Source organism: Melospiza melodia, chromosome 1 (assembly GCF_035770615.1).
Source record: "Melospiza melodia melodia isolate bMelMel2 chromosome 1, bMelMel2.pri, whole genome shotgun sequence".
In the NCBI taxonomy this organism is placed as follows: domain Eukaryota; kingdom Metazoa; phylum Chordata; class Aves; order Passeriformes; family Passerellidae; genus Melospiza; species Melospiza melodia.
In genome coordinates, this window is record NC_086194.1 from 24,391,220 (window position 1) to 24,535,398 (window position 144,179).

Below are 144,179 nucleotides of genomic sequence, written 5' to 3' on the forward strand. Positions count from 1 at the left end.
GTGTAGGGAGAGTTATATAAAACAAAGATAGAGGTGAACTGAAAGCTATACCACAAGGCTGAGCAAGTTTCAGCTCCAAAGACAGGCTCTGTGCACTAAAAATATGTGAGTAGATCAGAGTGTCATGTAAAAATAAAAAGGTTGTATTAAACCTTTAGAACATAATAGAATTTAACACATGGCTTAGAGTATAGTATATCTAATGGCACGTGTACAGCTGCACAGTCCCAAGCTGTATCAGGCTGTATATCCAGCTCTTCAGTGGAGACTATGTCACAACAGATGATTACATTTCATAATTTGTTAAGATTTAAAAGGGGGTCAAATGTATCTTTGCCTCTCTCCTGTGAGAGCTCCTTTTAAAAATAAAAGCCCATAGGTTCTCAAAATACTTGAGCTGTGGTTGCAAAAACTTCATAGAGGCTAATTTACCAATCAGATCACACGTTAATTAGCAAAAGGGATTACTGTTTTAAACACAGCATTCATGTTCCTTTGAACGAGCCTTGAGCACGTTGCTAGTGCATGATTCTTCAGTCCCTGTCTCCCCAAACCCAAAAGCAATGCTGGAGTGCAGTGTGCCTCTGAAGGAGAGCTCTCTAAAACTGTGAGACTAAGATCCCCTCTCAATGACTCACAGACCTCCCACCAAATCTCACTTCGCAGCATCTGCAAATTCAGTTAAGAATCTGAATGTCAATCAATGGTTTTCTCTGGCTCAGTAATCATTCACAATAATGATTTTGTTATTGAAACTCCAGCACCAGTTCTGTTGAAGATTTACAGGCCAGAATGGAATCCAGCTCTCTGGCCTTTAATTATCCTAGCTCTGCAGTACAAAAAAACCTAGGAAAAAAAGTATCAAAAGCCACTGAATTAGGCAGATATAACTTTACAAGCTCTTGCGACACATTAATTTAGAAAGACAACGTGCCGAACTGAAATAAAAAAATACTAAGTTTCAATCATATATGGGCTTGAATAAATAGAAACAAAACAAGAAATCTCAAATTGCACTGTCAGCAATCTCTTGCCATAATTTTCTTCTGAGACCTTAGCTTTTAAATGCCTATTTCATTTTGACTATAAATTCGTGGTGAAATGTTCAGAAGCTAAAATGGGCAATATGTAACAGTCATCCTAGTTAACATGAATGTTTTTTAAAATTCTGTTGAAGTCTGCAAAATGAGAAACAACTACCTTAAATCTTAGTTTAACTTGATAACTATTTTGCCTCTGAATAAAGCTGTTGCATATTAAGTGTTTGATTTTAATTTCTTTGTTATAACTGAGAATTTACTTAGCAAATTACCATGCTCATGTCAATATAAGAAAATATTGTATGTGTATCACAGGAGAGCCTGTGAATTCAAATGGTAATGAGATCTTTTCTTTTCTGTTTCTGTGTTACTGGACTAGATTGTGCCATACTGGGGCTTCTTAACAGTTTGATGTCTGTGGAACAGATGGCTGAACAGAATGAGTTACTGATGCAGATGCAAAGTTGACACAGAACCATCTCCAGGCTGTGATAATAGGGATGGATGGCTCTGGGAGGGAAAGTTCACACAACGGTGTGTCTTATCAGCACACTGTAGACCCTAAGTCTTTGACATTTCATCTTAATCTCAAAAAAGATGATTTCTCTTCGCTATGATGCTTATTTTATTTCTTTTGCTACTGCCCTTTTCATGGCAATTGCAGATTGAAGAAATTTAACCATAAAGTTTAGTTGTTACAATATAAAATCCCTACTTGTAAGACTAGTTACAAACACCTTCATTAGGCAGGATTTTAAAACACCTTTCCTTTAACAAGACTGTCATTCCTGCTCTGTCTTTGCCCTCTACTTGGCCTTTTGGGAGAGCATATACTAACATGTAACTCACAAATAATCATCATCACTGATCATCATTATCTTGCAATCTATACACTGATGCCAATAGAAATTTTGTGAAAGATCTGAGCTGTTTTTTCTTGTTTCTGTTCTCTGCAGTCCACTGGGCAGTCTATCATGAGGTTGTAACTCATGTCAGAGGTTTGCTTTGTAACTCTTACTAGGTTTTGTTTCATTGGTGCACACACATCCCATCATATGCATAAAGTGGATCCATCTTGACTGCTCATACAAAACCAGTCAGTTTGTGTTCTTTTCTCATTTCCCTTAGTTAAAAGACTTATACACAGGAGTTATTGAAGACAGTGGGAAGTTAGCACAAAACCAGGTCTCCTGTCTTCCCTCCTTCCTCATTTCTCAATACCATTATTAATTCATAACTCTTACTATATTCTTTGCTATTGTAACTTTCTCCTTCAGTTTTCATGCACTGTGAAGCCAGACCTCTCCCAAGGCAGCCATAGCTGCACTGAAGCTGGTGCTACAATTTGGCTCAGCAAGAAGTGGTGGACCCTGAACTGCTCTCAGGGAACACAGCTACTGAGTAGGAAAAAAAAAGGTTTTTATTCTGAGGTCTTAAGTAACAGCGAGGAACAAGCAAGGCCCTACAAAGGGGAACTCAAAAGTTGTCTTGTGACAGGTTACATAGAATGAAGACTTCTGGTGCTAATAGGCAAAGGGAAACCAGAAAAAGCTTTCTGGAGCAGCCTCCTCAAATAAGCAATATGGATTTGTCACAGCCAACATTCCTTTCACAGAAGGGTAGGTTGATGCTTCTAGCTGGAATCAGCCGAGGAGAAACTGCTTGTGGTGTGCTGGCTCTCCTCACTCTCTTTGGACAAGGTAAGTCCCTCCAGCTGAGTCCAGCCACTCTCAAATGGCTGGACTCAGCTGGAGGGACTTACCTTGTCCAAAGAGAGAGAGGAGATGCATTAACTCATCACTCGGGATGCATTAACTCTTGCACACCCGGGTCAGGCCCGTCCCAACGCGGGTGCTTGCGGTTGGACAAAGTCCATGTCATTCGCTGCAGCCCTGTCGGGCTCTGGCGCTCCGGTTCAGCATTTGCCCAAGCGGTGGAAGCGATGGAGAGGGACATGTGCCCCGGCCCTGGCACAGGGGACACACAGCTCCACGGCCAGACGCCTCTCCTCGGTACCGCCGCCAGTCACTCGCACATGGCTGCGCGATGCAGCCGGGAAGGGGAGGGCCCTGTACGCCCAGGATGGATTTCCCTCTCGGTTGCCCTTGTGCAGCTTCTGGAGCGATTTCTGCACGGCTGTGGGATTCCCCCGCGGGGATGGCGTTTTCCACATCTGCCTCACGCAGGGCCAGGGCCTCCCTTGCTGCAGCCACCAAAGTACGTGGCAAGAGCGCTTCTTTCCTCTCCAGAGGCCATTGTGATTACAGACTGTGACAGTCTCAACATCAGCACCCCTTCAGCCATATACCTGGAACATATCTCTGCAAGAGTCTGAGACCTGGGTAAAACACATTACTTTTTTACCGGCGTTTCTTTGTACAGGCAGCGCGGGCCGCGGCCGGCCCGCTGTCCCCGCCCGCCGCCTCAGCGCCGCCATGGCGCGGAGCAGCAGCGCCCCCTGCCGGTCCGGCCGCTCCGCTCCCGGCCTTGGAGCTGCTCCTGCGGGAAGCGCCGCGCTCCCTTCCCATCGAACCTCTCCTGCCAGGAACCCAGCTCTCCTTTCTCATCAAATCCCTCCTGCCATGCTTTCTCCTTTCACGGATGTATTAGGTTATTTGAGCTCCCGAATCTTTTAGGTCCTGTTCACATTTGTGTGAGAAAAAGCCCTGAGAACCCGTAAATAAGCAGAAGTATATTTGTTCTTTATAAAAACTTGGGCCACACAATTCTGGTTAGAAATGAAAGTGTGAAATGTGAGTACTAGAAACTGCTTATTGCAGCAGGCAGAGGTGAGGGGAGGACTATGCAACAGCAGTGTGTAAAATTTTCACAGGAAAATACTAAACTATTGTTACATCTGTAGTGTGAGTAAATGTGAATATGTTTCATTTCACGGATTGAAATATTGGCATAAAATTGCTTCCTTTATATCACACAGAGACTAAATGACAGACCTGAGATTTCAGTTCAGGCATTACCAGATAACACATGTGGTGCATATGGCTACCCAGCTAAAGTATATTAAAGGAGGGTTATGTAAATAGTCATTGTAAAGAAATATCCACAAAAAATACTAATATGTGTTACTCAAATATTACACTCTTGCAAAAGATATGCTCAAATCTTGAAGTGGATAGCTGGAGTTTTAGAGGTTCTGGTAACAAGACTGTCATAGTCTGTTATCACAATAGCTTCTGAAGAGAAAAGACATGCTCTTGCCACGTGCTTGGACATTGAATTAACTAACATTTTCATAGGCACATTCTTTGCACAAGATCCATCTCTGCCTCTAAGAGGCTATCCTCTGGTGTTAAACAGCTAGGAGATGTCATTTGTGGTTGCTTTCCCTAGGAGTATCCAGCCTATCCCAGTCTATCACTTTTACTGATACCTTTTTTTTTATTATTGTGGTATAGCTTGAATCTTTCCTAAGGTGAGTTTTTATTCTCAGTCCATGGCCACCTTGGGCATGGAGAATATTTTTCTACCTTCCTTTTTACCCACTTCTTTGCAGAAGCCCTTTGTCTGTTAGAAGACACTGTATGCTCCTCCGTTTTCTCTTTCCTTGAAAATCTCTTTGTTCTGTCTTACCCCACGAGTCCTATTGTCCCTGCTCTGGCTGCAATCTTGAGAGTCTTCAGACCATGAAGTATTCCCTTCCCTTCCCTTCCCTTCCCTTCCCTTCCCTTCCCTTCCCTTCCCTTCCCTTCCCTTCCCTTCCCTTCCCTTCCCTTCCCTTCCCTTCCCTTCCCTTCCCTTCCCTTCCCTTCCCTTCCCTTCCCTTCCCTTCCCTTCCCTTCCCTTCCCTTCCCTTCCCTTCCCTTCCCTTCCCTTCCCTTCCCTTCCCCACCATCACTCTCCATATCTCCCTCTTGTTTCATCACGTTCTGGTATCTATTTCTCAGCTCATTTTCCTTCTTGCCTAGTCTAGACCCTGCCACAGTTCCTAAATCTTACCAGCCATGCTCCCCAGTTTCCCCTAAGTTCTTCTTTGTGAAAATTTCCCTTTCTTTTACTGCTTGTGAAGGTCCTGCCATGTTCTGTACTTCCAACTCTTTTTAGATGAGGAAGATTTCCCAGTACCTTTAACTCCCATCCCCTCAATGCACTCTTCAAGAGATGATTCCTCAGTCCCTGTTCCTGTGCAGGAGTTCACAGTCCCTAAATGTGCAGGGAGCTGCTGACAGAGCACCACAGTGGTTTGGGAAAGTCACACAGCTCCTTGGGCCTCCCTGTCTCTGCTCCTTCCTGCAGACCTGCCTTTGGCTCCTGTACAACCAGGTTGGGTAAGGTTATTATTCCTCCAGGTTTGTAGACTCAGGACTGACAGTGCAGGGCTGAGCTCTTGGCACTCACCTGGCCCATCACAGCCCAGATCTGCAACTTCTGGGGCTGTCACCTATGTGTTGACCCTGCTGTTAAATCCTGAGTTTGCACATGCCCACCTAGCCGGCATAGGAATGGCAGTATTTTCTGGCCTTGCAACTTGACAAAATTTGTCTGCCTGTGCAGACAAATTTCCCCTCACATATCCCCTTTTTCTTCTAGCAGAGTGAAGCCTTATTTGAACATGCTGCAAAAAATTCCTGAGCATGCTGGGAAAAGCTGGTAGAGTTGTTTAACATAGGCAATACAGTATACTTTTTCCTTGACCTCACATTTGGAGGCTACTGAGCCTTTTGGCATTAATTAACAGCAAACATATCTGAGGCAGATGTTTGGTGTGGGACCGCTTAGTTTAAAAAAAAATAAAAATCAATAAATTCACACGCCATGTAAAAATGTCTTACAAAGTAGTGGAAAATAGGAGATTCTTGTAAAAAGCAATTCTGTCAGTCTTTTTCTGTGATATATAATTAAATACAGTTCCATACTGTGCAATTGTGGTTGTTATTAAACATCTGCATTTACTACTGGACTACTGCTAAAAATACAATTTTATAACAAGCAAACTACTGTACACAAATAATAAATCTCTATTTCTGTAAACTAAACATAGAGTGCAGTGTTTAGCATGTAATACATTGTGCCAGATCCCGAGGGTTATTACTAAATGTCCAAGTATTGCAGGCAAAACAGTCTTGACTTGTAGAGTTTGACTTATTTTATTGCCAATTGCAACCTTTAACTACTGATTGGGGTATTAAGAAACCAAGAAGACAAACAATTAAGCAAACATGGGGAAATTCCTTTCTTCCCACCATTCCTCCTTCCCATCACAGCTGCTACACTTTCTCAAACTTGTTGGATTTCCTTGGGCTCCCCTGAATGGCAGAGGTTGGTGGAAGACAGGCTGCTCACCCCAGTGCTGAAGCTGTCTGAAAGATAAAATATTTTTTAGGCCCGTTCTAAAGTTTTTTCCTCATTTCTGCATTTGGCTGTACTGTATCTTTCAGACACACTTGAAAAGAGTTTCCAATGGAATCTAGTATTTTTCAGTGTCCCAGCCTCTAATTTAGAATAGAGCTGCAGAATATTCGGATATATGGTAGATACAACTTGTGGATGGGACTAAGCATGCCAGACCTAAAAAACTTGAAAAATGATTGAAAGCCAAGTTTTGAATTTAATATGATTTGATAAGTCAGATACAAAAAATCAGCTTGCTGAAGTTAAAGGAGAAAGTGTCACTCTAAGATAAACATATGAAAGATGCCCAACACAATTTTTGGTTTGGTTTGTTTTTTTTTTTTCCCAGATAAGCATTTGTCTTGACTTTGCAAGACATCCTTACTCCATTAATATTAAAATGAAAACAAGTTATGTAGAAGCTACTTTTTAGCCCTACAATATAAAAGTTGTAGCTTGATGAAGATATCAGTGTTGACATTGGACAGTACTTTCCTGAATAAGAACATATGTTATATTTGGTTGGGGTATGCTATTGTAATGAGGTACCCCAGTTCCTAATTGCATTTAATTGTATCTGAGTCACAACATCCTCTGTGACCAGCAGTTTGTACTTTGCCCTGGAACACAGCACAGCATGAGGAGATACATACATGTTATCTTTTTAGGTGGAGCAGGATTTCCAACATGCTGGTATTTGCATTTCATGTTTAACTGAACTATGATAGAGATTTATACTTGAAAGGACTCATTAGATGTCTAATCCTTTATTTATCTTCTTTGCTCCTTGTCTGTTGTATATTTACCACAGATTCTAATCAAGAAACGATCCTCTGCTTTTTTCCTTATTATTTAATGACACAGCACAACTGTCACTTTCCATTGCAAGGCTGCATCAGTTTCATTTTTTACAATGGGATACTTTTAAATCTGTCTATGAAGTGTTTGGAAACTTTTGCCACAGCTCTCTCTTCTACAAAAGCCTTGTGGTCTCCACAGAAAGGCAGTGACAGAGCTGCTCCTTTGGAAGAGTTGGGCTCATTTCATACATTTAGGAGTCTTTATGAAGAGATACTTGTTGAGAAAAGCATTTCTGTACAAACTGACATGGACTTTTATATTGTCAGCCAGTGTTAAGATTGGGTACTGAACATTGAAGTTTTTAAGAGATGCTTATGAACAAAATTCTGAAGTTTTTTGTGTGTGATTAGGGAATATACTCAAAAATACATCATGATTGACTGTTCAAGGGCATTAAAAAATACTTGGCTGAATGCAAAAGTATTCTCTATTCAGCCATTTATACACCTAGAAAGTAGCTTCTGTTAATCAGGAAGCCTCTGCAGGACACAGCACTGAGGAAACAGACCCCCTTCAAATGGACATGATCAATTTGCACATCTGTCAGAAAGTAAATATTTACTAATATTGTGTCATTTCCCTTTCTCCTTCTCACTATCTCAAGCATAGTTCCCAGAAACTCCTGCCATGTTCTGTGGGAAGCCATTGCCCTCTAGCTCCCAGAAAGATGTATGATATAAATGCATTGATAGTCCCATACTGGTGACAGATTTCCAAAGTAATTGTGCTAACACTGAAGAAAGTCCATAGAAAATATCTGATTGTATTTTATGTGAGTAAGGCAAAAAGTAATAAAAAGAATAAAACTACTTTAAGAAATGCTTTAACCTGAGATCATAAAACAGTGGGATGTTTCCTTTTCAAGGCTCAGCTTTCTACGGGTAAAGCATGGAAGTACATGCACAGTATTGTGCTTGTACTTTGCCATCCTATCTTGCTTAGCTGGCCATGCTTGTTTAAGGAGATGTTTAGTGGAAGTATATATTCTCTTGACAATAACAGGACCTCATTGTGCTTTAACTGCCAGGGACATTTTTGCTGACATCTACCTACTCACCATCTCCCTCCCTGAGTTCACAGAATCACAGCATGTCTGAGGCTGGAAAGCACCTCTAGACATCATCTGGTCCAACTCCTGCTCAAAGAGGGGTCTTAGGAAAATCTCGCTCCCTATCTGTTATACCAATTAATTGTTGAAATATAAAATTGTATTAAAATGTTATATTTCTTTAAAACACATGTACAGTTTACATTGGATACTGAACAGTCATGCTTAAGCAAGCAAACTAAAGAACCCCAGCTTATTGTAAGAAGGACAACCTGGTTCCCAAGATAAGGACTCTGCTTCTTGGAATTTTAATCACTGTCCATGAAGAATAAAAGATACTCCTGGGCAACCAAGATAATGCCAGAGTTCTAGCCTCTCTAACATGTGTTTGAAACCCTCCCACCGTCTGTCACTATAGATAAATAAGTATATCAAGACTGACTCTGGGTGCATCTGATCAATAGGGAAGCAAGTGGATGATGACATCATAGAAATGTAGTTGCTTTGCAAAGTTTTACCATGATTGGTAAATATTAGTGTGTGTTTGTTAGGCAGCAATAAGTGAAATGTGCACCTGAATGCCTGCCCTGGTTTGAAGGGGATCCCTCATGCGCATGACTAAAAGAACTATGCTTGTAATTCTTTGCTTTGCATCCCAGCTTGTCTCCTTATATGGCATGGTCCAGGGCAAGATTTGGTACAGAGGTCAACTACAGCAGATTGGCCAGGACTGCATCCAGTTGGGTTTATCATATCTCCAAGGATGGAGACTCCACAGCTTCTCTGGGCAGAAGTCTGTGACCACCATGACAGTGTAAAAGGTTTTTCTTATATTATGAACATTGGTAACATCTCCCCGAGGCATTTCTTCTTCAGGTCCCAGCTCTCTCAACTCACCATTGAATGTCAGATGATCCTTATCATCATTGTGGGTCTTTGCTGGATTGCTGTGGTGTGTCTATGTCTTGGAGAACCCAGCACTGAGCAGGTTTGACTCAGCACTCCAGGTTTGGCTCCAGCAGTGCTGAGGGGCAGGGTCATCTCCCTCAGCCTGCTAGCAGTGCTTCTCCTAATGCTGCCAAGCATACTGCTGTCCTCCTGGATCTTGCTGCAGGCTCCAAAGGACTGTGGAATATAGCCTGATGGCCTGTAAGAAGGGGTTAATATTTCAAAGCCATAACAAAGTGTGAGTTGGAGCATTCCAATATGAGCAGTGGTAAAAGATGATATTCTTCAGTATTCTTGTTTTGAAATTACTTCTAAGATACATAGTAAGAAAGACTAAGTACTATACACCACTTTGTGATACGGTACAAGTGCTGTGTCTGTTGTTACTGCTCCTACATGTCAGACTTCCGGAGTTTTGGCTTATCTTCCCTATCTTTGATCTCAGGTCTACAGCCTCACTTAATCAAAGAAAGTCATTCTTGACCCTCATCAGCAGGCAAATGAGATGGCAAAAGCCTCCACCAAGAGGAATGGAGGAAAAAAACGAGACAGGATTTTTAAAATTCCTCCCTGTCCCATTTCACACTGCTTTCTCATTATCCCCATCTCATATTTCAACTGCCTAGTGTATACATCATCTAGTTCAATGAGCACACACTCCATTGGGTTTGGTAAAATCTGGAATAGATTTTACATCAATAAATGAAAGTTTACCAATCTCTTTTGAAATTTGTGGTAACAGTGAGAAAGAGGTAAGAGTACAATATGCAAAGGTTTTCTATGTCATCCATTAAGCTTCTGTGACATTTCAGAATTGTTTTTTCCTTGTAGTTTATTGTTTTTATACCTCCACCAAATGGATTTCCCCACCAAAAGCAGCTCAATGCACTGTGCAAATTCTGGAACAACAGTAAAGAATGAGCACAGTTTGAATAGGAATTTATTCCAGTGTATTTTTGGTTAACAGTCAGTAATACACAAGACACAATGAAACAAAACCAGATGAGAACAATATATTATAAGCAGAAGATGACTTGCCTGTGTTTGCCCTCTGTCTGTTTCAATAACATATTCCTATTTGCAGAGCCAGTTCTGCTGCCATAACTAAAAGAGTTATTTATGCAATTTTTTTTCTTTCTATAGTGAAATAAATTTCCCTTCCAGTTGAGTTTTTCTCTGTAAATTTTCGTTGTAAGTGGAGAGAAGGAATGTGACAGCCATGACTTGCATACAGGGCCTCTGGGGACATTCTATTTGCAACAGGCAGGTTTTTGTTTCATATTTACAAACCTTTTGATGGATGTCCTTTCCAGTGAAAATGCATGGACCCACAGAGCTTTTAGGCATTATGTGATGCATAAGCAGAATTGTTTCATTAAATTTACAGTTATTTTTACAGGCACTTTGCAGAAGTTCAAAAGACTGTTAAGGTGGACTTTTGTATGGGACTAATAAAGTCATCTCACATTATTGACAAATGGCTTAAACCAAAAAAGTTTTCCCCTATGTTATTGAGACATGAGCACAGATTCTGAAACAAAATGTTTTGGGACCTTTAAAATGCACTTAGGCATGGGCTTAAGTGAGCTTAATAGAATGTAGAATGGAGCTGATGTTGACCTGACTTCTTTCCCCACCCCCAAAAGCCTAAAAAATGTAAACAACAGGCAGTTATAAATACAGAGCGTCCAGAGTTGGAGAAACAACTTTCTCCTAATTAATCTGCATCTCCTGCCCTGTGGCCTGCAGTGACATCCAATGGGGTAAGATGGAATGATCTCAAGCACTTCACTAATCAGCATACTCCCTTCAGAGCAATTAAAATTATTGCTCCAGCAAGAAAAGGAGGAGAAAAGAGGGTGAAAATCAGACTTTGCAAATCCCAAAGAGCTGTCCTGATTTGAAACACACATGAAGTCAGTTTTGACTGAACAATGGAGGAATTTATAAGGAACTCTTTAAGCTTCTCAGTCTTTCAGAGATCTGCCTAAATGTTTCTACTTAGAGCCTCTGTCTGATGCCTTCATGTCAGATGGCTATTTCTTAGGGAGCAAATCTGGTGAATATGTTATTTTTGAGATCATGTCACTACTACTTGCATGTTTGGGCTTCATGTGCTGCCTCTGTGTAATGCCAAATCGTATTTTCCTCACATGCAATGGTGCAGTTGTTTTATTCCCTTTTTTTTAGCCTCACAAGATCAGAATGCTGGCTGAAAACCATGCTGTTTTTTCATTGTCTTTGAAAGATGGAGACAGGAAGAATGTTTGGTAAATATGGATTAAGGAGGTATTTTAAATAAGTGCAAATTATTTTTCATAATACAGAGTGCTTTAAATATTATCATACAGCCTGTCTTAAAGGGTAGACACATTGTCTGCTTTCTCATTACTCACAGTTATGATTTTCTGCACACTTAATTGCTCCTGAAGTAACTTTTTTTCCCCCTGTAGATTAATTCAGTTCATATTTCCTCTTTTCCCTGACTGCAGCTAACTGACACAAACTAATAGCTGACCCTGTGGAAATAATAGTGATTGTTCCTGCAGGATTCAGAAGCCAGCTAACAGAAGCTTCTGGAAGAGTATTCTTCTATTTGCAAAGGGACTTGTAACACACTGTTTAAAGAGAGTAAGATTGGTTTCATTTGCAGTGGAGAATTATTTTAATGTACAAATAGCCTGAACTTCCTGTGGCTTTTGGAAATAGCTTGAATATCACTTACTCTCGTAGTCAATGAGAAACAGGCTCTTCAGCAGCAAATAGAAAACCAATTCAAATGCAAAGGAAACAGAATTTAATAAGAACACATTATTCTGAATAATATACATATGTACATTTTTGTAACTGCCTGACAGATCTGTTTCTATGCTTGAAAATTATGTCACATTAAATGAATTAAAGAATGACTTTATTTTAAACCCCAAATGTAATTTGCAATCTGACACACTGCATTTATTACTTTTTAAGCCAGTATGGAGGTCTTCTCTTGTGAAAGTCAACCCAAACAAAAAAAACCCCTTCTGTTTGCTATTTTTTGCTATTTTTTAAATAAAACAAGCATGGATGGCATCTTGGGCCTGGTTCCTTCTTGTGCTTCTGCTGATTATTATTTAGAAAAGGCGTAGGTTTTATACTGAATTTTTTAAGATATCCCTTTGTCTTTTGTATTCATTGATAAGAAAAAAAAAAAAAAAAAAAGAATTAAAATATCCCTACTTTCCCAAAGGAATTATTACTTAAAAGAACCCCAAAAAACGAAAGGCAATTTGGAACACCCTAAGAAAAGGGATTTTCAGTCTGAAAAATTGCTATTTCAAGACAAGGTGGCAAAAGCCTTTGCTCCTCTTGAAGTTGTTGGCATTTTCTTCAATATATTACAAAGAAGAAGTAGTAAATTTGGTATTTTCAGATGCTTTGATTTCCTCTTCCTGTCTCTTCATATACATCTAGGAAAGAACATATACATAGATATATATAACACTTGTTCACAATGCTGTGTCCACAATGCTTTCTTTTCTTTAAAAGAACTGTAGCAAATATGTAAGCAAACCAGAAGTTCTAAACACAATTCTTCAGCCTGGATAAGATCTGTGGGGAGAGATTTGCAAGACACTAATTTTTGAATGAATATTTAGTATGCATAGTATGTCTAGTTCTTAAAAGAAAGCAGAGGTTTTAGCCATAATGACTTATATAGCATCCTGCATTGCTGCTCCTTCTGTACAGACATTTCTGTATCATTTGTATGATACAGTATCACACAGTATGATGATGTATATAGCTGTTCATACTGTATAACAATAATGTACCTGCTAAAGGGTGGTGGTAACCCTGGACTGAGCCAGTGCAGTCCACAGTACAACCCTGTGCTGAAATGCCTGGCAAGGCTTTGTATCCTTATTGCTCTTTAACAGCTGACAGAGGAGAAGTCTGTGAAATGGTTAATGATTGATATGAGAGAAACAGTATGGATCAGAGGAGAGGAAGATGATGCAAAATTAACTTTATTTGGAGTGCAAATGAAACCTAAGTTACATTTTAGTTTTTAGAGCAACAGTGATGAACTGTCAGTGCTTATCTGTAAAAGCTGGCTAAACCTCTCGCTCATTAACTTTGGCAGACATCTTTGGATTTCTTCCATACGTGGAAGAACCTGTTCAATTTGTCAAAGGATTTATATTTAGTTTAAAAAAATATCCAAGGGTGGGAAAAGAATCAAACCAGAATGGCTTAAAAGAATCTGTTTAATAAATACGGGTGTATGTGACAATCCTGTAACTCCCTGTGACTGTGGATCCCAGGGATGGAGAAGAACAGTTGCCTCAAAATCTGATTTTGTGTTTTCCCTTTGGTTCTTTAGAAGTGCAGAAGAGGTGAGTCTGCAAAACACTTGTGAAAAACAACTAAGGGAAGCATATGAATGTAAAAGTGAAAACCAGCTATCATCTCACCTTATGTTTTGATTGCAATTAAGTTATAACCCTGCCAGTCCAAACCCAAGAGATTTAAAGAATTTAATTATTTCCAGTAGCCCCATTTTTGATGAGGCACATAAAAAATTTTGTAATTATTTAGACTGTCAAAGGCATATGTGCATGTGTGGATGAAAGGATAAAAAGGCTGATAAAAGCATGACAAAAAGTGGAAAAAGCTATTCCCAGGTGTTAGGCATTGGCTAGTCTGCAAATCTGCTGGTATTGTCACTGGGACTTCTAAGAGCAAGAGAGAGAACAACAGCTAATTCTAGTGAAGTTACATTGAAAGACAGGATTTGAAAGATTCTCAGACTATAAATCTGAGAATTAACATTGCTTTTGACTGATTTTGCTTTACATATTTATTTTAATAAATTTATGAAATCACAGCAGTTTCATTTAGAAGCACTAGGAATAAGAGTAAAGTGATTACTTAACTAACAAATCTGTTTGGCTCCTGTTCTTTTGCTTTGTACAAAGAGAGATTCCTGCCATAAACAGAGTGCAGGCAAGTTTTGTATCATTTTTCCTGTGAATATTGCTGAGTATTGTACAGATGACTGTATACTGAGTCTCTGGGATTCATCCATAAGTAATCATTACTTTGCACTACAGGAGTTTGCAATTACTTTCCCAGCTTCATTCTCTGTTCTGTGGTGTTTTCTTTTTCCCTTATACTGAAATGGGAGCATCCTGCTGTAAGCACCAGTATCAACTTAGTCATCCTTATTTATTTATCACTCAGAGTGTTCCTTCTCAGCAGGTCAGGAATTGGAAAATTCATGAACCAGGCCCCTCTAATCTGAGTAGTTTCCCCAGTATCATGATTAGCAGATTTTGTGCTATTAGTGAAAACTTTTTCCTGTTTCCTTTTCAAAATATGAAATATGAAAGGAGCAGAAAAATTGGTTTATGCAAATGAGTCCTTTACAACTACAGAATATGTTTTGCAAAATTTAAGTTGAAATCTGAACTGTCACAAAGTTCAAGTTACCTTTTTGTTGTATTTATTCCTTTTTTCAGAGGGGTCATGTATCAGCAAGAAAGTTGAGAAAGAAGACATGTAAGAAAATATGTACTTTATGAATGGTATTTTTTACATCTGGCTTTAAAAATCTTAGGGTTCAAAGTGAAAAATTCTGAGCAGAACAAAAACATCCTTAGTAATTCAGTTGCTTTCTTACTGACCAGCTTGTCTTGACAGGCATGGCTGCGTGTTTACATACATAACTTGGACACACAGTCGAAGACATAAACTAAGATAGAAGGACATTTTTTGTAGTGTAAGTACTGCATGGGAATGCAGTCACATAAACATTGTGATTACTCAGCCAACTGATTAGCATATTGTTAAGAGTGTGTATTTTCCTTTTCAACTATAAAAGAAACAGAACACATTAAAAAACCATGGAAAATGAGATATAATAGGCTTGTTACCAAATAAAGTCTTGTGTGCTGTTCTTAATTTGTAAGAAAGACTATATTCACAATAGATTTATGGCAGCTATACCACAGTTACAAAGACTTTAGTGTATTCACCCTTCTTATGCCAGGAAGTGATACACAGGAGGTGACTTGAACAAAACCAGGTCTATGAGACATAAGCACAACATGCTGTGGCCTTCCTGGTATTGAACTCAGCAAAAATGTTTGTGTGGAGTTCCCAGCCAGGGTACCACACAAGAATGCTTTTGCTATAGAGACATTGCTTACTTAAGTATGTCTGTTAGTATTTCAGTGACTATTTTAACAACCACTGATGATTATTCAACTGGCCAGTTTCAACATTGCAAAAACCCTTGCTCTAACTCTACTTGGCACATGGCTGAGAGGTCTGGAGGCCATGCTACCAATTAAACTGTTTTGATTGAATATTTACCCTATTCAGTAGGAAGTGCTGATGTTTCAGTGCCCTAGTAAATTCAGTGGGAATTTTAATTTGAAGCTGAGTTTGAAGATCTCACTAACAAACCTGGTGTAATGAAACAACAGACGAGTCTTGAGGAAGAGTAGGGGATTGGATAGGAAATGGTGGAGGAATTAAGGTAACTTTTACCTTTCCTTCCATAATCCTCTCAGTGGAATCAAAAAAGGGCTACCAAAATGTAAATTGTTCTGGATGCAAAAGTATTTGTCTTTGAGCTACCACGTGAGTGAACACAGTCTGTAACTTACTGTTGGTGGTCTTGTTCTGGCTGCTCAGGAATGTGCTGAATAACTTCATAAACCGTACTTAGCATATCCTGGCCTGCGACAAAGTCAGGGCCAGGAACAGATTGACTTGAAACCTAAAACCAACAAAGTGTATTCCTACTGTAAGTACAAATATGAAAAGATTCAACAGAAATTAAACTGTTAATGTAACTTGTAATTTTTTAAACTTTTCATCAAAGTTTTGCTTGTGGATTGAATAGGAAATCTCTCCTAGTTTACATTTAATTTTCAGTAAGTTCTTGTCACATTAATAGTAAGGCAAGCATTAGTTTTAAATTCATTTAACCCCTTTAAAGATTTAGGATGCAGCTTTTGAATTTAATGCAGCAAATGCTTCATATTAATGTACCACAAGTCAAGAAAGGAACATTTAATAAAGAGAAAAGCAGGAGAACAAACAGGGCTTGGGTTCAGCATAAAATTCCCACTGGCCTGTCAAAGAGAGACAAATGCATGGAATTTCCATAAATCAAGTAATATTGGCTGTTCAGCACGTTAAGTATATTAATTTCCTCTTATTCATGACAACAGATTTACCTAGACTCTACACCCATAAGGAATTATCAGTCTTTCTGCCTATACCCAACCTCCAGTTCTTCATTATCTACACTTTCTTATTTTCTCCTTTCTCTGCTGACTAAAATGAATCAGTGGATCAAATACTGGCTTTACCTGCAATGCTATACATTTGAGTAGCTGAACACAAATTAGTAGAGTTTCTCCTGTTTCTTGAAATTTTACTGGAAGTTATAGTAGATTTCATTGCTTGTACATCCATCCTGTTGTTCCTGGCACTGCTCTCTCCCTCCTGACCTACTAAGGCCCTGATCCTGCCAGAATGTGATATTGTGATATGATCAGCTTAAGGGATATAGAATCATAGAAGGTTTGGGTTGGAAGTCCCTAAAGATCATCCAGTTCCAACCCCTCTGCCATAGGCAGGGACACCTTTCACTAGATCAGGTTGGTCACAGTCTAATCTGACTCTGAACACTTCCAGGGATGGGGCATCTGCAACTGAGACAACTTTCAGTTGCCTCACCATCCTCACAAGTAAAGAATTTATTTAATCTAAATATACCCTCTTTAGTAATAAAATAATATTGAAGTGTGCTTAAGGCTGTGATGATCTAGGGCCTGATCTCCAAACTTAATAAGCCTCTTACTGGCAGAAACTGTAAAAGGAGCAGTTCAGCTGCTCTGTTTTCTAAAAGTCGTTTATCTCTGCTGCTGTAAAAGTTTGCCCTCTCCACTAACATTTGCAGTAGCACTTTAGCCCTATAAATGTATATTTCAAACTTCTAACTCCATCAGAGAAGATAAATTAATCTATGGCTGTTTTTTGACATGATGTATTATGAGTACTAATCATAAAAATAAATTAGGTGTGACATTGTGACCCTGTGACCATGCTTTACGAGCTCTCCCTTACCTGACCAGATCGATGCCCTCCAAAGTTACAAGATTACATTGCTGACAATTTTCCCTAGCAAAGAGAATGCCTTTCTTCTCTTTCCTCCCAGTTTTACCATTGTCCCTAAATTTTATGGCCCTGTTTCTGATTTCTTTTTCGTCCTTTTACACTATATCAGAATGGTCTCCAACTGCTATGCAGTAATGTCAGCAAAGACAATGCAAGGAAGCAGCAAATGTTGCAGGATTTCTTTTCTGCTAGCGAAATTCCTATGCTTAACTCCTACCCTACAATACACAAAACCAACCAAATAATTTTGTGAAACACAGCCGAGACTTAGCTTTCATTTACACTTTAAATAACTCCCTGAGACTTTTCTGCACTGCCAGGGCTGAATGTTGCATGAGCAGAAATATTAGGGTCAAGGGAGAAAATGGCATCACAATAGCAGCCTTGCCTGTGTGACACAAGTGGCTACTTAACTACCCAACATTACTAATATTCTTCTAATATAGGGTAGTTGAATGGAGATTGCTGTACTTAGAGCTTGGTTATTCCTTATTCATTATGTTGATTATGAAGTACTGAACTAGTAACACAGGAAAGAAAGAGCAAATACTGGATGAACACCAGCCATGAGTATGGTGTCATGCACACATCTGTAAAAAGCAACAGAAGCAAACCCACAGAAGGATTCTGGTACAGATATTTATTATAATTAGAGAAATAGAAGAGAAACTGTCTATTTATGATGTAAAATCACATACCCTAGAGCCACTGGTAAGATCTGGAAAAGTGATGAACTCATATATCCCAAAATCATCCAAAGCACTTTCATGTCCTGAAGTTAGAACAAAGATTTAAAAAAGAAGATGTAATATGAACCTGGAAAATAATGACTGGCAAGGTATTTTTTAAACACCTGAACACTGCTTATGTGATCTGCTTTAGACCACTTCCCTGCTGAGCTCCTAAACTGGTGTGGAGTGAGGCAGGACAGCAGCAGAGCTGGCGCTTGGTACTTGGTGATTTCCCACACCTTGGACCAAGTGAGGAGCCTCTTGCTAACCTCAGCAACACTTCTGGTAGAGACATTCATACTCTCTATTCTGGAAGGCTTTTCTTTTTGCTTTCATTTCCCATAGAAATTTGCTTTCATTTCCCATAGAAAAGAGGCTGAATAAATAAACTCAGCATATCTAAGTGTAGTGAAGCAGTACCATCTGAATGTTTTACAATTCTGAGAGTAATAAAAGGGAACATGGTACCTATAGATGTCATGTTATTATTTGGGAGTTCAGATACACCTTGTATTTAGGTGTATTTAGGTGTAGTTAGTCTACCCTCCCACTGTCCAGGAGATGTGAGGCTCTTGGTTGTCTCTTGGGCATCATTCCACATCAAAGGTTACAGCACTAAAACCAATGATGAATTTCTATCCTTTGCTATGACTTTGATGGACTCTCTGTGCTCAGGTGAATGTCCTACCTTCCTAAGCTTCATATACTTCCCTCTAGTTGTGCATGTAGCAGTTTATGGTCTGCTCTGATGCTTTGGCAGAAAGGAATGGGAGTAAAAGTGATATCCTTCCAGAGGATGGCTGGTGTCTGGCATCTCCTGCCTAGGATCAGGTGGGAAGCATAGTGGAGAGAAAAGAGGCAGTGAAAAAAACCACTCTGGGCCCTGATAACACAGAGAAAGGCAGTACAGAATATGATAGAAGGTTATATTTGTATATTGCAATGTCATTAACTCATGATTTTGATAACAACTGATGCCATGAGCATTTTCAGTTGTAATCCTCCTATGGTGTATCACCTCTTACTGCTATCCCACAATAACACTGATTTGTCATATTGGTGACAACAGTGGAATACAGGTGTTCCAGTCCCAGAATATTGGGATTAATAGGTAGAATTCAAGACAGCAGTACATACTGCTATGAGCTCCAGGCATGAGCTAAACCCATGCTGACTTCTCATTTAGGTCTGATCTTAATTAAGCTATCATACAGGTGTGCAACACAACATAAAAACACACTTTTCTTCCTTTTGTTTTATTTTTTTTCTGTATTTTGTGATGCTATTTTTCTTTTTCAGGAATGGACTTTGACCTTATGCTCACACTTATTTCATTAGCATTACCTGAAAATGCCTGTGCCTTTCTGTAATCAGCCTCTGCCCTAGAAAACATAAACACGTTTCTCAGTTTGACGTCATAAGCCAAGGAAAGAAAATTAATATGATAAAATGCAATTCTCTGGATGGAAAATACTTTAAGATGTAAGATGAATTGTTTTTCTACCTGCTCTGTAGCTTCTGTTGTATCACTGAAAAGAAGAAAAAAAAAATTATTCTTTTTGCTTCAAGGGTCCAAAAGAAGAGCTGGACTGTGCTTAACTTTTACATACCTTTATGTGGCTGATACTTTTTCCATAGGAACAAAAAGGCCATAGCTAGGATCAAAAATAATGAAATTCCTGTTATTACTGCAAGAGAAGACAAAGATTTTCCTTTCTGGGCCAGCTTTTCCAACCCTGTGACAAAGAAGATGAGTACTGTATTTAGTTCCTTGTTCTTTATAATGTGCTACAATGACACTGAAAAATGCATCTTTTAAAATTATTCTGAAACTAGTAAACTTGCATAGAGATAGAAAACAGATGCATAATTTGGGTCTTGATAATGGGTAATATTTATTTTTCCCCACAGATCTGAACTGAAAAAGCAATGATATGCATATCAGAAAAGACTTCAAAGCAGATTAGAGCCTGGAGCTAAATGGAAGTCATTAATGTAAACCACAAATTACAGCATCAAAAAAAGAAAATGTATATTATAACTTGAGGTATAGAGGAACTGAATTACCAAAAAGGAAGTGAGAGAGCAACTTGTGCTAGATTGGAGAGAAATCCTCCTAACAGTTGGGAGCTCTAAAGTAGGAGAAGACAAAAGATCCATTTGATTTGTTGTAAAGATTTTTAGATCACTGACAGTCTGGTTATTTATCAAACTGCATCTGAAAGCAATTAATTATCACAGAATCACAGAGTCAGGCTGGAAAAGACCTCTAAGACCATTAAGTCTAACCTATCACCAAAGATCAACATGGCACTAAGTTCTATGTCCAGTCGTTCCTCAAACACCTCCAAGGATGGGGACTCCACCATATTGTTTGTATTTATTTCTAAATATATTAAAAATATTTCTTTCCTTTGCTCAAGTCTTTTTCTGGGATATGCATTAACAGGACTTTTCCATCAGGATATTCTGATACAACACATACACAAATTGTATATAATTACATACCTAGAAGCACATGGAAAACATTTGTAATGAATTTGCAAAGACAAGAATGTGAAAGTTAGGAAATGCCAGACGTATCTACTTGTGCACTCTTGATTTCCTCCTTTTGCTCTGAATTGTGCAGAATTCATGTAATTAAAGGACAAGGCACAATCAATACAGGTAAATTAATGTTGCATATTTGCTAGTGCCAGATTTATTAGTACAATTAAAATGTGTATTATTCAGCTAGATGTGTTCCCAATAGTCAATGAACTCCTCTGCAGAGGGCTGCTTACATCTACTTAGACCTTTGTGTAATTCACTGGCATTGTGCTGGCTACATGTGCAGTGGTTTTCATGAAGATTAGATATGAAGATTTCTAGACAGATGCGTCCTAAAGATACGGGAAAATAAATCACTGCAATTTCACCAGTTTTTAAAATAGTCCCTTGGTGTACTGCTTTCCTTAGGAAGAAAAAGCCCAAATGCTGGAGAATCAGATGAGTCCTTAAAAATGTTCCTCAAAGTGAGTAATTTCAAATGTAGACTCAATAAATCACATCTCTATAGACATATCAGCACAGAAAACAAAGAAATGCTCTTTGCATGCATCTAACACACTCAAGCTGACTAAGCTTGAAAAGTGAGCAATGACAGGTGTATGTGAGATACCTCATCTTATTTTAGAATCTTGGCTGAAAATGGATAACAACTTAGTGCAACTACTGATATAACTGTAACTTATTAAAATAATTGTTTCCTAGATAATTTTTAGGATTAATTAGGCAGCTGTCCATAGCACCATATAGGTGAGTTTCTGTCCCATGGGGAAGTTGTGTAAGGTCTTCTGAAACATCAGAGTTCCTGTTGCTTCTGAAAATGGGGTTTCCAGTATTCTGAATGCCATAGTCCAGCCTCTGTATCTAGGATTATGGGGGTAAGGAAAAGGAATATGGACAATTTTCATAGTCTTTGCTTAGTATGTTTATTCACTTGCAATGTGAATTTAGCCTGAGCAGCATCACCGAGAATGAACTGTGTGTGAATTCATACCTCTTAGAATGAGCCAGTCCTGCTCTGCAAAGTGTAGCCTTGACATCTCCATTTAGTGCTTTTTGAATAAACACTCATCTAAAAGAAAATTGCTCCAGAGGGGGGAAAATATCTTTTTCTATTTTTAAATACACTAGAAAAAATGTTTTGATAAGATGTAAGTAAAATATTTGTAATTAGGAAATCTACTATTTTAAGTGCAATCAACCATGAAGCTGTGGAGTCTTCCCTCCTTTTTGGCCTTTGAAGGGAAATCTCAGCTAAATGTTACATGAACTTCCTGGAGAAATGTCATGTTTATTTCTATAAACACATAGCTCTGATTGCATTTTCTTTCACTAGTAACCACAATATTTAGTTTTTGAGTGTGGTATTCTTACTATGAAATTGCAACCTGTATTCCTCCCAGCTTACTAAAAGCCCTGGATTCATGATGAATCAGTAAATAGCCTGAATCATGGACATATCTTCTTGTTTACCAAACCAACAAATTTGTTAGCTCTTTGCTCAGCCCACATGAAATTGCTTTGTTAAATTTTCTAACAGGGAATCTAGTAATTATTGTTGAACATTAATAGCATATGTGCCTTATCTGAAAACACTTGTATCCATCTGTATTGAGAAGAGACATCAGACTTCTTTGATATCTTGTTCTTTGCTCTATGCTTCTGGAGATTTTCTGAAAAACTGCTTTGTTGCTATTGAACACAATCATAGAGGAGCTGAGGTTATACTGCAGGAGCAATGAAGGTATGTGTTCTTCAGAACCCAGCAATCAATCCAGAGGTTCATAAATATGACAAGGAAATTATTTACATGAACATTGTAATAAAATCCCACAAAATTTCAGTGTCTTAGTGGGTTGTGTTCCAAGCTGTGTCACACAGAAAAAACCTTATCCCACAGAATGTCTAAAAGCCCCTTTACCGTATTCTTAGTGAGATGTAAATTTCAACACATATTCTAATAACGACTTCCTTTTTCTGGGGCATCCACTCAGATGTTACACTTTACAGCAGTAAGGTTACATTCTTACCTACAGACGTAACAACAACTGTGAAGTGAGTTTCGTCTCGTTTCCCAGTCACGTTGTTAAAAGCACAGCACATGTAATCCATTGTCTTCTGGGCCACTTTATCAGATACAACTTCCAGATGGGGTCCATATTTGATTACTTGAGTGCTATTGTCATCCCTTTGAATCCATGAATAAGTATTTGGTGGGTTTGAATCTGCTGAGCAGTCAAACAGTACAACTTGCCCCACGTCCACTGTAAACACAGCCCCTATATTCAGACCTTTGTCTGATTTGACTCTAAGTCCATAAGGTCCATCTGCATTGGGGAAAAAAAAAGAGAAATACAGTGAGAAAATGAAAATCAAAGTATATAATTAAAAATTAATCAGAAGTGTATCTCTAAAGCTAGAATATTTAAGTTAGACTAGCCTTTAGAATGGCTGGCATTCAGTTATTTCAATGAAAAGGCTTTCAGTTCAATAACTGGATCTATGCCAGGCTTAGCTCAGGCTACACCCACTTAATACTGGTCTAATTGCTGTTTAAGGAAAAAGCATGTGTCTATGTATTTTCAGTATGATAAAAAGAATGAAAACTGAAATCAGTTGGATTTCTATGAAGTAAAGGAGCATGTCTTCTTCAGGAGCATATTTGATTTCTACTTCAAAGCCAAACTTACTGGCATAAGTAATTTCCCAACAAATTTAAAAGTGAACAAATTGGCCTTGTAATGTTATCTTCACTGCAATAATTTACAGTACAAAAATTACTAAGGGAACTAACTTACAGGTATAATATTGAGTGGGGTGTGCCTTAGATGAATTCAGAAAAATTTTTCCATAAATGGCTGCCAGCATAAACTTTAACTTTCCCCCTATTTTAGTAGGTTTGTACTACTAAATAATATTTTAAATAATTAAATATTTTAAAATACTGAAATAATTACTACTGTAATTATGCTTTTTTAAAGAGCAAGTTATTGTACTGGAAGTTGTTTTTCTGAATATAATTAGAAGAAGCATATGTTGTTCTAAAGTCGTGTTCATTACTCAAAAAATTGAGCAGATGAGTATTTTTAGTGCAATCTGCATAGGAAAATGAGAAGGGGAACAATATATTTAAATATTATAAGAATATTTCTCATGCTGTTTTTACTCGAACATTTCAGATCATTGGGGCTTTTACATCTTTACACATTAAAATTATTTTTACAGTTACTTAAGTATAAAAATTTATGTAGAGAATAAAATAATTAAGTATGCCTTATGAAATAGCTTTTTATAGTTTAAAAAACAAAACCAGAAACCCCTAATAATTTTAATGTTGTTGATTCCCTGAGGACTTGCATGAATAATCAAAAATGCACAGACCTAATATGACAGAGCAAAAGAAGAAAATATATGCAGAGTATTCCTTTGGTAGGATCCCTGAAGATCAGTAAAGCTGTCTCATACACAATGGTGTAGCACAAAACAGGCACAGTGCTGTGCCCATTGCAGACAGTGGAATCTAGTAAAACTTCCACCTTCCTGTGGTTGTCTGGGAGAATTAAATGGGAAAATTTAATTCTGCTACATGAAGCTGCATACTTGTATATTTCAGACTTTATTTCCCACCAGGAAATTCAGGACCATGTTAGAATGTTCTCTAATACACACTTCTATTTACTGTTTGCCTTTTTTAATGAGATTTATTTATTCTTCAAGAACACACCTAAGCCATCAGCACATAGCACAAACCAGGCCATTTTGTGTGCACCTCTGTGGTTTTTTTCTGTTTGTTCAGGCTTAGACAAGAGACCACAGATCACCACATATGACCTCAGTTTAGTTCACTTTTAAGTAAATATCTATATTTCACAACATAAACTTGTCAATCCTTTAATTTTCTCTATTTATTTCCTAGGGGTAAGCTTTTTGCAGTCTCATTTTAAGGAATGGCCAACATCATGCATAATATTTTCTTGGGAAATGCAATACAAACTCACTTCAGCATGAATTAGTGCTGCTCCCACCTACATTGCAGTGGCCACTCTGAAGAATCATGGCTTTTCTTTTCACAAGTTCTAGATGCTGGGCTGCTTCCTCACAGGCTCTGCAGCTCCTGAGTAATTTGGTTTATTGTCTCCAAGAGCCAGCTGGACCTGTAATGACCATTTCTGTGAAGTACAGACCTATACCCCACTCTTTTGGCTTGGCTGGCCTCACTTGAGTTGCATGTTTCTGTGGAAGGGGAGCTTGTCACAGGGGCTCACCTCTTATGGGTATTTACTTCCCTTTTTTTCAGATCTGAAAGGAGAAGGCATGTACTGGCCTTTGATGTTTTTCATAAATGAATTAAAGCCCCTCACAAACTATGTATAGGCAGGAACTTTTTTTTTTTTTTTACTTTTCAGAGCAATTCAGTGGTTCTTCCAATCCAATTCTCCCTTCTTAGGAGAATTCTCTTTTATTTTCACAGGTAATATGACTTAGATATGTGTTAACAGAGATTATTGGTAAGAATAGCTGACTGGTTTACATGTTCTCCTCACTGTAGTGGGTGGTTTGCCACAGTCTGCAAAAGAATTAGAACTGAGTTCTGCTTTTTTATCAGTATCATAACTGTGCAGCATAAAGAGATAACACTGAGAACTATATTTTAATGGAAGCTGCGAGTTGAAAGAAATCATTATACAAACACTGACAAACACTGGCTGGGAAAGTAAGTTGGAAAAAACCAGAGGGGTTATCTTAAGAAATAGACAAATCTTGGCAAAATCTGAAAAGTGACATTCCTTGCTGAAGTTAACACAAGGATTGGGTAACACTTCTGTTTTTCCTGGAGCAATATTTTGCCTCTCCTGGGCATTGTATACATCAAGGTCTCTAAACAATGGGTAACTAACAGTTATACACAGCTTCAAGGATGATTCTGAAAAGTAGGCAATTAACCATTCTCTCACTAGTACTAAGTATATTCTATCTTTTGGAAGACTTGAGGAAGAAAATTCCACTTAGCCTTCTGAGTTTAACTCCATCAACACAGTACAACAGTGTCTGCTGCAGCCTACAGGAAAGCAGCTTCTTCCAGTTTTGAAATAATTTGTTTCTGAGTCACATCACTGCAATAGCCATGTTCCAGGCTGCATTATCATCATAATTAATGGAGAAGCAGGACAATATTAATAAGACATGAATTAAAAACCACTTTTCATACCCAGTAACAACCCACAATGACAGCCTTCATGGATCCCTCAGCTCTATTTTCCCTTTCCAGTATTGCTCTCTACAGAAGACTGCCTCTTGTCTCAGTAAAACCAGTTAACTAAATGATGTGTAAAAGAATAAATCAATCTTTCTGAGTAACAATTTACTGCTCCATGGGAATATTTCCAATTGCTCCCATCACTACGAGACAGGTGCAGTTTCCAAGCAGATGGCAGGTATTTACCGTGAGCGACCTTTTCTTTATCACCTCCAATAACTCCCCCACAGCAATGACATATGGCAGAGAGAGATCCTGGGGCCTGTTCTGGATTGTTATTGACTACTGGGAGCTGGGAGACAAAGTACTTCTGCAGGCAGAGGCTGAACCAAATTAGGTGACTTCATATAGCTCAGGAAGTAAGACCCCAACTCCCATCACTGACTTGGATATAGAGACTTTAAATATCACAGGTATCTGAAGTCTTTCAGCATTGCATTGTTTGCTCTTAATATCTTTTTTTAAGCTGTTATATTATGCACAAAGCAAACCCTCAGTTCTGATGAAGGACATTCAGAAAATGCATATAACAATAATATTTACACACACAGAAAAAAAGTGAATCTCACAGTTTTTGATAAAGCTGTATATCACAACCATTTAAACAGCAGAAGATACAAGAAATGCGGACACTTAAGTAACTTTGAGATTTTAAAATTCTGGTAAACAGTAGGTCAAAAACAGGTTTCTAGTTTAGAACTTAGACAGATTTTTCAATTTACTGAAAAATGCATGCAATTGAGTGAGGAAGAAGGGGGGAAGCAGTACCAGAGCGGGGACTGAAGGGCACACACGTTGTCAGAGCAAGTGTCCCAGACACCTGCCAGTGCCATCAGTGCTTTGGAGACAATCCCATGTGTAACAGGTCAGAAATTCAAATCTCACATGAGCTGTGCAACAAACAGAGCTGTCTGAAAGGTAACAAGGGTGGCAGATGCTTTTCTAGTCTGCCCCTACTTCATTGCATGGGAAGAGGCTGTCAGGATGGATACAATGTCCCAAGCTCTGTGTAGGTACTCTTTGAAGACAGATCTGTATAAGGCCAATTCACACCTCATTAAAGTGAGAAATGCAGTAGAGGAGCTGCATTCATACACCTTCAGGTCTCATTCTTAGGACTTCAAGCACATAAGTGAGCTGAGATTGTGACTCTACAAAAGCAGGCATATAAAAATGTGCTACCTCGAGGAAAGAATGTGTTGGATTTTTTTTTTTTTTTTAATTACAGTAATGATAAGTTAAAGCTCTATCAGTGCTGGTTATTTCCTTGTTTACCATGATTCTTCTGTCTAATGAGATGGAAGCTCAATTAATATTTGCCCTGTTTAGGACTCTGCAACTGCTTCTTCATCTTCAAGTCTGCACTGCTGTCAATTTTATAAGCTCATATCTAACAATGTTCTTGTTAATCTTTTTTAATTTAGGCAGTCCTTTTCTCTTCTCCTGGTGCAGTGTGGAGACTCACCCCCTCCTCCAATACTTTAGATGGAAGTCATCCCCTTATGCAATGAATTCTTCAAGTTATAACAAAAATCTCTGAACAATAGCAGAATAGACAATCAGAAATGAAAGGAGATGAAAGGAGGAGGAGGAAAATATAAGAGGTAAAGATGTAAGAGATGTAGGTTCTGAATACGTTGGTAGTGCAATCATAACAAGTTGAGCATAGGCTGCCTACCAGCTGTCAGCTGCCTCAAAAGCAGGAAAAAGCTGCAGAGGAAAGCAGGAATGAGCACCAGCCCTTGGCAGGACAGGAATTCAGTTCCAATCTTTGCAGTGTCCCTTCCAGACTGGGCCATGGGGCAAACTGGCTATATCTGAATAGGACTGGTGACAAAGTAGGTCCCGGCCTTTCAAATTTCAGCTCTCCTCTGAGAAGGATAATTTGACTCCTGAGGACATGAGGATTAGAGCATAGCAGGTGACATATGTGTATCATGTGCTACTTGAAAACAGTGGAGGCACTGGGAATTCCTGACATGGATCAAAATGAGAAGGCTCTAAGATTTATTTTCTAATCAATCTTGATCTTATCAGCAGAAGTTCATGATTTTTATTCTCTGAAAGGCATGCCCATTTATTTTTTACTAGCAAATCTCATCCCAGCTCTATTACTCTGTCAAAGTTATTCAGTCCTCCTATTTAATGTCATGAATGAACTTCATTGAGATACTGCCTATCCTCTTTCTGGAGCCATTAATGGAAGTATTAGAAAAGACTGGACTTGAAATGATCTTGAGGAAAGCCACTAATACCATTTCTTCAGCCTGGTACTATTCTTCTTCTTCCTGTGCTTAGCTTTTTGATACTATTTGGTGTCTTCATTTATAACAACATTTTCATGTATAATGATCTCATTATTTTTTTCTTTTGAGTCACATCTGAAGACATCTCTGGAAATTTTGAAGTTTCTATTTGAATTCTGCAATTGAGACTGATCTTTATGACTACACAACACTAAACAATTTTATGATCCTGTCTTAAGTTAGAGCTATTACAAACAAGCTCATTTTGAATGCAAGCTCACATACAATGTTGACTCCACTGTTTTCTGCCTGTTTTCATATTTGGAGGCACTCCTTCCAGCAAAATCATTCATACAAAGATAATAATTAATATTTTATATACTCACAATATATGGTTGGCGCAATTATCTCACTTTCCATTGCACTGACAGGGTTAGATACCAGACAGCTGTAATTCCCAATGTCTTCTTTTACTGCAGGAACAATGAGAAGTGTAGCATTGTTTGATGAAAAGATATAATTAGGGCCAGCATGAAGACGCTTCCCATTTTTCATCCACTGGTAAACTACCCTTGTACCTCTATCCACAGTACATTTTAGGGTAATATTTCCTACATACTCCACTACTCCTGAAGATGGTTCAGTATGTACAGTTGGTTTTGTGACTGGAACTGTAAAATAAAGAGATGTGAAGAGTTGTTAAAGTGACAAGCCATTATATAACAGTCTTCATGGTCAAGGTGATTCAAATAGCAACCATCAATCTTTCTCTAAATTACTAATATTTAACCTTTAAGTGTACTTATCTCTTAAATACACTTAAAGGTTAAAAAAGAAGACATATTCTCAGCTGGTGACTGTAAGAATTGTATATAAATAAATAAATATAAATGGTACATAAATAAATAAAACCAGACTGTTTATAATCCTGGTAATAGGATGAAGTCTTCAGTCATGTGTACCACGGCCTCATGCCTCATATACAAGTCACTGAGTCCACAGAAATGAAAAGAGCACAAAGCATGACACTGCTCACCGTGTGTGACCTCAGCATGATGCCAACAGCTTTGCCCACACTGGGCACCACTGAAATCAGGGCAACCTGTCATGAGGATGTCTGCAGATTGGGATGGCTTTGGGAGTTAAATGGCACCTACAACTTTGTCACCTCAAGATGTCATTCATCTCATTCCTTCCAACCCTGAACCCTTCCGTTACAGGATTCCCTCTGTATAATCCAGAAATTACAGAAGCCTGCTGTCATCCTTTTAGATAATTCTTTTCCAGTTTTTTTTTAAAGTCCCCAATACAAAGAGCAGAGGCTAAAGAGGGAAATTCAGTAAATTTATGAATTCAGATCTGGGCTTCTTTTACAGACTTCAGCCACCAGCAAAAGTCAACGGCTCCTCTTTGTTACAGGAGGTAAAGTTGTTCAGGGAAAAAGACTATTTGAAATTCAATGCATCCTCGTGATAGCACAGCAGAAACTTATGGAATCTTATTTTTTGTCTAATGTCTAATATCATCCTATATGTTTCTATGTCTCTTCAGATTTTTACTTATGATATAGAAACACCAGTCAATATATTAATTTTCTTTAAAGATGACATATTTTTGTATTCCCTCCACCAGCAGTAGAAAAAAACATAATTGTATGCATTTTCTCATGTATGGTTTCATTAAATGAGACACCATTGCAACTGGATACTAAGAACCAGGACTTCAAAACTATAGTAATTTTATTTTCAAAATGAAGATACTATCTTTGACTAACTTACCATCAACAGCTACTTGAATCTTTTGACTTGCAGCTATGGTCCCATTTCCACGGACATTGACTTTTACAATGTAATTGCCTTCATCACTGAGATGCAATGGGTTAATCCTCAAAGATGCATTCGGTGGCATAAGGGTAAACTTGTGCTGGTATTCCAAGTCTGGAATTACTCTTTGATTTACAGAGCCAAGCAAATATTTTGGATTACTTTGAGACCTCTCAAAAAGCCAAATTATCTGGATTTCAGAAGCTGTAGCATTGAAATTGTAGTCAACAGAAAGATGAAGTGGTTGCCCCTCAATACCATGGATGGTATGAGATGGTACTGTCAATTTCAAGGCAGAACAAATACCTGCATAAAATGAAAGAACAAACAAATAAACAAACCCAAAACACAAATGGAAACCCCAAAAAACTCAAATGAGAAACTTTCACAGTGAAAAAACTCTCTAGGCTAAAACTTACATTTTTTTTGTCTGGTTATAATTCAGTTTATAAGTATGAAAGGGGAAAGAGCTCATTCACCTTGGTGAAGCTGGATCTAACTACAGAGCTCTAGCCTCATATTATACAAAAAGCCAAAGGAAGGATCTTTTACTCATGGAAGTTTGACAAAAATGAGATAATGTACATTTACCTTAATGTATAAAATATGTTCCCTTTAAAATATTTCGTATTTCTAGGTCTTACACTGTCTAACACTCTTGGATTGTAAACTGAGATTTTATGTTTTTTTCTGGGTTGGTTTGGCTGCAGAGGAGCTTCTTAGGTACTCTGCCAGTTACACTAAGAAACTGACTGAAAATCTGACAAGCAGCACTTTCATGAATTCTGACTAAAACTATATATAATTATTATTGCTCACTGCTCTGTACCTGTAAGACTAAATTGAAGAAACAATATAAGGCTTGCAAAATTCAAGTATTCTAGTCTTAGGAAATTGCCAGAATTAAGCCCTGCTGTTGATATGCACAAAAGTGAAATTTGCAGCCACATGATAAATTCTGTTTTTTAAGAATTCTGTCTCTGTTATGGTGCAAAAAGGCCACTCCTTGGTTAATCACTGTCTTTCCAATACATTTTTTAAAATATTTTTTTCTTGTGCTGGCCTAAGACGTATTTATAGAACACTATTAAAGCTTTAGTCTTGCAACTAAGTGATCGATTTTCACATTAACTTTTCCACAGCACTCATGAGAACAGCATTGATGTAAAGAGTTGACATTAATGAACTGACCTCACAACACCATTTTAACTGATAGGACTTTAGAGATGAAGAATTTAAGCCCAGAGAAAATTAACCACAAAAATACAGACTCATTTTGGATGATCAATTTGAAATATAAAGGATACAATTTTTCAAAATACATATGAAAATATTTTGGTATGTTCAAGATGCAACTCCAACTGACTCTAGTTGCAGGTTTAATTGCTCAGATTTGTGACTGCAGGTGGTAAAAAAAACCCTAGGAAAAAAGCAACCTCTTATAAGCAAGAAATGTAAAAACTGTGATGTAAACAATCCATCTGCTACTGCATAAGAACACACTGGAGACTGAGAACGCAGTGCCCTGGTTAGCATGCAACACTTTCACCATGCACCATCTATCCTTTTCCTGCTAATGATCACTTTTGGTTGGACTTGATGATCCTTGAGGTCCCTCAAACCTGAGATTCTGTGCTTCTTGACATGCTTCCAATTTCCTGTAATGAAAAAGTAACTTCCCAGCTGATGTACATGGAATGTACTTCTTATTTCTACCTGGAAAGAGCTGGGTGGGTAGGGAAGAGCAGAAGGAGCAATGTATGAAAAATATGTGACTGTGCTCACTAATATAATGCAGAGTTAACTTTGTTTCTTACATTTCCTACTTTCATCTCATTATCCTTTATGACAGAAATTGTAAAGGTTCCTTTATGTCTAATTTCCTAGGATATGTGACAGAAAAAAAAAAATCTATTCAGTAGCATAATATGGTATCTGTAAATGTCTTTTGGGTTAGAATTATCAAATTTCAGTGCACAGTTGTTTGCCATGAGGTAATGGCAAAGCAAACTTGTTGGGGATGAGGGTGGGGACACAAAAAGGGAGTGGTGGTTACAGATGCAGCAGTAATGCCAGTAATTAATGTCAGAGCTACTCTGGAGTGTGAGTAGTCTGGCTCATGGGTAGCCAGCATGCTGCACAGAATCTGCCCCAAAGAAGTAATTTTGTGGCTGGTTCCGTTTTCATAAAGCTGAGCAATATTACACTCAGCTAAAGATAGCTCACAGCATTTCTGAGGGCACGGCAGGGCAGCCAAAGGAAAACACAGCAGAATACTAACAGGGAAATACAGAAAGACAATGAAATCCTTTGACAGAAAGCCTGGCAAACCCCCATTAATGGGGTTAAGGAGGAAGCAGACAGAAGGCTTCAGGCTGCAGGGACTTCAATTTGCAAAGGACTGGCTGAGGTTCAGCTGAGATAGGAGGAGAACAGGGTAAAAAAAAAAAGAGGAAGAGTGTAGAAAAAATGGGGAGTGGCTTAAGTGGAGGATACATAGGACATAGATGTTTACATGCTTAACTTTCTAGATGAAAAACCTAAACCAACTGATGCACATCAAATTGAAGCCTGCTCCTCTACCCGTTTTAAAAAGTATTTGTACCCTATTACTCTTGCAATTTTCTGACACTGCACAACCCTTCAAGGCTTGCTAGACTCTGGTTAACAGGACACATTAAGTATTTTTGTTGGTTATTCTAACACTTCTCAGGTGTTAATATGTTCCCTGACAACATAACAGTATAAATCAGATTTAAACTGCTCTTGTCCACTTTAAAAAGAAAGATAGTAACTCCTCAGTAGAATCCTTCATGAAATATTTAATGCTAGAGATCTATTTCATATAATCTACCAATTATATAACTACCCATTTCAATTTTTAGATCAACTGGAATAAAGTCAAACACATCTCTCAAACACAGAAAGATCTGTAATTAAAAGATCTGTCCATATACTTACTCATTTTTTATGTATGATGCCATTCAATTTTTGGGTTTATTTAGCTGTCAATAGGTGATTGCGTTGTTGGACAATATGCCAGTCAAAGAAGTAGCGCAATCATAAAATATGGAAAACAAAGAATATTTCTCAAAGATCTGTTAATGCAAAAACTTAACATAACCTAAGCAGGTCTTGTGAGCACCAGGATAACTGGGACCACCAGTATGGAAAGTGACAGCATAACAGAGTAATGAAAACAGAATCAGGGCTGGAACTGATTCTGTACCTTCATAGCAGCTAAAACCTGTTGGAATAGAAACTGCAAATTAACTTTGTTCTACTTGATTTACAAAATTTGCTCTGTGTAGTGTCTTGGAAAGACACTTTGACATCTGCAAGTAAGGAAATTCTTTTAGCTGGGACCAGAGGTGGTGAGGGCAGAAAGCCCATTTTCTCCCCAGCCCCTTCAGGAGTGGCTTTGGATAACTCCAGTTCTTGTTGCTCTCTCTGGCTTTGCTGGGGTGATTTTGTGGAGTGCCAACATCCCACAGATGCTTCCCCATGGCTGGAAGGGCAAGGGAGAAGGCAGACTGAGACTGGGGCAAGTTATTAGATAATGGTGCTCTGTCAAAGGCAAGGGTTTTACAGTGATGGAAATATTCCAGTCTTAGCAGAGATCATGTCTTCTGCAGTCTGGAATATTCTTTATTGAGAGGGCTATCCTCTCCACCAAAAGTGTTGTCAGGCATTAGAATGGGACACCCAGGGAAGTGGTAGAGTCATCTCCCTGGGGATACTTCCAAGACGCAGATGTAGCACCCAGGAACATGCTTTAATGGAGGAATTTGCAGTGTTAGGTTTATGGCTGGACTTGATGCTCTTTAGGGTCTTCCCTGACCTAAAGGGTTCTATGATTCACTTGTAGTAGACTAATTTTGATTTTTAATTTAAACTGGAGACTGTTATGACTGATCTTTAAATTAAAGTTAATAGCAAAATCAAGCCAAAGTGTCAAACTAAATTCATATTTTTCAGGCCCAAATCCCATAACATTCAAGCCTATGCCTACTGCTTCACAAATATAATACACTTTTTTTCCCAAGATGATGAAATTCCAAGATCTAACTTTTGTATAATGATTGTAAGGGCTGTACCACAACGACCTCCATTTGGAGCTCAGTGATCTATGCTTTGCTTCCATTTCACATTTCTATCATCAGTATTAGCAAGCACAACAGAATTGTTGTTGACATAAAACAAGGGCTGCAGTTTTAGTTTAAATAAAAAACTATGACATAACTTTTGAGTTTATGGCATAAACTGAAACCTGCTTAGCGAGATTTTAGGATTCTCAGAATTTAACACGCACATCTCCTTGTCAAAGTGAGTTTGGATTCTCAACTGCTTTTCACCAGTGTTCATTTAGCCCTTCAGCTCTCCTAAACTTGGTGCAAAATGTCACTAGATCAGTGAAATATATATTTTTTCCCCATTTTACAAGTATGTTAATTTATGGAACAAAAAACCCCAAACAACCCAGATGTAAGGTCCAGGAAAGCTGTAATTTCTATAATGGAAAATTTGGGAATATTCTTCCCTAGACTGGGATTCTTCCCCAAGAAAAGGTTCCACTGAGATTTGTTACAGGATTTAATTTCATTTACTGAGGTAAATGACTTTAGTGGCCTTTGTGTCATATCTCCATTGCACCAGATTTCACCATGATATGAAGTATGGGCACCACCTTTCCTTCACTAGAAAATGTGAATATCTGGGTAAGGATGTAAGGCTTCATGGTGAATGAACCTGTACTCTAAGCACTCTGCTTGCATGACAGTAACTCTTGCAGGATTTTAATGAAATATATCCAATAAAGTGGTAAAGTAGACAAAGCATAAAATCACTGCTTTTTATCAACCAAACATTTTTCATTTTTAAAGAAGAGATCTGATAATCATCATATAAAACATCAATCATTATGAAGCCAAAAGTCTTGAAAAAGTTTTGAGCTCAAAATCAAGGAAACTAGGTGACTCTATAATAAGCTACAACTGTGAGGTTCACAAAGAAGATAAAAGTTATTCCTATACATGAAGGATTAGAGGATGCACTACATTTGTAATATTATGTATTTCCTCAGTTGACATTTACAAAACCAATTAAATATAGAAAAAGGTAATTACAGTAGTTTGTAGAAATAAGCTTATCTAACATTTGATTACAGGATATTTCTGTCAAAGTACATAGAACATCTATTTTTTATCCATTGCATGGATAACAAATGCACACTTACAAAAACTGCACACAGACACCAAACAAACACACTATTAATGGGGAGATATTCTTCAGCTGACCAAAAGCTTAATTTAGTTTCAATACCAATTACATTTAGATGTTACACATAAATTAATTAATAGTAAAGAAGTGAAAAAGAATGTTTCAGGGCTGTCTTAGTAAATTTTTAAACAAGTGTGTAACAGCTTCTGTATAATCTTTAGTTTAGAACCTGTCCAGCCTTGTTAAAAAGAACACACAATGTATATGTTACTCAATAAAATGTAATAGTATGTATTTAATCAATACTCATGTTTTTATATGTAGATTATGTGTATTTAACCAATACCAAGTTTTACATAGAGATTATGTATAGCACTCATTTTTGTTCAGCTGCTAAAACTTTAGCTTCACCAATAAAACAAAGTGCCACTATCTGATAAAAAGCTTCTAGGCTACCTTTCTGAAATCAAACATCTGACAATACAACAGAAACATCTTTAACTTTATAAAGACAAATCTAATAGAACCAACTCACATTTCCACAATGACAACCAAATATAATTCATACTATATCTTACCTACAAGCAGAAAATATATTTTGCACTGTAAGTCCCAAAAGAAGTTGGCTAAAGGTCTCCATGAAAGCATCCTGTCCCACACAAATGCCACCCTCTCAGCACTGAGCCAGGGCTTGGACCTGCAGCTGCTGGTTTATTTGCTAGGGAAATCAGCAATGAGTTAACAGGTCCTATCCTGTCCCCTGCCTTAGGTGATTTGAATATGTGTATACAAAGAACAAAGGGAGTGGAACACCTGTTAGATGAGGACCCATCTTCATTGCCTCTGACTTTATCATAACCCTTCCCCAGCAGTCACAGCAAATATGACACAGAATGTAATAAATGGGGCACACAATACAAAGTACATTTAATTAATGGAAGTAAGTAAACGCACCAGGTGAACAGATTATACTGTTATTAACTTCCTTTAGTTACAGTTTCATAAAAAGTACTGTGATGCTACATGCTTATTTCAAACTAAAATTAGTATTCACAATATTTTTTCAGAACTTTTTAAATGACAGCCTCTCATTTTCTGTTACAACCCCCCCCGTTAAACAGCTGTTAAAGAGCCTTTCTAATTTTTTCTTAGCACTTTCAAGCCCATAACATTTCTGTATTTTTTTCCTTAACATAAGTATAACTCAGCAAAGAATTAACTCCCTTTCTCTAAACAACATGTGATGTCAAGTGCCTATGACACATCTTTGAAATGAAAATCCTATGGCAGGAGTGGACAGCTTACTACAGTTGTTAAGTGCTGATTATTGTTTCTTCTCCATTAACTTACACCAGTTTAAATTAACATTAATGTAGGGTTTGGATTTTGTCCAAAGCTGTCACTCACCATACAAATCAGCAGCAAACTGGACAGACCCTCACAGAGCTGTGTAGTAACAGTTTGCAACAGCAAATATTAGCAGTGACAGACATGGTTTATCCATAGAAAACCACACAATATTTTTCACTAAACAGCATTTAGGCAGACTATTATGGATTAACAAACATTAGGCTAGACTGCATTCCACTTTGTGCAGGAGCAACTGGTAGGAAGGAGTTGCCTCCCCCTCACTGTGTGCTGGGAGCAGGGGTCCAGCAAGGTGCTAAGCCCCCATCAGAAAGGATGAGCCCTCAATTTTTACCTTAGTTAAAGAGAGGTGAAAACACCCTGGCGCTTCCAGGTCCAATATAAGAAACACAAGGGTTATCCCAGGTTAATAAAGCAGAAGTTTAGTGATCCTACCAGAAATATTATCACCACCTGACATGTGTCAGGAGATGAAGAGGGTACTTCACGTATTCCCAAAAGCGTTCAATTTTCCTGCCCACCTGAATGTTCTTGTTTGGAAGCTGCTTAATTCACCTAACTGTAGCCTTGATATATCAAATTGCAACCTTTTATAAAACCTAGGTTAGAAATTATTATCAACTTGATTTCACCATGTAACAAAATACTGGTCATAGATTCCAACTAAGTTCTAACTGAAATAATGGGATGTTTAGTACTGGAATAAAACTTGTGTTGGCACTTTAAATGTCCCATATGGGCAAAAGAAAAGAAAAAAAAAAAGATAAAAAAGGAACAGATAAGCACAGTTATGTTTTTCAATTGCGTCCTGTAATTTCCAACATTTGAATATATTGTTGATGTTATTAATATACTGCAAGTTTTTACACAAACTCACACAAATGTCCTGCATGTGGAAAATGGATTTTATTTTCAGCAGCTTGCGCGAGTTGTTAAATGGCATTTAGACTTAATACAAATCAAACCTCCCTCCTTTTGAATAGAAGCAACTAAATTAAAGCAACACTATTTGCAGCACCAACAATCTGCAAATTTTAGTTATTTTATTAATGAGAAGTAACTTTGTTACATGCTAAACTTGTTAGAGGTTTTCCACGAAACAATCACACGATATTCCCAATGGCAGCCAGAAGCAATGAGCTCCTGCCAAAGGAAGCAGGGACGGCCCATGGCTCCCGACCCTCCCTGTGCCAGTGTGAGGTTTCGAAGGCACCTGCTCTGACTGCCCTACCCTGCACCAAGCCAGCAGCAGCTGCGGCGCTGGGCAACAGCAGGATCGGGAAACACACGGAGCTGACCTACGTGCCCTGGAGAAGGAAAAAACTCCTTTTCCTGCAGGCACAACCATGCCACAGCCCATGCGCAGGTGGCCTCACCCTCGAATGCTGCCTCCACTTAAGCAAAGACTGTAGGATAAATTCTTTCTTCTCTTGTGCTGATATAAATAAGATTTAAAAGGCTATCTAGTGGGTTTTGGTGTGTGTGGTTTTTTTTTTTTTGAAGTTACTATCAATACAACTAAATAAGAGCGACACAAGCTTCTTTTGCCCACGCAAAACTCCATCCATCACCCGTGATCAGGCCAGACACGGTCTGTGCATAACGCCCGAAAGAACCCGAGACAGGCCGGAAATTCTCGCCTATTTGTACGCTGTAGCTTGTCCCTACACACAGAACCGCGTTTAATCTCCCGAGCTAAGCACGTCCGAATGTACACACCCGAGCCCCAATACCCAAACACCGCAGCTCCAGCGCCCGCCCTGCCGCCCGCGCTGCCGGGACTTGTAGTCGTGGCGGCCGCTCGGGAACTACCGCTCCCAGGGAGCCGCGGGCGGGCGCGGTCAGGTGGCGCCCAACATGGCTGCGCCGTGCCCCGGCGCCTTGCCCGGCCGCTGAGCGCAGTCGGGGCGGCGGCGGGGCCATCATGCAGAAGATCAAGTCGCTGATGACCCGCCAGGTGAGCGGCTCTTCTCGCGGGGCGGCGGGGTATCGGGCTCTCCTCGGGGCCGCCGTGCCTGCCCGGGCACTCCGGAGAGCCGCCGGTGCGCGGGCATCGCCCTCTGCCCTGCCGGGGAGGGCTCGGGGCGTGCGGGCTCCTGCTGCTCACGCATCCGCCTTGTTTCTCTGCTCCGAGAAATGGAAGCGTGCTCAGGTGCCACAGCGTAGCTCTTGTCACAACAGAGACATCGTTGTTGAAGATGACAGGGCGGGCCCGTGTCAGTTTGCTTTTTTGACATATAATTCTGAGCGCTGGGCTGTGGTTCTGTAACATGGCTTTGTCTGGCAGCAAATGCTTTTGGTCCAAAGGGAGGCGAGGCTGAGAAGGTGCCAGGGACAGATTTTGGTGGGCACACAGTGAGTGTGTGCCAGAGCACTCGGAGTGTGTCTGTCACCTCACTGCTGTCTGCTACTTGTACCGATTGTCTCCAGGATTATGTAGATCTAAGCCTACTTTTGGACCAGTATTTTTAAGATTGAGAAGTGTATCAGCAGAACATTCTAGTTATTCCCATATATAAGATATCCCTGAAAAGAAGCCTCTTTATTTGTGTCTTATTGGAGAACTTAAAAAAAAAATCACTTGTGTCACCCACATCAGATATTCTAGATAGTTATAGAAAATCATGGGAAAGTCAGAAGCTTTTTTTCCCCTTGAACTATGCCCTCGGAGTTGTGATCCTTATGCAGGAGGCAGGGCTCAAAAATGAATACTTGTGTGAAAGTGGAATTGCCAGAATAGTGTTCTGTTCTGCTTCAGTAGAGGGTTACAGGGTTCGTTTTCAGCTTGATTGGGAGGAGTGCTGGGAAGCCTGCCCAGTGTGGAGATGATATTTTCTGCAAATGATAACAACTTAGGCAATTTTCAGTCATTTGAAAGGATTAGGTTCCATTTACCATTTGATAAGTGAAACATTTTATTTCTTCTGGAGGTGAGTCACTAGAACTGCATATTTTTGAGAGGACTTGGGGAAGATTTTGTGTGAAGTATGAGAAATGCAGCAGTTGCTTTGCTTATTTCTTGCTTTGAATTTCTGATGCGTAGAGGTGAGTCATCTTTGATGGTGGCAACTGCAGAGGGAGGATGTTTTGAAGTGATGTGTGACAAAATCTGAGAATCAAAACCAAAATGGAGAGGTTCTGCATCTTGGGAGGATGAAACAGTTGTAAAATGTAGTAGTTAGCACTGAAATTATGTACAACGCTTTGTCAGTTTCAAAGAATAAATACAAACTTTCTCACCATAAACTGATATAGTAGGTCCTTTTAGAAATATGGGTACCCAGGACCAGAAAGGGGCTTGGAAAAAATACTGTTAACATTGATCACAAGAGAAGGAAGAAAGTCTGCCTGAAACTTTTGACTCACAGGAACACACTGAAGTCTCAAGGGAAGCTGGAGTCAGAACCATATCTGAAACTTGAGTGTGTAGATTCATTTCTGCCTCTGCCTAGGGAGCTGGCAGAAAATATACTAAGCAGCCTGTTCTGTGGTATTGCTGCTTGAAATGGTGAGATGCTGTTTCAGGTTGTCAGGAGAAGTGGGTGCCCCATCCCTGGAAGTGTTCAAGGCCAGGTTGGATGGGGCCCTGAGCAACCTGATGTAGTGGAAGGTGTCCCTTGGAACTGCATGATCTTTAGTTTCCTTCTAACCCAAACCTTTCTATGAAAATTGTGAATATGTTTGATATTCAACAAACATACATGCTATTTATGTGGCTATATGTGTTTTAAGGAGTAATAATTATATAAAGCAGCTAGTGTGGATTATGCAACCTTTTCAGTTCAGTTACACATAGGGAAAGCCAGTCCTAGTAGTGGAATATGGTAAGTAGAAAAATATGCCATAAAGCAGAAATAATCTTGGAATAGAGTAGCTGGCACCTAACTTGAATTCCGCTATTTGATTCCATTAAATCATAAAGTTAGTGATACAAAGTATGCTATGTTTTTTGGACACATGCTCATTCTAAAATTTAAGATAACATCTGGACATTGACAGGAGGATGTGAGTGAGTTTGATAAAGAAAATATTAGTGAACTGTACTGAAAAGGTACATATTGCAGCATAAAACTGGAAATGCTTAGATGTTTGTGGAACATAATTTATATACCGATGGTCTTGCTGAAATGTTGCTAGAATGAGGTCTTAGCCTTCCAGCTGCATGTCAGAGTATTTGTTAAGGGACATGTAGATACCTATTCAAAATCAGGTAAGACTTGATTGCAAGATGCATAAAGGAATCAAACTGAACTGATTATTAAAATTATTTTAAAGGGTCTAAGAAGTCCTCAGGAGAGTGTTAATGACCTCAGTCCTATTGAAAACTTACGGATTCCTACAAAGGTATGATACAGCATCCCTCCCCTCCCACTCCCTTGTAGTTTTTCATTTTACGGTTAAATGACAGTTATGTCTTCTTTTTTTCCTTAATACCAGGTTTACTGTTGTTCTTTTTTCAGTTTTATTTCTTGCTGAAAATCTTTTAGAGTGTTTTAATGAAAGAAAGAGCTGTGAGACAACTCCAAATGGATTTGTATGAAAATTTTTTCTTGAAACTTTTCAGTTATCACTGGATGCAGATCTTAATATTATTTGGGTTTCTTGCTGGAGTGAATTAAAAAAAAAAAAAAAAGAAGAAAAAAGAAAAATGCCTTTTTGAGTTTTACTTTGGAAAGTAGATGCTGTGTGGATGGCCTGTATAGTACTAGTCTGAACATTAAGTTTCTTAATGATTTTGGTGCTCTAAGTATAATTTGTAATTTCATAGTTTTAATCTTCAGCATGTCTAATTAACTTCATGTTCTACTTTAAAAGTTAGATCTGTATAATAGCAGTAGTTTTTGCTAATTTTTTAGGTCTCACTATTTAAATGAAGCCACCTCACTGTCATCTCACAAGTCATGCTGAGTAATCTGTGTGTGAGGGTACAATTGTCACAATAATTGGGTGTTGCTTATTCCCTGTTGATCTGAGGGGAGGATTCACAAGACTTCTGTGATTGTTGTCTATTATTGTCTGTGAATTTGGTCGTTGCCTTTAAGATACTTAAATTACTGACTTGAATTTAGACGACCTATTTTACAATAGTTAAAAAATCAAACTGAAAGACCCCTTGTGTTTCTTTGTCTTATTACTCTGTAATATGTTGCCTGTGCTGAGGCAGGTCAGAGAATTAGCATTGCTGTATATTTCAAAAATCAGGTAAGAGTCTCTGAATTGGTACATTATACTTTGTGAAACAGTGGCCAATATATTGATATCAAAGAGCAAAAGTATTCAGTTGCAGCAATGTTGAAAAACCTGTCACATCTCCATCGCTTAAATTTCACAATTGCAGATTCCTGCCACTCCCTGAGCAGCCAGTTTTTTGCCAAGTTGGCTCTCCAGGTAAAAGCAGATGTAGGGTGTCTTGGCTGGATTTCCATTCTGTAATGGTTTGATCTTATATGTCTGATAAGTCTACACTGTATAGCAATAACTGTTTCTATTTAACTCTTGAATCATTAAAGTCTCAAGCTGTTTTGATGACAGAATCGTTACGGTGCTGCACTTTCATCATCACACTTCCACATTCAAGTTGGTATCTGCAGACTGATTTAGGGCAAACGTTACTGAAAACTTCAAAAGCTGCATTAAAGCTATACAGAAGTATACAGAAGAAAAGGCTGCAGGGTCAGCATTAATTAGGGCCAGTATGAATTACTGGTGAAAGGACAAGCCATTGGTTAGACAACCCTAGGTACAAACCCATGGTTTTTGAGATGAGGAACTATCACACTAGTTTGGAGGTCAAATGGGAAATAGGGAGGACAGGAAGAAGAATCTGCTGACATTCCATCCCCTGAGAGCAAAATTCTTTTGGGTCTTGATATCTGAAAGTTGTTGATTTGCTGACTGTTTGCTGACTGTGGCCAGCATGATGAAGTGATGACTGTACTCAATTTTTATTTTCAGGCAATGAAATTGTTAGGCATTTGGACATTTTAGTGAGTATATGAGTGTATTCACTCACTTTAACTGGTACTCCAGTAATTTCTGCAACTATTTTGAAAAAGTTCAATTTTTATCATATGAAGGCAAATAACCAGCAAACTTGCTTAACTTGTTAATACAGTCTTATGCAGCCAGCTCACTCACATAGGGAAGTACCTCAGTAAGTGTATAATAGTTTGAGTCTCATAAAGTAGAGAAGCCAAATCTGAACTGCAAGGCTGGATATGACAATTTGCCCAGAGAAGCTGTTGATGCCCCATCCCTGGCAGTGTTCAAGGACAGCTAGGATGGAGCTCTGAGCAACCTGGTCTAGTGAAAGGTGTCCATGACTGGAACTAGGTAATCTTCAAGATCCCTTCCATCATTCTCTGATGATTCTTTGATGATTCTATGATATCTAGAAGAGAAAGTTGTTTGTAGAAGGACATAGCATCTATTTTGACTGAAATACCTTACTTCATTGGCATACCCTGATTACCCAGGGAAACTAATTCTTTTTGAACCATTCTGTTATTGTTGTTTCCCAAGCTGATAACAGTTTTGTTAGCAGATTCTGTCACAAAAGGTTGAGGTAGATATTTTGCATGCTTGAATTCAAGTGTGTTGGATTAATGGTGAATTGACTTTCAATTAGGTTATGTTTATTTTGATGATAATCAGCTCATATGCAATATATAATGGTAAATAACAGTGAGACTATTTAAAAAATGTTTTTCCTATAGATAAAGGAATGTGGCTTTCTATTTTCCAAGCAGTAGCTGAGTGCTTTTCCGGAGTGCATTAAGTAGCAGTGTGGCTAATATGTGTTCTATGGATAGAACATATCCAACTTTGTTGTTCTCTCCATTAAGAGAGTTGTTTTCAAAGTATAATGTTTGTTTTGGTAGAGTGTGAGCTTTTTAGTAGGTACTCTCTACACATATTGAATAAGGGAAGATCAAAAGGAGGTTCTGAGCATTTTCTGTGAAAGACAGGGAATACCACAAACTTCTCTGTGGTACTGCCTTCCCTGGCTGGGGGAGGGAGGGGCAGGGAGGAAGAGCAAAGTAAGTTTATTGATATAGTTATGCATTGTATTTTATGATATTATAGACATTAATTGTTATATAAAACATATAGAGAAATATTAGATTGTTTTATATATATGGTTATGTATATTGTTATATTGAATATATACTGTTATAATATAATATATATACATTAGATTAGATTCTAGATGAAGGTTCTTCACCCAAGGGTGGTTGAGCACTGGAACAGCTCTCCAGAGAAGTGGTCACAGCACCAAGCCTGCCAGAGTTCAAGAAGCATTTGGACAGTGCCCTCAGGCACATGGAGTGACTTTTGGGGATGGTCCTGTGCACAGCCAGGAGCTGGACGTGATGATCCTTGTGGGTCCCTTCAAACTCAGTGGATTCTGTGATTATAAGACAGATATAATCTCTAAATATATCTTTGTATATAGATAGAATTCAAAGATTGTGTTTGCATGTGTGTATACAGATACATATGTAGATGCTTTATTACTTTTATTTCACAGTGGTGTATTGTTGCAGCATAGCTACTGATTGAATCTGTTGAGCACAGCCCTTATCCTTGGATTTAGGATTGGATTTTAGCAGAGGTGTTATTCATGCTCAGAATGGAGGGATATAAATCAGCAGCATATTCATTTGTGTGTTTTTGGTTCATAACAGAAAGGGAGGCTGTGTCCAAATCAGTATAGGGCAGACTTGGCCCCTGGTAACCTCCAGATAAGTGTGCATAGGCTGTTGCTGAGCTTCATCTTTTAACTAGATTAGAAACTGTTTAGAATTTTTTTTCTCTAGGTAGTATCAGTTAACTTTTTTCAATGTCTTCACTTCCTAGTCTTTTAGGCGATAGTGACTGGAGTGCAGAGAGTGTTTGCTTCTACTCCTTACAAGTAATGCTTCATTCAGCAGGGAAATATTGGTTTTGCTGCTACAGGCAACATAGCATACAAGGAGAGTGTGATGCACTGGGAAATGGCTGGGTAGACATCTAAAACTTGCTGAACTGCATTTCAGATGAGTTTGCAATGAGATGACTCTTCTGAAATACATTTCAAGGAATTGCCACAGGCTTCTAGACTGTAAACTCCTATTTCCGTAGAACAGGAACACAAAATGATGTGAGAAAGCACTGTGTTTTATTTAGCAATGGCTTCTTTGAGCACGCAAAGCTGTCAGACTTCTTTTTCCTTCTTTCTTTTCCTTCCCAGCTGCTGTCTTTCACTGATCTATTTAGGTGACATAATGAGAGAGGCCTGCTGCTGAAGGTTGCACTAGTGGTAACCTGACAGGATAAATTGTTTTTCTGTGAAAGTATGATCCCAAAGTACTGGGGAAAAAAAGATGCAGTTGGCACCACAAGTCACACGAGTTTTAGGTAGGAGGTGAGGCCTCTCGCTGAATAAAACTTTGGAAAAATGAGTAGCCTGTGAAACAGTATCTTACCAGGCTGTGTTGGCCCATTATTGATTGAAGAGTTCCTACTGCTGAATGCATATGTTAGCCTGGACAGGTGGATTGAAGTGCATATTGTGGTGTCCACCCTGCTGCTGCTTTTCCTGACCTCCTGTGTATCTATTAATTCTGTTTAGCAATGGCAAAGTTTTCTGCAAGGGTATTATCATGAGATTCCTGCTGTCACAATTTTTGACTGGCTTTTCTGTTCAGAATAGCACTCGGAATTGCTGAATTAACATAAAATGTAAGATGTTAAATGTAAGATGTTAACTGCTGACTTTTTTTCTTTTTAAGGAAGATACTTATAGGGCAATAGCTAGACGAGTTTTGGGGTGGAAAAATACTTTGAGGGATTTAATAGAGCTTCTCTCTTTTCTTCTACTAAGTGTGTGAGTACCAAATCCACAGAGCTAAACTGGGCCTTTGCCAAGACCCCTGAAACTGTGGGCTTATTTCTACATAGTAAAATTGTTTTTGTGTATGTGATTGAAAGGATGAGGAAAATAGAATATCAACAAATAAACTTTAGCTAGGGAGAGTTACCTCCTTCAGTGGTGAGTGAATAAATTTGCCTTATTTCAAACTACTGGAGCGTGATGTGCTGAAAGCTGCAGGTTATCATGGCAGAAAGTCTGGTGTCAGATAATGTAATTTATGGGGGAGCTAAAGTTTATCATGGAAAGTTATAACTAGACTGCTTTTCTAGAAAAAAATGAACAAGGTAAAGAAAAACCTTGTCATCTAATAAATATTTTCCTGAGTAGTGTTTTGGCAAGAAACACTCAGATGAGTGATCTTTCTGTGACAGAATAAAATGGTTTCTTAGCAATTTTCCTAGGCACTCCAACATCAAATCCAGAATATGTGTCCATAATAGCTTGCTTAATATATCTTTAGCAAATGTGAATCACCACTGACCTATGGTATTGAGATACTTTTTCACCAGCATGACAAGGTATCACTAGCCAGAATTTCAAATGATCCTAAGCATTTCTTCTTTGATTAGTTTTTCATCTTTTTTTTTTCTTTTAGGAAACAGCCACACAGGAACTTGTAGGTAAAGATTAGATGATAAATTCAGTTATTCCATTTGCAGTGGTTCAGTGTGTGAAAAACGCCAATCACTTGTTTTTAAAAGTTATTTAAAAGTTTAATAGTAATAAATTGGTTTTAAAAATAGTAATACAGTTAGAGTAATAATAATTTGGACAGTTTGAATTAGGACAATATGAGACAATAGAAACAAATAATTACAGATGTCCGGGTACCTTTTTCTGGGCAGCATAAGCCCGAAAAAGGACACTTTAACAAAGGATTAACCCTTAAAACTAATAGCCTGTTGAATATTCATACATCTCATACATGATGCATAAATTCCATTCAAAAAAGGATTCGGTCTGGTCATCGTCAGCTTCTTCCTTCTAATCCTAAGGCGCCTTCCATCCTTAGCCAGGCAGGAGGAAGTCAGTTTCTTCTGATAAGAGAACAACAAATTCCTTTTTTCTGAGAGATTTAGGTGTCCTGTGGCTGCTATCTGGTGCGAGTACCTCATTCCTTTCTTAAAAAAATATCCCACTTACGTAGTTCCTATTTTAACTATAAAAGTTACCTTTTAACTACAAGACTACATTTATCATATTATTAAAATATTAATACGACACTACTAATCGATACAACAAAATACATAGAGTAAATATCTGCGTAGAGCCATATAATATGTACTTTTCACAAGTGAACCCTGTTGCCTGTCTTGGATAATTTTTAATTTTAGTTTCGTATAACTAAAACTCAAAGTACTGTAAGATGTGAAACTGATTTACAGTGAGGTGTACATTATGGAGCTACCATTACAGCTATATAACGATATTATTTCCTTGTTTCTCTCGGTGTGTCGGTGCAGTCCATGTCCTTTATTGGCTGGCTGTGGGTTGCTGCGTGCACCTGCTTTGGTGGCAGTGACTGCATCAAGCGTTTCAGGGGGAGACCGGAGGCGCCTGGGCGGGAGAAGGTGGCTGCTGGACAGCTCTTCTCCGGCTCCCCGCTGCCTCCTCGGTGTTTTTGCTCCCGTTCCCCGCGGCCCCATCACGGCTCGGAGCCTCCTGGCTGCGGCCTGGCCCGCGGCCCGGCGGGGGCGCCCGAGCACCGCCGGCGGCAGCACTGGGGCCTCCCTCGGCCTCGCAGGCGGCCTCTCGGGGACGCGAGATACACTTGGAACCCGTTTTTCTCTGTGTCTGAGTCGTTGCTTTTTATTTCTCCACCGCCCCACCTTTTCCTTCTTTTCCCTCTTTCCCCTTCCTCTTTCCCCTTCTTTCCCTTCCTCTTTTTTTCTTGTGAGAAGTATTTCAGCGGTGGTTCCTCTGATGCTCTTCCAAACCGCTCACTTGTGAGCCCTTGGCTGTCTCTTAGTGCGTAGAGAAGCAGTGCCTTGCTGTGTGCTGTAAGGGTCACTTTGTCTCCGAACGTCTGCACATTGACCTTACCTCAGCTGACATGCAAAATAAGCAAATGAGTGGCTGTTCAGTCATTTAATCTAAAATTGGATGCCACACTGGTGAAATAAACCTTTGAACTCTTTGTGATGAAAATACCAGCACCTTGCCCCACAGGAACAGCTCAGCATTGCTGGGAGGCTCAGGGCAATTATGGGACCCTTCAGTCTGTTACATTGCTTCACCAGAGTTTAGTTTCATTATCAAGCAGTTTTATCCATTTTAACTTTACTTTTGATGAAAGAATATTCTAGCACTTCTCCCTTTTGAGGCTCTGATAAAGGATTTTTCATTCTTTTTGTGTGAACGATGTCCAGGAGAGGGCCAGTGTTAGTTGTAATGTCCAGTGCAGCAGAGGAAGAGGAGGGTCAGGCTGAGTCCTTGCTTTGCTTCAGCCACTGGAAGCATCTGGGTTGTTGGGGAGGCCTTCCAGAGGAGATCGTGACAGCAAGGAGGGGCATGCTTATTTCTGCAATATTGGCTTTCAGAAGGCTGACAGCACATCTCTGCTTAGACCACTGTGCTAAAATCTGAGAGCTGTTAATCTTGTGCAAAGAAGGCAGATCTGTTCTGGTTTTACCTGTAGAAATCAAGTGTTTAATGGCATATCTTTTATTTCAGTGAATGTGTGGGCTGAACTGAAAAGTTTTGCATTTGAAATGACACTGTCTACCTGTCATTTACAAAGAGAGTTCTTCTGTTTTAAAAAATTCAGGTTTTATTTGTTTTGGTTTTGTGTAATTTTTTTTTCTCCTTCTGGAGAAATAGTTTGCCAGTTTATTTTTAGTTTATTATGAGAATTTCTAAAGGTGAGGAGGAAAAAACTGGACTCAACATGCAGTTGGTGCCATAAATCAACGAAGAAGTGTTTAAGTGGCTGCAACGTTGAAGCCTACACTGTTTTTTGAGAAGTTTTAAATGTCTTGCTCTCCCTAATGCAAGCCACAGTGTACTGTACTTTCTGTATTTTGCCATTGCTTCTTGTGTTAATGTTGGAAGTTGCTTTTGGAAGAGGTTAGTTTTGTTAAAAGGTCGTTCTTCCTAGGATGTGTTATTACATGATGGAAATTCTGTTTTGTTTTGTGCAGGAGGAGCTCAGAGAACTACATGAAGAACCACCTGATCCTCAGGCACAACAGGAAATAATTAACAGCATTGAAGAAGTTTATTTTTCCAATGACTCCTTTGATATAGTGAAGTATGAGTTAGAGGTAAGCTGTCATCTTGAAAGAAAAAATGGTAACATAACAAAAAATGAAGACCAAAAGTATGCTTGTTTCAATTAGCTTTTTTTTGTTTCTTAGATCTTGTATGAATACAACACTGAACTCCCCTAAGTTATCTTGCAGTTGTGTGCAGCTTCTAGCATAGAGTATTGGTGCATATATATAATATATAGTCCCTTCTTTTAATGTAGTAGAATATGCTTACAGGCATTTTGTAATTTAAACTGAACTGAAAAAGTCAAGATAGTGGAGGAAACAAATCTGTTCTATATTTTGTGTATTTTTTTACCAAACTGAGAGAGCCATTTTCTGTGATTGGGTGGTTGTGTGCATACATATGTGACGTAATGTGAAGTAACTTTGAGGTAATTATAATACTACATGAGGCAATTATGATCATATGTTGTATATATATATATGTTGTATATTTTAACACTAATTGATTTCAGTATCCATCATTTAAAACAATGGATGAATTCTGCAAATTAGATTACAGAAGCCACAAGAATGTTTCTTTAATGAAACTGATTGACTAGCTAATGCTGAGTGTGAGTTAAAAACTTTTAATTTCTTACTGATTTTAATTTATTATTTAAATGCAGAGGCTTCCTCCAGTACTTAGTCTTCAAGAACTGGAAGAGTACAGAGACAAACTAAAACAACAGCAAGCTGCTGTAAGTGAAGTTTTTTCCTCTGTACCATTACACAATTTGTTGTCTTGTCTGTAAGTCTAGCAAGAAGTGTAACTGAAAAAAAAATTGATTTCTTAACATATTAGATACTAAGTATTTCTTTTAACATCATGTTGTGTGCCTTTATAGTGGAAAATCATCACTAAATCATACAATCATATGAAATCATGGAAGTAAATCTTAGTGTTAAGTATTGTAACAAAGAGCAAATGTGCTAACTATTTCTTTAGAAACTTGACTTTTTGAATGTTTATCTTGTAATGTTCAACACAGTGCTGAATAGTGGAGTAGTATCTCTTAGAGGGATTTCTGGCAATGTAAGACTTAAAATGTTTTAAAAACTCTCTCCTTGAAGATGTTATTTTGTCTTACTTTTCATTTGCCAATATATTAATTGTTCACAAAAGTATTTAGTGAACACTGATAGAGAGTTATTATGTAATAAACCAAATGAAATTAATGAATAGTAAGTATGAGGTATGAGGCAAAATTGGAGTTGCAGCGTTTGAAAGGTGCTTGTTATGTTGCAGACTTTAGAATTTTCTATTAATGTATTAATTGTTGTTCCATTACTCTTTTGAGTTGTATAACATGGTGGCATTTGGAGAATATCTGCAAATGAAATAGAAGTAGTAATCCTAATTCATGTCTTCAAATAAATGAAATATATAGGAGAATCTTGCTGTGTTAACAATACATAAAGCAAAGGCAGAAGCCTTAAGCTGCTTTCCCCATAATTCACCTATGAAGTTTTGTGAAAGATTAGTGAGAAGTTGAGGAAATGAATATTCCATATTTCTCACCAAGATTTATAAGGAAAGAAGTTGGAAGAGAGTGAGAAGTAGTAATTTTTTTGGTGTGTTTGTTTGTGTGGTGGTGGTGTTTTTTTTAATTTTAAGAGGACATCTGATGGTGACCTTGTTTTGCAAGGAAGTGCTCTCAAGACTGAGACAACTTCAGTGAGATATGCTGCATAATCCTGATATGTATTATCAGTGTCTTGGCCATTTTTTGCTTGCAGGATTGGAACTGGCTGCAGTTGAGGGAGTAGTTTCAGGGCGTGGCTGCTGCCAAAACATTTGAATGGGAAAGTGGATGCAGCTAATGAATAATAGGGGAGAGAACTGAGCACAAGGCTTCCAGTAAATATGGCCAGATATTACAGAATATATATAATATATATATATATTAGAATATAAACAGGTAAAAAATCTCAAGGCCAAAACCTTTGACAAGAAACATGTGCCCAGTTCTTTCCTCACCAACTTCCCCCAGTCAGGATTTGTCCTTGCTTGTTTCTTTCTTAATTTTGTCAAAATGTTTTTCTGGTATAGGAAGGAATTTCCTCCTTAAGCATGTGCCAAAGTGCTAAAATGTCTTATATATTGTGTTTCATGTCCTTATGTCATATTTTCAGGTAGAGTGTGAGAGACTGTTGCATGTTTGCTTCTTGTGTCTCAGTTGTGATCCATTTACCTTGTGATAGGTCATTTTAGACCTACCTGCCATAAAACATGTTGATGTCTTTCATGGAAGACAAAACTGTAGAATGTTGTATGTTGTTAGGTCAGTTCTAAAAATATTTTAATGGTGAACAGATTATTAGATAGAGGATTCAAGAAGCCTGTTGACATATTACACAATGGCTCTGCTTTTGCAAAAAACTAAATACTGCCTTTTTCACTTCAATGTCTGTACCTAGAGCTGGCAGAGAAATTTTTAATAATAGTTTGGAGATAACACCAAACTCTGAATTTCTCTAATGCAAAGCACTTATATGAGTGTGAATTACAGGTACTAGAGGTCTGATTTTCACTGACTTAATGATTTTGCACAGCTGATCTTGGTCATCCTGTTGTTTTTAGGGTCACTATAGACTTCTGTAGTTTTCTCAATAGTTTTCCATTCCACTGAAAGGATCCCAACTTGCTCAAACATTTTCTAATGTGTATATCATAATAACTTTAATTTGTAATTGTCTTGTTACAGGCAGTTTGAATTAGAAGGGCGTTTTAGCTGTATGTCTACTAGACTTCATTTTAATTAGCAGTCTGATATACTTAGCTATGTTGTTTTTTCTTCAGGAGATGAAATATTTTTTTACTGATGTGATTAAGAACGAGAAAATTGTTTGTCCCTTCAGGAAACCATGATAATCATGGTCACATTCAGTGCTAGCAGCTGCATTTCAGGATTCCAAGACTTAGCACAATTGTATGGAAGATGCCAAAAGGCGTGTGACAGTTTGGAAATAAATGAAATAACTGGGGATAGTATTGCTCATCTGAAAAAGTATCTGAGAGTTTGGAACCTCAGAAAGAAAATTAGTACCACTAAGTACTGGAAGAGAAAAAAAAGTGCCTATGGCAGGTGCTTGTCAATGTTGAGATTGTTATTAGTCAAGGGTAACTGAGGACTTGCAAAACAAAAAGTGTAAAAACTGAGAAGAAATGTATCTTTTATTCATGTGTACTGCTTGAACATTGCTTAACAGTACTAGAGCATTGAATAACTAGCAGGTATATCCATGTTCTAAAGTTTTTTACAGGTACAGGACTAGTATGAAGAATATGTTGAAAAAAGAAGGTGAAAATTTCACAGTGCATAGACTGGAGTGAACAAAATTTCTTAAGAGCCCCAGGGTCATGTAGGCTTGTGTAGCATTCAGCTTGATATTATCCTATCCTGACCCCACCTTGCTCTGGAGTGGTTCTTCTGCTGTCCTGCAGAGGAAGGAGTTATTAGTTATGGAACAACTAAATGTTAAGAACAACTGAACAGTTTTAAATTTGCTCTGTGGTTCTGGCCTGCTTTTGATATGGAAGGAGGAAAGCATAGCTGTGTATATGCCCCTTGTCCATTGCCCCCTGATGACATTGGAATACTTCAAAGACCATTTATGTGCAAGTGCTCTTCCAGAGGATGGGAATTGAGCTGGTGGAGCCAATATAAGATTGCTGCAGGAATGTTGATTGAAGAGCTCAAATCTGTGCTATGTTTAGGCAAACATAGCAGTCAAGCAGTCAGGTTTACAAAAATCTTTATTTCTCTTTGCCAGTAGTGCATTGTGTACTGACTGTCATTCACCAGTTTTATTTTATTTCCATTTCTGAGAGTATTATTCTCCCAAAAGAATATAGAGCAATACCAATATTTTCTTTGTCATGTATGAAACCATTTCTTTAAATATTTTTAGTCCCTGATGAAAACCAAAACTAAATACACTATTCTCAAGCTGGCATTTATAAGACTGTTGCTGTTGGATTTCTTTTGAAGTGTTTGTGGACAAGAGAGGTAGCAATTAAGGTAGCAATGCCTGGTTTTTAAATTCAATGCAGACAGCAGCTCTCAGGAGCATTTTACTTAGAATTATACTCAGATCAATGGAGAAAATTTTAAAATATACATATTCTGTGTTCTAAAGGAAGGGTGTAATATGTAGAGGATGCATATTCATTTTGACATAGTTTTACTTTAATGCAGTATCAGTCTCAAAGGTAGGTGTCCTTATGTTAAATGTGTTGTGGTCTAGCTCTAGATGGCAATGAAGTATCACACAGCCTCTCACTCACTTCTCCAGGGGGAGAATGGGAGGAGTAAAAGTGAAAAAGCTCATGGGTTGAGATAAAGGTAGATAATGCAGAAGAAATAGCTAAAAAATAGGTAAAGCAAAAGCAAGTGAAGCAAAACAGGGAATTAATTTACTGCTTTTCATGGGCAGACAGCTGTTCAGCCTTCTCCAGGAAAGCAGGGCTCTATCCTGTGTGGCATTGAGCATCCTTCCCTTCCTTCTTTTCCCCAAACTGCAAATGCTGATTGTGACACTGTACATGTAGGATATCCCATGGGTCAGTTGGGGTCAGCTGCCTCAGCTTTGTCCCCTCTCAAAGGTTTGTGCACCCCCAGCCCGCTTGCTGGTGAGGTGGTTCGAGGAGTAGAAAAGGCCTTGATTCTCTGCAGGCACTGCTCAACTGGAACACTTCTGTGCTACCACAACTGGTTTCAGCCCAAGTCCAGAACAGCCCCATACCAGGTACTTTGGAGAAAATTGAATACCCCAGCCCAAGCCAGTGCACCATTGTGTGTATATCATTGACTTAAATTTGAGCTCTAGCAATAGCATGAGCAAAATGTAAACACTTGCAGTGCCCCAAATTATTTCTGTTTGCTTTTTTAGCTTGTTCCTTAACAAGCAGAGTTAAGTGAGTAGTCTAAAAATGTCCACTAATTGCTAGATGGACTTGTGAACGTTTCTCTTATCTTGGTTCTAAGGAAAGCTGATCATAATTTTTACAATTTTTTTATATGTTGTTGTGGAATATTTATTAATAAATTTGAAAAATGCAGAACTTAATGGTAGAGAATCATAAGCTTGTAGAATTTTAGCATGGGCATGGCGTGCTTAGTTGAGATTGCTATGTATCACATGGAGTGTTCTTTTTCAGGTATCTAAGAAAGTTGCAGATTTAATCCTTGAAAAACAGCCTGCATATGTTGAGGTAAGACAACTAACAGTTTTCAAGAATAAACTGCTCAATTTTGTGCTGCTATTATGCTGCAGTTGTGTTGTTATAGTGATTTGTAGTAGGGGTGCTAGTGCCTGGTTGGTAACCAGCTATTTTTGTATGCTAAAGCACTGTCTCTATAGTGAAAGCCAATGTTGTATTGAGTTGAAAGTCCTTAAGATGATAAAGGTTTTGTCATATGGTCATTTTACAAGACCTTCTGAAGAATTCAGAATTCAGGAATTCACTGGCTTGGCTAATACCTGTAATGGACTTGGAGCAGGAGCTGCTTTATTGCCCTTGTTTAGGAGTGGTGTCACATCTTATTCCATAAGAGAAAGCAGTAGTGGTCTTTGTTAAGATCTGCCACTAATCTCAGGCAGTTTTGAGAATCACAGAGTCACAATATGTTGTGTTAGAAGGGACCCACTAGGATCATCAGGTTCAACTCCTGTTCCTGCAGAGAACCATCCCTAAAAGTCTCACTATATGCCTGGGAGTAATGTTCAAACAATTCTGCAAAGTGAAAATGGTGATTTTTATTAAGTTAGCCTGAGAATGATTCTGTGGTGAACACTTCTGTTTGTGTACAGCAGCTTACATCACCATTGCTGTACTGGTGATTATGGCAATTCTTTGGGCAAGAAGCTGGAGAGAATGTGGAAGAGCAAAGATGGCTTCCTGGCTATTAACCTGTGGTAGATGGAGCTGCAATCATTTTCCTCTTATCCAGAGGACACAACATCCTTTTTGTTCTCTTGTTCTTATGGCCAGTGCATCCAGCCTTAGTGAAGTTGCCATCTGTGTTCTGCCATCATTGCCTGGGGAAAGGAGTGCTGCTGTTTTAGGAACAATGCGGGGGGGAGAAATGACCATTGCTTGCGTCATCTCCTGCAATAGCAGGTGGAAGAAAAAGGCTGTAACAGTCAAGTTGTTTCAGGTTTAGTTGAAGGGGTGATGAGGTGGGAGGCTATTGCAGAAGGAGGCTGGTAAGTGCTACTGGTTGAGTCTTCACAAGGTAGTGTAGAAGGGGGAGAAAGGGTAATTGTGTGGTATAAATACATTCTGGTATTATTTCACTGTTACGTGGGTTTGAAATTGATAGTTTTGAGTGAGTACTGCTTTTCCTGAATCCAGCAGCTTCACTTTGAAAACCTCTCACTGCGTAATGGAACTGCAGCAAATGTTCTTGAATTTTGCTGTGTAATGCTAATGTTCCTTTTGCAGACATCTTAGTGAACTTGTTTCATACCTAGAAGTGCTTTCAGATATTCCAAAAGGACAGTTAAAAATCTATTGTGCCAGTAAAAATCTTTTAAAAACTTTCCTTAAATGCTTTTCTGCCTGATTAAGTCAACAATCCTTCAGTGTTACTTATGGGCACAGAGTTATTCTTGTCAGTAGATTTCTTGGAGATTTCTGGTGGGCATTATGGGTCTCACTTTCCCACTGATACATGAAATGAACGTCCTGCTGTACTGTGTGAACTTGTAATGGCAGCTCCAGTTCAGTGCTAAACGACAGTAACAATTCATTACAAGAACCAAAAATGCAGTTGAACACATGTCCTGGACACATTTTCACTGTGCTAGGTGTAGTTTAGGGGTATCATGGTCTGAAGCCCGTGTCTAGTGTGAAGTACTGGTCTGACAGGCACTCCTGTGGCCACAAGAGACATGCCACAGACGCAGGGTAAAGGATTTACAGTTTTCTGTGCTTGGAAGAAAGACATGCTTCAGGAGCAACCAGTGGGTGAAAGACTGTTTCTGAGAAGAGAAAAATTGTATTCAGCCCTCAATGGTGGGCAGAAGACTCCCTCTTTGGAAATATTTAAGCTGCTCTCTCTCCCCATTTCTCTCCATCCAGTTGTGTTCAAAGGAGAGATTTTACAGAGTCTTTGCAAAGAAGCAGGACTGGAGTGGAGTAGCTCCTTATTGCATGTGTTTCCTCTTGAACAAGGGAACAATGGCTTTTTGAATAGCTCTGGTATTTGTAAAGTATGTTTTTAGAGAGAAGTAGAGGTAGATATTGAGGAAAGTAATCTTCGAGTTTGGTTTCTTAAGATATTTTGCATATCAGCAACTAGGCTGTCATTTATAAAAAAGCAACACTGGTAACATAAAGGAGCAGGTTGTGGTGGAAGATGCAGCTTTGTAATTTGGAGACTGACCAGGAGCTGATCTAAAACTGAACTGAACTTTGAACTCATTTTTGCTTGTCATATTATTAGAGTTAGATGAGTTTTCAAAGTGAAAATCTCCCTTTTCATGGAAAACACTTGATACATTTTGAAATGATGAGCAGAATTAAAAAATAAGAAAAACCTCACCAAAAAAAAAACAACCCCAAAAGAACAAAAAACCCTCAAACAAACAAAAAAACCTTTTTCTGTAGCCTGAGGAGAGAATGCACTTTTCTGCAGAGCTGTTCTAACAAAAGCAATCCTAATCATTATATTAAAACATTTATTTTTTTCAAGGAGTTGAGATTTCTAGGCACTTCACTCAGTCAAAATCAAGCTAAATTCAGGTCACCTCTGCTGAAGAGTTTTCAGCTGAAAGTCAACAGGATACAATTAACATTCATTATGATGTGACATCTATTAAATTGGTAGAACACAAGTGCTTCTAAGAAAGAAAATGCTGTGTGAAACATAATTTGTGTTTTTTGTTTTGCTGCTCTCTGGCATATTAATGCAAATTAAGCCCCGTGCTTCTTTCCTTGAAGCTTTGATCATTCTGTTGTATGCATTAATGATGTAGAAATTCTTAGGCTAAATGCAATATATAAATGTAGAGGGTCTCACTGCCATGAAAACAGATTTCAACTATTTTATCTTCAAAAGAGAATTGTATTTCAAAGTATAGTTTATGTTAATGTTGCATTGCAGTACTTAGTGTATATAAAATGATGAAACAAGTAATATATGAAGTAACTCCACAAAGTCATTATAACATCTCAAGAGGAATGTATTAATCAGTAGTCTTCACTGGTGTGTAACTTGTATATTTGTTTAACTTGTATATTTCTTTAACCTGTTGTCTCTCTGTAGGAGCTTGAACGTGTTACATCATTGCAGAGTGGCCTTCAGCTGGCAGCGGTTATTTGCACAAATGGAAGAAGGTATTTGCTTAAGGAACTGCAGAGATTGAAACTGGGGAAGTGTTTACAGGAAATCTGTAAACGCAGGAAGTTTGCTTGCTGATGATATTTCCTGTTCATGTGGTCAATGCTATTAGCAGTAATAGTTAGAGATACTGAAACAGTTGCAAACTCTTGCAGCTCTCACTTTTGCAATTGGTAATTCTCTTTGAAACAGAAAGCTTTGGAGATATACCACTGATCCACAGACAAGTGCAGAAGGGAGGGTGTACCTTCTTAGCTGTCTCTTGGTACAATCTCATTTTCTGAGTTCCCCTAACAATGCTGATAATCCTATTTTCCACCGTATATTTTGTTGGACTTTTTAGAATTGATTAGAAGTAAGTTTTATTTTGTTAATTGTTGAAGATTATGTTAATTTTTACCTTGCAGACACCTGAATATAGCAAAGGAAGGGTTCACACAAACTAGTTTGGGGCTCCTTGCAAATCAGAGGAAACGACAGTTGCTTATTGGACTGCTAAAATCTCTGAGAACAATAAAAACACTGGTATGTACAGTTGTTTTTGTTCAGTGACAAATATGTTTCTTAATTTCTGTGTAGTAATGACTGGATTTTTTTTGGTTTTTTTTAGCAAAGAACTGATGTGCGTTTGAGTGAGATGTTGGAGGTAGGTCCCTACCAAACTGGTATAATTTGGAGCTGTTCTAAGCCTACATTTGTCAGTCATCTTAATTTTTGTCTTGCAAACAGGGTGTGTGCATGGGATGAAATTATATTTTTGTTCTTCTTTTCAATTGAGAAAAGCTTCATATCAAATTAGATAGCCCTGCTGCCAGGGGAGAGTATTTTCTATCAAAAACTCATTCCTGCCTTTATATCTGGGCACTGAAGCTTGAGTTAGTTCAGTAAAAATGTTGTGGGGTCTTCACTTAGCCCTGCTCTCAACTTATACCCATTTTCTTTATCCTGATATTTGGGGAAAAACAAAAAAAAAGGTGAGATTTAGCTGATTGTTGATAATCTGGGTCTGGGTAAAGAATTTCTATTGATATATTACTATACAAATTTATAGATGGGCTCCCTGCTTAGTATTTCATTTGTAAATGTAGTAGCCTTTTGTCCTTATTCATTGCATTGACTTTTTAATTCAATTGTAGAAAAGATTGCAACAGGCAGGCCATGACACTGAAAATTCAGATGCTGTTATGTACACTGGCTAAAAATGCAGTAGATGCTGCACAGAGCAAAATAAGATCTTGTCTTAAGGTGATGAATTGTATGAAAGAAAGCCTCAGGATTTTATTAACAGCTATAGTACTTGTAGTGTAACAATTTCAACGTGCAATTTTGCCAAATATTTACAGCTAATACTGGATGGAATGTCATGATGACAGTCTTCAGTAATTAAATTTGGAAATTGAATCTTAATAGTTTCAGCTTTCAAGATTCTATGAATTTAATTCTATCTTGAGTAAGTCATCTTGTGTCAGCAAACTTTCTTACTCTTCACCAAGCAAAACTGCACTTGTTTTCAGGTGGCATAAATGCTTTCTGCTCAGTAAGCCCTGTACAATGATTAGCTTTTAATTTCTGTGCTGCATTTTGCTACCCAGGAAATTAACTCTTCCCTGCCCACTGGCAGGAATTGTCCTGAGGAGGTGTAGTTGTTGCATCCACACACAGACCCTAATGTCTGATTACCATAATTGGTCAGTGATTTTTAAGGGCTGGAACTGCTGTTTTGGCATTGTGCAGTTGTAGAGCTGTGCTCAGTGTCTGCTCCCAATAAGTTATCCCAGCTATTTGCCCATTTATTTTCTGTACTCCTAGAAGTTAGTAGGTTGGAATATGCATGAGAGCTCTTAGTAGCCACTCAGAGAAGAGAATTTTGAAAGGGTTCCCAATTAAAAAAAGACCTGGAATGAATTTATGGTAGCTTACAGAGCTGAGCTGCATCTGGCGTATATTTGTAATATATCTTATGCAAGCAGGGTTTCTGATTTGAGCCCTGTTAGACTTGCTGGAACAAGTACCAGGTTTCCAGTGGAGAGAGATATAAAGAGCTAATAATGCTCTTTAGACCAGTGTGCTGTTCTGTTTTCATCTAATGGATTATGTATTTGGGGTTTTTGTGTTTTTTAGTTAAATTGGATCTGCATTAGAATATTGCTGTTAAAACCAATTTCATTTCAGAACTTCTTCTATGATAATAGCTGAATATAAATTACCCTTGCGTTTTTGCTCTTCAGTCAATGACTGAAATTCCAGTAACAGCTTTGCATTTGAGCTCTCTAAAGCATGTAATATAACAGATGTAATTATGACATAAACCAGAAGCTCTTAGCTATTCAAGAGAGTTTCTCTTCTTCCAAGAATCCTTCTGGTCTCCTGTTTAATAGAATACCAGAACAGTAGGTATATGCAAGGCAATGCTCATGTCTTGTTGGTAGGATCCTTGGGTTTTACATTTTTGTGTGTATGTTTTTGTTTTGTCCTGACATCCTCATAATACTTCCTGATTGAGCTGTTTACTTATTAGATATTCTTCTTAAATATTAGGACAATGCATCCATAGTGTGTTGTTTCCTGAGGCCTTCTATGAGTCAGTTGTGTTGAAGCTAATTTCTAATGAGCTGGATGTGTCAATTTAAATAGTGTTTATTTGGGCATAATGTTGGGAGTGTCTTCCTTGTCTCCTTTATGTTTCATAAACAATGGGAATAGCCTGCCTGTGCCTGAATTAACCTCTTTCCATGTTCATGAATAGATTACTGGGAAGATGCTAGTTGTTTGTGATGTATTTTTTATGTATGGATAAGGAAACAATGCAGCATGTTGTTTGCATAAGGTAATGTAATGTAATACCCAGTGTTTTCAGATGTTGCTAATGCTAAATTACCTGCACGTTAAGTGCTGCAGGAGACCCTCACTTTTAACTTTTGAAGTTAACCCTAACTCTTTTACTTTTACTAACCCTTTACTTAGTTAACCCTAGCTCTTTTACTGTAGAGACAGGAGAGGCAAAATATTTATTCCTAATGTTTATACATAAGCATGCAAGAAAAATGGGTATTGCACTGTTACTTCAGATGAGCTTTCAATTTTATTTTATCCTAAGGAGGAGGATTATCCAGGAGCTATTCAACTATGCTTGGAATGCCAGAAAGCTGCCAGCACTTTCAAACACTACAGTTGTATAAGGTAGGGTGACATTGTGCAGATGTCAGCTTTTATATGATTTTATTTGTGATCATTGATTCTCATTCTCTAAAGAAAGTTAAATTGAAGAGCAATTTTCAGCTGAGAAAAGTAAAATTGAGGCAGTTGTAAAAGCTTAAGTATCCTCTGTATTTTTCCACCTCTCTCTACCATGACTAACCAATCTTCAGTAATAAGAGCACATAATGAATGTTTAGACTATATAATTGTTTTGCAACTTAAAGTGAATTATAACTGTGCTACAGCCTCCCGCCTAGAGATACCTGAGCTGAGTTTTTAATGAGAAGTTTCTATTCTGGAATTAATTTGCCCATAGAAAGATGGCTTCTGCAGGATACCTAATGAAATTAGCAAGTGCAGAGTTTCATGCTGACATGAAGAAATTGCTTTCAGAACTTAAACTAATACAAATATCTGCAGTTTCTAACTTAGAAAGACTCGATGTTTTCATCACTTAAAAAAAAAAAAAAGAAATAGCGGGAAATACTCATAAATTCCAGCAGGAGATGCAGTAATATCAGATTATTATGGAGGTCCGTAATAAAGACCTCCATAAGAGAAAGAATAAAGAAACACTGGCTACTCTCTTTAATGTTTAATGGCAGTTGTTTTTGATGCCATTTTTTTTCTATTTAAACTTTTTTTTGCAGGATGGTGTACCAAATTTATCCAATGGAAACAAAAAAGGAGGGTGATGGGTGTATCATTTAAATGTAGAGAACTAAGCAGAGATGCTAAAATCTGTCTTTTGATAATTAATGTAGGCCCCTAAGGAGAAGATTCACAGCACAGAGGGAAGTTGTCTAAAATGAGATATGGTGATTATTTAATGAAAACTCTGATTTCTGTGCAAGAAGAGAGTATCCTGCCTATTTCTTTGTTGCTTTGACCCTTCCAAACAAAAACATAGTAGTCTTTTTGTTCTCTTTTTTTTATTGCTGCTGAGATTTTAAAGAGATTTTAAAAGATATTTAAAGATATCTTTAAATATAAAGATTTTTAAAGATATATTCTGAGATTTTTAAAGCTGGTTGTTGCAAAGGTGCAGTGGTGTCTTTCTTTGTCTAAATAGTTTCTCTTATGGTAGCTGTTTTTGGGGTTTTTTTATACCAAATTTTACATTTTTTTCTGAAGAAGCTTAAATTCTCTTTTTCTGATAGCATTTCTGTAAGGGGTTCCTGAGTAACAAATAAAAATTACTGTAGTTTGGAAAGGTTTGACAGCCTGACCCTTCTGGGTATGTTCTGGTATAGATCACAGTGCCATACCAAAACACTTAAATCCAGTTTCTTGGTGGTTGGGAATGTCTTTGAAGGTTAAATCCTAGCAGGATGGAGTCTTGTCTAGACCCTCTTAACACTGTTGCATTATAAGCCTACAATAATCTGCCTTTCAACATAGCAGTGGTGTGATGGTGCTAGTCTGACACAGCAACAGCAGCTTAATGGTTTATGATGAATTGCTATGTTGTGACTCAGCAATAGGGTTGTTGGAAGTAAGAAATGGTCTGAAATGTTTATATAATCAGTAATTTTATTCTAAACATTTTTTTCATTCATCAATAGTGAGTTAAATTCAAAACTGCAAGACACCTTGGAACAAATAGAGGTAAGAATTATTATACTGATGTTCAGTATATGCTAATATTTGACCTCTAAGTGTGTGATACTATTTAATCTCTAAGTACTAGAGCTTTCTAGTTAAATGTTGTTAGCAATTATAGAATGTGTGCATTTCTTTCAAATACTCTCTTTGGATGCTGTAGCCACTGCTGTTCATGTAGACTTTAGTGCTGTAATCAATCTAAATGCTCTACAATATGTTATGACCCAGTCCACTAGTTGTGCTCACTGCAAGTGGTAGAGCAGTCAAGTTAAAGAAGTACATAACATTTGAAGTACTGAGCTTCCAAACAGTTGTGAAAAGTAAATTAATAGCAAGACAGTAGGTTTGGATAAGCTGTACAAGAGATCCCAGTTTCATAGGAAATTTTAGAGATTAGCAAACTGGAAACTGCTGGATAGGACTGTGCTAAGCTGCTGGAAATAAGACTTGAATAGCTGTGAAGGATGAGACTAAGGTTGGTTTAAGTTGGTAGATAGCATGACAAAAGCAAAGGAATATAAAATGTTGAGTGTCTTCCCAGAAACTGGTGGAAAAAAAAGGGAATGCTTTGAACTCCACTACTAGGTAATTTTGAGCTGGAACTTGGCAAGCTTTTTGTAGGAAGTCTAGCAATGTAGGTATGTATAATGTATATGTGATGCATGTAATGCATACACATGTAATGTTTAGCAGGAACCTGAATCAGCTGTTAGAGCAGCTGTCTACACCCGTTGTCACATGCTCTTCAGAAAGTCAGACTAGCACGTGTTTTGTGCTATCATACCTTGTTATTTAATTCACTGTAAAATTAAAATTTTGTCAATTTCCTTCAGTTATGTCTTTGTACTTCAGCTTTTATGCAAAGCTTTTTTTTGTTCCTTTACTCTTTCTCTGACAGTGCTTTATTCAGAGCATGTTTGGTTCACAAAAGCTGGTGGAATGACTGTTTTCTTACCACTCCAACACAGGCTGTGTGAGAGTGAGCACTCTTTTTTCCTTCATGAGCGAATACTGATGTTGCTTAAAAGGAGAAATGCATTTTTACTTCCTTCCAGTAACAGCTTTGAAGAGCAAATTCTGATCTTATCAAAATATGTTAAAATGTGCCATATTGGTTGGTGAAAGCAATTCGCAGCTAACTAAATAATCACATTCATGATTTTTATTTATTACTTGTGAATTTATGAAAATATCTTACTTTTTTTCTCTGAAACTATCTTATTTTTTACTGGAGTTATGCCTGTGCGCATGGAAGAAACATCATGGAAACATGAAGTCATCCTGGGGTCCATGGAGTATTGCTGAAAAATTCATGGTCTAATTGATATAGAATAATATTCTGCTAGTTAGAAATTCCATAATGAGTCTTTTCAATAGTTGAGTGCCTCTACTTAAGTGCATTCCTTTTTCCTTTTTTTAATATTTTTTTAAATTTAGGCTTTAACATAGATCTTACTTTTATACTAAGTTACATACAATGATGGCTTTTACAAATGCAAGATGGCTTTAGTGGAAGGTACTGTTGAAAAATGTAGCAGAAAAGATTAATGTTCTCTGTTTAATATCTCTGTTCATGGGCAGTTTGATATCCCAGTTTTTTTCTTTGTACAGGTGTTCTGCAAGAAACAAGAGAGAATTTTTTAAAAAAATCTGTAGATGTCTGAAATTCAAATTGCTGAGTAATGTTTTAGAGAAGTTCTGAGTCTTTAGGTTACTTGTCCTTTCACCATTTAGCATAGGCTTGAAAGTACAATGCACAACCCCCACCAAATCTCTAGGATTACCACCAAAAATATTTTGCGGCTAATGATGTAATTAATGAAAATTTTCCAATGGATTAAGTAAAAGTACATAAGAGGCTGAACACCCGTCTACTGTGGTTTCTATTTTTAAGAGCAAGACTGTATTGCAAGATCACTAAATAATAAGAATTGGAATGGTTTTAATATTTAGCAAGGAAAGAAAATATTTTTTGATTGTGTATGTTATGTTATTGATTCATTCTGTTTTTATTTATTGTTGGTTGAAAAAAACTAGGATTAGGTTGTGTATCTGAATATATTGCAGTGTCTACATGAGAATTATGTTATTAAGCTATGTAGTCAAATTCTTGAAAGCTTTATTAGTCATGAAATACATGATCCTCTTGAAGTTTTTTTTTCACTTAGTTTAGATAGTAGATGAACTTCATTTTCTGCAGAGCTGTTCAGTATGCTCAGACACAGCTCTGCTGGCAGAACCTGTATTTGTGTGTCTCCTTTTTTTTTGACTCTCTCAGGTACTGATTGTTGTGCTGATATAGTATTCTATAAATGGCTGTCTTGCCAATGAACTTTATATTCAGGCAGTGTTAGTTCCATTTAAGAGATGCAGTCAGAGGGTTAAGAAGTCTGTAATGGAATTGATTGAGCTGAAATCCCCAGATCTGGTTTTTTTTAGGGGTGGAAGTAGACCAGCTTAGAAATCCCAGCTCTCCCATATTGATGTTCCTGGTCTTCTCAAAGTAAACATCACTTTAATTTGACTGCAGAGTTCTTGCTTGTTTTTGGGAGTGGTGGAACTCTTTGGCTGACACTGAAGTACTTACACTGTGAGAACTGACACTTAAGCACCTCAGAAAAGTCCAGTCACACACAGTCTTAGTTACTTTACAACCATAATTATCACACTGTTTAAATAAACATTTTCCTCACTTCTTGTTGTTTAAGTAATGTATTACGTGACCTGTTTTTTTTTTTTTTTTAATGTTTAATGCATGTTTTTCTTCCATTTTTATAGGAACAATTGGACGTAGCACTTTCCAAAATATGCAAGAATTTTGATATCAATCATTATACAAAGGTTCAACAGGCTTACAGGCTGCTTGGAAAAACACAGGTTAGTACTGTTAAAAACACAGGTTAGTACTTATCTTCTGAGGAACTCACAAAGAATAGTCATGTCACAGCATGAAGCTTTGAGTATTGTGATGGAAATTTATTTTCCTAGTTGTTGTGGTTTAATCCCAGGTGGCAGCTAAGCCCCACACAGCTGCTCACTTCCTCCTTGGTGCAATGGCAAAGTCAGAGGCAGGCAGGTGTTCAGTCATGGCCAGGACAGCAGGACTCCATCATGTGTAACAGTGACTTGTGAAGATGAACTTCATCACTCCAAACGTTCCCCCGTTCTTTCTTCTTGCCCCAGCTTTTATTACTAAGCATGACACCACATGTTATGGAATATCCCTTTGCTCAGTTGGGGTCAGCTGTCCTGGCTGTGTCTCCTCCCAACTCTTTGTGCACCCCCAGCCCCCTCCGGAGGGTTGGGGTGAGAAGCACAAAAGACCTTGACCCTGTGTAAGCCGTGCTCAGCAATAGCTAAAACATCCCTGAATTATCAACACTGTTTGCAGCACAAATCAAAAACACAGCCCCATGCCCCATACCAGCTACTGTGAAGAAAATAACTCTATGCCAGCCAAAACCAGCACACTAATGCTGATGGATCTTGCCAAATATATGGATACAAAGGTTTTTATAATGCTCATGTAATTTAACAGTACTTGCTAAAGGTGAGCTCTGTGTTACTGCAACCTGTAATTTTTTGGACAGATCATAACAGTAAAAGTTGCATATTTCAGCTCTGTTTATACTGCTGTTTGCACTATTCATTCTATTTGGTGATGTGAATACTATTTTTTTATTGCCAGATCTGTTTTTCTGGGTTGTACACTACCTCTGCCTTGAGTATTTCCATTTTATATTGTACTGTTAACATGACAACAATGGAACATGTGAGGAGATCGATTTTTGCACTAATGTACATCCCATGGCATGTCAAACACATACTGTGAACATGTCCTGAAAGTTACACTAGTGTGTGTGCCTGGAGCCCTTTCTGTGTATGTAAGAGTAGACCTAGGTTCTCCCTTAGGATGGAGTTCTCTTCTGTTTGGTGCACTGTCTTGAGGCTTCATTGTGGAAACCCAGGGCATCTGGAATATTTCTCTGTCTGCTCTAGGGTGTCCTGACCCCCAAGGCAGCACTTTGACCCTAATTCATGGAGAAAGTTTCCTAGAATTCAAGATAGACTAGAATCCACAAAAGTGTGAAATAGGTTATAGAGAGTAGTGTAAGTGTGTCACTTGGTAAGAAATTTAGGTCTGAGGATTTTTAGTGTGTTGTGGATGGAAGCAAGATGGAGGGCATAGGGTGTCATCCTGAGTTTCTTCTTCATGCTTTCCTCCTTCCTTCTTCTTCTTGGGTTTGGGTGGCACTGTAATTGGGCATAGAAGTCCGTATTGCAGGCTCTGTGGGATCATTATTGGGTAAAAAGGGAAAATAATCTAGGTGTCAGTTCTTAATTGGTTAATTTAGTATCAGAAGACCTTGTAACAAGAGTTTGTTGGCCATTTTGTGCCTTCTAATGAAAAGCTGCTGAACTCACAGTAATGAGACTGTTTTACTGATAAGAAATAATAAACACCTGAGTCTGAACATGAACTACTGTCTCAAGTGCTTTCAATCCAGACCCAGAGAAACCAATACTTCATACTTATTTGTTTCTCTGAGAAGGAAATTCAGTTTACTTAAGAAGGTATGAAGTATGGCAGCTAATACCAAGATCCTGTGGAGTAAGAAGGATAAGGAGACAGGAAAGTCTTGGAGACATGTTTTGTCAGTGATCAGTGCTCATAGTACAGGCTGAACGTGGTGGTGCCAGTCTAACAGGGATTATTTTACTTAGGGAAGATATTCCCCCAGAAAGCTTTAGTTGCTAAAGACGAGTCAAAGCACATGTCCCCTGGTCAAGACAGGACAAGAACCCCAATCATTCTTTATTATGCTTGGCTTTTTTAATGCTCTTTCCAGATTTCAGGAGGATATCTGATATAAGATTGCCTTTCTTGGGTTTGTTTTAAAGTTTTGTTTGTTTGTTTTGCATCTTTCTAATTAGAACCTTTCTAGCAAAGTTGGATTCATTTTTTCCTGGCTTGGCTGTAAAACCAGTGCAGCTCTGCAATAGGATAGAAATGAATTCATCTTCCCATACTTTGTTAATGTGCAGAACTATTGGAATGCCTAAAGACTGCAACTTAAAATCAGGGGAGAAGATTTTTTTAGTGCACTGTATTCAGTTTCTTAGTTACTGAAGAAAAATAGGCACTGCATGTCAAGCACGTGGCATGTTGAGAAAGGCAGATATTTGTTGGAGACGAATGGCGTTTCTGACTAAACAAAAGTGTTATTTGTTACTGCATGATTTTGCTTGCTTTTTTCCATTATAGAGTGACTTGGTTTTGGCATTTTTTTATTACTAGTAAAGTACATATTTTGGACTTGTCCTAAAATAATTTAGTTGCATATTTATTCAAATCTCTCCCATATTGACCTCTTCTCAGTAAACAAAATGTCAAAGTCCTTCAGTATCTTAAGTACTTTTCTTTATTTCATTTATCATTCTGTTTTCTTTAGCTAATTCAGGTGAAGACCAACTATAGGAAATCATCTGTTGTTCCATAGGGTTTAAGCAGAATTGCTTCTTCATTTCTTGTGGTGTAATTGAGTTCTCAGCTCTTGTTGGTAGCTAAAAATGTTGAATAGGAAGTAGTTAAACTGAACACTTACAAATCTGCTGATTACATATATGTGAAAACAATGAGAAAATTCAGTTTCTGAAATGGAATAATGTTATGTATAATTTATTAAGAACGGGGACACTTGGTAAATATCCTGATCTGAAATCAGACATGATTGTGGCAAAACTAATTTGTTACATAATCATTAGTCCTTAGTACATATTTCTTTTTCCTGGAAAATGTAGTCTTTTTTTTTTAAAAACAAATGTTGATTTTTCTACCAAAAAGAGGAATTTTATAGGAAATTTATTTATATGATGTGCATGCCTTTCTGTAATGCTTAATTGTACTTGTGTTCTTCACTCTGGCAAGTGGATGAAGACTTTAGGCTTTTAATTTTAATGATTGCAAAGGAAATATTTTTTATTTACTTGGCAGTGTTTCCAGTGTTCTTCCAGGGAGAAAGAGCATGAATCCCAACTCATGTTATCAATGATTGGGAGGAGGGTAAATGAGTGAGTAAATTCTATAATTAGCTATATTATATTAATATTTACTAGTGACAGTGTACAAAAAAAGGTAAAGAGGGAAGATGGCAGAGGGAACTGACTTTACTTGCAATACCTGAACTCTTTTATGTGACCATATTCTAATAATGCCAAGATATGTATTTGGTATTTTTGAGACAGAGATTGGAGGACAGGCTTACAAGTGTTCAGTACTGAAAAAGATGTATGTTAAAAGATGATGGCTAAAAGATGATGGCTAAAAGATAATGGCAGATGATAAATTGAATTTTACTGTTTGGTTTTATGTTACTCCATTTCTTTCAGACAGCAATGGACCAGTTACATATGCACTTCACCCAAGCCATTCACAACACTGTGTTTCAAGTAGTCCTTGGATATGTGGAGCTGTGTGCAGGAAACACAGACACCAAGTTCCAGAAGTTACAGTACAAAGACCTCTGTACAGTATGTAATTCTTGCATATATGTATTTTTTTATCTGATTTTTTTCACTTTTATAAGCGTACGTTTTGTCAGTAGGGAGTCATTTGTTAACCCTATGGCTACTGTAGTTTCTTAATACAGCTTATGACTATTTGAGCTATTTGTTAGTTGTAACTTAATGGTAATTTTGAGTGCACTAAATGTTAGCACCTTGGAGATCTTGTGCACTCCGTCTAACAAACAAAGACCAGCATTTCAAAATGTGTCTTCAGTATGATATACTAGTTATTGGAATAACTATTATCTTTGAATTTCATTCCAGTGCATTTAGGTAATATTCACAATTTCTCTGATAATGCATTTCAATAAGAATTCTTGTAAAGATTCTATTTTAATTGGTGTCTTCCCATTATTCCTGACTTTGTATCATTCACTTTTCATTCTCACATCTAATTTTGCACTTTTGATACCAGGATGAGGGACAGCTATAATATTGAGATGAGAAAGCCTGATAATGGGCAGATCATGGGCTGGGAATATACATATATTTTCCTGTACTGCAAATTTTAAATGCAGTTTCTTGCATATTTTGTAATGTTTTTAGAATGAATGTACAAATTTTTAATTCACTCTTTTAATTTTTTCACTTGGGAATTTACTGTTACACCCTGAGAAATTTTCTAAAATTTCAGTGATGGGGAAGAACTATGTGAGATATTTTAGGTGGTTCTAATGTAGAATTCCATTTGAAATTATGTTTCTATCTTGAATGTTCTTTAGGATATTTTTTTCAGTCACAGATGAAGCCCTCATCATACTTCATCAACTTAAGGACCCACCCCATCAGTTGCAATTTATTAAATTGAAATACAGTCACAAGGAGATTAAAGTTCATATTCTGATCCATTTTCTGTTCTTTCACTTCTCTTATCTCCTGAGATCATGTAGCTGCCACTAGTAATCAATACATCTGCATTGTAAACCATTTCATTTCAAAGAGGTGCCTCTTTGACTTAAAAAGTTTACATTATCTAAGAGCCTTCATATAAATAAAAGTGTGATAAACAAAATAAATTTAGTAGGAATAATTGACTTGAGTATTCATTATTATAATGAGTAAGTTTTTGGATAGTTGGTATTTCCACTTCACTGAGATGAATTCTAGTTGCAGAAAGCCAGCAAACCCTGATCTTTGTTCTCCAGACTGCAGTCCTTTCATCTTTCTTCTGTAAGCCTTCAGAGTGTGGTTTTATTTTTGTTTTTTAGTTTCTAATGAACTTTTCTCCCAGGTTTTTCTTTTTCTTTCTTTTTCTTTATGCTTCTGTATGTCCTTCAGTTTATTTCTCATTCTTTGCTAATACTAATGATACTAAGCCCACTTATTTGCACTTACAAACTACTGCTGAGCTGCTTCTGACCAGTTCTAAAATCCAGGTTTAGTGTTGCTGTTTATCCTTATACTTGAGTGTGTGGAAGAAACTTTCAGGTACTTGGAAATACCAATTTTGTAATACACGGAAAGAGAGTGGCTTTAACTGCATGGTTACAAAATTATTACGTCATTATTTCTGTTAGTCTTTACTTATACAAAGTATTAATGACATGATGCTTGAGTTAATGTGACCCTGCAATAGCTGGCATTCTGTGTAAATGAAGGTACTCAGATTTTAGGACTTTATTCTACTGTGAATATTGCTGCAATTGCATTGAAATTTATTTTTTAAATTTTTCATTACTATCTTGGTAACCATTAGATATTTAGGAACAGGCTGCAGATGGGAAATGTTGGTCTCTTACTATGCTGTTCAGTGTTGGTTGTTGCCTGTTGTAATGCATTTGTGAAAACAGGGTTCTAAATAAGATGAGCTATCATAGCAATTCAATTTCTAACTTCCTGTAGAAAAAACAGCAGGTTTTCATCTCATGCACTCAGTTGTTGAGGAATAAATTGTTCAAGACTGAAATATGAGCCCTCTTTCTCTTCGTTTAGTTCAAGTGAGAACCTTTTTCAGGCAGCCAATGCTGTTAACCCAGGATGCCCTTAACATGTAAAGGGTTATGGAGTACTTACTCTAATTAAGCAAGGGAAATCATATAAAATTGAAGTATTGCTTTTGAGGCAGGCATGCTGCTGTGTGCTTCTGAAAATCTGTCAAAAAGAACTCATCTAGCTTTCCATTGTAGATGGGTAGGGGAGGACTACAGTGGCTTTTTTCTTTGTTATGTTTGCATCTATTTGAAAGTCAGATACTGAATATTATAATAATGTGAATCTTTTAAAAAAGAGTAATATTTTCAGAAATCCTTAAGCATTTATGAAAGTTAGTGCCTGTCTACTCAGGGTCACTGATTCTTTGTTGAGTCTCTTTTCGTAGCAATATGCCATGCTTTTACATGTTTTCTCTTTTTGAATATTTCTGGAGCAGGGCAAAGTTTTGCTGCTTCAGTCTCAAGTTTTGATTTTCTTTATTCTAGTATAAGCTCAAAGAAATTCAGTTGTTTCCCTAGTTTAAATTGAATTATCTTGGTATTTAGTAAGTAATCCTTTCTTCCTGTCCACCTGAAAGTCAGTATGTCTTCAAGTATAGTGATTCACAAAAGAACTTTAGATTTTAGATACTAAAAGCTCTGAAATACAGGAAGAATAACATGAGTTAATAGAGAAAATTGGTGAATCAGCAAGTTGCTTTTTTTTAACTACTACTTTAGAGCTCGTTCAACCCAGTGGGGTATTTGCCAGGAGGGCTTCTCTGTAGCACTGCAGTACAGAAGTCTGTGTCCCTGAACTGCCACACAGGGTGGTTGCATCCCTGTGGTAGTGAGATGGCCTTACTTCTGCTTCTGTGTCACTGTGAAGTAAATGTAAAAGTAGTTAACATACAGGCCAATTGAGGAAATTTAAAAGAAGATGGTAACAAAAACACTTTGTACTGTTGGACAGCATTTGATTAGTTGACCAAAATCAGGAATCTGTCACTTCTTAAAATACATTGAAAATGAAACTGCTGTGTGTCAGCTCCGCTATATAAATTTGAAGAGTTTCTTATGGTTTGTGTTGCTGCAGCAAAAAATAAACACCATTTTGAAGTTTCCCAATGCTGATTGTTGTTCTGTAGCACATCACATCAGACAGCTACATTCCATGCCTTGCTGATCTCTGCAAAGCCCTCTGGGAAGTCATGCTCAGTTACTACCGAACAATGCAGTGGCATGAGGACCATGACCAAGATGAGGCAGCAGTTGTGTCTTCTGGTAAGAAACCTCTGGGAACAAAACTTCTGATATTTGGAAATAACTTAAGCTCAAGTTATTAATTTATGTGTTGGTATCTTTGTGGTCTTGCCCCAGTGCCTTCAGCATTTTTGTTGATAGTGTGTAGTAAGGACTAAAGCACTCACTGGATTTTTTTACTCTCCAGTATAAGATTAATTTTTTAATGAATGTTTGTATGTGCCAGTCTTGCAGATATAAATAATTTTATTTTAAACAGTGCTTAGGGAAATGTCCTTCCCTTTTGTGTTGAATCTTAAAAAAAAAGATCATAGTTACATTTTCTTCTCTTGTGTCCATCTTGCTGTGATTTTTGCAGATGTAAAATCATGCAGGTACCATAAAGAACTTACTTAATGGAAAAATGGTCACAGTAGACTCCTAATTCAGCCACATATGCACTTACAAAACTAGCTCCCCTTAGAGTCGTTACTTGTGACGTCTTGAGGAAAGAAAACAATCTGCACTCTAAAGCCTTCTACAGGAGCCATTAAGCCTAATAAAGTTATCTATACAGTCAGATGCATAATTTTAGACACACTGCTTTTAAATGCATGCCAGAGTGTTTTGGTATGTTTACTACTAGCCTTCTGTCACTCAGTTTTTAATTTTCTGGAGTTACGGCTTAGCTGTAATGTACAACTGAAATGTAGTGATCTGCTGAATCACTTTTTCAAATACTTCAGCAATGATAAAGCACACAGAAGGGAATTTTAGAAGTACAGTTTAATTTCAGAGGGACTGTAAATAACTACTGGTTGTTTTTCTAAAACTCATTGCTTATTCTACAGTAATTATTGAAACTGTACTGGGAATTCTCATTTCATACTTATTGATTTGATGGCTGTGATATGTGGTAAAGTCAAAGAGTAAAATTCCTGTAGAATGGGCATGTATGTCAGAGGGAACCAGGGAGCCACTTCAGGAGATTATGCTGAAGTTGTTCTTTATATAAGCCCCACAGACTGGAGCAGCAGATGTACTGCTATATATGGCTTTTGTAGTTTTGGGAACTCATGGCTGTCCCAGTATTGTCCCAGTTAATCTCAGCACTCTTAGAAAGTGCCTTAAATGTGTCAAGGGACTATTGATCTTAAGGCACAAGTACAACTGTAGAAGTGAGAAGCTGGACTTGAAAGACATTATAAATAAAGCTCTTTGTATTTTAGTAGTGAAACTTATACAAAAGAATTCCTTGGAAAGACAGAATTAAGTATATGTAGAACTTGTTTAATCAAACTGAACATAAAATTAGTGAACTAAAATTATCAACATAATGTGAAATGAATGCCGTATTTATCTATATCTGTGTCATATTTAATGAGCTACTACTTAGTCTATGGTTTTGTTGTTTGTATGCTAAACAGCAAATTGCTGTAATATGAGGTTTCATCCCTCAAAATAAACTACTTACTGGAAAATTTTCCATTACACTGTTTGTTGTGGTCAGAGCATTTTTTATGTTTTTAGTAAAGAATCAAACAGAAAATTTTAAAGGGACCTATGCAGATAATTTTTGTTTTCCCTGCTCAAAGCAAAGTGATCTTTGAAGTCACACCTGTTTGTGTGAAGGCTTGCCTGGTTTCATAGCATGAAATTTACTGTGGTGTTGATATAATCTACAGGTATTAGTGAGATAATGATATAACAGAAGACCTGAAAGTGAGTGGTAAAATGATCACTATAGCATTTAAACTTCTGATTTCACATGTGTAATCCTAGGAGTAAAAGATGGTAACAGCTTATCTGTAAAAGATTCAAAGAAAAGTGAGAAGAAAATTATGTAGGATGTAAATTCAATTTGAACCATTTTAATTTTTAAAATGTTTCCTTTATAGTACTATGTAAATTCTGGGCAAGACCTGCTTAGTATTCAAAGAGTGAAGCTAGAAGACAGAGATTTGATTGAGTCCTTTTTTTGCTTTCCTCTGTCATCCAGGGATTAAACAAAAACCTTTTGTTATTACTGAAAGCTGCCTTTTTGAATTTTGAGAAATACTGAAAAACATGAAGAATCACTATGTTTAAATCAGACATCTAGAATAATGACTCCTGGATGGTTTTGATCCTTCTTTTTATGTGTAGTTATGAATATATGTGTTCTCTGCCTGTTTCAAATTCCTCAATGCCAAATGTGTAAATGCTTGTGCAGTCCTTGATTTTCAAGGAAGTTATCCTAAATTAATGTGTTTGCATGTGTGAAATTAGCTGCAGTGCAGTTCATTAAAGGACTGGAAACAAGATGTCTTAGCATGACTGCCCATAAACCAAGATCATTGGGAGACTGACAGAGAGAGAATATTCCATTGATTATTTTAGTGAACAATAACATTTATATTGCAGTGTCTGTCCAACCATTCCTTCAAGAATGGCAGTTTGGGAGTACAGGGACTATGGTCTTAATCTAGAGACCAACAGGTAAAAGACACTGCCTTGTTGAGCATTGTCTTCAGTCTGCAGAAGTTCAAAAGAGAGGAGGTTGCAGAGACACACAAAAAGTGTGCTCTGGCTAAGATTGCTGGTTTTGTTTCCTTGATAGTCTGGGAAAGGTTAAATCCACGTAGAGGTTTTCTGTTCCTAGAAATTAGTCTTAGATTCTTTCTGTTTGTGTTTCATTTAATCTTCCATGGAAGATCAGGAAAATGAATTTGTCAGAATTCTTACTTTCAGAAGATGAGCATATTTAGGTACAGTTAGTAAATTATGATTTATGTAGGCAGTGGGTAATATTTGTTTTATTATTTTTCTTTCCTAAGGAACATGTTTTGCATGCCCTGCAACAGTAGATATAGTATAGAATTAAGTTTAGGTCTTGTTTACACATAAAACAGCCTCTTATCATCTCATTTTGAGTTATTAGGGTAGATTCTCAGTTAACCTGCAAAACCAGTCTCACTGTCTTAACAAAAGAGGAAGTTGAACACAGATTTGCAACCTTGAAAAATGAATATCCCTAATATAAACCCAAATTCCAGAGTGTATTTATTGTGTTTTTAATTTTGACGAGGAGTTATTCAGTTCACAGTACTGGAACTTTTAGATTCTGGCTGATTATTGTGCTGGTTCTGTGTTCTTGAGTTCCAGCCTTGTGGGCACACTAGCTCAACTAGCTTGCCAGTAGTTGTTGGTAGTATTTGTATGTCCACTCCTGTAATCCCTAGCTTACAAATAAAGCTTTCTCAGTGTTTGATGAAGTTCATAATTTAATAACGTGTCCTGCCACACCTTATGGCTCCATCTGAAAGAAATCAAGCAAGACCAGCATCCATCTCAGTATTCATAATCTGTTTTTTGAATTTAAATGGAGGTACAGATGTAGAAGATCTAATATTTTTGTTGCTCCTGTTAAACTTATAAAAATATTTTTTATAATAGGCAATAGTTCTTGTTCTGAGAAACATACTCTGGAAAGGTTCAAATCAGAAACCAGATGGTTGATCAGAAGGATAGTGTACACGATGCCGTTCTACTTAGAAGAGCCTGGCCTAGGACTGGGAGAATGAGGCACTGCTGAGTGCTATTTATAACTGGTGATTGTTACAGAAGAGAACTGCTCACTTGACAGTGAGCACTGGATGATCTGAAGGAGATACAATCAAAACAAGGCCAGACTGCTGTGCTCTATTGTTGTTTTGGTTTAATTGAATTGTCAGTGTCTGATACAAGTCATAACAATTCCTATTAGAGGATGTTTTTTCTTTCATTCTCTTAAATATGTGGTAGTCCAGACAATGCTGCAGGGTCTGTTCTTCATACCTGAAAAGGCTGATAAAAATCTTGTATCCAGCCTCCCATGCCTTACTGGCCTCTTTAGTAAGGTGCTCACAATATTTACATGATATTCATCCAGACTGCAAGGTCTGGATTCAGGGCACGGCATGACAAGGAAAGAACACTCACGTTGTTGATAAAAATTTCACGGTGCTGACAAATGGAGGACATATGTTCATTGTTTATGTTTCTGGGCTCTTCTTCAGTAGACAACAAAATTAGACATGAAAAATTGCTCTTTTCTCTAAGGAAGGTGAAGCTAAGCCAGGAGTTTGTCTGGAAAAAGCTGTGAAGCCTAGTAATGAAGCACTGCAAGGGTCAGTTAGGATGAGCTCTCACTGTGATCCTTGCAGTACATTACTACCTAAGGAACACTACTGGGACAGATGTTTGGTGTGCAGGTGAGGAAACTCTCCTGGTCTGCATTTACATATAATGCTTATATGTGCATTTTTCATTTCTGTTCAAAAGTTTAGAGCAAAATAGTTCTGGAGTTAGCATAATCAATAATATGGCAATAGCTAAGGAAGTGTAATTCTGTGTAGGATAACTTTCAAAGCTTCTGGAAATACTTAAAATGCCTTTAACCTGAAGTTTCAGATGGCAACAATGTGATTGGAACTGAAGAGAACAGTTTTGACCGCAACTATGTAAAAAAGAAATTGGAGCATGGGCTTTCACGAATATGGCAGGTATGGGTTTTGAATTTTGTTTCCCTCTAAGTATTTATGCCCCCCCCCCCTTCCACCTCTCCAGTATTAATTATGGTTATATTTATACTAATGTTCTTAAAGAAATGTCTCCAGATTTTTAAAGGGACTTTTTAAAGTGACCACAGAAATATAATTTCTATGACTCAGTGATTGCAATGCTTCCAAACTCAGTCAGATACCAAAACATAGTAATAGGACTTTTTGTCTGATCTTATTTATTTCAACTTGTGTGCTGCCACACAATCTCTTTTCTTCTCATGTGCTTTTCTCTGTATACTGCTTTATATTTCTGGTTTAACCATAGCTCTGGAGAACCTGAAGCCTTGTGAACCTGACTGGTTTCATGGTATTCCTGGTGTGATTGCTGGATCAGTTTGGTGTGCAGCGTCACCCAAAATGTATAATGTAAAAGCTGAGTTCTGTTTTTTCATTGACAATAAAGCATCTGGGATTGACTCTATCTGTTTAACAAAGTGCTAAAGAAACTGATTATAATATTGTTTTAGAGAAATTACCATGTTACAGAAAATGGAATTCTATTCTAAATCTCAAAAAACGAGTTTTTAAGTGCAGGCAACCAACAAGTGTTAATGAGCCAGGCATCCAAGCCTTCACTTATTGTTTTCAGTGTATTAACTATTCAAAAACTTGTTTGTGTTTTGTAGGATGTTCAATTGAAAGTGAAAACATATCTTCTGGGAACAGATTTGTCTAACTTCAAATATGATGACTTCATATTTGTACTTGATGTTATCAGCAGGTATGCTGGTGTGGTTGTAAGACCTTTAAGTACGTGTCCACAAATGAGCTCTGATAAGATAGCACTGTTGATTAAGGCTGACATTCACATTTTGATGCCAATTTCATTCAAATGTGCTGATAGCTTGAAGACCAATTCTTCTATATGTGAGATTTTTATTAGGATCTGTTTAGGAGAGGTAGCATGAACCACTTTGCTGCTTAAGTGCGATATGGTTTCAGTATTGTCTGCTTTTAAGATAAGGTATGTGCAGGTCTAGCAATTTTTTTTCTAAGAGCTTTTAAAGGGGGTCTGAGTCAAGCAGAGAAAATTATGTGATACTGCCAACCCATACAATATTATATCCTTCTTTTTTGGTAATAAAATGATGGATTGAGACTGTGAACTGACAGCTTGCCCTGTGTAGCAGGCTCTCAAAAATACATTTATTTTGCTTATGGCTCTTTGTCTCTATGAGACATGGGACTTTAGTGGAATGCAACCTTAACATTGCAATGCAATGTTGGTCCTCTGTGTTTATGAAGATACATTTACACTCACAGTTGGAACTGTAGTATTAAGAAATCAATAGAAATGTCTAAAACTTTGTTTTATTATTCTAGGCTGATGCAGGTTGGAGAAGAATTTTGTGGCAGTAAGTCTGAAGTTTTGCAAGAATCTATCAGAAAACAAAGTGTTAACTATTTCAAAACATACCACAGGTGAGGCTATTATATGTGTAGTAGATGATTCTAATGACATTTATTATTGTTGGGTAAATGCTTTCCAAAGGAATTCCGCTGCATAATTTTCCTGCACTGAGGTTGACTGTAGAATATGTTTTCTGATGACAGTAAGGCTCTGAACCCTGGAGGAGGGGAGAGGATAGAAAAGCCTTTGCTTCCATTGTGTCTGCAGCAGGCAAGTCAGATAAAGATGAACAACTTTTTAATGTAGAATTTCAGTAGTTTTTTAGGTTGCTTCTTTTTTCCTGGTGTCCTGAGAGGGAATGCCTCTGAAGTCCATACTTTGTAGCAAAATTGTGTCTTCTTTTTCTATGCTGTTGTTTAAGAAGACTCATCATGATTATGACATCCTGAGAAGACTTATGACTATTAAGTGTTTTTCAATGTGCAATTCTGTCTTGAATCAAGTAAGAGATTTAGAACTGAGTCCAACCTTTTGAGTCTTCACGTGTCTTCACGGCTTGTTTGTTGACAGGGTGTAATTACGTTTCAGTCAGCTCTGTTGTCATATCACATGAGGCCAGTCAGGTGTTGTCGTGGACAGGCATTCTCTGGACTCAGATATGATATATGGTTATAACAGCATTGAGACTTATCTTACTGTTTGTTTTTGTTGTCTTGATTTTAGAAATGTTTTGATTTGGATGATGGACAACTTTTGTAATTCTAGTTGTCTAGCATTATGTTCTTTCTGTGTGTGAAAACTAGGAAGATGTGAGAAGATATACAGCCTTCCATGTTCTAGGAAATGCTTACTTTCCTAGTCTTGATCTGTTGCCCTCTTGTTTGGGAGCTGTCATACAACTAATACATCCAGAGCCATTTGAGAAGTCTTAGGCTTTCTGCCTAAAATCCATGAAGTATGAAAATTAGTGCAAGGAGGACATGAAACAGTGTCTAAATTCAGAAGATGAGAATGTGGTTTGGAATTTCTTCCAGCTTTGGTAGTTTGTTGCTAGGAATTCTTTCTTGTCATTTGGTAAAGACATCAGTTCCAGTTGTCTAAAAAACTTGAGCCTTAATCAGATCCACATTATGTCTTGTCAGAAGATGCCACTTATTTTTATTTCTTGAAATTTTTCCTAATCCTAGGCAGAATTTCATGATCTGATTTTGGTCTACCTAACCATATTTTAACACTGACTTGTCACACAGTGCCTTGTTGGGTTAAGTAAATATAATTTTGACTGTTACAGTCCTGTGTATGTTTAACAGTTTAAGTAATCATGGGCTAATTTTCTGAATTATCTTTGAGTAAAATAAAGGTTAAGAAACACTGCTGGAATACGTATAAAAATAGTAATTTTTTGTAATAACTTGTGTTTTTTAAGATAATGTAATTTTTGTGAAAATAAATATTTATTGACATGAATGAAATTATATGACACTTTTTAATACTTTCTACGTGTTTTATGCTGCAAGGGTATTGTGAAGATTAATTGGCTGATGTTTTCATTATCAGAAGGAAAACCATAAAAACCCTGTCTCACAGCTATATCCCCTAGGTTGTTTTATATAAAGCTTTAAGCATCTTACCTTTTCAGATCAAGCTAATGTGGCTTTCACTTCTCTTGGGTATTTAATTGGAGGGGGGGAAAAAAAGTAGGAGTGCTTTTAAGGATTCATTAGTACACGAAAGCTACACAGAACTGAAATGCTCAGAGTCCAGGAGTAATCAGTTCTTTGTGTAGTTTGACATATCTGGCCTCCTGGGCAATGTGGTGTTATGGAGAACTGCCAGCATAGAGAAAATATTGAAAGGAATTGGCTGTGTGATTCAAAAAACATAGAAGAGAACATAGTACTAGAGCACACAGGAAGCCTTTTTTTTTGAGTGCAAGCTGATTGTTCTGATAAATCAGAATGGGCTTTTGGCAGAGCATCAATAAGATGATTTTTGAAATGCAATTTACTTTGCACTGATACACTTGTAAAAAGATGTGTCTGATCACTTAAGCTTTTCAGAGAATGAATGCATCAGGTCTTCACGCATTCCCCTTTCTAAATGTAAGGTAAAGATTAAGAACATTTGTTTAAGTACTCTGTCAGAGCCTTGGCTTCAGATTCTAGATGCTACAAAACCTGTTGTATGGCTTTTGAATGTTTGCTTTTCTATGACTCTCACCTCAGTCTCCCTCACAAAGACTTTTAATCTCTAATGCTGGTTTTCACTGCATTTCTGTCTGTTGTTTCTGTTGACTTTACTGTGAAAAGATCTGCAAGCTATGGGTGCTCAATGCCCTGAAAATAGCACTTAAAGTCTATTTGTGTTTAACTTGGGAATTTAAATAAACACAGCACACTGTAGTCACAATTCAACACATTGCTTATCTCATTGTGGCAAGCAAATCTTAATTTTAGTGGTGGTTGTAGTTCATTATTGAAGTTGTGGTATTCCTAGAATATTTTATTGCCTAATTAGAAACCCAGTGCATAATTTACCAACTGTTACTTGTTAAACAAAACAATATGCCCTATATTAAGAGGAAAAGATAGAGCAGTGTGATCCCAAAAAACATTCATTGCTGTCTTTTCCTATGTGTTCCATTTATGTGGCAGATGTTTTTTCTTTATCAAAAATGTTTATGCTTATGACAGAGTGGAGGTTTTTCTAGTGATTAAAAACAACAGAAGAAATACAGAGATGTAATGACTTGATTACTTTTCCTTATTACTGTATTACTGATGCCAAAGTAAAATTAAGCTATGAAAAAAAATTAGAGACTAATAGCCATTTTAAGTTTTTTCTTGGAAAGGTTGGTATGTCTGTAGAATATGATTTCTTTCCACTTCCCTTTGCTCTCTCTCACTGGCTTCAGTGTGTTTGAAAGAAACACCTGTCTTATGTGGGCTCTCAGAAGCTGTTGTGCTGCTAGTGGAGTGTTTGTGTATATTATATTGCTTTCTACAGTTTACAGAGGAAAAAGATCCAGTATTTCTGCATAATTGTAGCTGTCCCTCTATAATTTGTAATGGTTTTGACTGAAAGAATTAGTTTATAAATTTTGGAGATAGTCTCAAAGAATATCTTTCTCTGGAGGTGTCATAAAAAATACTCTGCTTTGGTAGCCACAGCTTTTGAGTGGTTTGTCAGTTGGAAGAGTTGCTTAAATACTTGTTTTAAAGTGTAACTTAGTGTACAGTTCTGGAAGGAGTTTTTCACTGCAGAAGTGAAGTAATTGCTAACTTTGTGATTTACTCTTTCTGCCAATTGAAAGTATTCATTTGTGTTTCAGAACCCGTCTTGAGGAACTAAGAATGTTTTTGGAGAATGAGACCTGGGAACTTTGTCCTGTTAAATCAAGCTTTAGTATTTTGCAGCTTCACGTACGTTCTATGCATAAAATTTACAAATGTATTAATATTTAATAACTGAGAGTCACAGTGTTCTAAGAAGTAGTAAGATCCATTAACTACTGTACAAATGTTTTTAATTGCTTCTAAAAACTCCTCAGTTTTACTTTATGATATTAGAAACTTAGGAGTTAAATGGTTTCGAAACAGTAGTGTTTCTGTTTCAGGCAGGCAGTGGTTTTTATGGAAGATGCTAGAGTTGCAAGCATAATGTTAGCCTCGATGTTATGTTAATTTCCATGTATTGTTAATATATCTGTTTTTAATTTCTAAAATATTTATCTGACAGTAAGATGCTAAAACATGAGTGCCTGCAAGTAGTTACATGAGCACTCACTAGCTTGTACCAACTTGGCATCTGTTTCTGGAAACATAGGTCATACAGCCTTATTTGGACAGGAAAAAAAATATTCTTCTGTGGTGAAGTCCAACTGAAAGCAAGTAATCACTGTACTTACCTTCTAATCATCTGAAGTGATTTTTTTATTTTTAGCATGTGGTGGATGAAATTAACTTGTTTTGCCAAATAAAACATGGTGCCTGTGATTAAAGCTATAACTGCAGTTCAGAAATGTTTTAGCACAGCAATGTTAAGGAAGATCATTTTGCAACCTCTGTGGAGTTAACTGTAGAAGTAAGCAATAGGCGACAGGGTCACTGAAAGTATGGAGGGAAAGGGAGGGAAGACCCTCAGCAGCATCCAGCAGCAAAGGAAATAATATTTTAAATAAAGAAATGGGATTATAAATCTGTACATACTGCTCAAGGGGCTGGAGCAGCAGAAAATGGCAGAAAGTTACTGATTTGTGTAAGCAAACCGAAATCTAACATTGTAGTCCTTTTAGCTGCATGTGTTTTAACCTTTGAACCTTTAGTTAAATGAAAATGTACATTTTACTGTTATGAATATCAATAGCTAGAGTTTAGTAGATAAAAATGGTATGTCATCTGAGATAAGTTGTGTTTTGTTAGGGGAAAAAAAGTAAAAAAAAATCATGCCTTTTGGATCCTGCTTGGTACATACACTTGCAAAAGTTTGTGTACTCACCTAGTGCTCAGAAACTCTGCAGTGGGTTTGAGAAGTAAAATATCTTGACAACTTTTTAAAAATAAAATATCAGCAAGAAAATTTCAGCTTTAGTGAATTACTAGGTAACTTGTGTAAAGAAAACTGCAGTTTTGGATATGGATAGAATTTAAGTCTCCTTATTTCTGTGAAATAAAAAACACAGTTACTTTTCACCTAGTTTTAAACAGTAAATACTTTCAGAATACAAATATATTGCATGTTGTAGTAGAAAACTTCTAAAAGTACAAAGACAAGCAGCATAAGGTTGTCACTTTTGAGGTTAACTTGAGCCAGCGTGAAAAGCATGTTTAAATAAGCAGCAAACTTCGGCTAAAAATTAATTGTCCACAAGTTTGTTGTTATCCTTTGTTTTTATGGAACTGGAGTCATAATAATATTGAAAATGCCTGATGAGAACGTGGTTTATTTCTGTTGGTAGGAATTTAAGTTCCTGGAGCAGTCGCGTTCCCCGTCGGTGTCGCCGAGCAAGCAGCCTGCCTCTGCGGCTTCGTCGGCCGTGACGCTGTTCGAGCAGTACTGCGCCGGGGGAAACCCCTTCGAAATCCAGGCCGACAGCAAGGACGATGAGACAGAGGATGTGCTAGCTTCCAATGGGGTATGGAGTGTTCCAGAAAAAAAAAGCAAATAGTGCTTTCGGTAAATGATGGCATATTTTGTGAGGCAATGATGGTAAAGCGCCTTAGTACAAGAATCTGTTGCCTGCAGTACTTTGCTGTTTTGCTTTTAAAAATGCCAGAAAGTCAGGCATCCTGTTTAAAGTCCAGTTTGTTTTGCACTGAATCAGTACTTTTTTCCACTGAAGTCAAGCATTCCTGAAGGTTAGCAAGACATTTTCCACCTAAATTAGTATTTTTCCAGAGGTTTAAGTTAGCTTTCTTTGTGGAGGTGGTTTTATCATTTTAGGACTTGCTTTCTGGCTTCATAGGAAGGAGTCATTGTGGGCTGCTCCTTTTGTTGTATTTGTTTGCTCAAATATGATTTGCTGTGATTTTCTGATGTTTGTTACATCACTTTTAGTTGCAATTGAAGTGCTCAGGACACTCTCTTTATTGTGAGTTCTTCTGTAAAACTGAACAATAACTGTGTGGAGTTTTTTTAGAAGTCTGTCAAAAATCAGTGATCAAATGTGTTTCAATGTAAAACTTGGTACCATTTTCTTAAATGCTACATTATCATGTTTTTGTTTAATCTTTTGTTATTGTTTATTCCTTTGAGGACTGATGTTTTCTTGGGCTTAACTTGTGCTACTGAGGCTGGATAACATCTTAAGAACAAAAAAGAATAATTGCTGCTTAGTGATTTCAAACTCCTCTGATACCTTGCGGATTGCTGCTAGTGAATGAGAGCCTGCATTGTTCCCTTTTTTTTTGTTTAGTGACTTGTAAGCACCATACTTGTAAGCAGCAAACTTGTAGAAAGGGTTTGTAGAATTGTCTTCATTTCTTGGCTATGAATAGGCTGAGGTGTTTTTATTTCTCTCTGCACATTTGTATGAGACGTGAAAACTCTGAATACAAGTTAGGACAGACCTTCTTCGGTGTTTCCATTTCTAACATTTTAGCCTTCAGAATCTATTTCTCCTTGCTCCAAGAATAATTTAGAAGACATTGTCTTACTCTGTGCTAAGCTTTTGCAAGCATTAAATCATTTGATGAAAAACTAGGTAGCAAATGCTGATAAACATATTGTAGACACTGTTTTGAGGGCTTTGCCAGCATGAAGTGTCACACTGCTGCCTTCTGTCAGTGAGACAGAATCACTGAATTGTTACTGTTCGAAGGGACCTCTGTCACAGAGACTGCAGGCTCATGAGAGAAGTAGTGGTCCTGCAGGTCTTACTGGAACTCTGAAACCTGCATGAGTTACAAAACACAAGTGTAAAACAGACAGAAATTTGTCTCTGAATGGAGGCACAGAGCAAGTTAATTAACTTGTGTACAGGGTATCTCCCAGGGCTGGTATTGGAACGAAGGTATTTTATGTCTGAGGTGGCTGTACTCTACAGATAACTGTCCTACTTTCCCTTTTGACATTTTTAGTCTCCTCTCTGCATTTCTGTCCCAGAGGCAGGGTAAGAGAGGTACTTGTTAATAGATCCTTTGGGATGGATTAGAGTGAAACAACACTGAATGATTGGTGTTTATACATACATATAAATGGCAGGTTTATTGTAGAACAATTTGGTTTCAGTGGAAATGAGGTATGTAGCCATTTTATCTAGCATGTTGTTAGCTACAGTAATAGAACAATATAAAAGTATCAAGATATAACTTAATGAAATATAGAAAGAAAAAAGAAGTAAAGAATAAGAGTCGATTGTGGAAAGATAGCACAGCTCTTGGATCTAACTGGGACTTTTTACAATTTCAGTGTCCACTGGTCAAACTGATGGCCACAATCTTGATCTGTTGGGGCTGAGGGAAACCACCAAGCATGAAAGTTCGCTGGGTTAATAGACATTCGTGTTCAGGGGAGAGCAGCCAAGGTACCTCCACTGCAGGGGTGTTTTTGGCTGCTGTAACACTGTGGATTGTGTGCAGTCCTCTGGTGGAAGGCTGCAGAAATGAGTCTGTGGGCATTTTGGGGGTCTTTGATGGTTTGTGGCCCCTTCTAAATAACTTGGCTGCTGTTTGACCTGGCTAAGTTGAGCCACTTATGCATTATCAGAAGGGGTGAATACCTTAAGGCTTATTTGATACCTCCTCATGGGAAGGACATTGTCATGATAAAAAGCATTATCCTGTCTCACAGTATCTGTTTATTACTGACCTTTTTCCCTTATCTGTGTCAAAAAATGGCTTGTTGCTAAACACAGGCTGGTTTTTCATGGTCATCCTCTGGTGGTGAGTGTGCACCTCCTCTGTCTTATGGAGATCAGAGGTTTTGCCAGCACAGCTGGCTGTGCAAACCTGGCCTCAGCAGAGCACCTGCTGCTCTTACAAATTGCCAATTGCTTGAGCCATTAACCTTTAATGTTTCACAGCTGTCTGTTCCAAAGTGCTGACACAGAAAGAACTCCTGTTTAATATGTAGAAGGTACACCTATTTTGTTATTCTTTACATAGAAAGATAAACAACCTGCTTAAATAACGCAGGATAAAATTTTTACTAAGGTTTTGTGTTTCAGTGACCAGTTACCTGACCAGTTTAGGTGGAGGCGCATTTTAGCACTGAAAATTGGAATCATTTCAGATGGAGGTTGCAAAATTTTGCTTCCAGAGAATATAGGCATGTTGCCAAATATAGAAAGAAGTAGCACGATAAGGACATAAGCATTTAATTTACTTGTCAGTTTATCTGTAGGGTGGGAAGACCGGTCAGGATTTCTTTTGAGAATTTTAGAGTCTTTAAGTGCTTAGATGTTGCAAAATGGGGCCCCTGGACCCAATTAGCTCAGCTCTGTATCTTGAGCTTTGGTGAGATGCTTTATGTCCCTTTTCTGTAGCTTCTTAAAATGTGTCTGTTGTGATACAGTTAACTTCCAGTATTATAACACTCTTCAACTTTGATGAATCTTTCAGCTTCCTGGAGGTTGATTTGAGTGGATTGCCTTAACACTTCACCTCATTACTGCTACAAGATACCTGAATTCATTTTAGCACTTCAAAACTGTACTGCAGACTGTGTATATTCAAAATAGATTTATAATGTCTCTTCAGATTGAGGTCACTGTTTAATAGTTGCATACTTTAAAATACAAATGCATTTATTTCATTAAAAAAAGCTGTTCAAGATCATTAATAGCATTAGATTGAGGGGACTTAATAAAAGTATTTTTCCATGTTAAAAAAAATACATCTCAAAATCCTTCTTATTCTATGATGTTAAGACAGTTCATTAATGTCAACTGACAGATTCTTACATCAATATGAACTGTAGTTAAAATTTGTGGTCAGTTTATCATTTTACTGTCACTGAATTTTAATTGAATCAGCACATCATTTATTATATGTTAATGCATAATAAGTGGTGGTAGTTCTCTGTGCTACTGTTCCAGTCAAGTAAGATAAACTGTGGCTCTTTTTGTGCTTAGTCAAGGCTGACCTCAGCTCATTTTTGAAATAAACTGAGCTGCTTTCTTCACAGCTTTCCTTTGTCTAAAATGTTCATGATGCAGATATTTTGCCTGGGAATTCTATTGGTCTGAACATTTCTTTCGAGTGTCTCATACTGCATTCTCTTTTTTTCACCTGAGCTGGTTTTGTGTTGAATTTATTTGTTCTGTGGGGCTCTTGCTTTTGTACATAGTGCTTTCATAGTGCTAGCCTTGAAAACTCTCAGCAACTTGGGACCAAGGCATGTGTGACTGAAAAAATACGTGTCCTAGTGTGTTACTGCCATTGTATGGATGAATTTTGAGGATTTATTACTGTTTTTTTCAGACTGTAAGAAAATAACAAAAGCTCAAATATGTTTATAAACCAACTAGAAAGGAACACAAATTATTGGTAGCTGAAATAGAATGATGGAAGTATTTACCTAATCACCATAATACAATTTGCCTGCTACATTTTTAAAGAGTATTGTCAGCAGCCTTTCAACAGCAAAGTTATTTGTATCCCAATCAAGGTAAAAGCCAAAATGCGACCAAAGTGCAACATTAAATGAGTGATAATGTCATAAGAAAAATAATTGTCGTCAATTTCTTATTTATTTATTTTTTTTTACCAGTATGAATCAGATGAACAAGAAAAAAGTGCATATCAAGAGTATGACAGTGACAGTGATGTTCCTGAAGAGTTGAAAAGAGATTATGTGGATGAGCAGACAGGAGATGCCCCAATAAAAAGGTAAGTTGGCTGTGTGGGTCCTTGGTCTAATTCACACGGTTTTCATCTCAGTATTCTAATTAGTTCAGTTTCTGTAATCTACAACAGTGGAATAATAATCAAATAAACATTATGCTGCCTGCACAGTTAGAAGGCTCAGCACTTAGATCTCCAGGGCAGGGAGGAACATTAAACCACTCATCATTATTGCAGAGAAAACCCGAAGAAAGGAACATTTTGAAAGCAGATGAAGGATCTCTGAAGCAGGTAGTGGAAAACTGGTTAATAAGGACTATATGTTAACTAAAGGTCCTTCTACAGCAGCCGTTGTGCATATATGTAATTTCTGTTGTGTCAAAAGTGGTTGTTTGCAGACAAATGCTTTGAGATTTGGACTTCTGCAGAACAATAAACTTCTACAGGTTAAGGAAAAAAAAAAGATTATTCCATAGCTTGAAGACAGTGCTTTTCAATTTTAAGTTCTCTTTTTCTTTAATATACCATATATGTATATCAATAAATATACATATTCTATTTTGATGTCTATAAAAAGTATTTTACTTATATATATTCATATTTAAAAAGCCAACTTTTTATCCTCTAAAAGGATTTGAAAACAAGTTTCTGTCTAGGACACTGTACAACTTAGATGTACATTGGGACTCTGTGAAGCAGGCTAACATTTTTTTATGTAGGGTTTGCAGGACAAACAGAATGCCATCACTTGGATCAAAGCAGAGTAGCAGAATAGTTACAAGATAACTCTTTAGGATAAAATGTTGTTAGCATGATTCTTTCTATAAGGTTTACAATGTAAACTCCCTCCTTTCAAAGGAGTGATGGAGATATAGTTAAAAATCATTTATTTGGAACAAGCAAGAGGTGCTGTCCATAGGTTTGTGCTGTGAAATTCAAATTTTTGGAAGAATATAATTTTGAGGTATGGCAACTGGCAGAGGGTTTCTCTTAAAATTAAAATGTGTCTTGTTGGATAAATATCGAGTCCAACTTCCTGCCTCTTTCAGGACTAAAATTTGTGAAAAAGTTAATGACATTTTTAGTTTCACCTTCCTCAAAATTGCTTCTATTTCTAGGTAGTAACTTTCAGCTGTAGCTGACAAATCTGCCTGGTTTTTTGTGACTTGTGTTGTTTTTATTCTCTTTGTGAGTTATGAATTTGATTCAGAGCAAGAGACTAAAATGTATGTTGGGGCAAGACAGACGCCTTCAGAACTCCAGCATGAGAATAAAAGTCAAAAATTCCTTCTGTAGTACAATTCTGTGTAAATTAGATCAGGCTTCTTTCTTAAATATTAGAATCCTAACCCTGTTGTGCTTTGGCATAAGTAAAATTCTTCACTGGAAGACATACTGTCTTGTGAAAGAAGGAGGAAGGAATAATGCATTTTCCACTAAATTTCATTTGTATGTCTTTGAATATTTTCACATTTGCTGCATTTTGTTTTGTTTTTTTTTAAGTGTTTCTCGAGAAACTCTGAGGAGCAGAAAGAGATCAGATTATAACCTCAATAAAGTGAATGCACCTATTCTAACCAACACTACACTGAATGTAATAAGGCTTGTTGGTATGTAGAGTAATTGTTGTTTTTTTGTGAATGTTTTTGATTTTTGTACAAACGTATGGATTATAGCAAATATGTTAAATGATATTTAAGGCCCTGAAAAATATACTTAGTTAGGCTCTATTTCTGCTCTTTGAAAATGTTAATAAGATAGAAATAAAGCACTAAACAAATTCCTTAATTAAACAGACAAATTTGCTTATATCTTGTGCATTATTTTTACCTGGAAAATTAATCTGCATGCATATGTTGGTTTTAACCTATAGTGCTAGTTTATTTGTCTGAAATATTGAATGTGTTAGAAGAGTAGATATAGGAAGCAAGATTTATTTTAAAGTAAAATAGTTGCAAAAGTAAGAACTTTATGACTAGTTTTTTTTTTTCCATTTCATTATTCAAATTCTCACACTCAGAATAACTGTTTTTACCACATAGTAATGAACTAGAAGAAAAGAGCTCTCATACATCCTAGTAATCTCTGGGGAGTTTAGGGAATCTGTATCCCTGCAGGTCATCAAGATGTGACTGGACAGGCTGCTGAGCAGCCTTGTGGCTTTAGGCCTGCTCTGAGCAGGAGGTTGTACTTTGCCACTTCTTGAGGTCTTTTCTTGCCAAACTTTTCTATGAAAACACTTGCCTCCAATTCTAGGTGTGATGGGATTGGTTTTTTGTGATCATGCCTTCTGTGTGATGATCTAGATAATTGTATGATAGCAATTTTCTGCTACTGACTTCTGTTTTATTTATAGAGAAGGGAAAGTAATTGTCTAAATATATCTGAGTAGGCAGGAGAGAGAGGAATTCTGTATGTGTTGCATTAATGAGGTTTGCCTCCAAAGTTTGAAAATGATTGTTGCACTTCAGACTAAGTGCTTTTCAAAAAGGTTACTCTGATACCTGGTTATAGCACCTTTGGTCTCTTTGAAGGCAGCATGAAAGTCAGGAATTAATTTTCTAAATCTTCTTTGCAGATTTGCTAAAACCATTTTTTCCCCTTGAGAATTTACCATATAGACCTGAAATGAGAGTTCATTCTGTCGTGACTTTTCTGTGATTGTTCTGTGACTTAGGTTGGAGAGATTTCTTTGCTCTTTCTGCTATAAGGTTTTGCTCTGAAAAAATTGAGGATTGAGTATAGAAACCACTCATGGCACTTTCTTGCAAACATCAGCCTCTGTCCCTGCCATAAAACACTGTACCAGTAGGTGAAGCAGTATTCTGGTTTTCTGATTTTACATAAGGAAAACTATTTGTAGATTATATTGATAACCCCAAAATTAAACATTATTTTAAAAGCTCATATATATGCTTTTTTCTCCTTCTGGAATTATTATTAATTTTCAAATTTTCTGCTGTTTGAGGTGTTTTATATTGTTTTGGTAATGAGTATTTGTGATATTTTGTATTATAGTGATGTTATTTAAAGCATGGACTTGGAAAGGACCTCCTGCAGGGGGAAGATGCCATTTAGTACTGCCTGTAAATATGCTTGTTTTGAGCTCCAGCTTAAAAATACTTCTATTCCCAGCACTCATTCTAATAGGAATTCTATTTCAGAAGCCTTTTTCAGCCTAAAGAATTAAAAAAAAAATATCCTCCTGTTTTCTGCTGACTTGATCTTATGACAAAAGAAATTTTGAGGTTTAACAGATAATTTTGTTTTTCAATGCATACTGTTCTGCTGTTTTTACAGGAAGCGATCCTATTCCTTCTCAGTCTGACTTGCTAAACAATGTGCCAAGATTTCTAATGTCCCCTGTATTTATCCACCAGAAATTTACATTTTCTGCTCTTCTTATAATCTTACCAAAATCATGCAATACTTTGGTTGAGATCTTCCTGAATTTTCCAATTCTTTTATCATTGCATCATGGTCCCAAGTTCCTTCTGTTTTGCCCCTCTTTTGATTTCTTACAGCTTCCTTGTACTGGCAGTGTGTAATGACCTTGTACAGCCAGCAGATTCTTCACTTTCCCAGTTTTTTCCAAGATATAAGCTGCTAGTTTATTGTAGAAAGATGCATGTTTTTCAATTAAGTGTCCCCTAAATGTATGCATTTACAATTTGTGCTACTGAATTTCATCCAATTCTTATTATAACAGTCATCAAGTACTTCTGTACATTATGTCAGTCCTTTTTCTGTTTTGATGGTGCCTCTTTATTTTTTTCTATTATCACTCTCATTTCTTTGTACCAGAGTAATTCATGAAAATGTTAATGAGATGGCTGATTGCTGGGAACTCCACCAGTAGCTTTTTTAGTTACTTCCCTTTCCCACACATTCTAGCTTCATTTATTTACTGTGCAATGTTGTTATATTAATACTTTTACCAAATCCCAGATAGATGATATATACTGTGTCCTTTGTGTGGAAAATCAGGTACTTTAGTCTGGTACAGTTCACTTCTTTTAGATCCACGATTTATCTTAATTTTGCCTCCATATTTCTCTTCCGGCGTTTCCATAATTTCTTCAAAACAATCTGAAATTCTACATCCCTAAAGTTAAAACAGTGGATCAGTAGTTAATTTGGATTACTTTTTTCCTTCTTTTATGTTTTCCTTTGCTGTTTTTCAGTCATAGTGATGAAGATGCAGATTTAAGTTGCCCAGTCAAGTAACAGAAATAATTGTCTTACTTTTTAGGAAAGTAGTAGTGTCCATTGTGTCATACTGAATGAATATGACAGTGTTTGTTGTAACCATTTTGAAGTATTTCCATGTGCTGTATGCTTTGTATGGAGGGTAAACGAATAATTTAAAAAGTAGTTTTGTATTTATAAACTGCATAAATGAGTTGCTAATGTATGATTGAAGTGGGCGTGATTACAATTTTGTTTGAATTTCAAATTAACAGTTCATTTTTGAGATTTCTCTCACATTAATTAACTAAGGTAATTAGTTCTATTTCTAGTATGAAGTAGCCATTAGACTAATTTATAAGGTTAATATTTCCTATCAAGCCATTGCATGTTGAATTAAAATGTAAAGGAAGAATAAACCAGTGTTAAATTTGTATGGAATAGTTTAACTAAGCACTGTATATCAGCAAGAATAATTAATGATTATGTCATTATATATATTGATTTGGTGATCTCTTAATTAATATTATTCTGACCTAAGAAATAGTTTAGTGCGTGTTTCTTATGTTGATGGGTTTTAATGCTTTTTTTGGCCTTATTTTTGCTTGTGTTAAGAATGGGGTTTGAGGACAAATTCTTAGTTTTTGCTTGCTTTAAACCCCATTATCTTGCAAGAAAATAATAATAGTGATGACCAACCTCAAAGCAGAAGTTGTTAGCTGAAGTGAGTGATTGGTAACATAACAGAACCTCTTGCGACTTAATCTTAAATCACACAGTGTTTAACAGACTTTGCACTTCTTCCTTCAGAGCAATGTTTTAGCTCTCAATGTGTGTCTTCCTTCCACCATTCCATTTTCCCAGTACCTGGGTCAGGGATTCCCAAGGTCTTGTCAATGGAATCTGATGCACAGAAGGCATTTGATATATTAGCCTTTCCTGTGTCCCCTCACCAGGGTTCCTTCTCCATTTAGTAGCAGGCCTTTTGTTATTGATGTATTTGAAGAAGTCCTTCTTGACCATATTTAATTCCAGGTAGGCCTTAGCTTTTTCTGTCTTTATGTCTGCCCACTCCAACAGCATCTTTATATTCATTCCAAGTGGCCTGTCCCTGCTTCTACCTCCTGTATATGTCTTGCTTTAGTGAGTTTTGACAGATGTTCCTTGTTCATCCATGCTGGTCTCTTGCCCCCTTTGCCCAATTTCTTGCTCATCAGGATGCACCATTGTTGAGCCTGGAGGAAGTGGTACTTGAATATTGACCATCTCTCTTGGACCCTTTTTTTCCTGCAGAGCCCGTCCCCATGGGATTCTTCCAAGAACATCCCCAGAGATGCTGAAGTTAGCTCTTGAGAAGCCCAGGGTTGCAATTTGGCTTGCTGCCTTGCTTCCTTCATGCAGGATACTGAACTCCACAATCTCATAGTCACTGTAGCCAAGGCTGTCCCCAACCTTCACACTTCTAATAAGGCCTTCCTTGTTCATTTGTATAAGGTTGAGCAACACACCATTCCTCACTGGTATCTTCCACCATCTCTGTCAGGAAGTTGTAGTCAATGCTTTACTGTTTGTGCTTTGCTGTTTTATTCTTGTAGCACATGTCAGGATGACTGAAGTTCCCTATGAGAACCAGGGCCTGTGACCATGAGGCTGCTTCTACTTCTCTGTTAAAAGACTTCATCCACTTCCTTCTCCTCATCAGGTGGCCTGTAGCAAACACCCCTGACAGTGTGACCCTTACTAGTCTGCTCTGTTATCCTAACACTTGAACTCTGGACTGACTCATCATCCACCCCAAGACAGAGCTCAATACATTCCAGGTGTTGCCTCACATCAGCACCACTCCACCATTGTGCTTTCCAGGTCTGTCTTTCCTAAGCAGCATGTAGCCCTTCATGACAATATTCCAGTCACACAAGCTATCCCAACATAGCTCCATAGCTGCAATGGGATCAAAGCTCTGTGACTGCCTACACATCTCTAATTCCTCCTGTTTGTTCCTACTGTGTGCATTGGTGTACAGGCACTTCATAGAGGTATTTCAGTATGTCAATATCCCAGTGGGAGTGCAAGGGGATGTCCCATAGTCCTGTTTTGTGTCTTTGGCTGCTTGTACCTGCTGGAGGTATCCCACTTAAACCTTATTTTTCTGCATGCATGGTCACTGTAACTTTCCCCTTACTCCATCTTTCCTAGTTTAAAGCTCACTTTACCAGGTTGGCCTGGTAAAGATTTATTGGCAAGAATTTATGTGTGCTAATTTGAGAGGTGCATCAGTTTTGTATAGATTAGTCTGATAAAGAATGCTCTCTACTTGCTATCCTGAAGGACAGAAGGAGTTCTGCAAACAATACTTCAAAAGAAACCTGGCAAATGTTAGCAGTTTAAGCTATCTAGAGCCTCTAGAAATTCAAGCTACTTTCAATTGCTGAATCTTTAAGTGTTTTTTTCAAGTATTTCTGGAAATTTCTATTTTGATACGGCTTTGGACTGTGTTTATGCTGTTTGGAGGTATTCTTATATATCCCTTTTTAACCCAAAACAATAATTTCAGCCCAAGTATAGGTAACAATGTGTATACACTAAAAACTGGTGTCCTGTTAGAGAGAGCAATGAGGAGGAAATGTTCTTGGAACACTTGTTGTGTCAAGATGCTGAGTGATGTAGTAATAGAGAAATGTTCTTGGCACTGGAAGATTTTTATAGGTGCAGTACTTGGGCAGTACTTGCATAGCCCTTTGGAAAAGCATGAGACACTGCCCAAGAGATTACCTTCAGTATTGATGCCAGCTGCACAGATACTTGGAAGCCTTAACTGTCCAGATTGTGACTCATCACTCATATTGGATTGCAGGCAACTTGAAAAATATGCTTATCACAGAGTAAGTGGTGCAAGTCAGCCTGTCCAATACAGAATATTCAGATAGTATGGATGAAAGTGACGCTTGCTTTAATTAGGGTACCAGTACCATCCTTTCACAAACATCCAAAAATTTCCACATTGGACTGTGCATTGGATATTCCCTTTTAGAATACAAATAGAATTTTTAAATCCACTTTTCAGTTTTTTCATAATAGTATGGGTCAAAATATTAATAATTAAGTAGTATAGAGTTAACAAAAGGGCTAAAGTGACAATTATCAATTATTACAACCTGTGTCAAATCTCTAAAAATAACAAAACATATGCTTGCACGTCTCAGCAAACAGGGGCATAGTCATTCAGTAAGGAGTCTAAATTAGATAGAAACCTGGAAGGTAGCAATGTCAGGCTATTTCTTAGTTCTTACTCTAGTGCTCTACCATTTTATCAGGTATGTAGCTGTATCATGCCTGTTTCAAGTTAGTTATCTTGCTGACCTACACAATTACTTGCTTGAAAAATTCAAATAACTCCCCCTTCATTAAAAGCTAGCTTTTGTTTCTTTGCTCCCCAGTTTCTCTGATTCAACCAATATTTTCTCTATCTGTTAGTAGATTACTTCTCTGGGCAGAGTATTAACTTGAAGATGACTGTTGTTGACTACAGGAAAAAGAAATTGTTTTACCACCTTACTGTAATTTTTCTAATCTGTCACATCTAAACATGTCTGGAATATGACAATTTGTGAAATGACCTGCTGTACCCTACATGCTGGGGTGGACTGGATTTGTGTTTTGGTTAAAAAATTGCTGTCTGTCTCTTACTGTAATAACCAAACAGTTTGTTGGTAACAAAATAACGTTTGTTATATGTTATGTTTTTAGAACAGTAAAAGGCCAGCAGGATGTCATTTTTGAGGTATCTAGCAGGAAATGCGGGGTCTCTGCCATATCAGGATTTTCATTAAATGTGCTTCTTTTATGACGCAATGAAGAGCCATGTCCTATGCTGGAAACAAAAATACGTGAAAACTATATGCCCTGTGAACTAGGCTTGTAAGGAGAAATCCCTTTTGGACTCCAAATCCTATGATCAGTTTGATTCAGATAACATATAGATGAAGATCCTGAGGCCGAGGTTTTTTTATTATTTTTAAAAAAGTTATTTTCTGAAGTCCAGTGTGTTACAACAGAGAATAGTAAGGAAGAGAAGGATTTCTTCTCCCTGGATGTTCCAGGGTGCTGACATCCTCCTTTACTCTTAGTCTCTCCCCCTGGAAACATTTCAAACTTAAAACTACTTGAGATTCTTACCACAGGATAGAAAGGAAGGAGAGCAGAAAATGCTGTATCACTGATGTGAAGCACATAACTCCTACAGTTGTTGGGTAAAATCCAATCTTGGGCATATAATTTTTATACTGTGTTTTTCTATTGCTTGAAAAATAGCCATATGTGCATATATAAACACACTAAAGCATAAAATCTTCAGTGGCTCTATATAGCATTTGCCAGACACTGCTTTAGCAGATTATTATTTTGTACCTAAATGAAGCTGAAACTTAAAGAGGATCCTGACAGTTGTGTGTTGAATTTGGTACCAGAAGGCTGAGAATGGTTGAGTACATTTTGGTAAGGATTAACATCTATATTTTGAGAAGTATTGGTGTCTTAAGCCATCATTTTAGCTTTGTTTTTAAACCTTTCCAATCTGTAAACTGTTATTAATTTGTTGTTAATAAACGATGAAGGCTACGTAATACACTTGATAAAATTGGCTTTGAGTTTGTCTGAACTGTCGTTGTAGCACTTGTGCTGAGGAAACTGATCTTCTGTATTTGATTTTTAAGGGAAATACATGCAGATGATGAATATTCTGAAGCCTATTGCATTTGATGTGATCCACTTCATGTCCCAGCTCTTTGATTACTATCTGTATGCAGTCTATACATTTTTTGGCCGAAATGACATGGTAGGTAGAAGCATTTTTCATTTTCAAGTATCACTCTACACAGAGAATGAAAATACAGAGGAGATCTCTTTGCTTAAAATGTTACCTAATATGTAATTCCCAGAAAAATTAGTGGCAATAAAATGGATTTGAATGTAGGAGTAAGAAAAGGCTGATTAGATCAGCAATAAAGGAAGGAAGTACTGGGAACATTATTGTTAGCGAGACATTAATCATATTACGTTTTGAATAGATAGACTCTCTATACTTTTTTCCAGCACTATTGAAAAGGAGGAAAGATACTGTGAAATACCTAGAAGTAGTAGTAGAAAGGGAGATTGCAGAAGGGTGGTTTGAGCCTAGACAGTATAAGGTGATTGAAGTTTTCTATATGTATTTCTCTAGTTTACATGAGAATAGCAAATGTAGGAAAAGGGGACCATGAAAGTTAAGTAGGTAGTTTAGTTTAAGAAATTTGAAAGACACTTTTTCATATCTAGTATTTTTCTGTCAAACTACTTGAATTAATGAAAACAATGTTTTTTTGAGTGATCTTGTAGTTGAAAAAAATGCTTGTTGGCAATGTCTTTACATAATATAGATCAGCTGTCAATAGAATTGTCCTAATAGCTGCATGTGAAAACAACTTTCTCCTATCTTGGCCCCTAAATTACTCCACAAGTAACAGTGTTGAGGGGTGCCAAATCCATCATCATTTGTTGGCAAATTGTAATGAATTTTCAGACTCAACATATGGTTCTAAAAGGTTTTGAACTGTTTGGCAGGACAAATGTATTTGCAATTGTGTTTACAAGATGGGTGGAGGGTGTTTTCCTTTTGTTGGGTTTTTGTTTTGGTTTTTTTGTTTGTTTGGGGTTTGGTTTGGGGCTTCTTGGTTTGTTTTTTAAGATAATTGATTTCCATTGGCTTAGTTGCTCTGCTATTCACATTGTGTTGCATTTATTATTATTTTTTTGCACCTCCTGTTTTGTGTTTCTAAAGCCCATACTAGCTTCCTCATTTTGTGCTTTTAACAGAGAACAGCACAGTGCTAGGCAGGTAAATGTTCTAGCAGACGGGTGGTAAAATTGTGATGTTTTTGTACTGTGCCTAGTGTTTGTTTTGACAGATTGTTTTCCATGGGAAACACAATGCTTGCAAGGGTTTGTGATTGTAATAAACCCTTTTGTAATGCTGCTTAAATGTCCTCACTCCCCATAGTGTTTCTAAACCTTTAGAAATTAGAGATGGGTGATGGTATGTGATTTAGACCACTCAGAGAGTTCTGGTTTTATTTTTATTCAGAAAATAATGTGAAATGGGATTCTTAGAGTATGCTGGTATAACTTCCTTAAATGTTTAAAATTATTTGTGAATATTATGGTTATTTTGTATATGTGAGTTAGTACACACATAAGGATAGTGTCTGGTTATACAGAGTTCATTGCCAGCTTAGTGAAAACCAAGGATTTAAAATATATATGTTGAGTTCTATGGCTGTTCACTATGCTGTCATTGCTTTTTCCAGACCTTGTTCAAATCATTATCCTATGTAATCAGTATTAGCTTTCTTCGCTTCCAAAAGTTAAACACTGTTGTAACTAGAATTGCTTTGAAAACTTTATTTGTGGGCTGCAAATTAAGCCTACCTTGTCTCAAATTATGGAGTAATAAAAAAGTATTGCCTGTATTTAACATCTACTCATTAAAATTGAAGACATTCATGAACATGCCACAAAATAGTTTTCCTTAGCAGAAACAAATTGAGGTGAGTTTTCTTTTTCTTTTTCTTTTTTTTTTCTTTTTTTTTTTTTTGACAGGACATTGCACTAATTTGTAAACTTACTTTTTAAAGTAACTTTAGGAGATTATTATAAGAGGTAATTACTCTAAGAGGTTAATGATAAGAGATAAAATTAGTGATGAACAGAATTATTCTGCAAATTGTTTAATGCTCTGCTTACTAGCCTTACTAGGTCATCAATTTATGGAATTTAAAAATCTATAGTTCTGCAAATAGAAATAGCAAGAACTTGTATGAATTGAGTCAGCTGTACTGATGAGTGAAATGTTCATGGTGAAGCCGTGAGGTTCTGTTCTTGTGGATGTGTCTCCTAGATCAGGTTATAGATTTCATCAGAGTGTACTTTCAGTGGGAATTCAACTCAGATGTAAATTGTCATTTAATATATAGGAGGATTGGGGCAGATGGACATTTTAAATTAGAAACTTGGGATGCAGTAAATGGTGACCTGATTTGTACCTCTCTTTATTCACACAGAGGGGAGGAGGTCACATAAACTCAAATACTTCCTTCCCTGAAGTCTAATAATGCAGCATACAACAGTGCCCTAAATAATGTTCAGCAAATTGCCTTTTGGTGTGAATCACATACCAGAACTGTATTCAAATCCTTCCAGGTTGTTGACTTAAGTTTGTGTTTGTTGCACATCCCGTTTCCACTTTCTTTGTTGTGTTAGTTTGTTGGGGGATTTTATTAACAGTAGAAGATAAGAAGTTACAATAATTATGCATGTCAAATCAGACCCTCAGCTGGTATAATCCATTGCACTTAGCAGGAAATTAGTGTAGCTATATATATGTGTGTGTGTATACATATAAAAATAAAATAAATACATATATATAGCATAGGTGTATATATTTAACTATATATCCCAGCTGTGCATCAGCCCCGTACATTTCTGAGCTGTGAGCATGTAGGTGGCACATTTCTGAGGTAGATCTTTGTAGGCATTAAGTAATAATGACTGTTTGTAAAGATCAGTGGTTATAATTTTTACTTATGCAAGATATATATCTGATGATTACAAGGGATTGTAGAAAAAAGAGTGAAAACCATTTGACTTGGATGTGGTGTGAATGCAAAGCTCAGAGATGGTGTTGTGGGGAACTATTCCAGGCTCAATGAGAAATGTGGGGAGCCATTCCAGGCCCAAATGAGAAAATCTACAGCCCTGAAGTTAAATACAAAAATATGTATTTAAGATACTGGATGTTTTATTGGTATGAATGATACTTAGTCATCTTCATGGAAGATACTTAGGTCATTCTTCATACCAGTGCAGTGTTGAGTGCTGTGACCTCTGTTGATTTTCTTTTCATTTTGTGTGGCTGTGATTTTGTGCTAAAATTTTAATGTGAGCAAGTTGTAGATAGTCTTTGCAAGCTCAAGTTTTGCTATGTAACTTTAAAGTTTAAACCAAAGAGATTTCCTTTCCCATCTTAAGTAGAATGCATTTCTTCCAGTTTGAATCTACAGGACTGGGCCTCAGCAGCAGCAGATTACGCACCACACTGAACAGAATCCAGGAGAGTCTGATTGATCTGGTAAGTACCTGGATGTTGTTAATGCTCAGTGGGAGAGAGGACTGTATATGACATTCAGGAATTATATTTCATCATGGCATTTTGATTTTTTTCCTCTTTTCACATTCAGTGTGAATGTATCTAATAAGCCTTTGTTATTAGACAATGGTTGGTTTCGTGATGTAGAGGTCATTATTGTATTAAATCACTTGTTTCCAATGCACAGCAAAACTAATTAAATAGATTTTGCTAGATGTAACAGTGAAATTCGATATTTAAATCTTCTATTACAATTCATGTAATAAAGAGAGACAATTCAGTATTATCTTTACTAAGAGACATTTTATAAAAAGATGACTCATTTTTCTTCAGTAAAAGAATAGCAAAACTGTAAGCTCTCCTGAAGATTGTTCACCTTTCAGGATAACAGAGGTTGTATACTAAGACCTTCCTTAATTTTGAGGAACTTTCCCTGATGTACTTTTTTGGATTATATCCCATTGGTCATTTTGTGTTTTATTTTGAAAGTGTGAAAAGTAAATCTGGTGCTCATGTCACACTGGCAGTAGACTACTGTCCTGCACAGGAGGATGGTAAAGGAGACTGTAGGTAGGTTTTGTGGATTCAGCTGAACAGCAGAGTTTATAAAGAAATATTGCTAAAAACTACACCAGAAATGGAAGTTTGAAGTTTTCATATTCCATCTAAATATCAAACCCTTGAAACGTTTTGAAGAAATTTCCTGAGGGTATCATAAATGGGTTATGTAGTAGTTAATACCCTGGATGCTACAGAAAGGTTTTAGTTTCTGAGGCTTCTATCTTAGAAAGAAGAAAAATATGTTTTACTCTGACTTGCACAAGGATTTGACACTCCAAGAAATGTACTTCATGCTTTTTAAATTCCTTGAAGCATTATATCAAATCCTAAACTGTTCTCTCAGAGAAGCATCTTAAAAGGCTTGGAGGTCATTTCTTATACAGTCAGTAGAGGGAGCATAAGATAACTAATAACCCTAGGCCTCTGAAAAGGAGAAAAAGGCTTCTTGATATTCTTCTCAAAGGTAGTGTATGCAGAAAGAAAAATTAATTATAGGAAGTACTTCCAAATCAGTTAAAGATTATCGAAAAATGGTAAGTTATGGAATTAATTTTTTAAATTTCTCTGTAGTGATGGTTCCTGACAGTGCTTTACAGACTTCATTTTTTTAGCAGTTAAAATAATTGAAAAAAATTCTAGGAGTGAAATAGAAAAATAACAGCAGTTTGTTTTCTTCCTCAGTCATTAATAGTACTGTAATAGATAATGTTATTGCCAGTTGAAATTAATTGCTATGTTCAATGTAAGATTTGAAAGAAGAAAGAAATCTTAGCTAACTGCTGTTAGCTTAAAGACATTCCATAAGGTTTATTAATATCTATGAACTTAAGCCAGTCTTATAGTATAAATGGTAATTTTTCGCTTTTTAATATATGAGGAAGCTAAAGTATTCTGGGTATTTTTGTTTATTGTTTGCTTATTTTTAAAAATTTGTGAAAGTCAAGTTTCATTTTCATTGTGTCATAAAAAGCGTATTTCTTGAGACTGCATGGATGGTTCTGAATTGCTCAAGGAATTCTCCTATCTTCTTTTAAATTTTTGTAAATTACTTTTTGAAAGTGTTCATGTTTGTGTTGTGGCATTCAGTCTCATGACCTCTTGGGAATTTACGGTTGTTGCCTTGTCTTCAACCCATGGTAACTTTACTAAGGGCTTAATTTCTGTCACATTTCATTTCCTGATGACAGCATCAATATTTTATTTCCATAAGGATGGTCTGAATCTGACAATTCTGAGTCTGTGACCAAAACTTGGCCAGAGTTGCATAGAGATGAGAATAATTTCACAAATCTGTCAGTGTCTGTGAAGGTTGAGCTACATGGTCTATATCAAGATGCTTCAGTAAGTTAGATTGGATAATTTCTAGCTTTCCTCTTGGACTTTCTCAATTACTTTTTTTGAGATATGTGTGAATGGAGGCCTCTTTACTCAAATTTATTGTCAGGATTTAGAGGAATAATTGGAGGATTGAGTGGCCTCCCCCTCCAGCTTTGTGTGGAAGTCTGGTAGTTTCTATTTAGGATTGAATTAATGCTATCTAGTTTATACCAGATGCCTTTTTTTTTTAAATAATATTCATTTTGTTGTTGTTCGGCTGCATTTTAAGTTTCCTTTGGGAAGGAAAAAGTTATGTGGAATGGGAGTTCCACTTCTGGCAAGTTAAAGCACTAAGTGTTCTTTCTTGCATTTTTGTAGCATGTTCAGTATGAAGAGTATGGAGGTCGATTGGAGCATTCCCTGTAACTCCTTATGGAGCTGCTTTATTTTCCCATTATTACAGTGCAAGAAGTGTCTGTCCTTTAATATATACTGTGCTTACAGTATACTAACCATACTTGGAAAAGAAGTATTTTCCTGGATTTTATTTGGACCACTGAGTGACTGGGTCAGATTTCTGCCTTGTGGCCAGTGCGCAAAGGGCTGCAGCATTTGAAGCACTTCCTCTACTCTTCCTTCCATCCCTTCTCATGCATCACGTGCCTCCTGCTTCTGTCCCCTCTGAGCAGGATTCAGCTGTAGCTGAATCACCTCTCCACTGCTTTGTGCAGTCTAACACCTCATAGCAAAACCAACTGTACTTTATAAACTGCAGCAAGTAAGTCCTCCTGCAGTTTAGATTAATGTTTTACACAGCAAACAGGAAATAGCTGAAATGTGAACATGTATTTAGTCCTGCTAACTTCTTTGCAAGGCAGTAATGTGACCTCAGCTGTGGTACATATTATTCAGTGTCAGAATGTTTTCCTACACTGATAAATGATAAACCACATTATAGGAAACAAAAACTCCCAAACAATAAACAGTGACCAAACTGCTTCAGTTGGTAGTAAATGAGCTCATGCTGGTCATAATTGGGATACAAAAACATTTTTAATTTGAGCTTTTCTGAAAATTTGGATGTTCTGTATGATATAATCAAAATGACCGTAATAAAATTCTTCATTATGACAATGATAAAAGGACTTAAAGGACTCTTTACAATTGAGCAAGCATGTTCTTAAAACACTAGTGCTTTACATATGCTTCCAATCTCAAACTGTTACAAATTTAATAATAATGGAATCCAATTATGGCTTTTTTAAAAATACCGTACTGCTAATCCAGATACTGGTTTAAGTATGATATGAACTTTTTTTTTTGGTAAATAAATAGACTTAGTTAAAAATAAATAAAAAGGGTATACCAATTAGCAAACCTTTATTTGCTTTCTTATAGTAAGTTATGTGGAAGTGTGCTGACAGCTTACAGTGATTGAGTAAGCTGTTTTCTGTATGTAACCTCCTTGTCTTAGCATTAAAGCAATACCTTTAGGCTAAATCAAAAGTATAAGAAACAAAAGCACTGTGAGTATTTGTTTTAAAGTAGTTTAGGGTTTGAGAGTTAAGAGAACAGTATGACTTTCAAAGATTTATTTGGCCACACTGTATTGAACTTCATATGTGTATCTAACTTCACAGTCAGGTCTTTGCACATCTAGCACAGAATAGCTTTCATGCAGATCTCTGCTATGCAGCAGCTTCAGAGTTCATAATTTAATAATTACTTCTGGATCCTCCAGAAGTAGCACTCTACACCTTCATATTTACTCTACAAATATCTACACTCTACAGATTCGTGTACGCTCTGCAAACACACTACTCATTCATATAAGCAGATTGTATAAAAAGAAAACACAGAAAGAGAATGCTGAAAAGGGGATGAAGAAGTGCTGTTCTTTCATCCTCACTCAGATGTGACTTAGATTAGGCTAAATACATCAAAGCAAGCCCCTTTTTGGGTTGCTTGTATCTCCTCACTGGCAGTTTCCAAGTCGGTATGTAGAGGTACCTGCACACATTGTCCTTGTGTCTAATTTCTAACAGAAACGTATTTTTACACAGTAATGGTGTCCATGTTAGTTCACTGTGAGCTTTAAGTCTGTAAGTACAAGGCATCAATCAGTTTCTTGGGTGCTTTGGTGGGAATAATTAGTGCTTTGGAAGGAAAATACTTCTGATTCCTTGCTCTTTCTGTTTTTGAGCAGCTTCCATATATTCAAAAAATGTAAATGTAATCATGATACTGTCATTGCCTAGATCTTGTTGGTGAATGTCCTGTGTATGTAAATAGCTGCTTTGAGTGATGTTGCTGCAAAAAGAGATTTGGGGACCAAATAACCATGGAATACTCATAAATAATTCATTGTAAACAGATTTGCTCAAGCACAAACTGAAATTTAGAGTGAAGTTTCTTAAAGTTACTTACAGCAGTAGAAAATCACTGTAGTAAAGTATCTAAGTATTGCAATGCAACGTATAGAAGAGTAGATGGAAGGAATTACTGATATAAATGAGTATTGGTCAATGTATTTTAGAATCTGTCTTTACTTTGGTCTTTGGACTCCTTCCCCAGAAAGTATATGTCTTTTGGCAGAGTCAGGTTAGAGATTGATAGTGCAGAGATGGAAAATGTAGATTTTTCAGACGCACAAATAAGATAAAGATTGGTGGGAATAATTTTTTTCTTCATGTCTGACTTCCCATCCCATTTTGGCTTTGACTCTTTTATCCTGTGGAATGGTGCAATTCAGTTACATTAGTCCCAGTGCTGGAAACAGTTTGGTTTTCCTTAAAATGTCACATCACAGGCCTACATTTTGTAGTGTGGATGGGTTCCCTATTACATATAGTTTGGCAAAATACTAGTGGCAAACTCTGGAGACTCTTGCCTGTGGAGCTGTTTACCTGACAGGGCTGTTCCTAGCACAGGATGCAGCTCCTAAAGGGCACAGCTAAGGTCCTCAGTGAAATGGTAGCTGTGATTCTTGGTGAGGTTTTATTTAGCTGAAGAGTGCAACATTTCTAATTCATGCTTGGTCTCCTGCTGCTTGAAAGGCAAAAAAACCTGAAGAAAAAAATTAAAAAACACTGTTTGTGGGTTTTCTCTTTCCCCTCTTTAAAAGAGATTTTTAAGTGTACATAGTTACTGTTATGTACATGATGACAATTTTTAAGGCATTGTATGAATTGCTTATCAAGGGAAGAGAACTGTGTATATACAGAGTTCTGACATGACAAGCTCTTTGAAATTATGCTAGGACTTCCTCACATTTTTCATTTAAAGTTCTTCATAGAAGTTTTTTTTTTGTGTTTACTCGACTGTATTACCAAGTAGACTTCAATAATTTATTGGAGCTTTTGAGCTTATTTAATTGGATATATTTTCTGAGTTTTGGCAATTGCTTGGTCTCTCTTTAAGCAGTCTCTGGGACATCTCATTTTTGTCACTTCTGACTCTTGCTGGGCACTAAAACTGGGCTGTTTCCAGAGGGGTGCAGGTGTCCACAGACTCACAGCTGAGCCCTTGGGAACCAGAAGCAGCTCTTCTTGAGAAAATTTCTTTGTGCAAGAAAGTGGTGCAGTAAAAACGTGTGTGAGCAGACCAGACCAGCTTATGTGCTTTTTTTGCAAGGTAGTGGTTCAGGTTCTAATGATGCCTGTGTGTGTGGTTTTCTGTGGAGTCTCATTTGACATTAATTTTTTTAGGACATAGTTCATGACTCATTTTCTCAGTTATCTGTCAGCACACAGTGATTCCTCACAGAGGGATTGTTGCATTGGTTGAGACAACCAGTAGTAAATAAGCCTTCCAAATTCTTGTAATGTTTTAATGCAGAAGATCTGACATTTACCTTTGAAAAAAAAAAAGTCAAAGATCCCAGAAGTGATGCAAACTTAATTGAACTGTTTACTAAGTCAGTGGGACTGACCCAAATGAGTTTTGGGACATGCTTGTTTTGTGACAAAGAGCATGGAGGATCCCCAGTCTTGAAACCAGAACCTCATGCCTGCCGTGAGGCAATGCTGATCGATTCAACCCTGAGGACAGTGTGAAATGTGTGCACTGTAAATGTTGGGAAGTTTGGGGATCAGTTTTATGGCTCTTCAATAATGCTATAAAGACACCATTTGCATGAAAAGGACTGTAAATAATAGAAAATTATTAGCATGGTTTCTCAAGATGGTTTGTAGTTTGGTTTTTAAAGATATGGTTTCTTAAAGCCTGTAGAGTGGTGATTACATTGTTTATGTTTGATTTACTTTCTTGCAAGTTGAGGCAAGATTACCTGCTTGGTAAGTTTTGTGCCCCTCAGCAAGGAAAGACTAATCTTGCAATTTAAAACATAGTAGGAGTATTATAAAATTCCATTTAAAACCTTAACGCATTTACAACATATTGAGGAAATACTTCTACCTTGAAAGCAATGTGCTTTTACAATTCGCCCTACCTATAATTTTCAGCATTTAGATCTGCAAGCTCAAAGGGGAGAAAAAAAAAGCGTGATTGGTTGCTTTCAGTACATTTCATGTGATCAAAAGTTCTTGTATGTTAAGCATCTACTTGGATTTAGTTGAACTATTTTCTGTCTATATTTTTCATTCTATTTTGAATACAATAAGAAGTTATGCTTTCTTTGATCAGTTTGCTTTCTTGTAATTGATGCTCATGATATTACAGGAACTATTAATTACAGTTTTTAAACAGAGATGATGGAGCTGTCCTGTTTTATGTAAACATTTGGGGTTAGTCTGCTTTTCCTTGTCCATCAGCACACATCAAGTTCTTGGCAGTAGTGTTGGTATGTTGCAGCTGCTGTAGACTGTTCTTTTGCCAGAACCTTTTCAGATAGTACAGTTTTGTCCATACTTTTTGAACACCACTTACTCCTTTAAGATTGGGATTCTTCAGTAACATTTGGAGTTACTGCAAAATCAAACCTAACATTTTTGCTGTTGCGTATGTGTATTAAATCAAAACAATTCTGAAACTGAAATCTTATGCAAAAAGTATTAGGCCAGAAGAAGAGCAGTTTTAAAAGATTATTGTTTATGAGTGTGATCTGCAGAACTTCATGTGCTGGGGACAGGTTGTAGAGTTTACTGGTTTATGTTTAAAGTTGGTAGAGGTGGATGATTGTAATTAACTGTCAACTATTTCACCATAATTGGCAGATAATCAGTTGCTTCAGTCGTAAGTTCTTCTGGATAACTGAAATAAAAGTGTTTTTGCTCCCATGAAATCAGCCCTGTAAAAATGTCTCTCTTGCAAATTAAATGTCAGTTTTTAAAATTAGATAATTATCTTATATAGTTTATACTTCCATTTAGCTAATTACTTTATATGTCCTCTTCCCATTGAGATGGAGGGCTTAACAAAGTCTTGCCACTGGGTTCAGACAAACTCGAAATGAAAACGTTCTCTTGTTACAGATGACATTTTTAAAAGAGATTGAAGGAGAGGCTTGTTCCTTACACAGATAGATTTTTTTTTCCTATCTGTTCATTAAAATTTTTCTTCTTGGGTGTAAACAATTAAATGACGAAGTGAAGTACCCAACAATTAAACAATGTCACACTCCCATTTATCTGATACCTGTTATTTGCTGATACATACCTTTTGGTTGTAAAAACATGTTCCAGATGAGTTTTAATTCAACTGTAGGTGTCTTGCAAAGATACTTCCCAAAGCATACACTGAACTCATACTACTGTTATTAGCAACCCTTAAATAGGTGAAACAGCCATAAGCCTGCTTTAACACTTCGTCTTGATATTTTCAGGTCTTTATAGCAAAGCAGCTTGTAAAAATAATTGCCATTTGGGTATACCTATCATGTGTAGCATTAGAACCCACAGTTCTTTTCCTGTGACAGTATGAGGAAATTAAACTAAGACTAGAGAAAATTTAATAGGTAAGACCTGCTATAAGGTGTCTGCAGGCAGTACTAGTTAACCTGTCCTGCTCTGCCTACTGCAGTTCATTTGGTTATTGTTCAGATCAGAGTGGTGCTTTTAATATTTTAAAATTTTTTTTAACACTTTGAGTTTTTTCTTTTTTGGCAAGGAAGGAGAAGAGCATCTTGTAGTTTGCATCAGTTCCATGTATTCCTTGAAGTTATTTTATAAAATCTATTTTGTGCAGTTTTCTTACATGGATATTGTGTGGGCTGTGATACGTCTTTGACATTTCCCAGTTCTGCTGGATCAGCAGGACCTGCTACTCTGATGCAGGGAGGAGATAAGCAAGTTTATTCTGCTTTAGTATTGCTCTCTGCATGCTTAATCTTGGGTGCTACAAGATGTTCTCAGTGTGACTTGACATTTCTTGAAATTAAAGTTCAACTGGCTGCTATTTAATTTTCTGGCTTCTGCTCCCTTCCTCTTCCTCTTGAGGCTGGCAGTTTTACAGGACCCTGCTTGTTTGCTGTGGTACACAGAGGGAATCACTGGCAACAGACATTTTCTTGCAGATTTTCTTCATTACTGGAAGGGTTAACTTTAACAAGTCCAGTACACTGAAAAACATTTGATTTCTTTAAATAGTCTGTAGCCTTTTTTCCTGTTCCAGCCTGTGTGTTTTGCCCCTTTATTTTCCTCTTTCAGTCATTTGATCAGTTCTGTTAATGAAGGCAGGAAGAAAAACCACATGCATCACTGAGACCCTTTCAGAGTGATCCTGTGCTTCTGTGGGGTATTGGCACACTGGCTTTTTGCTTTCAACATGCTTTTGCAGTGCCTGCTTTTTAGAACAAATTAGGAGAATGAAATGCTCATGCTGTTTGGCCACGATATTTGAACCAGAGTTTGACTCCCTAGTTGAAAGGAGCATTATCTCTGACTTGGCCAGTTCTCATATACCTTTTGTGTTCTTCAGATGCAACACATTTTTGTCATTTAAGAGTTGTTACTTACCTTCATGGGAAGCAAAAAGGAACAAAAAAAAGTTTAAAATGTGTTTGAAGTGCCAAGCAACTTTGAATTGAGATAAATACAAAATGAAGTCTTCATAATATTAGGCTTTTACATAATTTGTAATTAGTCTTTGAAAGAAAGAAAGCTTCTTAAATGTTTACTACTGATACTCTTCCCCCAGCTGTGTCACTCATTGTCTCTCCTAAGGATATAGCATTGCTTGGTGAGCTGTGGGTTTGGCTGTTTTTGTCATGTGTAAACACTTCAAAATTGATTTATTTTTAAAATTTTTTGTTTGTTGGGTTTTTTGTGGTTTTTTTTTTTTTCTGTTGCTTTGGGTGGGTTTTTTGGTTTTTTTTTTTTTTTTAATCTGGGTTTTTGAGAATGGAATGAAGTGAAAAAAAGTAAAAGAGTGGACAGATAAAGAGGGAATTTTAATAATTAATCAATATTGTCTTTGCCTTAGTTAATGTTTTTAGAGAATTGATTGTTGTGGCTAGATGGTTAGATGTCATTCCCTATCTGCAGTAAACCTGTGGGTGTGCTCAGGAAGTACCTTAGAACTCTCTGAAAGAGGTCACAGGATCTTCAGCAAATATCCAGGCCCTTTGGCTTGCTTCTCCATTCTGATAAACTCACCAGAGTGCAAATTTCATAGTATTGTGAAGCATCTAGTAATTTTAATTCCAGATTTATCTGGCTGAGTGCGAACACAGATCAGAGCAAAGAAAATGAATTTTTCAAATAATATAACATTGTAGCTAGCCTTTATAATTGTTCTTAGGCTCATTGCAACTGTATCTCATTACATTTGCCATGAGCTTCTTTTAGAAGTTTTGTCTTCTGCTCACTGATGTATTTCTGTGAGTTCTTTTAGTGCTACAAATGATGTGTTCATGGAATTTCTCAGTCAGCAGTCCTTGTTTTTAGTGTCAGAATTTCTGTGGGGAACCATCAAGGTTCCCTGCTTTATTGGCCTTTTATGTCTGTAACCTAATTAGAATATTTTTTAAGTAAGTCTGAAGGTACTTCCTCACCCTTGGTAGTGAGAGCTCTGCTTTCCCAGACTGTGCATTGTTCCATCTGTTGTAGCCCATTTTTATGTTTGTGTTTGATGTCTCAGGAGATGCAGAACTGAAAGAGCCTTTCTGATATAGCAAATCCACCTCCTATTGCCTTGGGCTGTGACACCACAGGAGGAAACTGCCAAATAAAATCTGAGAGAGTTAAAGTGGAACTTGTGAATTTTTGTTCCTCCACACCTCAAACCACTTTTAACAGCTTGGCCGCTATTATCTTCTCAGTTGTCTTATATTCTTAATGTCACTTTTGGTTTGGCATTCATCCAGGCAGTAAACACATTCTGGTGCTGCTTTGTCTATAGCAGCAAAGTTTTGATCTTTCTGCTTATCCTGTATCACTTAAATTCTCACCAGGTCCTTACACATTTTGACATAATCAATTTTCACCTGCTCTACCTTTAATTGCTGCTACCCCAATGGGTCTGTCAGATATTTTGCTATCTGAATAACTGCCCTGTTGATTTTCCAGTTTTCAACTCATTGTATGTGCAATACTTCTTCTCTTGGTGTTTCAAGGTCTGCAATGAAATATTCCTTTTTGTCTCAATTCTGACATCTAGAATGAGCGACACCACTAATTTCCACCAGTGTTTCAGGTGCTCACTGCTCTCCTCCTTAAGCAAGTGTCCAAACAAAATCTGCTTGAATAGCAAGTATTCTGTTTCAGGTCACTTCTCACTGTTTTTCTCTGCTGTGGAGCCCGGAAGAAATTAATGGCAACTGTTGCGGTTAGCTTGAGTCTTTCTCCCTCTTTCTGTAGTTACTTCAATGCAATTTCTTCTGGTTTTATTTCTATCTCTAGTTGAAACAAACAATTCACAAACCTGAAAGCTGTTTTTTTTTCATTACATTGTTTTTGTTATTATCTTTTTCCCTTGTTTAACTGCATTTTCAGAATTACATTAATTTGTATTTTTGAGTCCAAACATAAACGTTATGTTTAAGCATTATTATTGTCATATTGGTTGGTTGTTCCTATGCTGTTTACAGCAGCCATGTTGAACCACTGATTTTAGTTTTGTGAAAGTTATTTTTTCCACTACTTTGTCACTGTTACTGTTATTTGTTTTCATTCCATATTAACAAGCTGGTATGTTGTAGCATCCATAGACTGTAGACTCTGGCCAGGGTTTCTATCCCCAGGGTCTTGACAGGCTCTTATTAAAATCAGTGCCATATCCTGCCTGCCTTCTTACCTGTTCTGGGTGCTGTGACTTTCCTTTGTAGATTTCTCATCTTCCTGTGGCCTGTGTATAAGCATGGTATGAATAATTAATTCAAGCCAGCCAGAACTACCTTTATGATTTCATGCCCTGAAACCCTCTGAAGACTGGGAAATAGCCAGGCTTCAGAGTGTGTCCCTTTGTACACCTTCTCTGGGAATTTTTTCCTTCTGTGATTCCTCTTCTAGCTGTACCCTATGGTTAGATTCCTTAAATGTGGGGGTAGAATTTTTTCTCTATTTTCTTCCTTTAATTTTGGAACAAGGCACTGGTATAACCTGTTTCTCACTACAGACTCTACTCAATTCTACTCAATCCAATATTTCCTTGCTTTCTATCATCAGGAATTTTTCAGGATAGAAGTTGTCATGGAATGGATTAGTTGAAGTGTTAGGGCATGGGTTGGTCTTGATGATCTTAAAGGTCTCTTCCAACCTAGTGATTGTGTGATTGAGAACATTGGCTGTTTTTTACCTAAGTTAGCCACTGCTCGTATAAGCAGTGAAGCCCATGCAGAAGTAACATTTCTTTGATATGCCTCTTGATTTGGTTGCTGTCAGATTGAAGATACTTTCTCCAAGGATGAGAAGTCAGTCTCCCGAAAGGAAATTGGGCTAAAGCCTGTTTGAGGATTAAGGCATAGTGAGAAGATTTTTTGATGCCATTTTCTTTTAACTTATTTTTTCCTTGGCTACTGATTTACATGATCTGATTTTTTTCACCCATTTCACTCTACTGTTTAAATAAAAATAGGCTTGATTTAAATTATATCCTAGAATTGGAAACATTCCTTCATCTTATCTGGCATCTGAAACTGTTCAGCTGGAGCCATCCTTGCTGATTTTGTGGAGTGTAATTTGTTTAATCCTTTGTTTCAGGAGGTGTCTGCTGATCCTTCAGGGACTCTCACAGCTGCTGAAGAGAGAAAAGAGAAGGTGCCAAGCCCACATCTCAGTCATCTCGTAGTTTTGACATCTGGCAATTCGCTGTATGGCTTGGCAGAGAGAGTGGTGGCCACAGAATCCTTGTAGGTTGTTTACTATACATGCTGTATTTGTGATCCCTGAAAGCTATTGATAGTTTAAAAAATTGTGGTTACATTTCAAAACCTTCTTGACAGGTCAAGAATTCCTACCTCTCAATGTGATTTTAAGTATGAGTGATAAAGGTGATTTTTGTAATTGAAGGTACTGGAGTCTAATTCTTAGGTCTAGCAACATGCAAACACAAGAAATGAAATTTTACTGCAGATGAGCCAGTAATTTCTGACAATACATGGCCAAATGTATAATGAAAAAAGTTTAATTTCAAAGAGACTAGTGGGAATATTTAATCTGTATGATTCATTTTCACCTTATATTAAATACTTGACTCAGAACTGCTTAGTTTGTATCAGTTTGGCTTGAATCACTGTGTTCTTTGCAATGGGTAGAAGTGTACCTATGTCACATCTCAGGAGAAGAAGACATTGTAAAGAATTAATGCAAATGTAGCAAAGTGATTTTTATTTGATAAGAATAATAGTAAGAGTCCGCTAGGAATGATTTTTTCTTCACATGAGATGACACTTAAAGATTGAGTTAATTTTTTTTTATTTATGCTTAGTTAGAAATATATTTCCTAGGAATATGAGATCAAGTTCTGTTTCATAGATCCACTAGCACAAAATTTATTGGGAATGTTCTTTTGAAATTCTAATATGGATTTATTAATATTGATGTTGACTGTCCTGTGGTGGAAATTGTGTGACTCTTGGTCACTGACTTTACTAGACCTAGGCACGGACTTTTGCAGTGTATCCTCAGAAAAATAGAAATATGAATTTTTGATGTTCAAGCCTTAGTCTCTTCATTAAAATATTTTCTTGTTTGCAAATAGATTTTAAAATTGCCAGAATTGAGACTGCTAGTTGATATACTGGCACGCAACTGATACAGTTCTTCTTGGGACTAAACTTTCCAAGGTTGCATATTGTTATTGCCAGATATGTCAGCTGTAGAGTAAAAATTGTAAAGAGACATGCCAAACGTTGCACTTAGTTCACAGTAAATTTTCTTTGCTTTCAAAGGGTATTTCTGGCTGAGCAGTTTGAATTTCTTCAGCCTCATCTTGATGCAGTGATGCCAGCTGCCAAGAAGCCTTTTCTTCAGCAGTTCTATTCTCAGGTCAGAATGGTGTAATTCACAGCTGATTTTCATACAGAAGATTTGAAACTTGTACATTATGGTGAAAATACTTCTATATCGTAGTTATATGTTGCTCCTACTGAAGCAAATTTTATTTATTTTCTGTTTCAGACAGTGTCAACTGCCAGTGAACTACGTAAACCAGTTTATTGGATTGTTGCTGCTAAAGCCATTGACTATGAACAAATGCTTCTACTGATGGCTAATGTGAAATGGGATGTGAAGGAAATCATGTCACAGCACAATGTATATGTAGATGCTCTTTTAAAGGTGAATAGTTTATGGGAAGTGGTGTGCTAGAATTTATATAAACACTGAATTGCTGTAATATTTCACTATAACTGTTAAGGTGGCATGGCTAGGATGATATATCATCCTTACAAAGGGAAAATTACTATGAGATCTGTCCAGAAGTGTCATTATTCTTACTTCTCAAGCATTGTTTTCAGTGATGATTTTTTGACTACATGGTGTGTGAAAGTGACCAAAGAAGTTTAATGAGTCTCACATCAAAGTTTTGAATGGTAGAGAAGTGTGTAGTAAACAGAGTAACACTGAGGGAAATTCAGTGGCCAGAGATAGCATTTAAAAAAAAACCCCAAAACACACTATTTGCTGTTCTGAATAATTTTGCTGATTGTCTTTGAGATGTATCATGGGAGCTATAGGTCAAATCAGCACCAATAATGATCATGCAGTATCTAATTGAAGTTGCTATATTTAGAAGTTAATATTTGAAAAGAAATCTAAAGAGAAGTTATTCACCCAACTTGTCGATTGCATTCAGTAGATGTCATTATACAATTGCCATGTGTTAAGGCATACAAAACTAGTTTTTGGGACAATCCCTTTCTCATCTTTTTATGTATGCCTAATTAATGTTTCTAAAGGTCTTCAGAGAGAAGTTCTGGCAGTGGAAGGATTATGCTAATTAATTATACTGTATTAATTACTAGGTCTTTTCAGAGAAACTGAAAATTTTATTTTAAAGATGTGTGAAGTGTGAATCACAGAAAAAGCTACACATCTGTGTGGAAAAACAGTTTGGATAACACCTTCATACTTTGTAGCTATTCTCTGCTATAAAAAAAAAATCAAGCCGAAGAAGGAAGAATTTGACAGAGGATGTATCATTGCACTGAAATTGATGGAATCTTTGTGATTATCCTTGTTTATGCTGCTGTTACCAGTTTGTGCTTAAAATACTTGATCTCAGAGTAAAGCTTTTTGTCTTCTGTGTGTTTGCAACTGCTGATGAACTTGCTTCAGGACATTCAGAGCTAATATCATTTAAAACCAGTTTTGGTTTCTCTATTCTATAGCTAGTACTAGTTGCTACAAAAGCTTTTAAATAACTGCTAAGTAATGAGGGATTTTCAGGGTACACTGGGACTCCAGGAACATCAGATGTGAGCAGAGATTGAAGGAATAATCAACTACTTTCAGTCGTGTGCACACATACACAAAGTTCTACATTCAGTCATAATATGTTGGAAGCAGATAAAATGGGGAAAGAAGATGGTTGAAGAAATAGGTTATGGAGCATTAGACATCTTCATCTTCAGAAGAATGAATTGTATACCAGTTAAAGCATGACATTGTGTTGCCTGCATTTTGTTGCCAAATTAATCTTTCAGAAAATTTGTGTTAAATGCCAGTTGGTTACTGTAGTTCTCTTCTGACTTTCTTCACTTACTGAATTTTTGAGAGAGTCTGTAAGAGGAAAAGGAAAAAACCCTAGATTAACAGCCTTGGAAATAAAATCTCTGTTGGGCAAGTATAATCTTAAAGGACTGCACTGCAAATTACTTTTGCTGGTTATACAGAGGAGCTCATTACCATTCTGCTTGACATTGAAGTAATTTGATACTTTTTTATATGATAAAGGCTTTAATCATTGGAAAAGGACTTCTGTTTCACTTTATGTCACAAAAATCTTTGTAGCAGTAATTGCATCCAGTTATGACTACTTTCTCACTCAAAATATCAGCTGAAATCCATCCAGGCCATTCATTATTTGTGTGGAAACAGGTGCCTTCTTTTAACCTAAACTGTTACCTAGTGCTGCTGTGTGGTCCTAAACTGTTGGATTTGACCTCTTTCAGTGGCTTCTCTCAGCTCCTTCTGAAGCACTGAGGAATTACCCAATGTGAAAGGTTGAAGAATGAAAAGGGGTTATAGTGTTTCTGAGCTTCTCTTTGAAAGCCGGTGGGGGTGGGTATTTAGAGGGATAAAGAGATCATCACTGAATTTCCTTCAGTGGCTGAATTTTGACTTAAAGAAGTTAAATATGAATTTAGGGAGTAAGGCAATGAAAATGGCATTTGAAGGATAAGCTGCTTGGTTCATTTTCAGAAGTGTCAGTTTCACAGAGAACTGTGGTTCTGGGGAACAGAGCAACAGTTCCTTTAAAAAAATTCACTGAGGTAAGGTTGTGAGTGATGTACTAGAAAGTGAAATGTTTTCTACTTTACACTTTGAGTTGTCTACAGTCTGTGCCTATTAAGCCTCTCTTCTTTGCTCTTACTTTTCAGTATTCTCTTTCGTGTACATTTCTAATTAGTTGTTGCAGTTGTTGGATGTACAGATATGATCTGCTTTTACCTTAAGGAATAAACATCTTTTATGTTCTGTTAGGAATTTGAAGAATTTAACAGGAGGTTGAATGATGTGTCTAAGAGAGTCCGTATTCCATTGCCAGTCTCCAACATCCTTTGGGAGCACTGCATACGCTTGGCCAATAGAACCCTTGTGGAAGGGTAAGTAATTATGAAGGTCTTGCTTTGGGATAAGTATGTCTATAATGATAATGTTTATTTTATAGAGTTAAAAATTTTATTGAGTTAAAAGTTCTAATTTTATAGTGTCCTTGTGAGTTCATGTGCTTTTGGGGACCCTAAAAACTATCAGTGCTTAACACACTCCTTAGCTGTTGTTTCACAATCTGGTGCAGCATTAAGCCCAAAGAGGGTGGTCTTGATCCTAGATACTGCTGAAGAATGACAGTGAATGTTTTACTAATGCATTTGAAAATGCAGCACTCCTTCAAAGAAACTTCTATATGAAAATTATCATTTGCAGCAGACCAAAGAAGGAAGCTGCAATATTAATCGTGAGTACTTCCATGGTGATGCCATTTATCCTTGACAAGAAAGAAAGATGGAGTTATCAGCACTATCAGTTTTCTTAAAGTAGCAATGGAACATGATTTTTCCAAATTCATCAAGAACAGAGAGATGTCTTAGTTGGCTTGCACAAGCACCTTAGTCAGGAACCTACACCTTGCTCATCCCTTGCTCTTGTAATCAGTGTCCCATTCTTTTTGGATTCAATTTTGTAGCCTGAGTATTGTAGACTTTTAATTCCCTGAATTTGTTTTTATGGTTTTGTCCCATATGATTGGGCTACATATGATTGGGCTCTTACCAGAGCTACTTCTGCATCATTGAATATGTGCTGTCTTCCACTCCCTCTACATGTTTCCGTACTTCTTTCCTGGTTTTCTTTAGCCTATTCACTCCCTACTGCCTATTTTATTTCTTTCCATCCCAGTCTCCTGCTGTCTGCTCTAAATGAGGATCTCAACAAAACACCCTTCTTCTCCAAGTGTTAGCTACCTATTGAGAATCATCTGCTTCCATAAAGCCATCATTTTTTAATCTCCTGCTCATTTTTTTCATGCCATCATCCTTTTGCATTCTCTAGCAGTCTCACAATTTCATGTTCAGGGTAACAACATCTATGCATGACCTGTCTCTGACTTCTCAATTCCTATTCATATAATATGTGGCCTATACAACTAGCTCCTCTTTTTTAAATTTTATTTTCTACTTTCAAATAAAAGAAAGTGAATCAAAGGCCTAACTCTTCTCCTCTCACTTCCCCTTGCCTTTCAAGTCAATAACACTGTCAATCACTATTAACCTCCTCTACCTCAGCCTTTGTGTTTGTTTTCAACTTGTTTCCTTTTCTTACATCACATCTCATTCATCTTTTGTGGCTTCAGTGTTGATGAACCATTTAATCCTTATCTGTGAAGATCATCACTCATATGTCTTGCTCCATGCCACAGTTTAGGTTCATATTTGTGACTTTCCATGAAACTTTGACCTTTACTTTTGCCTAAGCAGGTTGGACTAGGAATATTTTCCTGATATAATTTGTCCTGTACCATTTCTGAGAGTGTAAAAAGTACTCATTACCATCTTCTCCCAAATATTTGCCTGTAATTTCTTATTCTTGGCCAGTTCTGTTATTTTTATGTATCTTGTAGGTTCTTTTCCCACTGTGAAAAGGAAAGGAAGGTGTTCTGAATAGCTGACTCTCTGAATGTGTAACTTCTTTTATCTCTGCATTCAATGAATGTATGGAGTTAAAAGCCATGAAGGCTTTTTAAGACTCATCCAGTTAACTGAAATTACTTTCATCAGGCTCTTCACTGAATGAAGAATTGCCTCCACTGCAGTCAGCTATATCTTTCTTTAAATTTAGTCCTTCCCTATCTCCTAGTTCTGTGTTCTCTTCTGTTTCCCTGCTGGCTTCTTAAGCCAACTGAAAATCATCTACTAGTCTTCTATGAATGTCCAGAGGACTTTTGCCTTGGCCCTCTTTCTTTTTGCCTCTGTTACTTTTGCATTCTGCAAATTCTTTCTGTGTACCAACTCTAAGTATGATATTTCTTCATATTCTTAACCTGACCTTGCTGTGCATCCACCTGCATGTTTCTGCTGCCTCTTCTGTATCAAACCTAATAATCTAGGGAGTGTATAATAATTAGGATTAACTTTGTGAAACAGTGAAAAACTGAGCTTATTTTGGATTTGGTACAGGGGAAGAGTGGGGCAGGGTTCTCACTTGTGGGAGCAGCTGGTGGATGAGCTGGTTTAAGTCTCTCAAGTCACTGTGCCCCTGACCCTGTACACAGTTGAAACTGGTGTTCTTAAGAGCATTGCTGTGTCACTTCCTTTGATCTTGACAAATGCAGTTCCTTATCCATTTGAAGAACTGCAAAAATTGTTTTCCTTGTTTGTTGCCTATCACTCCGCTGTGATCATTGCTAGTGTTACCCTGCCCTTAAACTCATCTACTGTCTCCTCTAACCTGTCACTAATTTCCTGTCAACCTGTTCTCATTAAATCCTCTACTTCTCACAGAGATGAGCCAGTGCTGCCACCCTTCATCCTCTGGCTGCTGTGGCTTTTTTTGAACAAGTAGCTTTGTGTCTTTGCTGCTCCCACTTGGTTCAGGAAGCTCCTGGTGACCATTCCTAAAGCTGCTCTGGTACCTTTGAAACTCCAGTTGTTGTGATCACTTGAAACCACTGTCCAGTGTGCTAATTAGCATTGGTTTAATTTACTCTAACTTGTAGTAAATTGTTCAATGTGGGATTTTTTGTGGCATTTGGGAGAGGAGGGTGCGATTTTTCTAAGTATCACTGGGTACAGTGGGGTTCTGTTCAATAACTGGGCCAAAATGCGTTGTACTAATGCAAATAAAACTCTGCAGCAGACATCCTAAGAGAAGCTCTTGTCTGCTTTTGACTTAAAACCATAACTTTGCTCCTCCTCAAGGTTCAAAATACTAAGTTAATTAATTACTAATTAATTTTGAGGAGCAAAATTAATTTTTATTTCCTTCTAAGTTCTGCTTTTCACTGTTTCTCTTTTTAGTTATGCTAATGTAAAGAAGTGCAGTAATGAAGGACGTGCCTTGATGCAACTGGATTTTCAACAATTCTTAATGAAACTAGAAAAGTTAACAGACATTAGGCCTATTCCAGATAAAGAATTTGTGGAAACCTACATTAAAGCATACTACCTGACAGAAAATGACATGGAATCCTGGATAAAAGAACATAGGGTAAGAGTTAAATTTGCGTTCTTTCCCTCTCTATTGAGAAAATTCACCCTGATGATAAAAACATCCTAACAACTATAAATAATCAATTATTTTATGTGTTAAAAATGAATATAGGCATATATGAAAATATGTACATTTTCATTTATTATAATGAAACTTACAGAAAGTTTCATTATAATAAATATTATTATAATAATGTTTATTATAATAGAAGCAGTATAAATATAAGTGTATGTGTGCATGGATATGTTCAACTTTATGATATGAATGATATGATATAATGCTTAATCAGAATTTCTTGCTGAGATAAGTCTATATTTGTGTTTTGTAAATATTCAGATGCTTTCACTCTAGCATGGACTAACAATTATAACAGATCTTTGTTAGTAATGTCACATGCTATTGGGGATACCCATCTTTGAAGTAAAAAGTCTTTTAAAGTGAAGCACTTGAAATCTGTATTTTGGGATTAAATCCCACTAGAAATGGAGGAAAGAAATAAGTCTTTGAGTGAATTTTCCTTGTATTGCCTGGAGACCCAAGAGAGATTGTGAGTTATGGGGTTTGATGACCTACAGGGAAAAACTCTTTTTTAAAACACGTTGGTGGAAGCTGTTTTGGATATTGTTAAGACATAAAGGTATTACTGGCAAATACGATATTTTCTCAGGTGTTAAGAATTGTTTTCTTCACATTTTTGACACTTTTTCCTCCTTTATCATACACTGAAATCAAAATCGTTTGGAGACTCTGCAGACAGAAGCATTTAGAAGCTTATTGGAAATGGGAAGTCAAAATAAAAAAAGATCACCAACATTTATCACAGTTTTTAAAAAAAAAAAAAAAGGTTTTGTGTTGAAAGCTTAATCATTTGCATACGTTTTCCCACCAAGCCTCCCAAAGAATGGAAAACACATTAAAAATTGATTTATGTACATGTTCACAGACTTACTTTATGTGAACTCTTTCCAGTACTTTTAAAGTCATAAGCATTTTCCATTATAAGCCACCATGTAGCAAAATACAGTTTTGTCCTCTGCCTCAACTATGAAAACTATCCAGACATGACTGCACTACAGCTTTAAATCTTCCCTGTGTACTGATGCTTCTATCAGTTGTGAAATCCACACTGAGTATGTCTGTGTATTTTAAAATTTTGTCTTTGTCTGGTGTTTTATTCTGCCCTAACTTGATCTGGTTTTGTTTGCCAGGAATATTCCACTAAGCAGCTGACCAATCTGGTGAATATTTGTCTGGGCACCTACATCAACAAAAAGGCAAGACAGAAGCTGTTAGCTACCATTGATGACACAGACAGGCCTAAGAGATAACTGGAGAAAGCTGCTTTCTTTCTGACATGTGAAGCATGCAGACATTTCTCTCGTGGACTAATGACAACATTAGAAATGTTGTGCATGACCTTTCCTAGCAACATTGGAGACACTCTGAAGTGAAATTGGTCTAAAATATGACTTTTCTAATCTTAGAATTATTTTCTGTTGTTTTTCTTTTTTTTTTTCTTTTTTTTTTTTTTTTGATTACTTGCCCTTAGTGAAGGGCCACTCTGTGTCATTGATGAGCTATATGTTTTACAAAAGTGTATACTGTAAGTAAAATCAAAATCAGAAACACAATGGTTTAATATATCATTGATGCTCTTTTTAAATAAAAGGGCTACTTGAAAATATGATTTCTTTCCTCCCTGCTTTCACCTCCAGAAATTGTGCTGTATTATAGTTCAGTGTAAAGTGAAAGGATATGTATAATAATTTGATCTATGTATCCTGCATGTGGATTAAGAGTGCAGACCAACTAAGTACTCTCACGTTGGAGCCCATCATCTTCATATGTATTTAAAAATGTCTGTTTATTTCAGAATTAATTTAGTCATATCAAAATGATTGACTTCAGATTAATAGAAGATAATAAACATTGTATGCTAATACAATTTGTTTGTGAGACTTTGTTTTTCCAATTCAGCAATGCAAAATGCCAGCAATAATGCCAGGGAATCAGAGGAATGTTTTTCTGACCGAAGTTTTGGATTGATACTAAGATAGTCTTCCTGTTTCCTGCTTTGCTGTTGCATCCTGAGTGATCATGAGCAAAGTAAAATGGCTTGACTGCATATGTGTCCTGGAAATCAATTTGTCAGAGCATCACCGACTTCCCTGAAATTTTCTGCTTTACCTTTGGTTTTCAGTATGTAAATTTTCAGGAATTTTATTTTTTATTACACAGTCGACTTTCTGGAGTGCTGTCTGACCATTTTAAAGGAACTTTGAGCTAATAGGTAAAATTAAGTACAGGGGCTGCAATCCACTGGTGTGTGCAGCATGCTGAATTCTCAGTTTGGGATTCATACTTGCCATTGTTCATTAATTTAGACATGAGGGAACCAGGAGTTAGTGAATATCAGCAGTACTGCAGTGACAGAAAGTTGCCTCATGGAGTCATCATGATTGTTCTTTTCTGTGGCCTGATTTCCTCTTCAGAAGTGTACTGAGCATCATTGTGTGAGTTTAGAGAAAGCCTGTATACAATTTTAGAATAATAATAGAGTTTACATTTTAAACATTGACTGTGTGGTATTCAGCTTCCTTGATTATCTGTATTTCAAGGGAAATAAGATTTAAAACAAAATTTACACTGTTCTTTATTGACCATGCTGTCTTGCCTAGTTCTGTTTAAATCTTGCTTAGAGGTTTGTCACCATATATGTTGAAGCTGAATCACTTTAATCCTAATTAAAAAGGTGGGACAGATGAAAGTGTGCACTTCTGCGTCAGCCTGTCTGCCCTGCAGTCAAATCCTGAGCGAGAGCTCTTGGAAGAAACAGAAACATATTGGAGACTATTAGTGTAAAATATCTTTCCATTTTCTTCCCTTGGATGAAATAAGAAATTCAAATATCTTTACCAGAGATTTGGTGAGCTGAACACATTTAATTTCTCCTGAGCTGCTTAGGTCACTGTAATTTTAGTGACCTAAGCAGCTCAGGAGAAATTAAAGGTAGAAGTATTATCATTGGAATGCAGGGTCAAGGTGAGCAATTGCATAAGCCACAATCAGGAGTGATTTTGTTGTAGTATATCTATAGTTTGACTTGTTATTTTTAAGTAAGCTCCCAACCAAATCCTTGCTACCCAGGATTGATGCCAAGCAAGAAGCTGCATAGCTAAATGGCCTACATACACTCTTAGATACATGTTTTTAGGTTGCCCTGTGTGAAATCAGGTGTTGGACTCATTCATCTTTGTGGGTGTGTTCTAACTCAGATTATTCTATATATTGCTTGGTTCTGACTGGCTAATGAAGCTAAGTTTTCACTGAGTGCTGAATTGTTATCTCACTAAGGATATGTTCGGTAGTTGCCATCCTCTGATATGATTTTTTTTTATAAAATTGATTTTGAGCATCTCTGTGCATCTTTGTTCTCCTCTGCAATAAGCCTCATACTGCATTTTCTGCAGTAGAGAATATAACTTAAATATCCTTTATGTTTTAGAGGAGTATTTTGCAAAACTTTGATAATAGAAGAAAATTGGCTTCAGTCTCCAAGAAGACTAACCAGCAGTGCAGAAGTGGGCATCTGCAATCCTTCTTTAGCCTGATGAAGACTAAATCCTGGTGTCCAGGTCCTCTGATATTTGTTACACTCACCTGGAACATAGATGAGCAGTTTTCAAGTCTGGTTAGGCAAAATCTGTACCTGCACTCCACTGACAGCACACAACTGGCTTTCCTACTGTCAGCTTCTCTCAGCTATATCTCATGGTGACACTGTCCTTCCAAAAAGCAAGAAACTGGGATGAAAATAGCAGGAAGCCAGCTGATTGCTTGTATGGCCCTGATGTACAATTGAGGTCCTTGCTTTGGTATAGGTTTAATTATTCAAAGCATATGGAAAAGACCTTCTTGGATCAGCTGGTGGGACAGTACACAGAGCAGCCCCTGGAGGTGTGAATTCTACTGCTCAACAGGGTGGAACATGGGTATGACATGATTTCAGGCAAGTAGCTACATTTTCAGGTAATTGACTCTTCCATATTCCATTTTCCCCACATGCCTAAGGGTCTTCCCATGTGTACAATAAAAACTTGGCTTGTTTCTGATCTTCAGTGGGAAAAACCAGGCTCTGTCCAGATCTGCTTAGCAAGCCCTGGATGTGGTGTGTAGATTGCAGCTTGTGTTCACTGAAAGAACAGGCTCCCTTCTTTGCCCTTATGCCCTTAGGGGACAAAAGAGGATGTGTGATCAATGGCTGCCTCAAAGCTTCTGTGAAAGGTTTGCCTCCCTCTGAACTTTTTTCAGATGTGAATGATAAAGGTATGTTTTGGGATAGATACCAAATGCAAAACTGCAGATGTGAGTTGTGCTTTTATTGTGTCACAGAATGCAAAAACTCTAAGGATCCCCTCTTCTTGCGGTGAAAGTGATCTATTTGGGGTCTTTTCCTGTTTAAGACCTGCTATAGTGTAAATGACACAAATGGAGATGGTCCAAAAAATGCAGATTTATTTTATTCTTGATGGTATCTTTTTTATTTTTAACCACTGTTTGAAACAGCATAGGATAAAGGCTAAACATTGCACTGACAGTGGGATTATGGTACAAATATGGAAATAATTCAATTCACAAGCAGCAAGGTTTCTGTGCTTGATGGCTATTTAAGGATATTTGTGAGTTGTTTTTGCACTGCCAGAGCTGGTTTTCATCACAGCAGAGAGTTGGTTTTTAAGGATCTCCTGTTCATCCATGAGATCATGAAGTGTTATGTGGAACAGCATCTTTAGCTAATACTCAGGGCTTCACAAACACGTGTTTTAGTTTTTTTAAAATAGGCATAAATCAATAGCATGCCATATGATAAAACACACGTCTGAGAAAAAAATGATGACATTAGTAACCTTAGGTTTTGTGTTGTGGATCCAGTGCTTAATTTTGTGGAGTATTCTGTCCAGTCCCAGAGACTTTGTATGTATAAGCTAAATTAAAAATGGTTGTATGTGAACTAAACTTGAGTCTGCTTGGCTCTTCTTCTCTACAGTATACCTCAGCTGTGCTGGCTTGGTCTGGAGCTCTGGATACACGTGTGAAAAGAAAATCTACTTTCATAGCAGAGATGTACAGATCTGTGTTACAGAGATGTACAGATTTGTGGATTATCTTGCACAGATTTCAATATTGTCAGATTTAAAGTTGTCAAGTATCTGTCTAAATGTGTTGATCTTTGAAAAACAAAATATCCAAGCGAGCTGAGGATCTAGGGGAAGAGATACAGGGAGGTACCTCTTGTCACTAAGAACAAAATGAATGATCAGATGTGCAAAACGACTGCAGGTTTTTCTGAAGATCTTTCTTACAAATAAATCCAGAGTTTGTACCTGTATATATTTACTGCCCTATATCACTAGTAATTTTATTCATACATAGAAAGTCATCCCATTCATTGTATTTCAATAAACAATAAAAAAGAAATGTCACTTCAGCCTAAAAATAAAAAGGATCCTTGTATAGGAAAATTATCCTGGGGCTGCTATCTGAGAGCTGCAGGGATGACATTTGGAATATGCACCACGAATATGTGTTCCTTGAAATTCATCCTTATATTATTATGAAAATACATACACACACAGAGCTTTGTGTGCAATGTAAGGGACTACAAGAAAAGAATGGTAACATTGAACAAAAAGCCACATTCCCCTGGTTTCTCTGCTATCCTTGTCACTGGCACTGCAGCCTGGGTAAGTGGTGTGGAGGTGTTTGCTTGTGGGAGTAACAGGTGTCCATTGAGGACAAGGTCACATTCTGAGCTGGGGGCACTCCTGAGTTACTGCTCTGCTCCCTCTGCCACTGCCTGTGTGTGCTGCTCATGTGTGGTCTGCAGGAAGCGCCACACCTGAGCCTGCTGGAGAGGAGCTCCAGCACAGCCCAGAACACTGAAAGCATTGCAGGTTGGACTCTTGGTGGAGCATGTTGCTCTTGCCCTTAAGGAAAGGCTCATGGATAGTCATGTTTGCTGCCCTGGCTGCTGGGGAGCATACCTGTTTTGGATGTACAGCACTCCTGGGTCAGGGCATGGGTGGATCAAGCTGAAATGCAGGGGAAGGGCACCCTGGTGAAAATGTAGCTTGCTCTGGGAGAGCTTGCTGTCTCTTCAAACCTTGGACCGCAAGAAATGCAGGAATTCAAATGCCTGATGCAGTTTTTAGCATAGTACTAAGCATCTGTGAGTTTTCAGGACCATTTATTTCCAGAAGTGTAGGAAAATGTCATTTATGTAAATGAGTTTGACCTGGGGGTAATTCTTGGCCCTGAGCTGCTAGTTCAGCTGTCTCCTCCAGCACAGTTAGAATATTTAAGCAGCCAAATGTTCCAACCAGCTGAGTGGTCATGGGTGGTTTATAATGTGCTACATTTCACTAGAGAAAATATTTGCCAGGAATAGTAGTGGTGTGTCATGGCTGTAATGCCATTAGCCCTTCCTTCCCCTCTTGCAGATGCATCCCAGTGCTGTGCTGGTGTCTCTGCTGTTCAAAAATGCCTTTCCTTCTCAGACCTTCATGCTGAGTTCTGTTTATTTTTAGTGGGGTGTTTACTTCTGCCTTCAATTGCTCAAAATGTCTGCAGTGAGATGCAGGGCTCTGGTGATGCACGAGTTCTTCTGCCTTGTGTGCCAGGAGAGCTCTTGGTGTTTGTGGCTACCCTGGCTGGGAGAAAGGCTGCCCCAGTGGGAACACCTTGGAACTACTGCATACCACAGCAGCCAGGTCACAGAGTCATCCTGAGCTTTGGTTTGGGTTCTGCTCTGTCTCAATGCCTGGTGTTGAGAAGTTTGTTATATCTTCCTGTTCTTAACTCCCCTAGGTATAAAAGAAATGGCATTATCTATAACATCTTTTGAGGTGCTGTTAGGCCATAGGCACAAGCTGTACTTTCAGCCAGCTTTTGGTGACTTAACCCTGGGGAAGCTGAAACATGAACTGTTTCTTTTCACAGGGTAACAACAGGCAAACAGCCAATGTGGATCACATTTTAATTTTCCTTGAAGCTCAAGTTATATTTCTTAAGGTACTGAGTTAAGACCTAAATACCAGAATTAATGTGGAAAAAAAGCTAGACCAGGAGGTTCAAGGAGAGTGTAGATGAGGTTTAAAATCTTGCTTGCTCACAAGAAAATTAGGACATAAAATTCTTGGCCATTTATTTTTTTTACAAATATTATTTTTTGATAAAGCCTATATCTGAGACTCTTGCAAATGAATTAATCAGGTAAAGAGATTGGGGAATTTTTTTTCTATGCCTGTCCATGCTTTTTAAGATCTATGTCTTCAATAATGGGAAATGATGGGATAATATCTCTAGAGACTTTTTTTTTGAGGCAGTAAATTGATTAGCTTTGGTTGCCTGGGTGAGTGTGCAGACTCTAAGCTGGTAGGCTCTGTTGAAGATTCTGTATTATTAGTTCCCATGAACTTGGGTGCTCTTATCTCATGTCTTTAGGTTGACAGTCATTTCTGTATTAAATTTCAGTTTTCTGCATTTGAAAGAAGGGAATTGTATGAATAATTAAAACACATTCATTAACCTCTAATGAATGGTCAGTGAAGCTGGAAATTGGACTGAGTGACATGCATGTGGGATGTTTTGAACTGTGCTCTTTGTAGGAATGAGAAAAAAAATCTTGAAGTAGATAAAATTTTTTCTGGGGATCAGTATGTGCCTGTATCACAACCTAGAAAATAGAAGTATAATATTCTCTGGGGTTATCTGGTACTTTGTGATAAACCTTTCTGCTCTCACTATTTCAAGAGGTCAGTGAAGGATTTTCAGACTGGGGTCTTCTACTCTGTACTCTCAAATGTTTTCCTGAAAATGGGATAGTGTTCATATTTGCTGTTTTATAAACATTGATTTCTTAGGAAAAGAAAATTACAAAAAATGCAGAACACTGGACTTCTTTAAATGTTTTATTACTATATTTACCTTGCTTTACTTATACAGTGTGGAGGAGAACAGAGATTAAAGTGTTATCTTCTTTTTGCACATAATTGACAGGTTAATTTTTGGCAATTTTTTCTTTTGCATTCTACTGCACACTGCAAGACCAAAAAAGAGCACAGTAGTGGTCAGTGGCAGTCTGGGGAGGCTCTTTCCATGAGCATCACTTCCAGCTTACATGAGTCTTGCCAACAGCACTCGCGAGCTCCGGTCGTGAACACCATCATCACCCTGCTGGGGTTTCAGTTAAAACATGGAATTAATGATTTCTGTCACCTCGGGGGGACTGGAATCTAAGAATGACATAGGTTTCAGCCAAGTCTGGTAATCTCTGTTGTCTTGTGTATGCCCACAGCACAGAATCCCCCTCATCCCTCCTCCCAAAGGGCTGCCACCCCTTGTCACCCATCGGAGATGTCTCCCTCCCCTGTCCCCAGAGATTAACCCCTACAGCACCTTCCTTTGTGATAGCCTGGTTAGCACTGGTGCCAGTGAGGCTGGAGACAGCAGCCCTTGGAGTGGAAAGCAGAATCCAACCCTGAAATTGTTGAGGTGTTGAGCCATGCCTTCATGGGACGCCTGTGACCTGCATTGCGCCCATCCTGGCTGCGTGGATCCTCCAAGAAGAGGGCTGGAAGTGGCAGGGCAGCCAGGTAAAGAAAGGTTGTGAGAAACTGGCCAAAAACCCCAGGCTGGATGACAAGGATCCAGGGGCTGGTGACCAGAGGACACCTGACTGCCAAGAGAAGATAATCTGGTTTGCTGCACTGCCTTCCACATGCTGTTGAAGCAGGGGAGCAGCCTGGGGCACCACACAGAGGGCTGCCTCTCTCTCATGGGGTCACAAGCTCTCTGTCACGGTGCACAGGGAGAACATTCCTCCTAATGAAATCACCAGCCAGTCTCTGCTCCCTGCCCTTTGTGTTAGTGGAATTTGTATTAGAGCATCACTCTGAAACACCAGCCTTTGTTTAGAAGGAACAAATGAGGAGATGCAAGTACAATCACAGGAGGAAATTAATCAAATCTGATATTGGTTTTAATGGAATGCTCCAAGGAGGAAATAGGGACTTGCCTTTCAGCATGTGCTGGATCATGGGTTCAGGCTACAGAAGCATTTCCATGCCAGCCCTGGAACAAGGCTGATGGAAGGTTCTAGGAGGGTCTAGGATGTAGAGTGAGAAGAGTAGCCAGGCTGCAGGCTGAACAGAGTCAACACCTTGCAGAGACCGTATTTCCAATATGTTCCTGGGTTGAAGAGAGGAACAAATGGTAAAAATCCCACAACAAAATGGATGACTTTTTATATAGGTTTTGTGGTGATCAGATTCAGGACTAAAGCAATGAGGGACCAGAGAAATGCAAAATGCTCTACTCGTTTGACAAAATCTCCCATTATCTACCCCAATATATGGAGAGGAATGGGAGGACAACTGAGCAAAGTGGCTTCTCTGTCACCTGTCATGGAGAGGGAACAATAACCCTTCTATTTCCTCCCCTCTGGTCTGTTAAGTCAGCCTAGTATCTAGTTTTTCATGTTCATCTCTAATCATTATTTTGTATTCAAAGTGATTGAATGAAAATGAAGGATATGTTGAACGGTTTGTTCTAGAAGGTACAGAAAACATTGTGCTTATGTAAGCAGCCATTCTTCATTGTGCATTAAATACCTGCCTGGGTATCAGTGAAAAGTCATTTGCAGACTTGGTGCACGTGTATTATCTCTTTAGAATAGCTATTTTGTGAAAATTAAGCCGGTCAAAATAATTGGGTGTAATGAAGAGGAATATTTGTGAGCACAATATTTGTGCTATGAAAAGGCTGAATGTACTTTGGAAGAAGAGTTAGAATTTCTTTCTCCTGTTGCAGTCTCTAAGAGTAAGATAATCTGAAAAGGAAAGGGACTACTCTGACAAACTGCTTTTATTTTTGCTTATCACCATAGCTCACAGACAAAAGACAGACCAGTTTTTTGATGCATTGTGTCAGATCATTCTCTTTTCTGACTCAGCCATCCTCCCCCAACCTTCATTTTACCCAAATGTCAATTTGGTTGTACGTGTATGCATCCCACCATCTTCCTAAAGGTGGCCTCGAGGTTTACCTGAAGCACCATGGCCTGTCTATTCCCTGAGAAATTTAAAGGTCCCAAACAGTTCCACGTGTACAGGAGGAGAGGTGGGGGGATCAAGTCCCTGGTGTTGCCCTTGCAGCCAGCAGCCATCACTGCCAGTGTCCCCTCATGGTTCAATCACGTGCATTCACCTGGAAAACCTGAGGAAACCTGAGCAAGGAATAAAGTGTCTGAAAATTGGATGTTTTTAGAACATTGGGGTATTTAGCCCAATATAGAAATGCACAATGTCAGCCAGAAGCTACATAATTCTGTCAGCCAGCTTGGAAGATCATTTCCCATTCCTAAGGGATAGGATGACCCACAAATGTGGAGGGGACCAGAGGAAATGGCGAGGGTTCCTGTTTCCTGCAATCTTGCAAACAAGGTCAATGGGTTTTCTTCACACAGCTTTCCTGTGAAGTTAACCATCTGCTGTGCTACCATACAGCCTCAGTGTCACTGTGCTGTGACTAGAAAGGAATGACTGAAGCTTTCACAGTTTCTCAAAGGTAGGAAGGAATAAATTGCAAAATACGCAGGACGCTGTCATGACCGAGATAAAGGGAAGAGGGCAGAAACAATGGAAGCCCAGAATTGTTTCTCCATAATACCAGTGGGTCACAGAAGGAACAGGAAGGTTTCAGAGCCTGGCTTCAGTCATCAAAAAGGCAGTGAGGAAAAAACTGACAGTGCAAGGAAGGATTGGCAAGAAACACCCTGAAACAAAATGTTGAAATACAGCCTTCTGTAAAAATATGCTTTGAAATAGTAAATCAAACACTGAATTCCAATTAGATACAAAAAAACTCTGAAATAAGCTTTTGAGATTAAATCCACCAGTAAAGTGAGAAGGAAATGGTTTCTTCCATAGAAAGTCAAATGTACTTTTTATTCCACAGAGACATGTATGTGCTCAGGGCCATCGCTGTATGTGAACTTTGTCAGAAATACATTTTTCTCCATTTGCAAATTGAGTCAGTGAAGTACCAATTACCCTTAGGTCAATAATTTTAAATACACTATCCATTTTCTTTCTTTTTTTCCTTGCTTTTTCTTTTTTAAACTTATGTAAAGATCTGTGGGGAGTCTTGGGTCCTTAGCCTATAAAAATATCTTTTTTTTTAATGCACCAATATCAGGGCTCAGATTACCATTATCCTTGGTGTTAGAGCTGCTGAAGACATTTCTATACCTTTAGTGTTGGTCTTCATCCTCTACTTCCCTGGGTAGGGTGTTGTGTGAAGGGCAGGAATTAGTTCCTTTTCTTAGTTGAGCATGTGAGTCAATTTTGGGTTTTTTGGGTGACACAGAAGGAGAAAGAGTTCGGCATCTATAAAAACAAATCCCTGATTTTGTTTCTTTAGTTTTATTATTTATTTTATCATTTTTGAAGTCACTTCCATATTGTAGGTTTTATACTTCACTTTTACTTTCAGATTTTTAAAAATTTTAATTGACGTCTCAGAAGAATATAATGTGTTGCCTTTATAATTTGCCAGGAGATCTTCTGCTGTGAGGTTCTTAAGCAGATTTGGAAGATTTGGCCATGGCCAAGTTTGCCCTAGGAAGGGCTTAGTGAGGTTGACTTGGCTGTTCTGCCTTTGTTAAGCCCTGCTTTAGCAGTGCTTTCAGTAGTGCTAATAGAGGAATTGCTGAGTATTTTGGGAAGTGACACAATCCTTTGCTTAGGCAGGAGCTCTATTTATTACCTTTAGGAGACCCATCCCCTGGGTTTCTAACCACACACTTGCATGCATGTCCAACACCATGAGGAGCTTCTCTGTGCAGGTCCTGAGGGCAGCCAAGCACAGACCCTCTGACCAAAGGGCTGCCCTGGAATGGATCCTTCTGCTTGTGAAAGAAGAATGATGCCGACCTCATTTTCCTCATTTTCTTATCAGCTATTTTAAAAGCCCAGGTGTTTGATCTTAAAAATTGACAACACCAAAATCTGGAAAAATACTACAACCCTAAGACTCTTCCAAAATAGATAAAAACCATATATTCATTCTGAAATTTTACCTGCATTCAATTTAGTAAAATAAATCTCATTAATGGAACAGTATAATAGGAATTAAAACATATTATGTCTAGAAAGGTGGGGCTAAAATGATTAAATTGACTTCACCAAGGAGGAGTTGGGGGTCCCAAGCTTCTGGAAGGTGCTGGACTTAGCATGCACAAGATTTCTAATATATACATGTCTGCATGGGGGCTTTGGCAACGCTGTGCAAATCAGAATTACTCCCTATTATCTAAACTACATGTTCACTTTCACTGACTCTTCCATGGCTGTGAAAGAGAGCTGGCTCTGACCTTGCACACACATTTCCTGAAACTATCAGCAAAACTTCTGGGTGATCAAGAATGTGCTGTTGTTTCTAAACGAATTTATGTTAGCAGAAACAACATATGAAACGGATATGCCATTTGATTTAGGAGCTTGCAAGGTTGTTTCTCAGAAATGTATCTTAGAACTGCTAGGGTCTTTTTACCTGGCATAAGAAGGAGTTCTGCTTGCAATATTGAATTACAGCTTGTTTAATTCCAGACTCACATTAGGAGCTGTAGCATGTTGTCTCAGTCAAAAACTGTTGAAACAGTTCTGAATAAAAATAGTCCATCAATACTTTGAAATAAGGCAGCACTTAAAAAAAATCCGAAATCACTCCATTTATGCATATTTCTTTGCTTCCTGTTTACAGTTTAAACCCCCAAGTTTTACGTTAGAATTTTTGCATTTTTATTAATATTAATTCTTATTACAGTTCCCAGTTGCTTGGTAACTGGTGACAGGCTTATGCTTGTCATATTCATGAAGGATGTAGGAGAATATATAATAAAGCATGAGTCAATTGGACTGCTGTCTATTCAAAATGTGCTATCCAGGGCAATTCTTCAAACTGCTCAAAAGATTATTTCTCTGTTGTCTTGATCCTATCCCCTATTCTGCATTCTGCTTGAATGCTCCTGCTCCACTTATCTTTCTCCTTTTCTCTCCACTTTGTTTACCAGGAGTGAAACTCCTGAAAAGGCCGATGGCACTCAGGTCTTTGATTGCAGTGTGACAAAAGTTCACTTGCCCAGTGGCTGCCAACAAGCACCTTTGGCTTTTTCAGACACGTTTGCTATGCAGTACAAATGAGTCATTCTCTGCAACACTGTGGCAGAGCACTGTTTGAGAGTTTGAGACAACACAAAATAGATCCAATAACAATCTAATAACAGATTACTATTCATAAGACATGCTGTATAATTTGTCTAGTTGGCAGATCAGCTGGGGAAGCAACTCAGTGGCCAGGATGGAAATATTTAGGATAATTTTACTCTTATACTCAAATTCCTTTTATAAGTAAAAAGGAGAACAAATGTATACGAAAAAATAAATGAAAAGTTTTTAGAGTCTAACCATAATAGCATTAGTCTAGTTGCAATATTATATATTTGTATTCTATATACCTAATTCAAATCAATACTAGAGATCCTTGATAATAAAGTTGAAATGTGATAAAATGAAATTTCCTTCTTAGTATATCTCTTATGTCCACCCTTGCAATGCTCCTCCAGTTGACAGGCTGTGAGTTTCAGTGTGTGTACCTGTGGGTGGGTTATGAAGAGCTGTCAGTAACCCTGCAGCATTCACCAGGGAAGAGAAAGGTGTCCTGTGCCCCTCCTCTTTGCCAGGACAAACACAGTGGTAATTTTTTGTATCCCTTTCTCTTGTGTTCCACTTGGATTTATTTTGTTTGCTTTTTGTAGCAGTTTGTTTCAATGCTATTCACTGCTTTCCTTAGTTTTTTTATTATTTATTATTTATTTATTATTTTATTATTTTTATTATTTTTATTATTTATTATTATTTATTTTTTATTATTTATTATTATTTTATTTACTTAGTTTTTTCTATTATTTTTCTTACTGCTAGAACTATTTTTCCAGAGCAATGCAAATTGCACTCCTGTAGGGACCGCTGACTTTATCAGCATGATTTGTTTTGTAATCTGTGACCTCCAGTATGATCCTGAACCTACCATCCTCCACACCAATTCCATTCAAGGCAGTTCAGAGACACTTTGGTCCACAAAACATAAGTATTCATTAAATTATAAACTGTAAGTCAACCAAAATAAGCTTAGGTAACAGGTACCAGACACTTGACTGAATTTAGCTGTTTAACTGTGTCACAGTTAAACAGCTAAATTCAGGCCTGTCCAAGTCAGGGCACCAAGTTATGCAATTTCAGGCCAATATAGAGCCTGTAAGTCATGTTGGAAAAATCTAATTTACTGCCCTATGTTATCTGGGTTCTTGTTCAGTCTTAACACAATACCTTGACTTCCATTAGAATCTACGTTGGAAGGTTTAGACAGAGCCAACTGTGGCTTTCAGGCAGGCCATAATAAATAGGCTGACTAGTTTTTAATGACGTTTGAGGGGCTTTTTAATTGTGCATGATATATCGTGCGGCACAATTAGTAGTCAGATGGATAAGAATGGCATGCTCTGGAATCTTGTGCAACATCCTCATACTCACACAACAGACAGAGCAAGCGTTTTCTTTTACCAGAGAAAAACAATTAGCTTTTTGTACTTCGGCTCTTCTTCTCATAACAACAGCAAGTTTTAATAGGAAATGAAATTTGAAGGTAAATTTGTATGTGCATAATGGATTGCATCATTCTATGGGTTACTGTTGCATCTCCTCCAAAGGTGGTTATTTATGTGTGCAAGCTGAACAGTAGCTATTGAAACAGGAGGCCCAGTCCCTTGAGCACATAATACTGCATTTTAGATAATCACTGCTGGGGTTAATCCAAAATGGACATCAAATCTTGACTCCTCAAAGTCTTTGCCTTTGCCTGTGGCAGTCAGGTTCTGTGCACTGTTTGAGTAAAACAGGAAGTTCATATGAAGGGAGAGCAATGCACCCAGAGCAAGCTCTTGTGAGCACTGCTACTGTCTACAGCTGATTCCTGTTTTCCTCTCTGCAATCCCAGTTGCTGCTGGTGAAGCACTTAGATTGATTCATTTCCTTCAGTAAAGGGATGCTTACTCTTCTGGGTCCATTTCCCTGGCAAGTTGTTTGGGTGTTTTGTGTGTTTACTGAGAGTAAGCAAGTTGGGAGCAGACAGACCAAAAGATGTTTTATGTTTCTGCTAGAACCCTTGTTGGGTTTCAAACTGGAACCTCCTGTGGAGCTCCAGAGAGAGAAACTAACCCTGGGAGCTCAGGCATGGCAAAGGCATCAAGCAAAACAACGAAACCCCAGAGCAGCAGATTTGTGGGAAAAGCCTTCCCAGAAAAGCCTTCCTTATGTAATAGTCAACATATTGCTTATTTCTCAAATAGAAAAATAGTTTTTTTTAAGACAAAAATTCAGAAGTATAAATTAGTTCCAAATTGCTTTTTGATGCTTTGTGCACAAATGGTCCAAGGACATGCATTTGTATAAAATTCAAATGTTTCATATCATACTATTTTCCTCATTATAGGAGTATATTCTGTCTCTGTTTCCAATTTATGTAAAGAAGGAGTAGCTCTGATGGCCACCGGCAGAAAAGTGGCTTTTGCTATTCATTTGCACTTAGCCATGAAGTTCTGCAGTGTGTGTTTCCAAATCTGACTTTGTGCTGAAAGAGATGGGATCATTCAAGCAAGTGAATGCTTCTTTAGCTGCTTTGGTGAATCAGTGTATGGTTTGAATGAGGAAATGTTATATAATGATTGAGCTTCAGAACACTTTGTTGCAAAATACGCAGGCGATATAAACCACTGCTCTATCAAACACAGGTAACCAGTGACCTTGGCTGAATCAGGAGGCAAAACTGAGTGAGGGCAGTGGCAGCAGGCCAGGCCTCAGGCACTGCTGGGCAGAGCAGCTTCCCTAGTCCTCTACTATGAGTCTTATCTGTATAATGCTACATGCATACAGGATGCCTTAGAGCCCCATAGGGCTAAGCCAGGCAGGAGTAACATGTCCTGGAAGAGAGCTGGCCTTAGATGGTAAGTTCTAGGGCCAGTCTTTGCTGTCCTTTTTCTTATTGCTGTGCTCCTCTCCTGGTTGTTATGCACCTAATCCAAAATTTTCCATTTATGAAAGACAAATGCACAGTGTACTGCATGAAAGGACTCAAATATCCACATGCATTGTATACAAAAGCCTACAGTGATTTATCAGAGAGCACCCTGGGGAACAGAGTGCAGCTCCTTGTTCAGGTGAGAGCAGGTGCCTTCAACCTGCTTCAACCCAAGGACTTAGAGGTGCTGCTGCCAGCCTCTGCTGTCAAGCAAGATTTCAGATGCAATTGTAGCAGGTAACATAAGGGAAAGACCTGGCTGAAGTAATTGTGGGCAAAAATTGGGTGTAGATAGATCCTATGAAACACAGTGAGAGCACCATGAAGTAACACAAGAGTCCTCCAATAGTGCTCCTATTGGAATGTTTACCATGGGGGATGGACTTACATGCTGCATTTTGATAACAATTTTCTAAGGTAATTTCTCAGATACAGAAATGTGACACTTCAATTTTGCTAGGAGTCAGAGAGATAATTTCTGCAAAACATGGCCATTTTTTCACCTCATCCCGCACATCCAGTGCATCCTTCCCCTAATGTTGTTTGTTGTCATTCACAGATGCCATTTAAATGTTTTCATTTCCTGTCTGGAAGTTTTGGGTGTCTTAAAACTGTCCTTATCTATTTTATCAGTCAGCAGGAGAAATGAGGCCCTGGGGTCTTGAAGTTTAATTATGGGTGAGATTAGCCCAGGAAACGAAAAACCTGCACATGCCTTCTTTAAACAGGCACTGCTTTTCTGTGGCAACTTGGACCATAATTGCAAAAATGAACCTCCTGTCATCTAACCAGAGTTTGGTTTGCTGCATGGTGCATTTCATCTCTTTATTTTCAAGATTTTAAAATGATGGTTTGTTGGTGTCTCTAAGACCAAGTTGAGCATTTTTCATTCATTTCATTTTGCTCAGTAGCAGCTGTTAAAGACCAATATAAAGAGACTTTCACTACATCTAATATATAACGGACAGTAAATGATATCTGAAATAAATTACTCTGAACAATCTAAACAATGGTAAAATCCATCAGGTTCTGAAGTACTAACACAGACTCGCTAAACTGAACTTGTCCAAAAGATTCAGACGCAGCCCACAACCCATGTTCAGAAATTAGTGAAAGTGAATAAATAAGGACCAGGTCCAAATGCTTTGAACAAGCCAACAGCAGTTTTTCCTTGATGTGCTTTGAGGCCAGAATTTTGATTTTCTTTTGGCCCTCCTAAAATCTGCACCAGAAATCCTTCTTAGTCAGTGACTCAGAAACTGGTGGCAGAGGTCCTGTTCAAAAATTAAACACAAACTCTTGCCATTTAATTTGGAATAAGATATCCAGAAGTAGATGGACAATGAGGAGGTAAGATCATGACCATAGCCTTTAGCTTTTAGCATTTCTTCTGCTCTGTTTAATTCACAGCCCTGAAGTGTTGGAAAGGTTTGCTGTTCTGACTCCTGGGTTACTGTGCACATAAATACTTGAAGAAATGTAAGCTTTTAAAGTCATTCAGTGCCAACAATTCAGTGTGTAGTCATGACAAATCTGCAGGAGCAGATGCACTTTGAACTTGGGTGCTTAAAGTGGAGCTTGAAGAACTGTAGCAAGTTTTATAATTGATGTTTTCCTTTCTTACTGACAGCAATAATAATATATTCCTTCGTTATTTCATATTTTATTATGCCTGAAGAAATGCTAATGTATTGTCATTCAAAGAATTACAGGATATGTTTATGTAGAACACTAAGCTGCATAGTTTTGCACATCCTGAGATTCATATTGTAAATATAAATGCTTTTGTCATTGTATCAAACCCATTAAATTTTAAACCTACTGCAGTAAATATAATCAACAATTTTTATGAGTCATAACATTCATAGTTGTTAGAAATGTTAATGAAAAAATGGAATGAAGAAACTGCATGAGTGATAAAATTCATAACTTTTAATGGATTTAATTCCTGCTTTGACTATAAACTCATCCTTTTATATATCCACCAGTTCTGTCTGCTCAGTTCTGAAAAACTTTTTCCAATGCTGGCAGTATTGCAGTACTGCTGATCCAAACACTGGTGCTGCCATTGTGGGGCCATTCTCTGTGGGCATAAATTAGTTTGGCTTAGACCTGAAGCTGTTAGCAACTGATTAACAAAATTAGAAATCAAAGGGCTTATGCTATTGGAACTGAGAATTCCCTGGGGATAAAGCTGCCCAGAAATTTGTGTGTTTTTGAAGACTGTCTCGTGCTATGACTCTGAAACATGAACTAGTGAAAGCTTGAAAATTTAGCCCAATTTTGACCAAATGACTGGTAAAAGCTCTTTGAGAACACCATCAAGCTCAGATTTTTCTTGTCATGGAGTTGAGAATGAAGGAGACAACCAAGGATGCTTCTGGGTGAACCTGCCAAAGGTGTGTCTGCTGTTTTCTGGAGCAATTTCAGGGAAACTTCAGAGTTGCTTTACATGTTCAGAAGTTTTAGAAGGAAAAACATCTCCAAATCAAAACATCTCCAAATGTCACAGTGTGTGAAGTGAAATGGAAATACAGGCAATGTTTTTGTGATGCAGAATAAAAGGTATTCATCCAGACTCATACAGTAAAATTCACACATAGCCTGTTTCTGAGAGGTGTGAGTGCCACATCCTCTCATGGAGGAAGAGAAGTTTCCTTATGTAAATTGAAGAAATATTCAGAGATTTATTTTTAATTTGAAAGGACTTAGCACTAACTACCAAATCTCTGATATTTTACAATGACCATCATTTTGGGGGTGCAGAGGGAGTCCACCGATGGATTAGAAGCACCAGCTCAAAGAAGGCATGGAGAACTTCTCTTTGCTACCCTGCTAGTCAAATGAAAATTTAATGCCAGATTTGTAGCTTCAGTGGAAGGTCTAATATTTGTGATTTTGATATTTTATTATGTTCTCTCTATTTACAGGACTGTGTGCTGAAAAGTAAGGTGGTAAGGGACAGTCTGGGTTGAAAGCAAATCTCTCCCAGCTCAAAAATGGAGTATTTTCTAGTTCAAATATATTTGTATGTTTTATTGTTATAAACTGGTGAGAACAAAAGTGACTAGACATTAAGTTAACAAAGTTACATAAGCTGTTGTTTCATGAGCTAAAGCATATCTTGCATATTAAGCCTATTAACACCTTAAGAACTACCAATTACCCACAACTCTACAAAATTGCCCTTGAGGTACTAGATTTGAAAGTCTGATAGGTAAGTATTTAGCTACTGTAAGTGCTGTTTCCAGGAGTTTTGAATGCTTTTGAAACCTCCAGGCTACTTTATGATTAAATATTGGGGAAAAATACTTTTAAAAAACTTCTCCATAAATCACTGTGATATGAGATCTGGCAAGGACTGCTGGCTCTGGCACTGGGTTATTTCATGGCTCTCCAGCTTACCCACCACAGTGCTGAGCTCACCCTGGTTTCCTACGGTGTTTCCATAGGTCATTGCTCTGCTTCTCTGGCAGTAAGGCATCTCAGCAGTGAGCACCAGCCTCGTGTGAGAGCTGGTGCATGCAGAAATGTCCAAGAGAGTACTTATCACTACATGCAGCCCACCACTGCCCTGCCAATGCAGTCTGCAGCCATGCTAACCTGTATAAAAACGCATCAGCAGTGGCTTTTTAAAAATGAAATCCCTTTATCTTGTCAGCAGTATCCTCTTTTCAGGGTTCATTCAGGGTAGCTGTGTGGCTCAGGACAAGTATGTGCAAAACGAGACCCCCACAGCTCTGTCCTAGACCTTGCCTCTGGTCATTTTGCATTTACATATGCAAAGGTCTGCAAGGAGGGTCTGCAGTGAATGGGCAACTTCTCTCTCTCCGTCCTCTAAAACATCAAATCTGAATAGTCTGTCTTCACTTTAAGACCAAGGAGCTCACCCTAGCCACAGTGCCAGCTTTCCTACTCATACTGACAGAATTTCAAATGACAGTCATTGTGCATTCTCCTGCTCTGTGCCTCATGTCTGGGGAAAATGACTTACCAATAGTACCCTCCTGCTGACCATGCTGCTCTTCTGCAAACTGTTCCTTAAAATTCTTTCCTTTTCTTTGACATTTTCAAAACATAAGAAAACTGACAAATTTCTTTATATGCTGGGAATAGTGCCTGTCATGGTGTCCAGCACTGTCTCTCTGGTTTTCTGAACCCTCTGTCTGTCTGTACTTGCCTTTCTGTAGTGTTGAGAAGAGTGAATTCTTGTGACACCTACAAAACACAACAAGACAGAAACAATAACAATTGTAAAATCTAGCAATTCACAACAACATTATAAAATAATGAAGAACAGTTAAGGTAAAGACATTTATTTAGGTAGTTAAGGGAAAAAAAGGGAAGAGCTTAGTTGTTTGGCTTGATTAAATAGCAAGTGGATAGTACACTTGAGCAGAGGACAAACATAACCTGGAAATATTTATGAAAGGATGACTGTGTGATGCAGATTAAGGTCTGTACTTTGCTGGGAAAATTGTCACCAGCCAGATTCTTCTGGAGGAAGGCAGGTTCTTAAGAATGTTGGGAGTCTCTTTGAGTAAGTTCCTTCTTTGTATACCATCCTTTTGCTACAGCTTAGCCTCCATTTCTGACTGTAAATGTCACACTTGAGCACCTTGTGGAAACCATTTTCCAGGCAGACACTGCTATGAGCCCACCTGTGTGCCAGGGGTGTAATTGTGCCCTGTGGTCCCTTCACCATGGGGACAGGGTGCAGAGGTAAAATGGAGGGGCTTCATGTCAAGGAATGCAGCTGAAGGCTGAGCTCAATCTGTAAAAAGGAAATTGCAGATAGAAAGAAAGAAATCCATATGGCTGAAAAGGAACGAATGAAATGCATCATCAGAGAGATTTGTGGTACCCCTGCAAAACTTGGACATGTGACAGGGTGTGGCAGGGGCAACAGGGAATCTACAGAAAATCCATGCCCTTCTGGAGGGGCAGCCCCTGACCCCAGCATACCAGCTTAGTATCTAAATATCTAGGACTTGTGCCTAGATATTTGCTTTCCTTTTGCTAGACCTCAGCTTTGGGTTTTAAGCAAACAGGGAATTTTAGAGAAAAAACCCAATTTGCCTTAGTAGTAAGGTTTTCAATCCACCAATATCTGTATGGTATTGTCATCTTTGATGAATGCTGTTCTCATGTGCTAATCATTAAAAGGCAGTTTAAGGATTTTTTGCTGAACAAAATATGTATGATACTGAACACAGCTTCCTATACCCAGTTAAAAATGCTTTCTGTCACTATTTGAATCCTATATTCTCCTAGGGTTTTTAAAAATTTCTTTTAAATATTTTTTTTGGTATTGTATAATTATTTAAACCACTTCACTGGAGCTGCTGAATGTGATAAATGACTTCCAGGACAAATCATAGTACTATTAAATGCTTGGTTAAGCAATAACTGTAATAAAGGGAAGCTGAGCTTCATGCAGGTTTAGACCAGGGCTTAGGCAGCTGATTGAATAGATTCCTCTAGGACACTGACACAGAATATTAAGGCAATTTACATTTAAGGTTTTTTTACTCTGTGTGTATCAGTGTGCACAGAAGTGGCAGAAGAAGCCGAGAAAGAACAAGACATACAGAGCAGAGGCATAGATGGCAACCTGGAAGCAGATAAAAGACTCAGAAGGAGTAAGTGACTAACTTTTTGTGATAAGATGTTGCTGAAGAAGGCACAGAATTAAGCAGAAAGGATCTACTTTGCCAGGTCCATAAAAAAAGGGTGGGTGCATAGTTAATCAACTTGCTTTATGATTAAGAATAGAAATTCTTCCTAAACCGCATAAGCTGAGGCTGGTCCTTTCTAAAGGGAGTGAGGGAATGAGTTCTGATCCCCTGGTAATATAGGGGAAAAAAAAAAAGAGCAAAATCAATGTCCTCTAACTTCAGCCATGTGAAGTTAGGGGCTGTGAGTAACCTCCAGAAATCTCTCTTCACTCATTGTGGATGAAAGCTAGGTGGTTAATTTAGATTAGGTACAAAACAAAGTGAACAGGGAGCTGATGTGAGGTGAAGATAGATCTCACATATGCCTCTTGCATGTCTGAAAGGATGATGTAAATCAGTAAGATCCTCTGAGTGGAGGAGTTTTATTCTCTCCCAAGAGTACTGATGGGTTATTTTTCTGTGTAAAGAAACATCATTTTGAATATTTTTTTTGTCTTTTCAAGTGTCACTGTTGTGTTTGCAAGGTAAATATATATATGATGAAGTCTATCAGACTAGGCACTGTTTGCTCTGCATTGCCACACTTAGTTTGTTCCTGAGGGGAGGGAAAACTGAGCCATGACGGTACATCCTAAGGCTGTTCTCAACATTTGTGAAAATGTGCTTACAAAATGAATTTTAAAGAGCTGGTGGCCATCAGACTGCATACACTGCAGCATGATAAAGTGAGGCAACAACTTGCCACTGTCTGTATGCTGTGTGTGGTGCTCTGGCAGCTGTGGCAAATTCACCTGCAGAAAAGGGAGGATGTGCTCACTAGGAGCATTGGGGGACTGACCAAGGTGGGCCAGAGACATTCCCTGGCTGCCACTTTTTCTGCCATGAGAGACATCCCTGGGTTGGATATTGGTGAAAGCAAGGTCTGGCTCTGGGGAATTTTCAAGTGAACATTTTTCTTTGAATATGCATTCAAACACTGATAAATGTCCAGTCATGTGTGCAAGCCATAATTCTGTGTGACACTAACAACCACTTTTGTGCACAGGAGTCACTCACAAATGGTACAATTTGTTTCTGAGAGGAAAATACATTGCTTTCCCAGGTTTTACAGGTACATGCTCAGCAGCCTGTGCCCTGTGATGTGCTGCTTAATTGCGCAGAGGAAGGTGACCAAATAAATGTCAGACCTGTTGGCAAGGAGGATGCAGGACCTGCATGACCAGGTGGAGTCACACCCTACTCCCAAACTGTTTCTGCCTTTGTAAAGGGCCAGGCATGGCTATCGTGAACAAGAGAAAAAAAATTAATTTCATATTTGAGGCAGTGATGTAGTAAGGGTGTCTTCTATCAGCCTATCCTCTGGGAGGCAGGGAAGAGTTTAGGCAGCTTCTTACTTTCTTCTGGGCACTCGTGCACAGAAATGAACTCCCTGCATTGGATAAATCCCAACTAGAGTGGCTCTCCTGTTGAATGGCAGCCCTCTGGAGGAAGGAGTTATAAGCAAATAATTATAAATTTTAGGATATTCCTAGTTTAAGTGATGGGACCAATGAGAGGAAGGCAGATTTAATGGAAAATTAGAAAATGCATAATTTGTCTCTGAGACAGAAGGAATGGTAAAAGATTTCTCTTAACAAGCTAGAGGCACCTGAGATTTCTTTTCCCCCACATATAAAAGTAATTATTCTTTCCAACCCTTTCAACATATGGTGAAAGAATGAAATTAGTAAATATTGCTTTTCACATCAAATTTCTTCCTTTCAATCTACTTTTATAGGAGAAATATTTGCTAGAGTAAGCAGTTCTGGAAGACAGGTGCATGATTTATATTTCCTTATTTTTGTCTAGCATTTCTCCTCTGCAGATATCTGATAGATGAATTGAATTTTTTTCTCATTTCAGCAAATATCTTGTGACAAGAGGATGATGAAGAAAAAAACCCACAGGAGTAATATCACTGCAAGAAGCTCCATAGTTTTAGTGGAGTGCCTGTAGATTTTCTGGATGAGTCTTTGGATAATTTCTGAGGTGTTGACTCTGCCCGTTTATTAAATATTTTTTTTGTTTGTTAATTTTAGTAACATTTTTTGTGATTTTTATGGGTTGTACCCCACACCCAAAGGCCACAAAAGGCCACTGGTGAAGTCAAGGAGGACTTACTCCCTCTTGGAACTAGGTAAAGATTTTAGGACATGAATAACAGCAATTTCTTTCACTTTCCTCTAGGTAGGAAAAGTTAACATATTTTACAGAACATGACCATATTTTGAAATACAATAATTATGGCCTCACTTCATTGAAGCACTTGGAAAAATGCTTAGCTAGGTTTTAACCAGAAAAAAAAGTCCACTACATTTTAAATCTGAACCAAACTATTAAATTAGCACCTTCTTTGAGTGGCAGGGTCACTTTTCAAACCTGTGGCTTCAGATATATTGAATGAAGATATTATAATATAGATATATGAAATATATCTGCGGCTTCAGATATACTGAATGAAGAACCAAACAGGGTGGGTGTTAAAAGGAACAATTCAGATTATGGAAGACTTTTTCAGAGACTATTTTTTAAGGTAAATAAGTGTTATATAGCTTAAGAATTGTAGGTCTATAATTTTTCCTTACAGCCTTGCAGCACCAAGGGAACAGCCTTCCCAGGGTTTAACAGCGCTGGAAGCTGGCAGCTGCCCCCTTGCGCTGTTTGTTGCTAGAGCCATCAATCTTTATCAGAGCTGGCAAACATACCAGACCTTTGTGCCACTGCCTGAAATTATATTCTGAACTGATTCAGTAACAGAGTCATTAGGGAAAATTTCTTAGGGACAAAATCAACAGCTTTGTCTCTTCGCCCCATTAATTAATATTGTTACATTCTGCCTGTTAAGATGTTCTTTGAAGGCAATGGACAAATGGAAAGCTGATTTTTGCCTAAGGATGTATTAGATCCAAAAGAAATGTATTTCTGCACTTGCAGAGTGTTTCAGTCCTAAGGGTCTGTCCATTTGGCTGATTATAGAGTCCGGAAATGGAAATATTTTCCCTACACCTTGTCACTGAGTTTACCTATAAATGATCCAAAGAGAGTAAACTTCCCCTATTGCTGGTAACTTTTGTGAAGCATATCAAATTCACAAAGTTTCAGGGAAAGCCATAACTTGTCCTTAAAATGCCCTTCTGTTTTCATTTATCCTGCTGGTTATGGAATAGTTATTAAGGTTGTTTGTCCTGGTGTGATGTGCTTTTTACATAGGCATCAGAAGATATAATATCCCCTCATGCAGGCAATAAAATAAAAGCAATAAAATAAGCAATTGGATATAAAGCTGATGTAAAATAGGAATTTTTTTCCCTTTTTCACTGGTACCATTCCCACTTGCTGCTTTATTCCACTCCACTTTGGTGCCTGTGTTCCTGCACCCCTTTGCTTTGGGGAAATCTGTGCTCCTGACTACAGGTGAGGGTGAGCATGGACATCTGGTCAGAAGGAAACCACAGGGAATGTTACCACAGAAGCAGCTGTAGCAGGGACTGATCATGTGTCTGGTGTTTTAGTTACAGTCACTGTTTTGGGAATGAATTGGCACAGCAAGAGTTTCTCTGAACTATTTAGACAACTCTCATTATCGTTGCTTTTTCCCTAACGCTAATGAGCACTAATATTTGCTGCTGAATCTGGTGGATTTTTGAAGACAAGTGTGTTGCAAGGAGCAGAGCTAATTCTGAGTGCTAAGACTCCTGTGTTTGCATCACTCTTCAGCCGCCCTAGTGTTTGGCCAAATAAAACCTCCAAAGTGTATGTTTCTCTCTGCCTAGATATCTGCTTTCTTTCTGTCTCTCTTGAGGGATAACATGTTTGCTCCTCTTAAAGATGGGGAAAGACTGTAAGGTTTCCTTAAGAATAATTGAGCTCTTGAAGTAATGTTA

General features: G+C 37.6%; 2 protein-coding genes across 4 annotated transcripts; one reads left to right on the forward strand and one right to left on the reverse strand.

Moving 5' to 3' along the window:
- Nucleotides 1–10,275: 10,275 nt before the first annotated feature.
- On the reverse strand, nt 10,276–35,955 carry HEPACAM2 (HEPACAM family member 2). Of its 3 annotated transcripts, XM_063176585.1 has the most exons (10): nt 35,824–35,955; nt 29,981–30,331; nt 28,589–28,873; nt 22,730–23,026; nt 19,763–19,888; nt 19,657–19,681; nt 19,497–19,534; nt 18,120–18,193; nt 15,900–16,012; nt 10,276–12,695 (listed from the first exon to the last, which is right to left on the reverse strand). In XM_063176585.1, exons 1-10 carry the CDS (start codon nt 35,891–35,893, stop codon nt 12,686–12,688), a joined length of 1,389 nt encoding a protein of 462 aa, XP_063032655.1. In that variant the 5' UTR covers nt 35,894–35,955; the 3' UTR covers nt 10,276–12,685. The 3 variants fall into 3 exon arrangements, with proteins under 3 accessions (XP_063032655.1, XP_063032670.1, XP_063032662.1); XM_063176600.1 differs by lacking the exon at nt 15,900–16,012; XM_063176592.1 differs by lacking the exon at nt 10,276–12,695 and having other exon boundaries at nt 15,896–16,012.
- Nucleotides 35,956–38,463: 2,508 nt separating this feature from the next.
- Nucleotides 38,464–120,329, forward strand: VPS50 (VPS50 subunit of EARP/GARPII complex). Its single transcript, XM_063151418.1, has 28 exons — nt 38,464–38,570; nt 40,889–40,957; nt 48,671–48,793; nt 49,411–49,482; nt 53,946–53,999; nt 57,058–57,128; nt 57,540–57,657; nt 57,743–57,778; nt 60,230–60,312; nt 61,896–61,938; nt 64,714–64,812; nt 68,326–68,466; nt 71,561–71,696; nt 76,080–76,177; nt 76,864–76,958; nt 77,561–77,659; nt 80,920–81,010; nt 82,546–82,722; nt 86,799–86,917; nt 88,376–88,482; nt 95,773–95,894; nt 99,141–99,221; nt 111,215–111,363; nt 112,405–112,501; nt 112,634–112,792; nt 115,160–115,281; nt 118,192–118,381; nt 119,593–120,329. The coding sequence occupies exons 1-28, from the start codon at nt 38,538–38,540 to the stop codon at nt 119,710–119,712; spliced, it is 2,904 nt and encodes a 967-aa protein (XP_063007488.1). The 5' UTR covers nt 38,464–38,537; the 3' UTR covers nt 119,713–120,329.
- The last annotated feature ends 23,850 nt before the right edge of the window (nt 120,330–144,179 follow it).

Bases quoted from the DNA above. Each gene is read 5' to 3' on its own strand.
- HEPACAM2 (XM_063176585.1), bottom strand. From the start codon at position 35,893: ATGCTTTCATGGAGACCTTTAGCCAACTTCTTTTGGGACTTACAGTGC. The intron at 19,535-19,656 runs GTAGAAAAACAA...TATGTTTTCTAG, and splicing joins CAACAGAAGCTACAGAGCAG to GGCAGAGGCTGATTACAGAA. The intron at 16,013-18,119 runs GTATGTGATTTT...TGTTGGTTTTAG, and splicing joins ATCTTACCAGTGGCTCTAGG to GTTTCAAGTCAATCTGTTCC.
- VPS50 (XM_063151418.1), top strand. From the start codon at position 38,538: ATGCAGAAGATCAAGTCGCTGATGACCCGCCAG. The intron at 77,660-80,919 runs GTGAGGCTATTA...TTTGTGTTTCAG, and splicing joins TATTTCAAAACATACCACAG to AACCCGTCTTGAGGAACTAA. The intron at 88,483-95,772 runs GTATGTAGAGTA...TTGATTTTTAAG, and splicing joins GAATGTAATAAGGCTTGTTG to GGAAATACATGCAGATGATG.